Source organism: Melanostigma gelatinosum (genome assembly GCF_949748355.1).
Source record: "Melanostigma gelatinosum genome assembly, chromosome: 18".
Taxonomy (NCBI): Eukaryota; Metazoa; Chordata; class Actinopteri; order Perciformes; family Zoarcidae; genus Melanostigma; species Melanostigma gelatinosum.
Window position 1 is genome coordinate 17,249,048 of NC_136651.1, and position 144,179 is coordinate 17,393,226.

Consider the following 144,179-nt stretch of genomic DNA (forward strand, 5'->3'; position numbering starts at 1 on the left):
GTGTGTGTGTGTGTGTGTGTGTGGGTAGCTTATCCTTTGAATGAAACGTTTGTGATATGAGCTCCATTTTATAAAAAGTAAATGCTGCTGATTAACTCAGCATTTTCCTTTGTTGTTAATTTAAATTGGAATCAGACCCAGAAACCAATAATATCGTATATAGAAGTAGTAATTGTGATTACATTGCCAAGAAGAAACGTTTCAACTGGGTTACCATTTGACATACAAAAGCCCAGTATTTGAGTGCCCTAACGTTCCAGTGTTGCCTCTGCAGGTTCTGGAGAGACACCAACAGAAAAAGGCCGGCCAAATAATCACGGCTCTAAAACGAATGAAGACAACAGTTGAGGTACCAGTACAGAGATTGAATCTGCACCGTATGAAGAAAAGAGCCGTCAGGTAGTTGATTTTTCTCATGCACGTATGTACGCATGCCTGCACACACACGTACACACTGGTATATCTAATTCACTCCCTGTTTCTTCTGCTGGTTTTTGTTTCAGACTGCACACAGAGATTGGAAACCTTCGTACTAAGTCTTCCAGTGAGAACAAACAGTTTACAAAAAAGATCCAGCATTTGCCTGAGGAATACAAACACAAAATCCAGCAATATGAACAGATTCAGAAGAATATCAAGTAAGTCACAATCATCCTGTTTTAAGTAACGCTGACATGCCGTCGGACAGAATTTCTTCTCTTTCTTTTGCGCCTCCATCCACTTCATGCAGGCACTTTGCAGTTACTGATGCCAGACAATTTGAGGAGATGTGGCTTATGATTGATGTGGAGGTGAAGCAACTGGTGGAGAGGGTTTTGGTCATCAACTCGCTGATCTGCAAGGAGCACCTTGGTTTAGCCGGGGAGCGAACTCCCCTGGAATTCATGGAGCTCTCTGGTCCCATCCAGCCTCAGAAACAGGCCAGGATGCCTGCCCGCCAGGCTGTCTCCCAGCTGTTTCACACCGGGCAGAATTTACAGTGTAGTCAGAGGATGATGGACCTCTCAGTTGGGCCTAGGCCGGAGACTGACACTGAGAGCATGGATAAGGAAATGTACAAGGAAGGGAAAACGGTGCAGAGTGAGAGTGCTGCCGAGGTGGAGGAAGGGAAGCAGTCTTTGGAGACATTGAAAAAAGTGATGGAGCTGCTGTGTGATGAGGCGGTGAGAAACAAGTTCATTGTTAATGTTTATCACTGGAAGAGTTTATTAAGCAGATGTGTGTACAGAAGCGGACAAGAAGTTGACACAAGTCTTTTTTTTTTCAAATGACAAATATATTTTCATCAAAACGAGTAATAACATGTGTCTTTAAGCATACAATATATCATTTGAAACAGGTTTTGGTTGTTCTAATAACTCTATTCAACCATCTATGACCTTATGTGACACGCATCTTCAACCAAAAGTGTCCCTTCCTTCTGTCTCAGGGCTTCCTGATGGAGGATAAACTCCTAAACCTACTGGCTCCCCTGGAGAAGGAAGAACAGACTGTTGTGAAGCTGGGCTCTCTGCTTTGCGTGAGTTCCTGTCGTGTCATGCATCAGTGTACTGTTGGACTGTATGGATCAAATACTGAACAACCTGCCATCTTGCCTTCTCTTCCAGTCGTTTGGCATGGAAGAGGAGGATGTGCCCAAGTTGGCTGAATTCTTATTGAAGTAGAAAGATCAGCAGAGAGATGAGACTGAGATCAGGAGGGGCAGAGATGAGGTTTGCTGTGGATTAATGCTTGTGGAGAATATGGCCTTGAGTCTTTGACATACAAGAGGATTGTAATTAGTACTATTTTGTCTGCCTGCAGGATGTTTGTGTTGAGTCGGGTGAATCCAGTCACAAGGAAGAGGATGTGGAGACCAAGTCTATGACTCATTTGTCCTCTGAACTCATCAATCCGAACCATATTCTGCCTGCTCTAAAGAGTTTCCTCGAGCAGCACATGAGGTGCAGGTAAGACCACATTTACACTAAACTACTTATTCATGAGAAATAGATGACTCTCCATCATTACTGTATCTCCACACCAACAGAGGCTGTATTAGGGTTGTCAATTGTACTGTGTGTGAGATTTGAACATGAAATTATGACACCACAGTCTTTCTCCATAAATGTGTGATGTTTATGTTTTTCTGGTGCTTTCTAAGGGAGAGCTCAGCGAGCCAAAATCATAGTTTTCATGTCGAGGCCTGGGATACTTCAGAGAATGAAGCCTACTGGGAGAGTATGGGCAATATAATCTCTGAAGACAAAGTGAAACTCTGGGACGCCACAGAGAACACACTAAAGCAGTACCTGTCAGTAACACCCATGCACACACACACACGCACAAAGCAAAGCAAACACCCTCTGTACTCACATGTTTTGTGTTTTTTTGTTTCCAGGGCCGTCCTGACAGAGATCTCTGACCTCGTCCCTGAGACTGGAGCAGGAGAACACAGAGTCTTTGAACTGAGTATGTGTGTGTTCATGTGTCTGTTATAGTTTTCTTGTGTACGTCACATTGTTTTCCAGGTATTCAATTAGAGTGTGGATTGAAGAACTTAGCTATAGTATGGGGAAAAAAACAAAAAACAGTAAGGTACTATAAAGTCAGATGCATAATATCATAATATAATGTAGTGTTTCTTTTATAATTATACATCTTGTATTCGGCAAAATGATTAATTGCTCAGTCAATTGACTGACTAAATTATGTATAGTAAGTAAATAAGATTTGAAAATGCTTTCCTTTGCCATATTTGAGAAGCTAATTGAATAATTTTGGTCCAGCAAAACAAGCAAATGTGGAAACCTGTTATCTACCTTTCTCTGGCATGTTATAGTACAAAAAGATCAATGAATTAATCAAGACAATAATTGGCAGATAAAACAATAAGGAAAATAATAGTTAGTGTCAGCCCTAGTGTATTCAAATAATCCAATCTATAGATTATATCGGGCAGAAATGAATGTGCCTCTCCTCATCACTCCAAGATCATTCATCTGACATCTTTGATTCTCTGAGGTCAGCACAGAGCCGGATATGCTGTAATCCAAACTCTACTTGGAATCAGCAGAACTGGGACAGTGTGAGGAATCTTTAGAGTATGTGTAAAAGCATTTATATTCACTGTAAAATAAAGCCTTCAATAGATAATGGAGAGGTTGCAGTTTTTATTCTTACAGTCTTATAAAAAACAAATAATTGTAACAAGTAACTCCAGTATTGGTAAGAACAGTTCATATGGGATACAAAGTGGATACAAAATCGTACAATATGGTGGTTTTATCCAGCAGCGTTGAACAGCTTATGGCTGAGCTCTGAGGGGAGAGAGTAGAAGAGCCAGGAACAGCAGACCCAGCACAGTGAAGCCTACTGCCTCCAGGCCAGGATACACATCGTCCTCAGTGGCTCAGCAGCCACGACATGCTGGTACTGGGACGACTGCACAGAGAGATTCTGAGATTAAACAGCACTCACCTTCATACATTATTTCCATGCAAAGATCTGGAGAATATGTCACAGCGGTGGAAGCGTTATTAGGAATCCCAATGCTTTTCTTTGCTTTATATCTTAAATAAAAAAGTAATAAAATTCCAAATGAAAAAAAAAATTCTGTGGCCCCAAGAAGCTCATGAGACAAAGCGTGGACGTCCACTAGCAGATGCTGAACCATCAATACAGAATAGAGACACAACAGGGACTATGCATCACATTGATTCAATATGTGGATTATCACAAAGAATCAAAAAACACAGGACATGATGTTTGTCTGTCCTTTGTGCCAAGATGGTGAGCACTTCCAGGAAATGAACCTTGTTTTGCGTGGTTGACGATCGACAATGTACAGCAAGATATAACGTTAGAGACATGTTTCACATTATAGTAGTAGCAATGCCGATCGTGAACCACCGAGTCTGGCATACAGCATAAGTGGCGTGGTGCTGCCATCTAGTGGCAGCATCATATTTCCAAACATCTGTAATATAACTCAAGGCAAATTTTGAACATTCTGCGCCACACCAATATTGTGTTTTCTCCAAAAATGTATTTTATTCTGGAAAGCTTTGGATTCAGTTTTTGACACATGTTTTATTGGCAAGGCTCTAGTCTATGTTGACCATTTAGGAAATTAAAATGAAAAGGCTCATTAACTCATATCATTTTTACAGGAGAGGTATATGTTCAAAGACAACTTGAACTATACAACTGTTACTTTAGTATCAAATAGAACATAAACTTGACTTTATCACAATTATAAAACTACACTACTCATAGGCTGGATCCTAAAACCATTTGTCAGCTACAAATGAGGTCGGCCAGGCTACTTAAAGAACCATGCAGTTGTTTTAATCAATATTAGACAACGGCACAAGACCAAAATGTCAGTTGCTGTGAAAAACTATGTGAAACATTTAAAAGGGGAACTTAGTGTCTACAAAAATCATGATATGTTATCCTAAAACACAATCAAAAACAGGTGCATAATAGATGTACAATACATAGTATATAACTGACAAATTATTAATGGAGAAATGTATGACATATAGATATATATGCACAGAGCATCACCAGGAGGCATCATATCATTGTGTATATTTTGTGTAAAGGAGGTAATGGGCTCCATGTGTCTAATACATACAGATAAGCAATTAGTCAAATAACAGCAAACTTTTTGCTACACATACACCTGGGGCCTTGCGGCCCGGGAGAGGAGCAGTTTGAGGCAAAGCAACTCATCACAGTAAGAAAGAGAGAAAAATGGCCGCCGATCTACATACTACAGCTCCCAGAATGCCTCAACACCCACCCAGGTGTGGGTGTTTAAGCCACCTAATTGAGGCAGGACTAAAGAGCTGCACGAGGCAGAGGAGAGAAGGAGAGGGAGAGAACAAGGCTGGAAGGAGCTCCGAGAACAAAGTTGGACTGGAGAACTGCATAAAGTCCAGTACAGAAGCAGACTGAGAAGGATTGAAAGAAAGAAGACCCGCTAGCCTGTAAAACCGAGTTTTTTTCTCATATTGTTCAGTTTAATGAGCCATTATCCCCACTTGAACGCTTTTGTTTGTTTTGGACTTTTGATTTAGATAGAGAGATACCTGAGTTGCCTCGTAACAGAAGAATAAAACTTCACCTTTTTCTAGGAATCTTTGATTTTTGTCTGTTTTTGTTAATTACCTTGCACCCCACCCTAGCCTGCCCATGTGACTTCTCATGACATTACACGAGACAGATGGATAGAAAGAAAGAGGGATGGATATAAAGGATGGATGGACTCTCCAAAAACTGGTTTCAGCTCTCATTAATTTGCTCTTGTTCAGTATTTTTACACAGTTGAACACAGTTGACAGTTTTTCTCTTATTCAATTCAATTTATTTTTGTACAGCCAAAAATGACAAATTTGCCTCAGAGGTCTTTACAATCCGCACACATGCGACATCCTCTGGCCCGGAACCGTCACATCGGAACAGGAAAAACCCTTTAACGGGGAGAAAAGAGGGAGAGACTTGTGGGAGAGCAACAGAGGAGGGATCCCTCTCCCAGGATGGACAACAGTGCAATAGATGTCATGTGTACAGAATGAACAGCATAACAGAGTTACAACACATATGACAGAACCACGGCAGGAGGCAAGACCATAGTCCAGGTATAACCAGGATACACGTAAAACCTGCGAGGCGAGAAAGCACACAGACTCCAGGGAAGAAGCAAAGTTAGTAATGTGTGTGTTCAAGGTATCGTGTCAGACAAAGAGTCAGGCAGACAGAGTGAGACAGAAAGTCAGAGAGACAGACAGAAAAATCACAGACAGACAGAGACACAGACAGAAAGTCAGAAAGACAGAGGGACGGCCAGAAAGTCAGACAGACAGAGTCAGAGAGACAGAGTCAGTCAGACAGACAGACAGACAGTCAACCAGAGTCAAGCAGAAAGTCAAAGAGACAGACAGAGTCAGGCAGAAAGACAGAAAGTCAGAGAGATTGTAATCATTGGGCCGTTTATCAAACAGTTACAAACGTCCTCTTTAGGTCCTACAACCACCAGAGGCTCATAGAGGTTTATCCAGGGACTTATACAACAGTTACAAACGTCCTCTTTATCCGACCTACCCCCACCAGAGGCTCATAGAAGTTAATCTAGGGACTTAATCGGGAGTCATATGCAACCCTTTATCAACGATCAATCTCTCCTTTATGGTATGAATAAAGTCAGACAGACAGTCAGAGAGACAGAGTCAGTCAGACAGACAGACAGACAGAGTCAACCAGAGTCAAGCAGAAAGTCAAAGAGACAGACAGAGTCAGACAGAAAGTCAGAGAGACAGACAGAAAAATCGAACTGAGTAGTCTTTAACAATAACATACTGTGGCGCTAGCACAGAATGTCATCACGTCTCATATCAGAGTAATGATAAAATCCCTTCTCTTCTACCTCTAACTAACTAAATCAGTATATTTATTTGTTGCACAGTTGGTAGATGACGCGATTCTAAACACTGTACTGGTTGTAGGAGTCTCTCTGCACAATCAACTCATCACAGAATTCACTTCCTCCTCCGAACACTAGATGTTGGGCAAGACTGCCGTGTTCACACCGGTCGCGTTGATTTTTTGATGCGCGTCGAGATTACATACAAAGTCTATGCACAGACGCGATGAGACTGGCGCGCCGCGATTTTGCGATGCCGCGGCGCGTTGGACGCGTTATTGCAGTGAGGTGGACGCGGTGGACGCGTTGGACGCCGCAAAATCGCCAACGCGCGAGTTGAAATTTTTCAACTTCAGCGACATAATCGCGTGACGCTGTGGCGCGATAGCCTATCAGCGTTGAGTTGCTGCCCCGTCATCAGTGCCGTAGCTCCTGCCGGTGCTGAATCGCAAACAACAATGGAGGACAAATTAATAGTGGCGGCTTGTAGCTTCCCCGAGCTCTACGATACGTCGTCGTATCTCTACCGCGACCGAACTAAAAAGGATATGGCATGGAGGAAAGTAGGTGAGGACGTCGGACAACCTGGTAAGTTATTATTATGTCTTTGTTACTTGATTCTAGCTATCGGTTGTAATTTACTAACTAGCTATATGAGCCATGTTAGCATGAAAGCTAGCCCAACCACCGGCTTTCACACTAAATACGTTATGCGTTCCTTGTCAGATGAGATTTGCCGACGGAAGTGGAAGACTCTCAGGGACACCTATTTGAGAAAGAGGAGAGAGACAGAGAGAAAGAGTGGCTCAGGAGCAGGGCCATCAAAGAAGTGGAAGTACTCTGCGGTTATGTCTTTCCTCAACCCCTTCGTGACTCCCAGGGAGAGTAGCGGTAACATGGGGAGGGTCGAGGGAGACAGTACCGCAGAGTACTTCACAGATGCAGGACCAGACCAGGACGACATGTCAGAGGCAGCAACAGGGCCATCTGAGATTGACAGGAGAGGTTTGTTGAAGTGAAGACACAAAAGCACAGCATAGTTAAGTCATACAGAAAATATTACTACAGCTGAAGTAGTAACGACAGGGCAAAGCAGTGCAAGAGGTTTGTTTTTTTCATTTGGCAAAGCCTGGTTCTGTATAGTCTTCATACTTATTAAAAAAAATGTTTCATGAGCGAAAATAAGTTATAATAAAGGAGCTTTCAACCCTGGGCTCCGGATCTTAAACCACTATACTGTCATAGCTTTGAAGGCAAATTACTATTTAATTAAAGCAGCACTTTTGAGTCATAAAATTGTTTTATTGTTCATGTTCAAAGATAAAACAGATTGGTCATCACGGTGAGGAAGAACCTCAAGGTGCTGCTGCTCCTCCTCCTCCTGCTCCACCCATGGGTATGTACATCACAAAAGTTGGATTGCATTTTTTTGTATAATACAATTTATGCATTCATGGTATGTTTTTCACAATTACAAATATTTACTTTACAAGCTATTGTAGTGATGGGATGCAATAGTTTCACGAAATATGTTGTTTCCATGTCATACAGGAAAAAGAAGGGCCCCAAAAAGGCCAACAGGGATCGAGACGCAGCAGGAGATAGAGAAGCGCCTTCTGCAGGCATTGGAGAGAGACACCCCTGCTCCACCAGCTCCACCAGCTCCACCACAATCTGAGGATGAACTCTTCATGAGGAGCCTGGTTCCTTCCCTGGAAAGATTGCCACGCCAGCAAAAGGAATATATAAAATTGCAATTTCACAAATTAATTTATGATGCCAGCACTGTGGTGCTGAATTTGGAACATTTGGATTAGACATCTGGGGGACAATCTTTCCAGGGAACGAACCAGGAATTAAAAAAAAACAATTAGTTTGTATTTTGTAACAATTAGTTTGTTTTTTGTATATGTTTTTCTATACATTTTCAATAAATAAATGCACTTCATTTCATGTTACTTTGTCCATGTTCTTTATTGTAGTTTTACAAGAAAACTTAAGGATACAACTCTATATATATATATATATATATATATAGTGAAGGACACACTGCTACAACATATATTAAGTAACATTGCAGGAAGTTTGCTCAGTAGTAATGTGTGGGTGGCTCTTAAAAGAGCTGTTTTGGATGTGCTTGGGCATTACACGGTGTCTTGCCATGGGAAGATCTGGAATTAGCAGGGGCTTTGAGGACAACATGCTTTCCATCCAGTGCTCCACAGCAGAGAGGAAAATTCCACCGCTCCTCAAACTGCACAGCAATTGATCTCCACTCCTCTGTGGTGAGCACAGCCACGAACTCCTCCACAAGGCAGTCCCAAATAGCTGTGGCAACATCTGGGACAATACCGGAGACAGTGGAGACCCCGACACGGAAGCTGTTTGCGATGGTCCTAAAGGAGTCACCAGTAGCAAGATATCTGCAGCACAGAAGAACATTCAATTTAACAGAGTTATTGAACATACTGTAGCTGCTAATAGAAGTAGTTTTTATTGATATGACTGCACAGCTGCTGTCATGAATAATAAACATCTTAAATGCTGGTGATTTTCGTAAGATTACGTTATTTTGAGTATTGTCGGACTTCGGATCCATCATGGATCCAAACTCCATTCAGAAAAACTATGTTAAAGTGGCTTCCTTGCCCTGTTGTGGACCGACAAAGCCTGAACTTATTTCACTCTTTCATTAATTCATTTTATGGAACTGCCACTCACCGGAGACAGACGGACAGGCGCTCCGCAGCTGAGATGGAACGCCTAGGTGTCCAGTCGACAAATCCTGGGACCGACCCGAGCCATTAGGTCATCAAACTGGCTAATGGTTAGCCTCATGTAGCGCTGGAAGCAGCAGTCATCCAGACGTAGTTCCTGGAGAAGTCTGTGAAATTCACCGAGCTGTGTGCGCCTACGGATGCTGTTATGGACCCAGAGACGACGGCGTTTGGCATTCCGACGTTTGAGGGACTTCCACAACACGTACAGAGCAGAAATTGTCCTTATTCCTCCGGTTGACGGCGGAAAACAATGGCGGCCAGACCGAGGCTTCCAGGACGATAAACCACGCCCCCTCTCCGGCATCACGTCATGGAACATTCCAGAACTCAGTGACGTCACTGATCCCCATGGGAACATTCCGAATAGAATCTGCATCACCTCATGGAACCTTCCAGAACTCAATGACATCACTGATCCTCCTGCCAATACAACAACAATACAGGCTTATAAAATCACCAACACGAACAGTTGACTTCAGTTCTTCAAGCAAGAAACTGAACTTTCAAGTCACACAAGTCGCATACAGTAGAAGCAAGAAAGCAAAATGAATATACTTTCGGGGTGTATGACAAGACTAACAAGGAATCCTAGTTATTTCACTTGGGTCCTACATAATAAAGTTAAAGGGCAGCGAAAGGTGGTTGAACATGACAATGATGTCCCATCGGCCCGAAATAATGAGCCTGAAGAGAACCTCTTGCTGGCTCCAGCTGCTGAGAATCAGAAGCAAGAAAATCCCAGTTATTTCACGCCGGCCCTATATAATAACCTTCAACGGCGGCGAAAGATGGCGAAACAAATCAATGATTTCGCATTGGCCCGAAATAATGAGCCTGAAGAGAACCTCTTGCTGGCTCCAGCTGCTGAGAATCAGAAGCAAGAAAATCCCAGTTATTTCACGCCGGCCCTATATAATAACCTTCAACGGCGGCGAAAGGTGGCGAAACAAATCAATGACGTCACATTGGCCGGAAATAATGAGCCTGAAGAGAACCTCTTGCTGGCTCCAGCTGCTGAGAATCAGAAGCAAGAAAATCCCAGTTATTTCACGCCGGCCCTATATAGCATATTGCCAATCGATTATTATTACCTTCAACGGCGGCGAAAGATGGGGAAACAAATCAATGACGTCACATTGGCCCGAAATAATGAGCCTGAAGAGAACCTCTTGCTGGCTCCAGCTGCTGAGAATCAGAAGCAAGAAAATCCCAGTTATTTCACGCCGGCCCTATATAATAACCTTCAACGGCGGCGAAAGATGGCGAAACAAATCAATGATGTCGCATTGGCCCGAAATAATGAGCCTGAAGAGAACCTCTTGCTGGCTCCAGCTGCTGAGAATCAGAAGCAAGAAAATCCCAGTTATTTCACGCCGGCCCTATATAATAACCTTCAACGGCGGCGAAAGGTGGCTAAACATATCAATGTCGCATCGGCCCAAAATGATGAGCTTGGAAAGCGGCTAAAGATGGCTGAACATCTGAATGACCTTAAAGAGAGCTTCATGATGCCTCCAGCTGCTGAGACTCAGACCAGAAGTTGGTGGTCTCGCTGTGGCAAAGGTCTACTGACAGCAGGATTGTTTGTTGGTGTCGGTGTCGCTGGAGTGGAAATAGTGAGAACTTTGTGTGGGACTGGATAGTGCAACCCACAAGTGATGGAATTGTGATTAGCACAAAGACAACATTTTTGTGAGTGTGATGTCCACCAAGTTAGCGGGACGTGAAGAGCGAAGCAGGATGTGAAATCCTTCTTTTCAAGTGACTAAGCGTTCAGGAACTGCAAGGTTAAAATAATGTTTATTTCCGTTGTGTAGTGCTGTATGGAATTGGTGTCCGTCTGCGCTACATGTGCATTTGAACTAGCACAAAGATAACATGCGAGTGTGATGCCCACCAATGTGTTGTCACATGTGTGTTATGTATTTTTGTTTTTATGCACAGCCAATATGTTTTAAAGTGAGCACACTTGTTTATTCCAGCAGTAGTTTTACAAGTGACTGACCTAGTGGGAACAATGATGTTACCACTAAAGCCACTAGAAGGCACTGTACTCCAGAGAACGCTAGCACGACGTGAAGAGCGAAGCAGGATGTGAAATCCTTCTTTTCGAGTGACTAAGCGTTCAGGAGAGAACTGCAAGGCTAATGATGTTTCGCATTTTAAGACCATCCTAGTTATAGATTCTGTTATCCTTCATGTTCGAGAACAGTTAATGTGCGTGTACTGTACCAAAAGTAATGTTTATTTTCGTTGTGTAGTGCTGTATGGAATTGATGTCCGTCTGCGCTACATGTGCATTTGAGCTAGCACAAAGATAACATGTGAATGTGAGGCCCACCAATGTGTTGTCACATGTGTGTTGTGGTTTTATGCACAGCCAATATGTTTTAAAGTGAGCATACTTGTTTATTCCAGCAGTAGTTTTACAAGTGACTGACCTAGTGGGAACAATGATGTTACCACTAAAGCCACTAGAAGGCACTGTACTCCAGAGAACGCTAGCACGACGTGAAGAGCGAAGCAGGATGTGAAATCCTTCTTTTCGAGTGACTAAGCGTTCAGGAGAGAACTGCAAGGCTAATGATGTTTCGCATTTTAAGACCATCCTAGTTATAGATTCTGTTATCCTTCATGTTCGAGAACAGTTAATGTGCGTGTACTGTACCAAAAGTAATGTTTATTTTCGTTGTGTAGTGCTGTATGGAATTGATGTCCGTCTGCGCTACATGTGCATTTGAGCTAGCACAAAGATAACATGTGAATGTGAGGCCCACCAATGTGTTGTCACATGTGTGTTGTGGTTTTATGCACAGCCAATATGTTTTAAAGTGAGCATACTTGTTTATTCCAGCAGTAGTTTTACAAGTGACTGACCTAGTGGGAACAATGATGTTACCACTAAAGCCACTAGAAGGCACTGTACTCCAGAGAACGCTAGCACGACGTGAAGAGCGAAGCAGGATGTGAAATCATTCTTTTCGAGTGACTAAGCGTTCAGGAGAGAACTGCAAGGCTAATGATGTTTCGCATTTTAAGACCATCCTAGTTATAGATTCTGTTATCCTTCATGTTCGAGAACAGTTAATGTGCGTGTACTGTACCAAAAATAATGTTTATTTTCGTTGTGTAGTGCTGTATGGAATTGGTGTCCGTCTGCGCTACATGTGCATTTGAGCTAGCACAAAGATAACATGTGAGTGTGAGGCCCACCAATGTGTTGTCACATGTGTGTTGTGTTTTTATGCACAGCCAATATGTTTTAAAGTGAGCATACTTCTGACGGTCATTGAATGTGTTAGTAAACTCAGGGACAGAAAGGCAGACAGGCGAATACACTCCTGGAAGTTAGCCAATAGGAATCGGGATAAATGGAAGAGGAGGTGTTTCGAACAGATGTGGGTGGTTTAATTTCAAGTCTTTTTTTCTCTCTCGCGTGATGGCCCTCGGACGACGGACGTGTTTTTCACCTGAGGAGCTGAGTAGAGTTTTTTGCAAATGGGGTTTTATTGTTTTAATATTTCATAGGAGTATGTACTCCAATGTTTAACTGTAATCGTACTTGCATCAGTGGAAATAAATTCCTTATAATTGTAAACCAGTTTTGGTAGCGTTATTATTGCAGCGTGTGTCGACGGCACAAAGCAGACACACGTGCTCCGGCTTGACTACATACAAACTATATACAGTGAGTTGTATTAGATTAAACTACATATTTGTCCATAATCAAAATCAAACACTTGAAACAGGCCAGTGATGCGTCACAGGAATAAATGATATGCAGACAAAATAAGTCAACTGTCCATCAATAAATGTGTTTTTCTTCAGTGTGGTATCCATTGTCCTATAAACCTGAGGTGCCTGCAGTGATGCCAAATACTTACTGAAAGAAAAATAGCAATGAAAAATACTATCAGTGATAGCTGAATACTTGAAATGCGACACATAAAGTGAGCCTATATGTGATAATGATAAATGCTAAAACAGTGAACATATCTATTTAAAGGTTACATTTAAACATTCGCTGCCCATAAACTACTGGTCATACCAGACCAAGTAAGCCTGTTGCAGAAAACCCCTGAATGTATTGAATTAATGGTGTCTTTTATTGGTAAAGAATTTACTCATTTGTAAGGGATATAATGTTTTATTTCTTTATTCAAAAGCCTTGTAGTCTGGCATGAAAATAGTTTGGAATCTTGGCCACTCATGTTGGTCGGTTTCTGATGCTCCTGTATTGTTCTTATTTATTTAGCAGTCTCCTGTGGTTTTTAGACCTCACTAATCAAATTGTAAATACTCTTCAAAAAACATTGAGAAAAGAATCATCGGCATTTGTGACTCACGATTGTAAAACCAGCAATAAATTGCAATGCAGAGGAACTGTTCTTAATGTATAGCTAGTATTTCTAAGGTTTCTCTGGAAACGGCCACAGTGAGATGATTGATATGCATTTATCCAACATTCCAGATGTTGTACATAATTACCTGTTTCTGAAGTAACCTGTGGAAAATAAACAAATGCTCTTCCTCAAAAACCCTCCTGTCTTCATTTCATCCTCTGGGTTTCTCTTTTCAAACCAGTGCAGTTAATGAAGAACACAGTTCAGTACAAAATGGACAGCCCAAGGTACAGGGCAACAGTATGTGTATCAAGGCTGCATTGTTTCCAGTATTAGAGATGTATACACATGTATATTATCCACTATAATGACTTTAATGCCTACTTGCTGTTAAATCATGCTGCTGTATGTACAAATGTCTCTAAACCTGAAGGATTACGGTCTGATGTGTGAAGTACCGGTAACTACTCTGTCATGAAAATGTATTAAGACAACGTTTCCCTCGTTCCCTCGTGGAACTCGATAAATCAAAAAATACTTTCAACAGTCATGAAAAATAAGTTTTGATTGATAAAATGTTTTATGAATCAGGCTATGAATGATATATTATGACCTACGCCCTCAGTAAAAACCTTCAGAATACACAGGAATGGGAAGTTTGGTGTCTGGAAGTGCAACTGAAGTGGAGATTTCAGGCTCAGTCTGAAAAAAAAGCAACGTTATAGAAGCAAAACAGCCCAGAATTTAAAGAAACAAAAACCTTTCACTCTTCTTTTACTGAGAATCACTTCAACACACACACACACACACACACACACACACACACACACACACACACACACACACACACACACACACACACACACACACACACACACACACACACACACACACACACACACACACACACACACACACACACACACACACACACACACACACACCTAAAGGAGTTAAGCCCTGCGGTCCGACGGAGGAGGCACCAGCTGTTTGAACTGGTCAGCTTTGGGTGCGTGCCAGTTTTCTGCAGAGCAGTTGGCAGGCCAGCTGAAAGTGGAGTCAATGTTTCAATCAGGGGGGCTTTCTGTCACTGTGGTGCACGCTGTGGACCAAAGAGCACTTTACACCGACGCTGTCAAACAAAGACAAGGCCACCATTGTGCTTTTACTTTTATTAACAAAATAGAAACAGGAGAGCTTACGCAGACAGATGGAATATTATCTTATCACAAGTCAATTCATATCAACAGCAACCAAATCGTTTTAAAAAACATGGTTGGAAACAAGAACTTACATACGTGTTGTTTTTCTTTCATGCTGTGGTTCATTTACAACAAATGACATTCCTGCTGTGTGGGCTGTTTCTGAACATGGTTTTTCCAGGCCTCATTTAGTAGTTTGATTTTGTTCAAACGGAATACAAAATCGAAGTGTAGAGAATTGAAACACAGGTTTAAGAAGACAGCAGTGCATCGCCATGCAACATACTGGCAGGGGACATAAATAACGGTGGACACGATCTTCACTTTGATGGATGACTGGACTCAAGTCTCTGCAAGTTGACTTTCATAGCACGCCGCTAAGAAAGCCTGGAGGGGACGACACAGCTAAAGCACTGCATCATGGGGAAAATATTCGATGGAAGTCATTTGTAGTGAATAGACTACGCCGTGCTAAACACCGGTGAGGCCCTTCACAAAGGTCACGCAGTGGTTTGTTTTAAACTGCTCTGCTTGGAGCAATGATCACGCATGGCACCCAAAAAGGTGGAAGTCAAACGACATTTGCTCAGGAGGAGACTTGAAATAAATAAAACTAAATGTGTTAAAGGTAGAAAATAAAATTGTTCCGTGCATTTACTGCTGAACAGGTAAACAATTGACGTAGTGGGAAAATGTCTCAACATTCATTTTCCAGTTTCTTCCACAACTGAAACAGACAAGTACATAGCACACGTGTGGAGCTGTGAACCAAAATCCTTCTCCCCACCCTCTCCATACTTTCTAATGAACAAGACTAAATGTATACAGTATTGCCACCATAAAGATGAATATCCACGCCACAGTCTCAAACAGCAGCCCTCAGAACTGTGCAGCGTGCTGGAGATTGTGACGAAATATACTTGTTCATAATCATGTCCGACAATAGAAACGTGCTTCTCTCGACTTGTAGAGCAGCTATTGAGAGCCGCCTCGTGTGCAAGAATTGGAGGTGGAGAAGAATATTTCAACGAGGTGTTTGAGAAAGGCCTGTGCTGTAATTAAACAGCGTGGGGACAGGATATTAAACTCAGATGTTGTGAAATGTGCCCCAGTGAATTCTTAGCGTCTGATAAGAAACACCAGCGCCGGATATTACGATTCATGAAGGAGTGAGAAAGGCCACGCTGAATAAAAGGAAGTTTCCTTTTCCAAATATTTGAACATAAGACAAATAGGAATGGTGAACAGGTATTTTGGTCACAAACGAAGAAATAAATAAAAACATTACAGCCGTCACGAGTTGCCGTTTTCTGAACTGGAGTCACTGGAGGTGCTGGTGGCCGAATCTGAAGAAGTGCTGCAGCTGACGTGATGAGACGCAGCATGGCTGCCTTTCTCTGGATGGAGGGAAGTGAAGGAAGCACCGTCACCAAATCAATTCTACAGACGCTGAGGGCATTTACCGGTACATGTTGTTGTTATCGATGTTTTGTTAGCACATTCATTTCAAACAAAAGGTGCACTCAGTGGAGTGCACATCTCCGCCAGGTGTGTGTGCAACAACCACTGCTGTAATGTACGATTGAACACAAGATTGGACAGACACAGAGGTGCACACTAGGGCTGGGCGGTATACCGGTTCAACCGGTATACCGCTCAGCGACTCATACATAGTTACAGCCTTAAAAACGAATAGAAGCAGTGGCGCCATAATGTGGTTATAAGGTGGTATTTCAGCTGCAGGACCACTGCATTGAGGCGGAAAAAAATACCGTGATATACCGTGAAACTGGTAGTCTTAAAAAATACCGTGATATGGATTTATGGTCATACCGCCCAGCTCTAGCGCGCGCGCGCCCACACACACACACACACCGAGGGAAGGTGGGAGGACGGCTTCCTACTTACTTTGGCGTTTCTTGAACTTCTTATACAGACAAGACTTCACGTATTGCTCCAGCTCGCGCAGCGTGGCCGGCTTCAGTAACTCGAAGTCGATCTCGATCTCTTCGGGGCTGGTGTCGTGCATCGAGGGCTCTCGTGTCTGAATGATGTGCACCACGCGGCCCAGCTTCAGGCCGGGCAAACGGTTAATGTCGAGGCTCAGCTGTTGCTTCTCGTCATACGTCATCTGCAGAGTTTCATCGTCCGAATCACAGACGTTGCTTCCCAACCACGACCGCCTGTAATTCCGAGACAAAGCCGTCAAAAGGTCTCTACGTGGAAGCGACATACTTTGACAATAGAGTCCTTCAGTTCTGTAAAACAGCCGACCTGGAGTTGTAATGCTGCCTGCTGTCCTCTTTCTGCTCCTTTTCTTTCATCTTCTTTGGTCGAAGCGCAGGGACTTCACAGTATGCAGGGAGCTGTTCGTGAACAGTTTGAAGCCGTGTCAACAAAAAACTAAAGAAATTTACTTTTTGTGGTACAGATGGTAGTATCAAAACAGTAAGAGCCAAGAAAAATAGCAACAGTAGGAAATCATGCCAGAGAGTAGTTTCTGTGTACGAGCACGTTGGAGTGAGAATAAAGACAAGGAAGTCTCACTGAGCTCAGCATGTCATCATTCAACAGTCGGAGAAGGTCTTCCGATATACTTCACGCATCTATTTCTCCCGGTTGTATATTTGAGAGCCAGAAAATAAATCTCATTGCACACCTCACGTTGCTTCCTGTATTGTGCATAATTTGTTGATAATATGATCCCATTGGGTTTATATACAGTATGATGCCAGTTACATGACCTGACGCTGCAGGACACAAAACATAATGTCTGCTCGATAAAACTCTGTCATGTCATCTCATGCGGAAATAAAGAAAAAGCATTCTGCTGACTGGGTATGTGGTGAATTTTAACTTATATAAAAGCTATATTTTCATTGCATTTTACAGGTAGCGTAGATGCTATGCCAGCATTTGTAAGTAAAGGCAACACTTTAGATAATTAAGCTAGAGGTCAATGAATCTATCAGGAAACCAGAGGCGTCGCAGAGCAAAGAGGAACTCTGGAGTTAGAGACGTGTGCAGATACCCACCTGATCTTGAACCTCAGCAAGTCGGCTGGGTTTGTCCCGCTCGTCCGCTAAGTCCGATATGTCGGCATTGTAGGAGCCGTACCCACTGAAACCCACTCTCTTGGCTGGCGATGGCAACTCCACCGGCTCGTCCGGCATCTTTGCGAACATCATCTCGAACACACCCTGAAGCAAACGCACGCACATGTGACGAAAGGAGGATCGAGTGAAAAATAGAAGACGGAGTCCTAAAAACAACAACAGCAAAACCTTTTTTAATTTGTTTTTGTAAATTCAAAAAGCACCTGAAGTTTGATGGCCTTAGCGACAACATCATGATGCGGCGGGTTGTATTTGTAGCAATTGGAAAAAATCAGCCTGACGTCTGCAGCGAAGCCTTGTGCGTCCTGGTACTCTCCTCCATCCATCTTTTTCTGGAAACGGAAAGAAAGTCATCAAGACAACAACCGTCATGCCCGTGAGATGAACCACGCAGGGGGATGTACTTGCACGGCTCGTACCTTCACAGTGCTCAGATCCATGGGGTATTTGATGATGAGGTGGTAGTCGTGGAGCTGCAGAGCTGCAGCGTCGACGGGCTTGTAGAACGGCCAGGCGTACCCCAGGTATTTCTTGGACAGCATTTCCTTCAGGATATCGTTGCAGACCTGGAGCTGTTCGGTTTCTTGTTCCGGCAGCTCCTTCTCTCGGCCCGCGCTGTCCCGTCTCCTCTTGCTTCCTGAGGAATCACTCAAACTGGTTACGGCCGCTGTGGAGGGATCAGCGGCGGCGTCCACCTTCCGCTTTAGCCCTTTCTTCTCCAATGAAACACAAAAACAACACCACAATAAGAGGAAACTATCCTCATCATCTGCGAATTCAACCGAATAGGAAGAGACGTAAACGGCGACTCACTTTTGTGGCGGTCTGTGACGGGTGTTTGGGCACCGAGGACGAGCTCGAGGGCGTGTTGCTGAGGCTCGGCTGAGTTGTGGGCGTCGCAGCTGAAGGACATGTGGTCACGGCTCCGTTCTGCCCACCTGCAGACGTGGATCAAACACAAACACGGGGCATTTTCAGTGATGGTGGAGCTGGTATGAAAGACAGGGCATCGCAGCATTCAACACCAATAACACAAATAGCAGCCGACAATTTTGCCAAATGCGACTGAACCATGCTAACCGATCGTTCAACTGTCGGAAAGAAAGAAAAGTACGTATTGTCATCCAACCTGCACATGCTACCACGTGACGTGACGTGACTCCGGGGGTGTGTTCAGTTGTTCCACAACATCACCGAGAGCAGCTTATTCAAAATACGCTGGTCAAAAAAATACCAGTTGAACGGTAATGTACACAACAAACATAACTTAGTCCGTTATCCGTTTTGGGGAGCTCTGATGGATAGACTAGTGGTACATTATGAGCAAAAGGAAAATAAGAGAATGCTGAAATCATTTTCCAGGACATTTCACTTTTCCTCTCATTTTCCAATGTGCGTTTTCAATGACTGGAAAACTGGTCTTCCAATTTTGTTTTCCAGGACGCGTGTGAACCCTGACAAACTCAAATAAAAGAGAAAAAAAACAGTAAAATATTAATCTTAGTCAAAGTAGTACTATTTTATAATATCAGGTTTCAAGGTGCATTGTGTTGTTGTGACAGGATTTTCTTTTTCTGGGCAAAAGAAGCAGCAGCAAACATCCAGTGTGTGTTCAATCTAAGCTGAGATTGATCGAAGACGACACATCTTTCCGTGTCGCTGTGTGCAGCTTATTTCCACTCTGATTGCGCGCGCACACACACACACACACACACACACACACACACACACACACACGCCTGTTGTGCTCGGTGGCCGTCGGTCTGTACGCTCCAACATGTACACGTAAACGAATGAAGAAACGCCCACAACTACCGCGCTAATAGCCGTATGCATTTCCAGAGTGCAATATCATTTCGGTGGAATGAGAGAAACAATGCTTAAGAAGAAACCCAATTTCTGTGACTGCAAAGTTCAACCTCACTGAAGGACCCACAGGGTACAGAGTATATACCGGTAGTTAGAGAGCAGAGACACTTCAAAACAGACAAAAAGGAAGAAGAGGGGCAGAGGCTCACTGATGCTGCAGGCAGTGCTGGCTGGACCGTCGAGAGACTTTCGGGTGCCGCTGATTCATGCAGGCCCGAATATAAAGCTTTCACACACCCAACAAGACAAACTGCAGCAGTGCCAGTCACCATGTTTTGCATTAAAATAAAAGTGTGAAATACTGAGGGATGAATTAAGGACACGCATAAGTTTAAGGGAGATCTGGTTGTAACCTTTAGATTGCATTTAATAGAACACAACAGTAGAACTGAAAGCAGGACGCCTCGCTGCCCCGGCCTCGCACCTAATTGCTATGTCAATGTAATCATAACCATATACTTATGATGGTTACTATAACTATGGCCTATATAATTAGAATTATTACATAACAACATGTAATTATATTATGTTCATACCATACACTGTACAGCCGAAGGGTTCGTGCGCGTACCTTCATTACCGGGGGTGCTGCTTTTCTTGCCCTTCCCTTTGCCGGCGTGAGGAAGAAGCTCCACTTCCCTCGGCTGCATCTGGGCAACTTTTTGCAAGAACACCTTTTCCACGGCGAGCGCCATCAGCACGATGTCATCTGTGGGCTGGAGGACAGAGGGACATCGGTGAGGATTTAGCTTTCACGTGAGGCTAACCGCCGCGTTGCATTCCCCGTCACGGAGCTCCTCACCTTGTTGTAGATGTAGCAGTTGGTGAACATGGTGTTGAAGTCCTGCATACATTCACTCGCGCTCCCATAGTAGTCGTTCTCCAGTCGTTTCTTGATTGTTCCCAGGTCCATGGGAGACGTTATGATCGTATGATAATCCTGATTGAGGAAATAAAAAGAGTCAACGTGTCAGATGAACGTCGTCTAGCTGTTGGTTTCTCGCCCACGTCTTCTAAAAGGATCTGAAGAGGAACAGTTTATTCGTGCGGAATCCCTACAATTTGATATTTCTCATTTCCGGGATAATTCCAGTTCACATTCATGTTAATAATGCAGAGATCTAGGAACACAGCGGCATTGTTGAAATGTCAGACAGAGCTAGAAACTCACTTTGGATGAAAACCAAGGAGAGAAACAACAAAACAGGTGAACGAAACAACATCACGAGGGTCAACGAAAGAAAGAGAAGATTGAAGGATTTAGAAGCAGTTTTACTTCAGTGAAAGAAAAGAGGAAAGGAGACTCTCTCCAGCACGGCGAGACAATCGCGTGTGTGACGTTTCAGACGGAGGAAAGACGATTACACAGTGGGAGTCCATGTGTGCACAAACTGTACCAAGTTCAGGCATCAGTAGCCAAGAGGCTACTTTAATTTGCTTGTGAATAACATCGCTTTTTTTTGTCCATCAGAGTCTGAAAAAAGCATTTTGTAGCAAATATACCGCTGCCTTTATCAGGGATGATTATCACGATTGTAGTTGGTACAATACCGTATAATGAAGCATCTTTACAAGCTAGAAGAACATTGAAATCACTTTAAAACTACTCACTGGCAGCCCAAGAGCGACCGCATTAACCGGCTGGTGAAAAGGCCAGGAGAACTGGTGCCGCCACAGGGACTTCATCACTACACTCTGCATGAACTGCAGCTGGTTGGTCCTCCGGCCAGGCCCGTTGGGGTTGGTGACCTCGGGGGGCGGAGGGTTCACGAACTGCGGGGGGTCCGGGCGAGCGTCTGCTGACATGGCTGGGACCGGTCTCCCCGACAGGACACGACCTCTGCTGGTTTGCGTTATCTCCCGTGAATCCCGCAGCTTTCGTCCGTCAGCTCATCAAAGGCTCCGAGGGAACGCCGGCTTGCTTCATTCATAGTTTTCATACCAGACGACGTGATCTGTCGACATGAAAACAGAGAGGTCAGAGGTCATCACTGTGGTTCAGAAATATATACAAAACAAGCCACTACTATTGACGATGTTATGTAATGTAACTACGGTTGATCTAATTTCAAATGTGGACGCAACACCGGTGGTGGAGATGGCTTCTCAAATGGCTCAGTCGAATACACAAACATGCAAACACATGAAGTCTAGATTTGCACAACAGACTCCGAAGTTAAGTAGAGTTAAAGCAGTCAACTCCGAGTCCCACTTGGTACGTAGCATAAGACATCATTGCAGTTGCAAAGATGTTTATGAAGAGCTCACGTGAATGAGTCTGTCTGGTGATTCTCCACGTTATCAGCTGCATGTTCTTCAACTGCTGCCATAGATTCAGGAGTTTTGGTGTGCTATCGAAGTGTGTGTTCCACTTGTTTATTGTTATTTCATTGTTAAACTGTGGCTTTCCATTAGTATAAACTGTGATTCTGGGCTGTTTTATCGTCACTTTTGCAAGTGACACGAAGGTCAAAGGTCATCAAGGCAGTGATTTGCAAAGGAACGACGAGATGTTTAACACAGTTCAAGAGAGGCTGAAGAGTGATGCGCTACAGGTACGTTTCGGTAACATTATAGCAATAAATATGACTGGCTTTAACATGTTAATGCTGATTTGACACTCGACAAAGAGCAAACAGAAGAGCTTGACAATTGTTTTTTTTAAGTGTAATAAATACAGCGCTATACCAGCTCCAGGACCAGCCTGTGATGTACTGTTAGCTGCACTTCAGCTAGCTAGCAGGCGAAACTAAACGTGCTTCGTGTCATCACAAGTCACCGTTACAAAATAAAGAATAGTCGTTTGAATAAAGTCTCATATTGCCTCGTCGGGAATTTGGCACACAAGAAGTCAAGTCCGAGAGTCGTGCTTTACGACTACCTTAGCTACCTTACGAGCTAATGTTACCTGTTATCCTCACACAATGGCTACGTAAACTGTCTCGCGGGGGGGGGGGGGGGGGTCGCGGATAAAAACTAACATTTAGGATAACTACAGGAGTTTTTACGAACTCATTTTCCTAGCAAGGCACGTTGAAACGAGAGTTCATGGACACTAAGCACACAAGAAAACAAACATTAGAGAGCACCGTTTGACCAACTTTGAAACTTTGTGACCGAAACAACAAACCTGAAGCCAGGAACATGCGATCCTCTCCAGACCGCTTCACTGGCGGATTGTAAACCAAAGGTGCACACCGCCACCTACTGTGCTGGAGTGTGATGGGCCACGTTAGTATGGTATTATGTCACAAAGGACGTCTACGTTTCAGGCAAACGTTATATCCTTTGACAGGATTTTTGACACCATTATTGTACTGCCATCAGCTTTTAAGTAACATTATCTAACTCTATCTCTCCTGAGGTAAATTAGTCAAATGTTGATGTAATGACTAATTGAGCCCAATACATAATAGTCTCAAGAAAAAACAACGTATGCAGGACGATTTCTTTTAAAAGTGCACATCAAAATAAAATAAAACATTAAATATGACCAGGGTCACCTGGAACACCACTACTAAAACGCACATGACGAAATAGGTAAATTTGCCTTTGACACTTTTTGTCCCTCATTGGCCTCCGTTACTTCTGAGAGTGACACGCATGCGCAGAGACGCACCAGCGCACCACATTCCCCGCTTCTCGTCGCAGGCGAGCACCCAGCAGCCAGCCTATTTATTAACGCGTCCTCCATGGTCGTCTGAGTAAAAAAAATACTAATTTCTCCCTCCAATCTGCTCGAGGAGTAACAATCTGACCGCGAAGCTGCATCGAATCCCCGTGAGTATCCGCTCACGACTGAATCCTCACCCTTTGAATGGAGGGCCCCTCCGTGGCAGCTCAACCAATTTGTCAACAGCGTTAATGCTTCGCGAGCAGACGGCTAGCATGTTGGGACTCACATTAGCTCTCGTGTTCAACCAGTGGATTCAACATTGAGTTGTTGTCCGTCTCTGTCTGGCCTTCAAATCGTAACCGTGTAAATGCTCAATATTTAGCATGACGATAGCTACTGTCACGGCTGAACTAACCAACGAAGGGGTTCCGTGTCGCCCTTTGTTGAATAATTCTTATTTTGGCTTTCGTTGCATTTAAACACTAATAAACGTGAACGTTTTTGTAATTGATACAAACTAGCCACACGTATAGTCTTAACTAAACGTATTACATGTTTATATTCAGTCATTTTTAACAGTAACAAGCCAGATGACGGTAGCTAGCTAATTGCTAGCTGAAATAGCGAATATTTTTTTGTTACATAACGCTATGCTGAAATTGAAAGCAGCCACAGAGGTCATGTCTGTTTACGACTAAAGACTAGGAATAAAATCATCTTTTAACCGTAGATCTAATGGCTCAGTTTGTATTGAATTAACGTTAACGTTACAGTATTAAACCCCCGTTGTCTCTCCATATGAAATATCTGTCATAGTTCACATTAAAAGCATAAATATCAGTTGGATCTCGTCATTTATAAACTGGACAGTACAGTTGAACTCACTTGAAGTAAATTATCTGTGCATCCACTGGAGAAATCAGTCCTTTAATCATCATGAAGACCAACCAATGCACATTGTAATCACACATTGTTCGAATTTACATATTAGTACTCTAATATTAATACTCTAATGAATGTTAATACGCTAATGTTAATACTCTAATCATAACGTGTGTGCTGAGGACACTGAGGGCTGTCTCCTTATAACGCAGACGTCTGTTTCACGGCTACGTTCACTTCGGTTGTCTGTGAATGCGACAGCGCTCAGAGTCGTGCAGGATTTCATGATTAAACTCAACATCTGTCTCCAGGAGCGTGCTCAGTAGATGCTCATTTCCTCACCATGGCAACGGAAGATAAGAAACCAGAGACCGACACGAAGCCTCCCGTCGTCCCATCAGCGTCTGCCAGTCAAAGCAAGGTCTGGGTCCCTTAAATATCTGCAACTACAGCACTTCACTTATTGGTTAATTGTGGGGGGTTTTTCTTTGTCCTTTTTCGATGAATGAATGTCTGCCTGTTTGTCGCACGTTTCTAAACGTCATGTTCTCATTCACAGTCTGCGCCCGGCAAGCCCAACTACAGCCTGAAGTTCACACTAGCGGGCCACACCAAAGCCGTCTCCTCCGTCAAATTCAGTCCCAGCGGAGAATGGCTCGCCAGCTCGTGTGAGTTCCTTTAGTTTCCAAAACCTCATGTGGGGCCACAGAACATTAGGGCTGCAATTCAAAATGATTTTCCATTGTCATTTAATCTGCTAGATATTTTCTCGATGATATGTTTCGTCCATTAATAAAATGACATTTACAATTTCTCATGTCTTCATCACCGTGTGCTTAGTGGAAGAAGAGGGTGGGGATGATTGTTATTTCTGCTCAAAGAATGACTGAAGAAAATTGGCCAATTATCCAAAAAGTTGCAGATCAATCTACTAAACATTGCCGCTCTACTGTAAATCCAATTTGAAGATATTTTCTCACTTGCCTTTTTTCATAATTATGTTGTGAAAAGAGCAGTGAGCTTGTGTTCACGGAGGCTGCACTCACTGAATGCATCTTTTTTTTTTTTGTCTTTACAGCTGCCGATAAACTCATCAAAATCTGGGGAGCATACGACGGCAAGTTTGAGAAAACCATATCCGGACACAAACTGGTGAGTTAACAGATCCTCACCTTCACGCCGTGGTCGTATTATCTGCTTATCCTTGACTGTTGTGTTCCTAATCAACACCCCGTGGACCTGCAGGGTATATCTGACGTGGCCTGGTCCTCCGACTCCAACCTCCTGGTGTCCGCATCAGACGACAAAACCCTGAAGATTTGGGACGTCAGCTCGGTAAGAGAGCGCTCGATGAAACGCTGTGAGCAGAACAATCCCATCACGTTCCAGAGGTCGCCCCAACACCGGGTGTGACTTCAGCAAATGAGAATGTGTCATTTCTCTCTTTTTGCTTCTCTTTCTTCTAGGGGAAATGCTTAAAAACTCTGAAAGGTCACAGCAACTACGTCTTCTGCTGCAACTTCAACCCCCAGTCCAATCTCATCGTGTCAGGATCGGTGAGTACAGAGCTCCTGGCACAGAAGAAGCAGTCAATGGGAATGCTGTTAGACCTTCTGCTGAAGCACTGGACTTTATGAAGCATCGCCTCAACATGTCTGTTGTTTTGTTTTGCTTCCAGTTTGATGAGAGTGTACGGATATGGGACGTGAAGACCGGCAAGTGTTTGAAAACATTGCCGGCTCATTCTGACCCAGTCTCAGCTGTAAGTTCTTATTATAGTGGTGTTAATATTGGAGGATGTTGTTAAGATCAACACGGTGCCAGTAAACGTGATGGTCTGTCTCGGCCTACAGGTTCACTTCAACAGAGACGGCTCCCTGATCGTGTCCAGCAGCTACGACGGACTCTGGTGAGAACAAAGCTCGTCTGCAGCACACGTTCACTGCTCGCGCTGCCGGGCGGATCTTTAACAGTGACCGAGGAAAATGTAAAACTGTGGTCGTCATTAGAGGAAAGTTTAAGACAAAATAGATTTAATAATAATAAATCCTGCAAGTATGGACATCACCTGCTTTGACAGTTAGTTTTATTTAATAAAGGCAATTTATTTGGAGTGTAACACCTGCTTGAAAACACGTAGGATGGGTGCTGAGTTATGAAGACAGAAGATTTTAGCAAAACTAATTGAATAACTCATATTCTTTATTATATTAAATCTGTCTGAATATTTGCTCATAGCATTGTTAACATTGTTTTAAAATGGTGATGCTATGCTTCTGTTTTATTCATTGTATTACCATTTAAAGCCTAATTCATTGTTTTGGTTTATGTTCCCAGCCGAATCTGGGACACGGCATCGGGGCAGTGTTTAAAGACGCTCATAGGTAAGCTCAGCCCTCATGTACAGGGCGAGGACATTCATCACAGGGGGAAGTAAAAGTATTTATTTCGAGGTGATGAGTGACATAATACTGTTTGAATTGAGGCACCGTAACACGTGTGTGATGTTATTGCGTGGCGTATTTTGTGCTGACTCTGCTCCCGTGTTTGTGTCAGACGACGACAACCCCCCCGTGTCGTTTGTGAAGTTCTCCCCCAACGGGAAGTACATCCTGGCGGCCACGCTGGACAAGTGAGTGTCACGGCGCTCCTTTGTGTTAGAGGAGGCGTTCGTGTTGTTCAGGGTTGTCACCAGCAGAGGGCGGCGCAGCGCTACGATAGGCTTCCGTCAGCTACAGGTTGACAGACAGAATGTACATGGAAGTAATAAGATGAGAAGACTGACTGGCTTTACAGTCACATTGTTGCTGCTAATGCTAGCCGCTGTAACGCTAGCTCTGCTGTGTTTGTGTCTACTCAGCACGCTGAAGCTGTGGGACTACAGCAAAGGAAAGGTGAGCAGCTGTTCACTCGGGTTGATTTATGTTCTGTCACGTTTAAGCTTCCTTTATTTTTAACTTTTAAAAAAATGAAGTTGATGATAAATGTAGGTTTCTCCGCGTGAAGCAGAAAATTGAATTTTTACTGTTTTTTTTTTTTTTTTACATTTCAGTGCTTGAAAACGTACACCGGCCACAAAAACGAGAAGTACTGCATATTCGCGAACTTCTCCGTCACCGGCGGAAAGGTTAGAACTTTCTGATTCCTTCATGTTCCTGGTGAACACTGTTTCTGGTATTTAACGCCTCACCGGCACACTTTGTACTCATTTGTACCTCGTTCTCTTTCAGTGGATCGTGTCCGGCTCAGAGGACAACATGGTTTATATCTGGAACCTGCAGACAAAGGAGATCGTGCAGAAACTCCAGGGCCACACAGGTACAGGCGAGGCCCCGGGTCTTAACTTCTTAAAGGGGACAGTTCACCCCCAAATTAAAAATACATAGGTCCTACATGAAACTGCTCACAACAGGCTCTGTGGATTATCTTTGGGAACCTGGTCTTGATTTATTAAAGGGACATTGCTGCAGAGTTTTTATTTTAAGTTTTTTTTTGGCACTAGTAGCACATCTTTGGATTTTGGGGTGAACTGTCCCTTTACGTCTTAATAGGCTTTGTCCTCATGCATTGTCAGCTGGTTTTCAGTCCGATCTTTGTGGCGGAGTGTAATACGTTTATAAACCTCTCCCGTCTCTTACTCTTTCCAGACGTCGTCATTTCGACCGCCTGCCACCCGACAGAGAACATCATCGCGTCCGCGGCTTTAGAAAACGACAAAACCATCAAGCTATGGAGAAGCGACTGCTAAGCCCCCTTTTTCTTTTTGGATCTTTTGGGCCATTCATAATGAGTTTTTCTTCTGTTTTGTTGTAAGAAAAGAGGACTTTTTTGTTTCTGAACAGAGAGCTCCTGCGGGCCGGAGAGGGCTTTCAGGTGAGGAAATTCAGCGAGGAGAATCAAATGACATCATCGACCACAAAAACCCCACAAAGCCGCATCTGAGATGTTCCATGCGTCTAACGTGTGCCAGATTTAGTTTCTTCACCAGGAAGTTGGAGACTTTTTTATTTTTATTATACACCAATGTTGATGCTCTGTTCTGGTGCTTCCCCCCCCCCGGTCACGGCATGCATTTCTGGTCTCACGATAAATGTAAAGCTTATTTGGCCTTTCCGTTTCATTTTTTTTTGTGCCTTTTTTGTTTATCTGAGTAACTGCAGTGATTTCAAGGTGGAGAAGTGACTTTGACATCAAGCTTCAGGTATTAAAAAGAAAAGACATCTAAGGATCCTATGGCTGTTATTTATTATTCAAGGCATCGCGATCAGTGTTTTTTTCTTTTTTGTCTGGACATTTAATTGCCAGATCTCAAATGTGCACCGTGTGCTGTAACAAGATATATTCAGTGTTTGTAAGTCCTTTTAGGGCAACAAACCAGGATTTAAAGTCCCCCCCATGTCTAAATTGAACATTTTACAGTTTAGGAAAGTGACCAAATGCAGCTGTTTAGTCCTCTAGCATCTGTACATATGACGTTGACGTATTGTGACTTGATTATTACAGCTGTCTGTCTTTGTTCTCTTCTGCTTGATTAGCTCCCTCTGTAGTTCTGCACATGAAGTCAGCAGCATCTGTTCTCTGTAGTTAACCTGGATTTATTATGTATTTGGTGGAATACATGTTTTGACATTTTACAGCTATAACCGGCGACTTAATAAACCCAGTTTTTGTACGTTTCACGTGAACGAGTCGTGAGTTTAAACATTTACATCACACACAATCAACCGGCATCAGTCAAGCTCACTGTTGAGTTTTTTTTAATAACTTTTTTCCTGTCCATGAAAGATAAGAACATCAGAGAACAACCCACAAAGGACAGAAGACACAAATTCCACCTCCTTTAAAAAAACAAATGGACAAAAATAGAATTGAAGAGGACATTCCCCATCTCGCAGCGACAGGCTGAAAATGGCAAAGTAAAGGCAAAATAGTTTCCTCGCACCTTCAACTTTCAATCTGAAAATCGAAGCTTTTCCACAAGGGAGAGAACACAAGCAGAGATACAATTACCTTTGTACAAAAATAGATCATTCTCCAAGTGTTTTTTTGGTCCTTTTTTCTTAAACATTTTACCATCGATGCAACAAAGAAAGCAGTGATTGTGTCACAAGCCCAGCTTTTCCTGATTATTACACTTTTTGAACATACAATTGCCAAGCAACACACATTTGGGAGGGTTTAAAGTCTTTTTTTCTCTTTCACGGTTTTATTGAGGTCCCATAAACGGCTGAGAAGCTGGTTCTTTTTTTTCTTTTTTTTAGCTTTAGAGCTGCTGCGGTTCTGCTGGTGGACCAGGTTTTAATAAAGTCACGGTCTGAAAGCAACAAAAACAACTTGTAACTTGAGTCGTGGAACATTTTGGTCTGACAGACTCGTCTTCCTCTTTCGTTGTCGGACATACTCAAAAGAACAGATCTGTCGATATAGATTTATAAATATATACACATTTACATATTAACAAAATAGAGCTTTGTGTTATAAAGCGTTCATGTAGGTGATCCTTTCTGTGAGGGGGGGGGGGTGCTGAGCTCGCACGTCGTCCACATTATGGCTTAAGAGACCTGCGCTCGGCCAATCACAGTAAAGTAAACACAGGGGGCGGGGCATCGGACCTAAATCTGCTTTCCTTGATTCTAATCGTTCCTCTATAAAAACAAAACACAGCAAATCTAGCCCAGAATAATACTAAAATTGTAAAACGTGTGAGCAGATCCAGATTATTTCTGTTTGAACAGACATAATAGCTCCAGAATATAAATAGTGTAAACTGAGCTCAGACCTGGACGGCTCGTGGTAATCAACACTGAACTTATTGCTTCTCCTCTCAGTTCTGCTGAGCAAAGTGATGACAGCTGACGCAGCGGAGACAAAGTGCCGTCTTCTTGTCGGAGTAAATACTTCAAGTAACGCCGCTCCTCCTCCACCAGAGGGCGCTCGCGCCTCTTAAATGGCCGCCGCGTGCCCTCCAGTCCAGACTGAATGTGAATGTTGTCCTCCTGCTTCCAGCGAGTGAACGGCATCTGACCAGACTCTTTGCTTTATTCTAAGTGAGGACATTGATCACTGGGATCAGCTTTACAGAGGTGGATTAACATCTGTAAAGCTGACCCCCCCCCCCCCCCCCTTACTGGAGGCCCTGCTGTGAAACTGGACCCCGATCACGTGGTCACAGTATCATTGGAGTTTTTGTCAGAGTCAACGGTGCTATGGAGCCCTGACGGTGCCACCGGAGTATTTCCACCTTTTCAGACTTAATTATCATCAATTAATATGTGGATACAATTTTTTAAAAGAGCGACAATAAAATACACTCTGAGGGCGGATCAAAAGCCAGCCGGCCAATAGAAGCGCCTGTTGCTGCTCTGTGGGTCGGACTTCATTTCATCCTTAAATGACGCTTTTATGTGAAAGCGATCGCACGATGGAAACTTTAAATGTTCCAACAGGAGATACATTCTCTGTGATGTAGAATATTCTAAAAAATCATTTTATGATTCCATTTTAAAATGACATCAGCAATCAATGATTAACAGAATAAAAACACATTTTATATTTAGTTTTTGTAATGCATGATTGAAATTCATATCGAATTAACATTTCGTTAAATGTATTAAAAGATGTAAATTGGTTATAATTAAAGACTGAAAAAGTGATGATTGAAGTGGCATTGTCGAGGCTCCATACACCAGACCGTGAACCATTTCACTGCATCACAGGATGAAGACACAGCGCTCAGGTTCGTTCAGGTCCAGTTAGTGTCAAAGCGTGGCGAATGAGCAGAAAATACTTCATCTAATCATATTTTGGGCCTTTTTCAGATATCGTACTTGGCAATAGCTACTCTTTACCACGTCCTTAAACTCAACTTGGCTCCACTGTTCCATGAGACGGTACAGAATGACAAAACAAGCTGTTTACATCCGGCCGAGTAGAAATATCACACCTCACGAACACGAGACCTGTTTGAGCCACGCTAACACGCTAACACGCTAACACGCTCCCGCTCTGGACGTGGAGATATCGAACGTTTCAGTTCCACTTGAATGACACTGGATCGTCCAGAGAAGTGCAGGGAGAGCGACTGTGTGTGCCGCTGAAACTGGTGCGTCCCTGATCGGGGCCAGATTCCACCTCAGAGGTCCATCACAACATCAGCTCTCCGTTTAGGAACCCGACTCCCGTCATGAGGTTAAGTGCCAAGTAAACAAATAAACAAACAAAAAAATCTCTGCTGCGATGACGAGCGCCAGGAGCCCACGGTGGGACGGATTGGAGAACGGAGGTAATCGTGCATCGCTGCTGCTGAAGTCAAAATAACGTCAATACTGTATCCGGTTGTAACTCTCTGTGTAGGTAGATGTCGGTGTTTGGGGGAAAAAAAAAAGCTAATATCCCGCTGCGCGGGGGGGGGGGGGGGGGGGTTCTGAGTGTGGAGGTGTACAGATGGTGTACTGAAATGAGAAGGGGACAGGTGAAGGGTACGAAAAAAAGGGAGCTCGGAGGCCGCCGACGAATAGGAGGATGTTTCTCCCCCCCAACAGATGAGACTGACGCTCGCTTTCTGGCCGACGTCGCAACAAAAGGCCCAAAATGCTGTGACATGGGACGAGGCCAAGTGTCAGAGCGCAGCGTCGTAAAGCTAATGTGCGGCCGTCGGCCTGCATCTTCTCCCGCGTGCAGACAGACTCCCAACTCGGTCGATTGACTAGAAATGTCGTCCTCGCCGATGTCGCACAGTGCTGACGGAGTAAGACGTGGTCTGTATCCGTCGGAATCGGCCAGACACCTGAGGTTATTCTTTTTTTTCTTGCAGTCTCGTTAAACCCCCCCCCCCCCCCCGAGTTTCGACTCCAGCAAGTTCACAACGGCTAGTGCAAGACCTGACGCGTTCGGTCGAGTCCGACCCCCCCACTCGCATGCCGTCCCTCCCCCAAAGTGAGTTCAGTCCTGAAAAAGAGAGAGAGAGGGCTCAGGTCCAAGTCAGGCCTGAGGCTCTCCCAGTCCACGATTGTCCCCGATCACAACGCTGAGTGTCCAAATGTGACATCAACGCCGTGTTTTGTTTTTTTGTCTGTTTCTTTTAAATACCTGCAACTGTGGGTGTTAAAACCCGATCGTCTGCTTTTTGTCATCGCCGTGTAGGAACAGCAAGGATGGAGAGGATGGAGAGGATGGAGAGGATGGAGAGGATGGAGAGGATGGAGAGGATGGAAAGGATGGAGAGGATGGAGAGGATGGAGAGGATGGAGAGGATGGAAATGATGGAGAGGATGGAGAGGATGGAAAGGATGGAGAGGATGGAAAGGATGGAGAGGATGGAAAGGATGGAGAGGATGGAGAGGATGGAGAGGATGGAAAGGATGGAGAGGATGGAAAGGATGGAGAGGATGGAAAGGATGGAGAGGATGGAGAGGATGGAGAGGATGGAAAGGATGGAGAGGATGGAGAGGATGGAGAGGATGGAGAGGATGGAAAGGATGGAGAGGATGGAGAGGATGGAAAGGATGGAGAGGATGGAGAGGATGGAGAGGATGGAAAGGATGGAGAGGATGGAGAGGATGGAGAGGATGGAGAGGATGGAGAGGATGGAAAGGATGGAGAGGATGGAGAGGATGGAGAGGATGGAGAGGATGGAAAGGATGGAGAGGATGGAGAGGATGGAGAGGATGGAAAGGATGGAGAGGATGGAGAGGATGGAGAGGATGGAGAGGATGGAGAGGATGGAGAGGATGGAGAGGATGGAAAGGATGAGAGGATGGCTCAATGCGCTTCTTTTGTCTTCTGTCCGACCTTAGTTGAAGTCCACTGTTGTCACTCGTGTCGCCACGTGATTTTCATATCTATATATGTATATATATTTCTTATTTATATATTTTTACAAGGTATAAAACAGACCCATAGACATGATGAATTCATTGTCTTAAAACACATCCAAAGGGGAGAGGGTAGGGAGGAAGGGGGAGGTTCTACATCCGTCACGTGATCTGTCCCTCGCTGCCCCCGATCCAGGGCTAATGGTAGATGTTGGGGGGGGGGCTCAGCCCTCTCTGCTATAATGTCATTTGATGCGGGGCTTCTAGCATCTCCATGAGGAAGGTGTCGATGGGCGTGTCCCCGATGAGCTTGAAGAAGAACAAGTGCTCCAGACACTTGAGGCCGATGGAGCGCAGCGCTGGTAACCGCAGCAACAGTTTGGCAAACCTGTCACGACACGAGACCAAAGTTAGACCTGGAGTCCATCGTACGTCTGACAAGAGGAGCAAGACGGACTCAGAAAGAACTGATACCACACTTCACACACGGGGCCTTCGATATGACGTAGTGGGCCTTCGGATCAGATTAAAAATAGTCCTGCATGAGGCCCCTTTTCTTTAAACTCTAACTTCCCCTCAGACCTGTTCTGGCATCCAAACAGCTAATTGGCTGCTGGGGAAACAGTTTTTTTACTCTTTTAATCTTTTCTTTTTCTAATCATTTCAATGTGTTGAACCAAAGTAGTGCTGGACAATCAAATATCAAAATATCTCTGAACCAAATACCTCGATATTGTCGGGTTGACTGTTGCTGCTTTCACAAACTATGCAATGAGATCTTTGACAAACAATCATCAGTAATGTTGATCTATTGTCAATAATTATAATTGTAAGCGGTAGCTTGAACAGTCTGGTGAGCTCAGAAAATGACATCACTTTACTGTAATAGAGCCTTATGTAAGTATATGTAATAGAACACTTGTTACCATGTAACTACTCCCATGTTCTCAGGCTACATCTCTCCTCATATACTGCCCCGAGTGAGGAGCAGTGCTGTGTGAAGAGAGAGCCAATGAGGAAGAGCGTGGGGCTATGCACACGTTCATACCTGCCGGGCTGGTCGGGGTACTTCTGTTTGCAGTAGGCCTCTAAAGACGCGTAGACTTTCTCTCTCAGAGCTTCCACCTCCCCTGGATTGGACAGACCTTTAGAGTCTGTGGAGACACAGAGATAAAGTACAAATAATCAACAACGCTGCTGCTACACATGCCTCTTCTCCACATTCTTGCGGTCGCTTTTGTCTCTTGCAGCAGTTTCAAATGGAGGGCCTGACGAACTCACACGTTGAGTTTTAACCCCGCGGGGCTCATTGTGGACGTGTGTCGCCACATTCTGGGCTAGTCCAATTAGGGCGGCGCTAAGTTAAGCTCCGACACAAACGCGTCATTGAGCGACATTTCGGAGGAACAAAGCGCTGCACACTTGATCAACAGTGAATGAACGTTTGTTGTCAGCGGCTGGACTCCATCACACAGTGTGGGAAAGGCAGGACTGAGGGCCTTTTTTTAGCCCCCACCCACTGCTTTCTCCGTCAGACCAGTCCTGTGAACCCCTAATTAACAGGGAATCAGGCCGAGATGTGAACCGGGGCCGGTGGGCCTGGATGTGGCCTGAACGAAACGAGGAACACAGAGGATCAGTGTGCGCCTGGGCTCACAGTGGCCCCAGAGGGACGGAGGGAGGCTCCCACATCATTTAAAAAAAACCCTGGGTCACATTCATGGCTTGGTTTGGCTTACTTTGGTTGCCATGTGGAGGAGGTTTAAATACAGAGCAGCACACTGATAGCAGGCGGGACACGCGCCGTGGCAAGACATGGGCCTCAATGACATATAACGCGCTGTCATAAGCTTTCTTTCACAGTAGGATGTTGCATTATTGTTATACTGCCAGGAGAATCATGCGATCGGTCGCCTGAGTCCGTGTGTGTCTATGAGTGAGGACGAGTTCACCTCTGTGTCTGTCCACGGCTGATCTCGCCTTCCGCTGCAGCAAACTGCACGATGTTTTGGGTGGCCAGTAATGGCTGTGTGCTCAAAGACCTCTGGCGGCTGCTGTGACTCGCACTTTCTCTGAACACCTTTTATTGTCTGTTTTATGCTACTGACCGCCTGCTTTTCTCCTCACTCACCACTCTGGTAGGGGCCGCTAGTGATTTGACAGCTGAGTGCATCTCCAACAGTCCGGGGATAACATTGTGCGGTGTGTTCGGCTAAGAGATAACAGTTGACGGAAATTCCAGCACACTCACTGTTGCGTAACTCTACTCTGCGGCTCAAATTGTAATGTTTTGAACTGTGTGTTTGGCTAACCGCTAACCGCTAACGAAACTACTAGTCCACGCACTGCTGAGTACCTCTCGGACGCTTTTATTGGATTAAACGGTGTGACATCTAACCCCGAAATGATTTCTTTCTGCAGCATAATCCCCGTCTCCCTCTGTGTGCTCAGTTCATTCAAAACATATGGACGACACTACTGCTCTGCCCTGCTATTGAAGCTATGAAGCTCCACCTCAAGAGATGCATTCATCCACATCTGAGTGAAAATATGAATGTTTGTAGAATACTGATGGGCAGTGGAGAGATTGGATTGTACTGCAGCGGCTGGTTGAGATGGTTCTCTGGATGTTGTAATACATTTCTTTGCGCTGTGAAAAGTGGTCGCTGTTTGAATCGATTGTAACTGAATTCCGAATTCTTTTTACAGCCATCTGTCCAGTTAAAAATAGATTTTAGGTGGAGTATTACTTAGCTTCAAGTCCTGAATGACTCATTCTATTTTAGGAATATAAACATCAGTTGAATGTTGTTTTACTTGGTTGTAGCTCGAAGCAACACTGTGTCGCTCTGAGAGAACAGTCCCACATTGGAAATATGTCAACAGTGCTGTAGATTCTTAACATGTAGCTTGGTCATTCAGGTCATTTACTCTCAACTCAAAGAAGAGCCGGTCATCTTCACAACACCTGATCTACAGCTTCCTTCAGCTGCCACGGCACACAGGCGAGCTCACATACAGCGATAGTTACCTGGGTTGAAAAGGACGATAGCTCGAAGGCACCCCAGTTCCGTCTTATCCATCTGCATGTCCCTCATCTTTGACACCAGTTCTGTGAGCACTCTGCACAAAAGAGACAAAGAAAAGAAAAGAAAGTCAGCGATGTGGTTAATTGAAAATCAGATAACATCAGATAACAGAGTGCCGGAGAAGTTAAGATCACAGGAAACCATTTGAGTCTGATTGCTCTGAATTATCCAGATCCAGACTGGGGCGTTAAAAATAGGTTTTAATGACCATCTATCCAGCTGAAATCTATTTTAAAAAACAAAAACAAATACACTCAAGCATATACACGCTCAGCCCACGTTGGAACAGTTAGATGAGTGGAAAAGTTTCCAACCCTGCAAAGCCATTATAGTTAGTGCATGGTTTTCATCAAAGGAAAGCCACAGAGTAAACACACGCTGCAGTCCAACGCCAAACACTCCGGTCGTCTGCCCGTGACATCACCGGCGGGAGTGTCGGTGCGCCGAGTCGCTCGAACTCCTCACCCCTCTTTGACTCGGTCACACCCTCTCCTCGCCCTCTCTTTTTTTTTTCTCCTCCCTCACTCTATTTCTGCCCCCCCCCCCCCCCTGGATAGTAAAGTCAATTGTGGCTCTTAGCTCATTCTAATTCAATTTGTTCCAAGGAGGAACAACGGGGTTAGAGAAAATAGAAGGAAAAGGAAAAAAGAAAAGACTCAAGTGTTTAAGTTAATCAGTGTCTTCATTTGTATGGCGAAGAGAGAGAGAGAGAGAGAGAGAGAGAGAGAGAGAGAGAGAGAGAGAGAGTAGATAAAGAAACACTATCAGCGCCCTGCATCTTAATGCTCGCCACGGTTAATGCCGGAGATGGAACATGTCCTGTGGCTGTGAGCCGATGATTGGGCACGAGGCTCGGAGATCCGAGGGGCCGAGACACAAGAGGGGAGGAGCAGACAGACTGCTGTTAACATGGGTCTGATGGCAGCACCATTTACACTAAAACTGCAATTTTCATTTTCTAAATAAATCATCAAATTATAAAACAAAAAACATCATACTTTGCTTGTATCTTTTATAACTTTCCAAATGACACATTCTGGGTTCAGCTGAAGGTGCGATGCTGCTGAGCAGACCCCTGTGTGAGACGTCAGCGTGTCAGACAGCTGGAATGTCGGTAACAGTCACCGGGGTTGAAGTTTGTGCGCACGGCCGACTTCACCGCGAGAAGCTTGTGCATGGATTTTCTGAGCAGTTTGGTGTTTCTGTGAGATCCCTGATGCGTACAGGTGTACATATTTAATACACTGGAATCGATCAATAGTTCCTTCGTGACTTCCAGTCTAGGTGTTGATATTTCAAATGTCTTGTGCTGTAAACCACCTTCTAATAAAAGTTGTATCTAATCTTCATCAGCAGTTAATACATGATTTATTAAGACTTTATAGATCAGTAACAAGGTATTAATAATGGTCGGGGTACTTGGAAAGACAAAGCAAATCATGCTGCGGGAGTACATACAGAAGTGTTTCACAACCTGGCAAGCATTATGGCATTAATAATGGAGTATTACTGATTAAATCATTAATGCATGATTTATTAACATGAACAAAACATTACCCGTGTCTTAAGTATGGCTACAATGTTGCCACTTTCTAATAAGGCTTACTTACTGATTGCTAAAGCTGTTATAAGTAATCTATTTGCATGAGCAAAACCTTTAGTTACAATTTATGAACCATGCCTATGATCTTATCGCTTTCTGATGAGTCCTACCAAGGGGTGTATATCTTAACAGTTAATAGATCAGTAATAAGCCATTAATGTTATAACCCAAAGATATCTTCCCAAATCTGGTAACATTGTTGTCCTTATTAAGGGCTTATTACTGACCTGTAAAACATTTATAAATCAGTTATTAACCACGAATAAAGCCATTAGTTACAATTTATAAACCACTTATTAAAAATATGTGTTTTGATATGATTGAAATAACAACCTGTCAAAGATGGCTCCCACTCCGGCACTGTGGGCGCTGTTGCGGTGGACGTGCAGCCCGGTCGCCAGCAGGATGCCGTCCTTAATCGATATCGAGCGGTGCGAAAACGATGCAATGAGGAGTTCGTTCCAACCTGCGGCAGAGACGGGTAGAAGGATGGAGGGGGAAAAGTATGAGCAAAAGAAAAAGAAGAGTAAAACAAAACTGAACGGGCAAATCCTGGTACAAAAGTTCACACAGCATTCAGGCAAAATTAAACTGACAACAAAGGGGGGGGGGGGGGATTCCAATGAATCAATTAAGCTGCGCGGTAAGAGCTTTCTCAGGCATCAGGTTATTACGAAGACGTTTGAATCATGCTTTCTGGGGAGACAAGCGTGTCAAAGGGATGAACTGCGCCTGCAACCGCGATAAAGACGGCGGGCTTGACGTGCCAAAGCAGGGCCTTGACACACGGGGGGGTGCAGAGAAGACACAAGGACGCCGCCTTTTGAGCGACGGGGCTCCTTTAACTGTTCTGCCTGCCAACACTCGCCTCTCCTCCCCGGAGTTGAGTTGGGTATGAGAGAGACGAGCCCGCGATGCTTCTATCTGTGATACAGCAGAACTAAAGCGGTTATTTATAGAAAACCTGAGAGCCAAGCGCTCCGGAATAATCTCTCTCTCTCTCTCTCTCTCTCTCTCTCTCATTGTATGTGCTGAAAATGAGGAGTGATGGGAGGATTTTTTTCTCAGGGTGTGTAATAGCAATTTCCCCCCCCCCCCTCCCCTCAAGGTGGATTTAGAATATAATGGTGTAATGTGGAGCGACAAGCAGACAACAAGGGCAATGTGTTGAAAGAAAACCCAGAAGACCTTTTCGTGCACGTGATGTTAGAGAATGGAAGAGAAGTGCCGGATGATTCCCTCTGTGATCCTCAGCGGTGAGCTTTGCCTCAGATACACACAGCGAGCTGCTCTGACCTTGGTGGGTCTGACTCTCGTCTCAGTCACATGACCGAGAGGGCGATTCCCCGCTGTGGCCAAATGAAGTCTATTCAAGTTCTGTTTCACGTTTCTACCGGGTTACAGATAGAGAGCCAGGTCTAGCATCTAGTTATTCAGTGCCTGTTCTTCTGTCAGCGGCTACAACATGTTTTTCTCATCAGTCGTATATCTACCGTTTCATAGCATCATAAAAATGACTCATCATTTTTTATTTAGCTGGCACCCAACAGCAACATATCCGACGGTTCGCGTTGGCCATTTGCAGTTTACTACATTCCTGCTTACATCTCTGCGTGTATAGAGTCTCGATTTGCTTTTCCTTTTTGTATCTTTTGAATGAAATAGGCCTACATATTTAATGAGCATTGATGAAAGGAGCCCAAGATTTTCATTGCCAACGACTGTTTCGTTGCAACAGATGTTGCACATGATAACTTGAAAATAGTCCCAAAACCCACACATGTAGTTGTGACGGGGCTGTGACGGGGCTGTGACGGGCTGTGACGGGGCTGGGACGGGCTGTGACGGGGCTGTGACGAGGCTGTGACGAGGCTGTGACGGGGCTGTGACGGGGCTGCGACGGGGCTGTAAGGGGCTGTGACGGGGCTGGGACGGGCTGTGACGGGGATGTGACGAGGCTGTGACGAGGCTGTGACGGGGCTGTGACGGGGCTGCGACGGGGCTGTAAGGGGCTGTGACGGGGCTGTGACGGGGCTGTGACGGGGCTGCGACGAGGCTGCGACGGGGCTGCGACGGGGCTGCGACGGGGCTGCGACGGGGCTGCGACGAGGCTGTGACGGGCTGTGACGGGGCTGTGACGGGGCTGCGACGAGGCTGCGACGGGGCTGCGACGGGGCTGCGACGGGGCTGTGACGGGGCTGCGACGAGGCTGTGACGGGCTGCGACGAGGCTGTGACGGGCTGCGACGGGGCTGCGACGGGGCTGTAAGGGGCGCAAGCTCGTCCTACTTCTCTGAATTTTTGTAACCGGTTGACTGCCAAATAGTTCACTGCTAAAAGCCCCATAAACATGTCAAATGATTTTAAAAAGAAGGCAATTATTATGATTCTGATTATTTTTATGCTTTAGAGCCAGGAGGTCTTAAAAATCTACATTTGAGTATATTTTCTACCAGCCAAATCAAATTGTTCACAGGATATTCAACCTTCATTTCTTAATAATGCATTTAATACTCGACTCTCTTTTTTTACGGGGCTCGTATAAAGGCAATAAAACAGTCCATGAATATGAGATGCGAGTTCACAGTTAATCCCTCCTCGGCATTGAGGAGGTTGGATTTAGCCGTTTTGCCGTTTACTCTCGTTATCGTCCCGCTACTTCACAGTACATTTTGTCTGGACGCCCTCTGGCGTTTCGGGGTATAATGCGACAAACAGAGAAATGAGCACAATCACCTTTGTGCGATCTCCTGCATAGGCTCGCGTTACAGTGTCGCGTGCGAGTATAAACAAAGCTTGCTTGTTGAGTTGACTTTTGAAGAGACGATGTTCCTTTGATCTCACCGACATGGCGGTCGGCCACACAGTGCGCCGTTAACTCTCGAGACGGTTAACGACGCTCAAGTTACTTAGTGGCGAACGGATTCATCAGTTCATCGTTCACAAAAAAACACGAGCATGTTAAATAGATGCGCTGCTCCGATTGCATGAAAAAAAATCTTCTTGGTAATCAGATTTTATGCATATGTTCTTTATATTGTGACAGCTTTCAGGATTGCAATATATTGCATCATACATCCTGTATCGTGATACGTATCGTATCAGCAAGATTCTTGCCGATACGCAGCCCCGAGTTTAAACTGTTGTTTTATCTTTGTTTAAAGACAAGGTGATGAAATCTTACAGTTAAGAAAACAGTAATATATACTCCTGTATTCTTTTTTCACCACTGTGCTTGATGGATATTTCCTTTACGTTCAAATAATAAATGGCTCGATTCAAGTAGTCATGGAGCGTTTGCCAGAGTTTGCACACTCGACTGAAGGGGTCATTGTGGGATAAAGCGGCCGGCTTTTGTACGACCCGGTTTGAGCCCTTTTCCTTTTCTTTTCTTTTGACGGACCTGCTCGTAGAAGGATGACCTGGTCGTCCAGCGGCAGCTCAGAGAAGTGGGGGATCCTCTTGGCCCACTCCACCAGGGTGAAGAGCTGTTTGTCAGCCGCCTGACAGATATTTGTCACCGGGTCGTTGGGCTGCAGGGAAACAGACGAACGGACACAAATCTCAGTGTTAGAAATGAAAAGGTGTGACATATTTGTTTTCTTGTCTCTATGTGGCTGGTGTCGGCAATAGCCACCTATCAACACACACACACACACACACACACACACACTGGTGAGAGAGAGAAAATAACAACTTTCACCAAGCAGGATCTTTCTTTGGGGACCTTTTTAGTTGACGCACAAATCAGCGTTTTCAGGCGGGCGATGGGAGCTCAAGAGGCCCCTCCTGACACTCCACTGACACTTCACAACATAACAAGCGCTAAGGAGCTCCAGTGGGACTTTATTATCAGGCCTTTAGGAGAACTCAGCCAATAATAGTGTGTAATGAGTGTTCATATTTACTCACAGTAAAACACACATGAAACAGATGTCCACTATCATTATGCATCAGTAGCTAAGGTAATAACCTGGTATAGTGCAGTTATTAATACGTTTTCAAAAGATCCGTCTTTTAAGGTAAAAAATAAATGATCAAAACAAGCAGTTCTCGGTAGTGGACCAGTCCGGCTAATGGAGGTCACAGTACATTGTGCCTAAAATAGGACCGCTGACTATTTCCCCTGTGAAATAGAAAGGTGAGCCAAGGAGAGAGCTTCAATCCCTCTTTGATTTCGCTGCATTAGATATATTAAGCCAGGACGAGAGATGGGCATAAAAGCTGGAAGAAAGGCCAAAGACGATTATATTAATGTGTGTTATGTAAGACATGGTGCGTACGCTTTCAAAAAGAGAGAGAGAAAAAGCCTCTCTTCTCTTTAGGTGCTGAGTAAGCGTTATATCAAGGGTGACTGTGGCACATTTACTTCTGCTGTGAAAGCAAACTCAATTGCAGAACAATTGACCTCTTTACGCACACATCTACGTTTGACGAAAAGCTCCCAAAAGCTGGAGACAGGATTGCAGAACATACACTTCGGTCTAGAAGCGGAGTTAGCTCGTGTTTATTTGAGTTTTTGTTTGTCCTAAATAAAGTGTCAACTTTAAAGAGAGAGTCTACAAAATACTGGCGTCATCCTGAATGTGCAAACTGTAAGACAGAAGGCTCAGCATTCCCAGGACTAAATCAGTTCAGGATCTCTGTGTCCGTAATGTTGAGCTAAGCTGCTGCACATGAGGAGCGCTCCTGTTGACATCATCACTTCTGTGTTCTATTGAAACGCCAGACCAGAGAACAAGGACGGCTTCTCCTTAACCGTCACAACACATCAGGTTGGGAGACCAGCAGGGACTTTATGAGCAGTGGCTGAATACTAATGCAACACACATAGTAACTGAGATGTAAATTCATCTGGGTTGAGGTACAAAATCTGTCAATCTCTGACGAGTAATCTCCCATCATCCCAGCAGCTCAAACCCATGATGTGCATGTGTGTGAACAAAGACTTTGTGCACACGCGTTTGTGCATAATTTTTTTAAATCAAGTAAACATTCTTAAATTCAAAGTATCCCCGTGTGAACTCGACAAAGTCGGCAACTTCTCCCGTAAACTTCCTTCTGCCCAAATCCCACAGATCGATGGTAAAAAGCTGGGAGGATCTCCGGCATCAACGGCAGCTCTCCGGAGGAGATGAGTTCAAGATGAAGGAGAAGCCGTCCCTCCGCTCGCGCAGGCCAAAGACCATCCCTCCCTCTCCTCCACGCTGTGGAGCTCACGCTGACTGCAGAGCAGTCGCAGATATGAGAAAAAAAACCCAGACACAAAGCCGACACTGTTTTTGGAAAATGAAAGTCGTTTATTTTTTTTTGGTTTTGTTTCTTCAGGAGGGGGGGACAAAGAAAACAGGCATCTTATGAATATTTCAGCGTCTGATCTCCGTGGGAGACGTGGACGTAGATGTGGAAACGAGGCTTCGGCGTCCGGCCAACCCCTCCTAAGACCACAAGTCCCAGGGTTCTCGTTAAACAAGGCGGGCCTCATGAATGTTGAATGGCTATCTTAGCCGTGTTTACGCTGACCTGGTTTCTTTTGCTCCTGTCTTGAGTGAGATGACAGAGGGGGAGAGGAGCTTACACTTTCCTGCAACAATCCTTCCGGCATCGCATTACTGTACTGGTCAAGTCACAGAGCGGCATTTAAGGGTGTTATGGGGGGGCTGCCGCAAAGGAGGCGCACCGCCATGGCCTGGGAGGGAATAACATGGGCCTCTGTGTTTTCAGTACGAAAGTCCACATGGGGATATCTCACAGCACGACATCTTCTACCACTGTGAAGATCACAGCTGTAAAATAGGGCGCGTGGACAAAAGATGACACTAGAGGCAGAAAACAGGAGAAGACATATTTTGTATTTTAGTCCCTTCAGCAGATCTCTAAATGCCTGCCACCAAACAAACTAATAAAAAGGAAGTGTCTTCATTCCCAGCAAATCAAAAGGGGTTTATGGCCACTCATGCTTCCCCCGCCATGGCCGATCATCCCCACAACTTAGAGAAATGCCAGGCTTGCATACCGTCCGATGAAATTTTCATCACTCGAGGAGAGGCAGACGAGAAGATTTGCCTTTTCAATTTTTCATTGTTCAGCTTGAACCAGACTATGCTGGCATGACAACAGAGCCAAACTCGGGCGCTCGTGCGGATCAGTGGGAAAATGAATTACTCAAGTGGCCCACATTTTTAGAATTGAAATAAAAATTAAGAAAAAAAACCTCCACTGTCCTCATATGTTGGAGCGTGGACCAATCATCGGCTGATTACGATCCAGATAACAGCAGCGCTTCCTGCCGTGAGCTCAGGAACAGAAAGGAAACTAAACGTTTAATTAAAAGAAGGTGATGCACAGATGGCGGAGTGTAAACGACGGAGGTAAAGAAACAGCCCTGCGGGATCGGTGAGCGATCGCGTCTCTTTTCCTCCCACTCTTATGAGAACTCCTCTCCCCCGTCGCCTGTTTAACTCCTGTTCTAGGTCACCGTGAGATAAACTGCATTCGGGTTGGCCAGGCCGCGGCCATTAGACAGTGGCTGGTGGCCTATTCATGGTGTACACTCATGGCCCGGGCCCTGTGATTAATTACAGCACGGGGCAGTGCCTCTCAGCACTGTGTGGTCAGCACAGCCTGAACGCTGACACTCTGCCAACATGGGCTCCAGTGTGGTTCAGCTCAAAGTGGTGTTTTCTTGCAAACTCATCGTCTATCTTCCCAGTTTTTTTTTTTTTTTTTTTCATTTGGAATGCCGAATCCCCCTGTCCTTGTACCATATGACGCGTGACAACGCCAGCAACTTCTTTCCACCTAGCAGTGGTGTCAAAGACATATTCAGCAACTTTGGCAAATGATGCGTTAATACGTAATTACGTTTGGGAGGTGTTTATATGACCGACATCAATATTGCAATATAATATATCATATGACATTCAGTGCATGTTCATTTCATATTATGTGTAAAACACACAAATAATGTTACAAATTAGGTTTCCACTGTAATTATAACCTGCACAGAGTCAGGAATTTGGCCATTTTTCACAGGTTGATATCGTGATGTGATTCCGGTTTGCTTCCACGTATTAATATAAGATTCTCAGCCCTGTACATCCGTATATTAGCGCCGTTTTCATCTCTTCGGTAGTTCTTTGGAAAAGCTCCTCTTCCTGGTGTCAGGCAGGCAGCTGGCACCGAGGGGACCCCGCCGTGGCTGAAGCCAAAAAAAACACTCAGTGCATTGGAGTGTCTGAGCTGCCAGCTCCTTCTCCCCTTCCCTAATGTCAAGGCTCATCTCCTACATTTCTATCTCCCCCTCCCCAAAATAGCTCCCATTTACTCACATAACAGCCCTCACATTTCTACCTTCACTTCATAGGACATTTCCATCCCCTGAAGCGGATGAATCCCAGAAGAAGCCCTCCCTCTCTCTCTCTCTCCTCCTCCTCAAGTCTCTGTTCCCATCCCTCCCTCCCTCCCTCCCTCCCTCCCTCCTTTGTTAGACCGCTGCGCAGCTCCTCTGTTTCTCATGTTGCAGCAGAATTCCTGAGGAAGCTGAGGCTTTGTGGGATGCTTTCAGGAACAGTCTGCCTGTTGCATTATTCATCACTGTTAGTCTCCTCTGTTTAAAAGACAGCCCACAGTGCCCAGCCGGTACTGAGGGGGGGGGGGGACGACTCACACAGCTGAGCGAAGGAGATAATGCGAGGTGAACAGGCAAAGCAGTGCTCCAGACTACAAGCAGTCACCTCCAAAGGGACTAAAAGAGGGAGGACGAACAGTAATCACACCCATCTTTACCGGCAGGCAGCATCTTTACCGACTGACAGCCTGGAACTCGGCATGTCCCCAATTCCAATCTGCATGGCAACTCCAATCACATGAGGAGAACTATGTTGGCACTACAAAATAACAAAAGTAAATATGTGCTGGAGTGTCAGCACGCACACCAGGCGGCAACCTTTCGGTTCTGAAGAGTGAAGCCAATGCTCAAGTGTCTCAAACGTGCATTCTCTCTAATGGCCATCAGGGGGCGACTCCTCTGGTTGCAAAAAGAGAAAATGACTCTACTTCTCACTTGTTTTATTACCTCAGTAAACAGTGTAAACATGAGTTTCTGATCTCAATCACGAGTTTTCAGGTCTTGGTTGTCAGGATGGTTACATTTAGAGATAAATAGACAATAAAGAAGGGTATGCTTGAGGGCGGGGCTACCTTGTGATTGACAGGTCGCCACCACTGCATCGTCTGGGTCTGGGTCTGGGTGTTTTGTTTTTTAACCCTTTCACAGTGTTTTCAGTTCATGAAAGTTAATTGTGACATTGTGGTCGCTTGCTTCTGGTTGCAAAAAAAAACAAAACAAAAACAAGATGGCGACGGACAAAATGTCAAACTCAAGGCTTCCAAATCATAGTCCACAAAATAATGGGTGAGGTCACGGCTGACTACATCCACCTCTTACATACAGTCCATGATGCAGACACATTTTAAAGTGTGCTGTGCCTCGACTCCGCAATTCAATGCAAAAATTAGATATACTGTGGGAGCTACATGCAGCTGGAAAGATACAACTAAATGTGGACAATGGAGGCACAGCTCCAAGAAGATTTTGGAAAGCAGAAAATAAAGTATAAGCCATGAGCCATAAATCTGAAAAAATATTCAGCTTTCTCCTCTGTGAGTTTACTGACGGTAGAGTTGGAACCAGTTACAGTTTGAAGTCTTGTATCATTACGTATTAGTACTTAATCATGCATTCAGTTTTCTTCATACGAACTGCAACAAACACAGAATCTGTCCACATTAAGTCAATAACACATATGAGAGGCTTTAACACAGGAAAACTGTTCGATTTCCGACATCTACAAGAGAGAACAAGTAGGGTGTGTGCTGCATGTCCACTGGTTCCAATGCAACGTGATGACTTGTTGCAGAATGACACGGCGTGTGATTGTTTGAAATAAGAACGCGTGAAAACGCCAACTCACCGAATTGGATGGCACACCAAGGTTGGTCTCAATGTAGGTCTCGTTTTTGGGTTCCACCGCCTGCTCGGCCTCCAGAATCTTCTCCACGGGCATGTCCTCGTTGGCGCAGCTGCTGGACTCCACCTCGTTCTCGCTTCTCTCCTTGGCTCGCTGGCGCTCCTCCTGAACGGCTGCATGTAACAAAACTGGTTCCGGTCACTACTGCTGTTTTTGGTGTTGGTTTTTATTTACACTCCCTAGTCACTTGCTGACCGATAAATAAATAAATAAATATATATATATATATAAAAATATATATTTAAATAAATATATATATATCTAAATATATATTTATATAAATATATATATATATATTTATATAAATATATATATATATATTTATATAAATATATATATATATATTTATATAAATATATATATATATATTTATATAATGCCGATAAATTGCAGTTGTTTTTTTCGCATCGGAAAAAAAACAATTGAATGATAACAAATGATTGCTGACCTTAAATAAACATGTATTTAACAGTTATTGTCTGGAGTGCACTTATTTATAGTAAAAACAAATAGCATCAACCTCATTAATTCACAATAAAAACAGGTAGGCCAATCAAAAAAACAACAACTTATTAATGATAAAAGTTTTCATACACTTCACAACTGCATTCATAGAGCAGATCATTTGTTTTGGCTCAGGAAAATACGACATCAAACAAATAAATAGACATCTGCTCTTACGATAACATTAATTGTCCCTGTTAATCTTCCACGAATGTCAACATGTGTTCAAGAGCATGTGCATGTTGAGAGAAAGATTCAGGATTGCAAGCTTACAGGGTTGTGAAAATGACTCGATATTGTACAAGTCAACAAGTTTCAAAGTATTAAAACTGCATTAATCAATGTTTTTTTTATGTTTACAACAAATCGAATGACTATTAATGATGTGAAAGTGGTCACTTGTAATGACTCAGAGAATTAATACCCCACTCTGTTGTTTTACAGCACACTTACTGTTGTTTCATTGTCAGACCCGTTTCAACTGTGTGAAACACCAAATGGCAGACAAAGTTGGCGAACGAGCTGATTTTCAAATGAATACATTTGAAAATGTAGCTGCTAAAGAGCTACAAGTTTTTCCCAAGAGTTGGTGGAGACCAAAACGAGAGCTACAAGTAGAGTGAATATTGGATTGTCACACATCGGGTGTGTTTTGAAAGGTTTGTCTAGTGGCCAGACAGATTAATGCAGCTTTAATTCTTTCTCAAAACCTTTAATGCAAGTGAATTCAAACTGATTCAGTGTGGATTCTGAGCCACTGCGACGGATCGCAAAAACCAGATTGCAGCCAATCATTTCGTCTATCATTTGTTAAAATAAGTTTCCACAATGAAGTGTTCTAGTTGCTGGTGCAACAGTGAGCGCTGTTTGAGGTACTGAACATGACTCATTCTCACGAGGTGGACCACACGGGGAACCGCACTGGTAGATCAGTTTTCTTCTACCCTGAAGAAAAAATACACTTGCGATCAAGTGAGTTGATAAGGCAGCGCAGTTGTTTCAGCAGATGGAACAGATGAATCTTGCCTTTCGATCAGATACTTGAATTCCTGCCCGTTTTTGAGAAACCAAACTGCCCAGTGTCTGGAAAAGTGAACACTTGCACACTACAATGTGTGTGCGCATGCTTGAGTTGTGTTCCCTCGCCTGCATGCGTGAGAGCCCGCTACAGTCGTTGTGTACGCCAGTGAGTAGTGCATGACCCAGTATGTATTATGCCTGTGAACATATCCAAGAGTTCAATCATCAATAATTGCTTCGACAGTACGGATGCAACATATTTTTGAACTCAGACCGACATTATGCACGACGCGGTAGCGTGGAAGTGTTCAAGGACTTCCCACAGCTTCCTCACCAAAGAGACGTGTTTTTACGTAGCGCTCAATGACAAAGAAGACAGCTCCTTTTATACGCTAATCATTTATACACACATACATAATGCATCGCCTGTCACTCCTCTATGCAATGCGTGGACGCCAGAACGGCTTAAAAATAATTCTTAGAAAAAGCCTGAACAGAAATCAATGAGGACTTTGTCTAGTAGATTTTGTTTTTTCGTGTGTAAAAACAAAAACAAAAAATGGTCGAAGCAAAAGCGTGTCGGCTCTGTCGTCTGATTGGCTTGGCGAAGGAGACACAGGAAGTGGTTTGTGTGCTGAGCAGACACCGAGACTCACTGCGGCGGAGGCAAGAGAAACCGCACCTCCGGCCTCAAGGGGGGATTGAAAAGCTGCGTATGTGTGTGTGTGTGTGTGTGTGTGTGTGTGTTTTGTCTTTTCAAAAGGCTATAATTTACTGAATTCAAGACAACACAGAAAAAAAGTTTATCCTCCACACATAAGAAGAAAATAAAGTGTGGGTACACGATGCGCTGAATGATAAAGGGCTTTTGGAAATTCAATGTCGGCATGCGAGCTTACATACACACCTGGAGAACACACACACACACGTTGGGTTTGCAGAATGATCTGTCTTCTTACGTTTCCCTTACTCTGGTTTCTCTTTTGAGTCCTGAATCAGAGAGGCCGTGGTCTTGTTGGGGGGTGAAAGGGAAGCAGGGGTAGTTAGAGGAGGAGTGGGGAAAGGGGCCCCATTTTAGAGGAACTGCTGTCTGGCGGTGGAGGTCAGCCCAAGGGTAGAATACTTGTGTTGGAGTCAGCGAGAGGTGAGGAGCGCTGAAATCATGTTAGCTTTATTCCCCCCCCCCCCCCCACACACTCCCTCCTCCCGCCCTCTCCTCCTCCTCTCCTGACAGGGAGAGCATAAATTCATTTAATCCTGTTTTTCTGTGGATTCGCTTAGCCTTTTGGGCTACTGCTGTTCTCTAACCACAGCCCTCGGGGTGCAGTGTGTGTGTGTGGGTGTGTGTGTGTGTGTGTGTGTGGGGGGGGGGGGGGGGGGGCTTTGGCACAGAGAGTGAGGCGAGAGGCGGTAAATGATAATATCCTTAAAAAGGAGTAAAATGGCCTAACAATGATATAAATAAAAGCAAGGAGGGAGGGGAGGCCAAGGAAAGGTCAAGACAAAGTGGCCTTGGATCCAAAAAGCGCCCCCCCCCCCCAAAAAAAATTATTCTTGTTCACCCATATTATTCACTCGTGCACCTGCGCGTACACACCTGATACACACCTCTTCAGCCCCCCCCCCCCCCCCCCCCCGGCTCGCTCAGCACAATCTATACACTCTATATCTGTATCCGGTAACCGCGTGGCGACCGTAATGGCGAGAGGCGCTGACTGATTTGCTCAATGTGTGAAATGGTGCTTAACAGCACTGCTGAGAGCGTTCATATTTGTAACACCCTCGTGGAGTGTTAAAACTCACACTTCACTACCAGTGAACCCCCCTTCCCCCCCCCCAAACCACCCAATCTTTCCTCAAGGTGCTTCTTTTACTGTAAGCGTCCAATAATCACAGGAGGTATTCAACTCAGATTTTACAAGTCAGGATGACTCTCAATGGCCGGAGAGATTTTTTTTCGACAATGAAACGATCGGGCAAGAAGATGGGTTTTGTGAGTTTTTATTTCTAGTTGGATTGAAGTGAGTTTCATGATGCTTTGTATTGCTGGTAGTAATGTTACAATGACACTTCTTCAATGACTATTTCAAACGGTGTTCATTGATTGGCCGACGGTGATTCAGGAGAGTCAGTTCAGTTTAAAAGACTCTGTGTCTGTGACCGAACAACTCCAGTCAAGGAGGATTCAAACCGTGCGGTACCAGTCGATGTTAGCTTAAGATTAGTCGCAAAAAGGTTTATCTCTATCTAAAAATGTATACATCTGGGACATTTATTACAGCATGCTAACTAAACTGTGCAGAAATGTGAGGGGATCCCATCGAAAAGTATTCATCAGCTGGCCTCCACTGACTAACTAACGGAACAACTTCACAACACAAACTGCTATTTTAGTTAGTTTGTCTCTTTTTACACCAACTCACTCGACCTGAAAGTTACAAAAAAGTAGGTTTAAAAGCTCAATTCAGCAGGACTTGTAGCCGAGAGGGACTTCAGTATGACATTCATGGTAGTCCAACCTTAAATGTCACGGTTGAGGATTCCATGCTGTGAGAGGACAGGGTTTCTGCATTTGGAAGAGTGATTTAAGTTTGCAGGAAGGTTGCATCTTGAATAAATCCTGTCAATGGTGCGATAAAGCCCTTTCTGTCCAACTCGGGACGATACGTTATCAGACTCTAAAACTATCGATGATGCGCCGCAGTGGATCGCTAAACATGCAATGTTTGCAGTCAGGAAAAAACAATTCCGTTCTTTGTTGATCTCATGGCTGTAGTTGAGATCATGCACAGGCTTCACATGAAGTCTTGTTACGTTGATGTCAAACATGCCGGTTTCAGTTGGAACATCTTGAACCACATTTGCATGGATACTAAAGATGTGATTTTAAAGAGAAAGTTGAATGAAAGCTCCCGTCCTCCACCACCGCATGTTCTGTACATGTGGCCTCACCGTGCGACTGATTAAATCCCTGTGTGCTTCTGAACGAGGGCCGGAGCGGCAGGCACGTTCCATCGGTAGCCTCTAATTTGAGGAATGCGGTGCACGCTTTACCCCATGCCGTGCAATTACCAGACATTATCCAATTTGACCGATTTGTGCGTATTGAGTATCTTAAGCAAAGAGAAACCTTTGTGTTTGTGGGAGCGAGTTGGTTCACAACGACTCCCACGCAACCATCGAGTTTATGCAAATAATGAAGAGCGCGAGGGCACGAACTGTGACTTCCAGAGGATGCAGAGGGGAGCCGACGTTCACACAGCTCCACTGTTATGTTTTCATTTCTCCGGTCTACATCGCGCTCCCACAGGACCGCCTGTTCTCACAGAGCCTCGCTCAGCAACCAGCAGCACCGGGTTCCTGTGGCGGCAACGGCCAAATGCATTATCTCCCCGCAAAAGTAGTACTTGAAGCAGAACCGTTTCCCTTTTTTTTTCTTCATACAGCAGAGCCTACGGCTGCAATGCACTGTATGATGTAGCAAAGCAGAATTACAGCTGTGCGTGCATGTGCAGTAATTAGACAGAGGCAGGATGGGAAAACTAACTGCTTTACTTCTAGGAAGCAAGAGGAAAAAGGGGCATCCTCTAACCAGAGTGTCATATCTCAGGTGCTCTACATTTGCAACTTTGCAACAGTTTAACATCAAATTGGAATCAGTAAACTCATCCGGCTGACAAAAAAAAAAGTGTTCACAGTGCAAATGTCTATGTGTATTAGTAGAGATGTGAGGGGCAATGGGTAAGTGGGACTTTATCCTCTACGGTATGTGCTGTACCTTCTCTCTTCATGCCCATGGCTAAACACTTCTGGTAGCGGCAGTACTGGCAGCGGTTCCTCTGGCGCTTGTCGATGACACAGTGCTTGCTGTCCCGGCACGTGTAGGTGAGGTCTTTACGCACCGTCCGCTTGAAAAAACCTTTGCAGCCCTCGCAGCTGTACACACCGTAGTGTTTACCTGAGGAGGGAGAGAGAGAGAGAGAGAGGGAATGGGTCGTCGAAATGCAGAACAGTGAAAAAAATCCTAAAAGTTATGGTGGGAGGGGGGCTCGTCTCTTGTTTTTGTTACATGTGATGGACGAAACGGTTTCCTTTGTTCGCTCTTTGCCGGTCGGACCACCAGAGAAGATGAATGAAGCCTCCGAGCACAGTTAAATGAAGCCTGATTCGCTACTAAACGTTGTTTTGATTCCCCCCCCCCTTCACCCCCCTTGCTTCCATGCGCCACCGATGACGCAGGATGACACAGAATGTCCAATGAATCACAGAATGTCCAATGAATTACGGCTTCATCCCGGGGATGAAAACCCCTTTTCCCCATGAGTGACAGGTCGGGCCCGCTTTCCCCCTCTCCGACACAGCGCTTCTCTATGTCAGCCGAAGCTCATCCCATTGAGCTTCGGCTTTTTCATCGGAGCATGAACGATGTTTTTCTCTGCCTCACATCGTCAGTTTCTTTCATGTGCCTTTCATGCTGCTTGCTGCTGGCCTCGTATGCATTTTCTCATACTTCTTTCCGGCCTCCTCGCCATTTAGCCCAGAATTCCGCTGACTGTTGTCCTTCCAGGAAGATCTCCCGCAGCAAAGAAGCTGCGGTGCGTAGCTCTGCCAGAGCGGTCCGCGGGGCTGTTCTCTGACCGGAGTTCAGAGGTTGCTCGGTGTGGTCAGAGCACCGGCTTTAGGAAGACGCTGGCTAGTCCCGCTTTCTTTTCACTGGGGAGTCTTGTGTAATCCCAGCTGTTGAGAGATTATTTTTATACCTTCTCCCACAATTCTACGTAAAATCATTCATAAAATTCCTGGTAAGGTCGTGACTCGTGCACTTTTAAATAGTTACCTCAATGTATTCATTGTCATTCCGTCTTTAGAACTTTAATGTATTTATAGGAGTCGATTAAGCCAACTTGTAACACTGCAAACAAAAAAAAAGGAACTTCCTAAAAGTCAAGGTACACTTTTAACTTCCCATACGTAACCGTTTCAAATCATGAGAATAATTGTATTCTAAATATATTAATTCAATGATTCTCTTTTCATTGCACCCGGTTGGGCAGCGGGTGTCCGCCGTGGTTCCGCCGACGTCACTCACCTGAGGAGCGGTCGCCGCAGATGGCGCAGATGTGCTTGGTGAGCGACAGGATGGTGCCCGAGGGCTGGGCGGGCACCTTCATCACGCCGTTGAGGCCCAGCGGGGGCTTGATGTCCTCCGTGCTGCTGACCGAGTTCATCGGGGAGTTCAGCTGGAACATCAACACACACAAACACACACACACATGCCGACAGGTCACAACACAGCCCCTTCTGAACTCAGACAAAAAAACCTGCACACACCCTTTGCATAAGGCCGTCACGTAGCTTAGCATAGTTAGCCGATGACATTATCTATTAAGTGAGGGGCCAGAGGAGGGTTTGACTGCACACACACAAATAAATAAATGCAGAGAGTGAAAAGCATGTTTTGACTTCCGATACTCGATGCAGACGGTCGGCCGTCCCGGCAGCAGCAGTTTCTGCCCTCTTTCACTGCTCCCTCTCCTCCCTCTGTATCAGATCTAAATCTGGCCCAGCAGGATCCTGCACCGCTCCCCCCCACAGCCTCTCTTTTATTCATGCTCCCGAAAAGCCCCGCTCGCTCCCCAAATGTTCAGCGTTCGCATAACTCCACTGCAAAATCAACAGTACAGCGGAATTGAGAGGTGGCATTTGTTTTAGTGGCAGTGCAAGCTGCAGCCTTGCTTCCGTTGCTGCCTCCCTCTCCCTCCCAAAGTGACCTCTCTTTTTAACTCCCGCTAAAAGTGGAGAGCGAGGGGAGACTAATTGTTATAACTAGCACCATGCTGTTTCCAGAGTAGATGAACGTTGGGAGGAGGAGACGATATGAATTATCCTAAAACACTAAATGCAGTGAATGGAAGAGGAGCTTTTGTAGCTGACCATTAGCACCGTCCTGTTAAAGAAGTGGACATTGCACTGGGGGAAGAAAAGCATACATTCAAGTGGATTCCCCCGACAAACACATCCAGGACGGAAGTGGGGGTGAGAGACGGGGCAGAGTCTTTAGAGCAGCCACATGGACTCATGTAGCCAAACATTGCTTTTATTACCAAGCTCTGAATTTAGCAGAGGAGGTCTGTCTCCGTCGGCGGGGATCCGTCGAGACAGACGAAACGTTTTGTCTTTACGACCACGAGGCGACTGTGACAGTTAGTTCTGGATGTAAAAGCCGATAAACTGATTAATCAATTAGTCGATCGACACAACTTAAAACTTCCTCGAGCTCTAGGCCACTATGATGGGTATTTTTCCCTATTTTATGACTGTAATTATGAAATTATTAGTAAATAAACCCAATACATGCACATGATTAGGTATGTACAAGAGAATATGACAAATGACATATGATGAGGCCTACTTCATTAAAGTTGGGGGGACGGACACAGATCTGACCTGCAGTCCCTCTGCGTCGGTCATGCTCCCGACAGCTTGCTACGGTTTAACATGTCATGTACTATGATGCCATAAGGATGAGCAGCTGTTTATATTAGGTACATACACATGTACATGCATGCACAAGTTCACCGAAACAGCAGCTTGCACACATAGACTGCACAGAAGTGTACGCAGTCGTCATCAAACCCATTGGTTTGCGGACTATGGTTCTGATGCCTCGACGTCGGCATTTTGGTTTATGTTGCAACCTGAGAGAGGGTGGAGCTATTCACTTTGTAAGAATGCTACGATTAACTTTCATAAAACACAAACACACTGCGAAAGGGTTTCAGATTTAAGACAAAAACACAGACAAAGACGCGGTAGCGAACATTAAATCAAACGTTAGCCACGCCCTAAATCTTTCCCTGCTTTATGGTCTGTTTGACTCTAAATGGACCATCATTTACTGAATGAACATCATGCTGCATTGAAGAAGACTTGAAACTAGAGATTGAGACCATAAACTCATGTTTACAATGTTTACTGAGGTCATAAATCAAGAGAGATGTAAAGTAATTTTCTCATAGACTTCGATACAATCTGACTTCTATTTGAAAGCAGAGGAGTCGCCCCCTGCTGGCCATTAGAAAGAATGCAAGTTTAAGGCACTACTGCATTAGCTTGACTTTTCAGAACCAGAGGTAGCCGCCTGATGGAGACACACTCGCTGCTGTGGCTCCTGGCATTCCATTTCACCTCACACTCGGATATTTGATTCCCCTTAAATAGCTTCAAAGTTGAAAAATATATGTAAATGGCAGCAAAGCCACATACGTTCTTGCTTGAAGCTACAGCATGCATCGCTTACATGGAATGAAATATTCCAAGTTGTCTGCATCCTTTCACACCCTTTTCCACATAATTCAGCGGTGCATGTGTGGTGTCATGGGAACTTGGCGAGAATTTTTTTAATATAAAGCCGATGCCGGTTCGAGGGTTTGGCTGCATTTGGAGCGACGGATTCACTGATGGGTTCAGCCGGTTGAAAAGGTTAAAGAAAGCCCACCGCCACATGAAAACGTTCAATTCACACCCCAACACCCCCAACCCCCACCCCAACCCACCGGCCTGCTCTTCACACCCTGTTTACACAAATGCACACTGAACTGTACGCAAACGCACACACAAAGCCTACGCTTCAGAATAAAAAGAGATTATTCATCATGGTTTCTGTGTGCTATTTTATACATTATTTTATTATTATTATTACATATATTGCATATATCACACAAGTGGCCAAGGTTTGTATTGAAACTAAATGTGTCATTTAAATTGTCAATAATAATGTGCACTATTTCAATGAATGGGCCTTTGTCATATTTTGGCTAAATACTGCCTTTCGTGCAGGGAAGAAGACAATTTTCGGGAGCGCACAGAAGCACATAAAAGAAGGAAGAAAAAAAGCATTGTTTGTTTGGAACCAGCTGCGGCGGCATGTGCACACACACACACACGCACACACACACACACACACACACACACACACACACACACACACACACACGCAGACACACCTCTGCACATTCGCCCACACAAACACACACCATGAGGTCTTACCTCAGTTAAAAGCCTGAGTCTAGTCGTTTGTGTCCCGTGCAGCGATATCGTCTCTATCAAACCCTCCGTCTGCCAGCGTCTTTTCTGTCAGGGAATCTATTTTCGGGAAAACCTGCAACTCAATCTCGGTAACATTGCTCCCCTACGGTGGGGTGGGCATACTTGTTTATTGGGAGGTGGGCAGACTTGTGGTGGGCAGACTTGTGGTGGGCAGACTTGTGGTGGGCAGACTTGTGGTGGGCAGGGGGGGGGTGGATTAAAGTGGCTCAGGACTGGTTCTGGAAATAGAATACATGCGCCCTCCCCTTAGAACACATCCATGTGACCTGTCTCAGGGAGGTATGCCAGCTGTGTGCACGGCCTCGTCGTCTTGGGAAACCCCATCACACATTTCTTTCCTATTTCTCGAGGAGCAGAGGGCCCGGATTCAAACTTTCACAGACCGAGGGAGAGAAAAACAAACGAGGGGCGTTTAACATCAAGGGCTGGAAAATGTAGCACACAAGATTCCCTACAATGAACGACGCGAGCGCCTGGAAACGCTCCAGCTGAATCACAGCGCTCCGTGTGCTCCGGGTGTTACGTAACGTGTTGTGGAGGACATTCGATTGGTACATCCAGTGCGGTGGGGGTCTTCCGTCTGCACATGGGTGTCAGATTCTGCACAGAATCGATACATGTGATTGTATGTCCTGTGCCGCCTGCTGTAACAGCTAAGTACAGTCCTTTTTCAGACATGTAAAAAAGTGATGGATTAATACTCTGAAGCCAATGCAAAGATTTATGAAACATGGGGGTGTTCTGGATCGGTTTCACGAAGACACACGGAGCAATAAAACACATGTTTTCTGGAAGCAACTGCTGCAACTGATTATTGTCCTTACAGATGAATCTACCCATAATTCTAAAGTTCCCAGAGTTCACGGTGACGTCTTCAGACTGCTTGCTTTGTCTGAGGCACGGCCTAAAACCGAAAGATAATCAATTAACAACAACAAAAAAGAGAAAAAAGCAGAAAAATGTTTGACTACAACAATTAGTCAATTGTAAAGTATTTTTAATTTTCTGTCCATCAACTCATTGATCAGCAGAACACAATAGAAGCTAGCTTAGTAATAAAACAAAAGAAAAATAAGCTATAATCTCACCAAAAACGTATCAAATGATCGCCGTCAGTCGGCTCGGTTTAGGCGTCTTACTCAGCCCTCCTTCCTTTTAATATAAAGAAGCAGAGCGGGTCCTTTTAAACCATTAGTATGCTATCACAGCACACATGGTGGTGAAACAGAGAGAAAGCCGTCCCTCGAGTGAATAGAGGAGAAAAAGGCAGGAAGAGCGGAGGAGACAGTGGAGGCCTCTGCTTAAGACGGGCTTAGCTTGATTCAGGGAGTCAGAGCACAGACTTTGCTCATAAAGACACTTCAAACGGAGACTTCAAATCCTGGCTGGTGCGCCACTCCTCACCGCACAACCCTCATGTGGAGCTTCAGTTGCTTTTACAGTTCAAGGGCACCTTTTCAGGACGCGGGGAAAGTTATCTTCGCAGTATTCTTTCAGAGCGCCCTGACACAAGGCATTCTGTCAGGGCGCTCTGAACGCACTGCTCCACTCTTCCCAAAGCAAAACAAAAAATCTGTATCACCCCCCCTTGAACCGGGATACATTTTTAAAAACTTGAATTCGCTTCCAGGCAGGAGAGAATTGTCCAAAGATTGTGAGTGGACATGATACACGCTGCGTTGACACTTGACCAGGCGAGGACAGGGATCAGGTCACTAATGATAACCACTGTGTCCCCTTTTCACCTCTGGACACCGCGTGACACACGAAGAACAAAACTTCATCTCAACAAACTGCGGTAGGAACGAGCTGGAACTTTCTCCTCGTCCGCCGGAAGTGCGAGAGAGTCTTATCCGGACATATCGGCAGGGGGGGGGGGGGCTATAAGCGGGGTTGGTCTTCCGAGACCCACGAGGTACATATTGACAGTGAGACACCCTTCAGGATAAACTACGCCACTGTTACAAGCTTGAAAGGCACCTGCTTGAACATGCACAGAGGAAACAGCAAGGAACGCTTCATTTCAGTCACTAAAACATGTGTCAACATGTGACTTAAAGGGGCCCTGTGTTGTTGTTTTTGTAAATAAACAAAGGTTATGTTACATATATGCATCCTGGTGCACATGCACGAGACACGTAGTCCATAGACACATAGCTCCATAGTGCTACAAGGTGAAAAACTCCTCAGGGAACCTTTAACAATCCACATCTATACCTACGCCTCAAATCCACCGAGATGACCCTTCGCTTAGTCCCGCCCTCGAACGCAAACCGGCCATTCATGGCGTAGCACTGCCCAGCTTCGACCAGGGTTGGAGAACTAACCAGCTGAGCTCTATAGATGTTCTTCATTTTCAAACTGGTTCAGTGGATTTGGGGCAAGTCGTGGTTAAACATACTCCTTAATGGGAGAGGTTGGAAGTTTCTACCTAAAATTGTTTCATATACATATTGTTGACCCTTCTGCCTGCTTCTCTCTGATATTGCTTTGTCGTTTTTTTTTCAAAAAGTACATGATATTTATTCAGGGAGTGCAGTTAGTGACAGTGTGGGCTCCAAGGTAGCTCTGACAGCTTTTGCCATCAGTCATCACGAATGACTTTATGAGCTCGCATTGATCACTGCAGACTTGATAATAAACCTGTGATATATTTCTTCATGATGTCTGTCTGTTAAATGTTATATGACTGTCGGCCATCGATAAACTCATTTTGGTCCTGATGCTGCGCAGCCTTCAATTCAAGATCGTTGGCGGAGAATCATACAAAACAAAACAAAAGCTCTTCTTTTACACGAGGCAAGCCACAAATCCATGAATTTGAGCGACTTATTAATGGTCGGTAAGTGAATTCATCAATTACATCTTAACCATTAATAAAGCCTTTAGCGACGATGTGTAAATCCTTCCGGGGTCTGCCTCGCTGTGAAGCGCTGAGCTCGAATCGAACTCTTTCTCTTCCCTCCCCCGGTGGATAGAATTCAGAAGGAGCAGACATTCTTCGAGACAGCTCGGAGGTTTCCAACACTCGCCCCATGCAGTGACACAACAGATAAAATGAATCAGCACAAGCACTGCGTGTGTGTGTTTTGACAGAAACTTTTGTGACAGTGAAAAGAAAACAGGATATTAAGACTATCGGTGGCATGAAAGGCAGCCAGCCTTACAGCGGGGAAGTGGGAATACGCAGAGTGACGTTCAGCTGCTGTCTCACCTCAGCCTGTGTGGATGTGTGTGCGTGTGTGTGTGGATGTGCACGAGGGCTGTCTTTATAGGAAACAGTGCTGCTCCTGTGGACACTGCACTGCCTACCACTGACAAAGTCACTTCAAAGTCTGTTTGAATTGCTCTCTCGCTCTCTCTCTCCATTATGAACTACTTTTAAACCTGTGTCATTAAAGTCAGTGCATGAGTGATTTCTGATCAATCAGGAAGTGATTGCTGGGCATGCATCCAATTCTGTGTTTTTAAGATTCTTTTAATCACTTATAAGGCACTTCATGGCCAAGCCCCTGTCTACATCTCAGTGCTACCAATTGCTGACACCACCAAGAAATACACTTAAAACATAAAATACAAGTGTCTTATTACATAACACTATGGTGTCAGATGATCGTCAACATACTATTCTGGCTCTAATAATTGGTACAACTAACTGCACGTTAGCATTTTGGCAACATATCAGATCAATGGCGGCTAGACCTTAAGACACGAACCTCCATTCTAATCCAGGTACAATCCACAATGACTCACTCTTAGAAATAAATACAACATTAAACAAAAGTGCATATTTCTTGTTGATGATATCAAATATATAACTTAAATATAATGTAAATGTAATAACTCTCGCACAACTGGTGCAGTATAATCCAAGTCTCATGTATCAAGTCGTATGCTCACGGCTTCCCAAACACATGAATCTTCACTAAAACCGTACCGTTTAAAAAGAGATCTAAATTTTTAGAAATGCTCCTGAGATTTTGTCATGATTTATTTCAACCAAATACTCTTTTATTATATTTGGATCTTCCATTTGGCTCTCAGAAATGGAGGTGGAAGCGACCTCATCTTCCTCTGTGGACCGGCCTCTACCGATGTGATCATGCTCATGTATGATTGTACGTCATTCAGTGATGAATGGAAGTGTTTCCATTGGCCATTAGCAAGTCCTCCGGCAATTCACTGCACATCCATTTCCTTTGTCAAATAAGCGATTAGCATTTCCATTGTCCAGCTGTAAAGCTTAACGCGAGTTTTCCACTGGTGTGTCCTCCAGCGAGTCATTGAAAACTGTCCAACATGTCACATGGTGACGGATGGAAGTGTTTTCAGTGACAAAAAGGAGAGCCGTCCGCTGATTCATTCTGTTGCGTGTCCATTACCGTCGTGTCGTTCATCAAACGCGTGTCGCCTGCGTGGAAATTGGGTGTTGCTTTCGTCAAATAGCACAGGATCCTGCAGTAATCTAGATTCAGATTGATCACATCCTGCAAGTCATTCAGAAGTATTTCCATCGTCCATCATGGAGCAGATCTCTGAGAGATCCACCGGCACGTCTTCCTGCTTTTTTATAGACTTTTTTTACTCGATAAGCATGTCACACAGGCACTGGTACGCTGCTATCTCCCCCATTACTGACCATGTTTATTGATCAATGCTTCAGTAATAGTCAGTGAGTAACTGATTAGCTCGTCAAACAAGAGGTGGGGGCTGATTGACACCAATTCTGGCAGGATGTAGTTTGATGGTCAACTTTGACCTAAACTTACTGATCCGATTTTACGCTCCTCGTGTGGGAAAATGTTCGTAAAGTCTGGAGTTATCAGTGTATCTATGACTGTTCGGCAATGTTGTTGTGTTTCCTTCCAGTGAATGACAGACACTACGTTTACATTCACCAAATATTCTGGTTATTGCCCTTATTCGGAAGAAGCCAATATTCTTGATAAGCTGTTTACATCGCTAAAGAAACGTTTTTTCCACTGGTGGTGGACTTGTTGGACCGAGTGAGCACAGCCTCCCTCTTTCATCCCTTCATTCACCTTCTTAAGAAAGGTCGGTGTTGCGATATTCGTGCATATCCGAAAACCTGTTGGTATCCAAGTCCTTCATAATGCTTAAAAGTAGGTGTGTTTCTCTTTCCGACCAGACATGTGAGCTTTTCTTTTGGGCATGCATCTCTACTGCAGCTCTGCAAACTATCGGCTTGCTGGTTTGTGTTTAACGCAGTGAGCATGTTGAAAGCAGGAGAGAGGCTGTGTGTCGAAAAGTGCCGTAAAAAACCCTGTTGAGACACATATTCCGAATGCACTGTAAACATTTCCAAAGAATGCTCCTAAAACCCGAATAATACCGGTATATCCATGTCTTAAACGGAAAAAAGTCTCCATTCGGAAGAAGGCCTAATTCAGAATATCGTAACGGAATATAATGTTTTCATGAGCCATACCAATTATTAGTGGAATATGAGTTAAATGTTTCATAATGCTGTTTGGTCCATGTGTGCCTCTTTTATCCTGCCTTTCCGGTTGCTGTGTTGAGAGACGTCTACAACAGCGTTCTGTGCACAGCTACGAGTTTTGCCGGTGTGAAAATAAAAAGTGTGATTCGTCGTATAGTGGCAGACGTGCCACGGCGTACATGTCTGTCCACAGACCGTATCCAGTTGCAGTAAGATCACACCGCCACATGCAATTAAAAGCCCGTATAGAGATTATTCAGAGCTTTAGAATGAATGCCTGCATCTGAGGCACTTCGACCGCAGCGCCTGGAGCCGGCGTTAGGTGGCCGCTCTCTGAAACCTAAACCTGATCCGACTGTTTCTACTCCTTATAGCCGCCACCTCCTACATGGCTCGTCTCCTGTGTGGCCCCACACAAGTCAGGACACACAGACGGGCCCCCAGCACTATCACACGACATACAGCGTCTGTTCTCAAATCATGATCTGTTGGGGGAAAATAACGGCGGTCGCGAAGAAATACCTTTGGAAAGTACCTGTGCTAAAACAGCTGCATGACAAGCTATTCACAATTAGCATTCATTTAATTATGTTGTTATCAACTGGCTCCACTCTCTGTGCTTCAGAGAGTGGAGCTTTTAGCTTTCTAACAAAGCTAAACTGCCTGCCGATGTTTCAGAATAAAAGCTTTCCAGGGAAGGAAAGGGGACTGAACAGCTGGAAAAGTTTTAATACAGATGCAGGAAACTGGCTTCAACTACAGCGACAGCACAAAGTTCACCTATGTCACATTCACATTCCGAAATAAAGGTATGCTTTTAAAACTAGCAACTAAACCCAACTAAATGAATTCTACACATTAGTTACACTTCCTTGAGCTACCAGCACTGTCCGTGGGGGGGGGGGGGAGTGGTCTCTAAAACGGCTTCTAATTGCTACCTGGAGACAGCTTTGGCTAAAAACATTCCTCTCCCCCATCCATTTGAGGGTTGATTGACGTCGGAGAGCCTTAACTGTTCCCCTGGGACGCCACACACAGCCTCTTTGTGCGGCCATTAGAGCCGTGCCACCATGATGTCATGCCGCGCGACCGCAGCGGGGTCCATCAAAGACCACAGCGGCGGAATGGACCTTTATTGCTCCCACACAGGAAGGGGCTGAGGTCCACTCTGCCCCCCCCCCCCCTCCATCTCTTTTTCTTTCTCCCTGAGTGTGTTGTGCTCCGGTCTCCTAGCGACCCTCGGCCAAAATACGACGTACCCAGAGCCGGCGCATGACATCACCGCCGCCGCTAATTTAGAACTTATTAAAGCGCATTTCTCGTAAAACATTTGCACCTTTCTTCTGTGTTCCACTCCAGAAACACTGGAGCTTTATATGTATTTCTAAGGCGTACTGAGAGACGCTGGAGGCCTGTTGTTGGTTTGGGATTCAATGGGAGAACGCGGAGAGCCAGAGGGGTTGCAGACCAGACGGAGTCGGCACTGGTCCGATGATAAAGAAGCACTATTTTTCCTACAAAACATTGACAGCCAGACAACTCTCGCCATTGTCAGTGGAAGTGCAAAATGCATCCCAACCCCGCGTGTAATCCCTCCCAGCTGCTTGGGGAGTTGCGGTGTCTGTGATCGAGAGACGGTCCCTATCGTCAGTGAGTTCAACATGACAATGATGGGTCTCATCCTATTGGAAATGGGCTGTGGCCTGGCATTGCCTCCCCCCCCCTTCTTCAGACTGCGCCAGGACCCAAAAAAAAGAGAGATGACAAACCTAATAATGGCAAAAACCACCTAATGAAAGACAAAGTATGCCATTCCGTAAAGTATTCGTGTCAAAATGTGTGTGTGGCCTTCATCAGAACAATGCAGATGCCTCTCTGATCTTCAACAGCACACCCGGCAGATAGCCAAGATGCAAATAATAGACGCGACAAACTAATAAGTACGCAGGAGCCGCGGCGTGTCGTTGCGTCTGGATGCTCGGGACGGAGCTCATGGGGAAGCGCTGCTGTTTGAGATGCAAGAATTGGCTGACGATGAAGGAGTGATTCCTCTCTTTACATGTGGGTTTGGCCGTCGGAGGATGGGAGATTCCAGCAAGAATGGGAGTTTTGTTCATCCTTTCTTCTGCTTTCATCGTGTTGTCATCTACGTCTTTGATGTGGGGGATAGTTAAGGCCCATTGTTTAGGCTGTTCATTGGCTATCCAAGTTTTAATGAGAACCAGAGCGGGTGAATGGGATTTCCACCTGGATCTTTATGTTTTCGTGCATCTAAAAAGTCTAAAAGAAGACACTGATGACTGTAGTTGATGGTAAGTGAGTTTACAGAGAGTGTGTGTGTGTGTGTGTGTGTGTGTGTGTGGCGAGCAGAGGCGAGGGGTGTCGTCCTGGCCTCTGAGTGGTCCAGTGGGGAGGAGGCCAAGCTGTGACCTCGTTCCAGTCATCGCTCATGAAAGATAGCGAGTCATCAGAGTGTTAGGAGCACAAGTGCCCCCCCCCCCCCCGACACCCAGACACCCGTCTTTAACCTCCGAGCCGTGCTCCTCACGCTGAGCAACAGTCACATTTTAAGGCCGGATGCCATTTCAAAAGTTTCAACACTGGCACTCTTGTGACACTTCAAGGTTTTGTGGAATAACCCAAACAATACATTTTTCTATGTCTTACTCAGAGTAATAAAAACATGTTTTTCAATCATTTCTGACAGTATTTGAAATCCATCTATTCAGCAGATACAGTGACAAAAGCAGTGTTTGTTAATGTATTTGTCAACATCTTTATTGTGGAGGCTTGTGTATGAACATATAATTCATGAAAATATTGTAAAACATAGTTGTAATAATATAAATTGTGATCATTTATAATCGTTGACAAATACTGTACAATAAGAAACACTTTAATCTTTACAACTACATACTACTGTGTTTTAAACAACGTATTAAATGCTTGTACAGCTTACTGCTGTATACACATGCTAAACACAAGATTGTTTGTGTGTTTTAACACAAGCAGCCGAACAACAAAGTGAAATATATTTAAAAGGTTCCAGTCCAAAAAATACCGAAATCACGACAAAATCAGTAAATATTTGGTGAAAAAAGATTTAGCAGCAATATAAAAATTCTGACCAAGCAATGGCAACTTGCATTACTCGATGATACAGACACAATTCAGCTGTTACCCAAAACCTGTTGAGGTTCCTGTCAGTCTGATTCTGAAGAGAGAGAGATATACTGATTTACCACACACTGGCATATTGAAACGGGTGGGGAGCCTTAAAGAGGAAGGTGGTGCCCATTTCCTCACCCCCACCCTTACCAGTCCACACTAAACCGGAAAACCGCATTTGTATTTCTCAAAGGAGGATTATTGATAGTGAAATTTGACGCCTCGCTCTAATTTCCGGTTCACAGGCTTCCATTATGAGTCACATCAATGTGTTATTGTGTATTTGACAACTCAAAGAATTAAATGGTGAACAGAATGAATTGAAAATACAAAAAAATGAAAACAGTGGTGGCAGTGGTCAATGTTCTTTTACCCCGACACCAGCTGAAGAACAGTGCAGCACTGTCAAAGGCTGGAAAGCAGACATGACCCGCAGCACAAGGCTAAATGCATGCTGCAATTACTGTACGTACAGCATTAGAACCGTCACCGGACAGAAGCAGCTGTTACCTGCTCTTTATACAGCTGTTTCAAAAAATGGCAGGACGGGCCGAGAGGAAGCACGGATAAGTACACAGAAAACACAAGCGAAGGGGCTTTCTAGCAATGAAAAAGACTGTGTCCGCTTTCTGAAAGTGCCCCTAATCCACCCATAACTCCATTACATGTGGGACACTCCACCGATGAGCCCAACAATAGCGATGAGAGAGCCCATCCTAAATAGCATCACGTTGCCCAACACAACTCAATTTCAATTTTAGATGTGGCTCCAGACGGAAACTGGGCCACTGCAGGCTTTGATGTCTTAATTGTGCGTGTGTGTTTTTGTTTTATTCATACCAAAGACATTGAGGCTTGTTGATGGAACAAAACATAAAGAAAAAAGAAACTGAGAGGAAGAGACAGGAAATGGAGATGGTGTCAAAGAGACATGGAATGAGAAATGGAGGAAAAGAGGGAGCGCGAGAGAGAGAAGAAGAAAGACGGGATCGTGAAGACAGCTAGAATATGGCGGGAGTGACAAATGGGCCTCAGATACAGAAGAGAGTGACAGAGCAAAGTACTGTGGAATCCCTGCTGAATGAGTCTTGATTAACTGTGGCAAGGGGTCAAAGCAGGGCCTCCGTCTGCTGGTGCCTGGCTCAGGAAAACCACACGTGTGTGTGTGTGTATGCGTGTGTGCGCAACTGTAATTTGCACTTCTGAGACGGGTGAATAGTGTTTGTAAGACGTTCGTCTGGTTAGTCTATAGGGCGGCAGAGCCTCATGAAGCCACGGTAGAGGCTGCTGAACATGTAGCTGGTAACCTCATGACGTTTTACATATTTCTTTGTGTATTTAAAGGAATGATTCAATATTTTTGGGTTTATTCCCTTTCTGGCCGAGGGGTTATTGAGAGAATCGATACCTCTCTCATGCCTCGACACGCATAGACTGTGTGTAAGAAGTGGACGTAGTCGTCGTGACGTCACACATCAGTTCGTGGACTGTCGCTTTGAAGCCTCGAGTTCGGCATTTTGTACATTGTCATCTTGGATTTTGGCCGTCGCAATCTTGTTGTTCTGCAACAAGTGAATGGAAGTGACCATAATTGGACTGCGGAGGAGTGACATATAGACTCCATATATGGCCCTGGTAGGTGGTAGTCCTTCAGGGTAATTCCGCGACTAATTTACGTACCAGATAAAAAATTCAAACAAATCAACAAAGTGTCAAGAGACGTGGAGAAACCTGAAATAAAACCCCTTTGTTGCACGCACTAGATTTTCACCAAACTGCGCAGACAGCTAACTTCAATCTAACATGCACCATACAAACAAATGAACTAACCTTATCTTACTCAGACAAAGTAGCACATTCAGAGCTCTCATAGTCTATAACCATCTAACTTGTGATGGATGAGGTCAGGTTCGTTCACTCCCGTAGCCGTGGTTTCAGGTTTGCCCGTGTGTATTTGTGCACAAAAGTAGCCTTGGAGGACAAAATGCGTGAATATGCAGCTGGAGTAAATACACTTTTCACATCCGTGGGTCTGTCACGGGCCTCACCTGGGGGCTGACGCTGGGGCCGTATCCCATGCCGGGCGAGTTCATGGAGTGGGGACCCATGGGCGAGCTGATGACGGAGAAGGGCGAGCCGAGGCCGTTCATGGGCGAACTCAGCGTGCTGATGGGAGAGTGGAGGGAGCCCGAGGGCCCCATGGAGGTCGGGCTGAGCAGAGACGGGTGCATTCCCCGGTGGGACGTGGGCGAGGAGGTCAGCTGGCCCAACGAGTCTGGTCGGGGAAAAAAACAGTAGAGTGACATTTTGATTTGCTGTTGATGTAAGGTTTGATCATTTTCACTGCTGTCACCTCTTATAATGGATTAAGAGATCTTTCAAATGCACATTGAGACTGTAATTACAACAACCATGTGGTTTACATGCACCTTTAGATGTTTTTAAGAGGATATTTTCACACTTTTTCTTTCACAAAGTCGTTAACACAGAGAATCCAGCACATCTGGTTAAGTGTGAAAGCAGTTGTTAAATCTGAGCGCTGTCCAGGAAAAAATGAGACAATTCAGCCGAAAACACTTTTTTTGAACCCAGCGGCTCTCTTGCTCGCTCTCATGCACCGTTGGCGTCCCCTCGATGAAGACTTTGCCTCGTCGCGAGCGTTTCCCTCAGGGATCTATGAGGACAGGATGTATATCTACAATGGATGTGGTTGATGATGTAAATATAGAATAATATAATAGTAGCTGAGGGGAAGTCAGTGGTAGAGGTCCTCTGACTGAGCGGGCCGTCCTCACATCATCGCAGGAAATATGAGACAAGAGAGGAGAACGAGCACAGACGGGGGTTTGCACGTGCACCGATAACAACCCCCCCCCCTCCCGTCTCGCCTTTCAACACCGCCTCTCTTACTTTTCGCCTATGACTGTCTCCGTCTTTCCTTCGATTCTCGTGCTCTCTCCCTCGTTTCTTCTTCTTTTAGAGCTTTTCCTTATGAGAGTCTCATGTAGGGAGGATTGTATGTAAAGCATAGTTATTCATAAGCAGAGTCAGTGAGCAGCTCATGTTCACCTCTGATGAGTTCTCCGTCCTAACATACATCCTAACACGCTGTCCTCTTATAAGCCGTCCCATTCGGACACTACAGCTGTGTTCTCTGTGCAGCGGGGGACATGGAACAGTTATGTCATGTGTGGCTCGTCACACCAACATTCTCGTAAGCGACCAGATCTCTCTGCTTTCAGCGTGGCGGAATAAAACTGATGGACGGCTCGAATTGACAGCCGAGAGTAACGAGCTGTTTTGTCTCGGCCCCAGCTGACTTCGGCAGGTAAAAGAAAAGCATCGCTGTCCGCTGCATCATCAGCAATCCTCAGACACTTCCTGCACGTCCTGCTTGCCCCACAAGCACTTCCTGTAAGCACATACACACACACACACACAGGCCACCCTCCTTTTGAAAACAAACACGCCCCCTTCTTAATGAAGGGATTACAACGGCTCCGCATCTAGCTGTTTCAGTTCAGTGTTTAATCCTTCGACTGATACCCCTCCAGCATCTCTCCCTCTGATTACAGTTAGTTTTTTCTCTCTGAAAATGCGCCCACACACATAATTCCTGAAGAATGAAATAAATAAAGAACTCGCCCTGAGCCAGCAATTCCCATAACCCTGCTCTAATTGGGTTTTAATTCAGGCAGATAAAGAGAGTGGTATTAGGGTTGCCAATCTGCCATTGTAGGTCTCAGCGGGGGAGCTCAGCTGACAAGAGTCCCAGCAAGGCCCCACCTCGAGGGGGTGACAGAGACGGGCTAGGGGGGTAGATCAGACTGTTTACGTCTCTCTCCCCAATTCATTCCTTATGTCTCTCTCTCTCTCTCTCCCTCCCACCGCTTTTGTTTTTTGTGAAAAAGTGCAACAAATTACCAGAAAAAGGTCCCCAACATCCTGTCTGATGCTTTTTTTTCCAGTTGACCAAGAAGGAAACGATGTGGTCATATTGTATGTGAACGATGTTGTTTGGGAAGAGCCCCAAGAACATATAGATATCCCACAGCAAGTGTGTGTGTGTGTTTATTCTTGTTGGAGTTGGGTTGCCAGTGTCGGATTACAGCAGGATGAAAAGGACTCTGTCCTAATCCTCCCCAGAGAGGAGAGGAGAGGATGAGAGTAGGGGAAACAAGGAAAGGAAGGGAGGAACTGAAACGATGGACACAGAAACACAAGGAGAGGTGAGAAGGAACTGAAGATATACAAGGAGAGGAGGGGAGAGAAAAGGAAACAAGGAGCGAAAATGAAAGAAAAGGAAAGGACAAGATAGGAAAATAAATGGCAAAACTGGACTGGAAAGCAGGACAATGTAATATATAGAAAAAGGAAAGGAGAAGTTTTTTCCCACCGTACAGTACAACTGTCACATTCACGCTCCTGCATGCATTTCTTCGTGTACCCCATTTCATCCCAACCTGTTGAACCAGACGGTGAAACACGTTTTACCAGCAGTCTTGAGAGAACACGGCGAAAAGCATAAAATAAACACGCTCGCAAGATTAGATAAGAGTGTAAGGAAGAAAAGAAATGGGGAGCGAGGGGTGGGCGGGAGGGAGACAGAGAGAGAGAGAGACAGAGAGAGAAAGAGAGAGAGAGAAAGAGAGAGAAAAAGAGAGCGAGAGAAAAAGGACTGAGGCATGTGAGAGTCGAGTGGCAGCCGGCCACAGTAAAAGGCTGACTCATGTTTAGATAGGGGTTGAAGTGCTTGGCCTGTCGATTTGGCCCCGGATTCGCTGGGCTCACAAAAGGCCCAACTGACAGCTACAAATAAGCAAATTAGGGCTCGTCTTACCGACAGGGGCAGACAGAGTTCTCCACTTATCACTTCTGCACTCCATACAGGCATCTCCTATTTCTAAACAACGCTCCCGTCCCTCGTCTCCCGCTATCCCTCGTTCTTTTGTTTCCGCCGCTGGGTGTGATTACACGGAGGGAAAAATGTGCCAATTTGTGTCGCGGCTGTTGCCGACCTGGCGCGTTTAGAATACGATAAATGGATGATCGAGATGAGGGCGGATGATGAGATGAAAAGAGGACGGCGCTCGACAGCACGTGGCGTTCCTCCAAAACGCTTGAAAACAAGCTTTGTTTACGCTTCATTTCTTTTTTTCTTTCCTGACGGGCCACCGTGATTAATGGCCGTCCTCTCCAGAACAATGACGCCATCTGTCACGGGCTCAGCGGCGAAGGAGGAAATACCGATCATAAGTTGTTCAGGTTGGTTTCAGAAATGAAGGCGAAGGGAATGTTTGGAGGTGTCACGATTGTCACGGAGAGAGATGGTTTTGGATGTAAGTTTGATCGAGGCGTAGTGAGAGTCGTGATAAACAAGAAGCTGGAAATGTTTTAATGATGGAAGAGAGGCTAAAATCCCCTTCAAGCTTACCTTAAAAGAACGAACAACTGGTGTGAATGGTTGGACAAACAAAGCACCTGATTTGTTCACGTGCAGTCACCCTGAAACCGTCAACATCTTTCAACCGACCACTCAATTCAACAAAGAAGCTGTAGATGCCGAAACCGAACCACACCTTAACTACAGAGGTGGCGGAGCACAAACACACTCATTTCAATCATTTTTGGAACGGTCATACCAGTCGTTTTGGGAGGTACTGACAAACACTGCAGTTTGCCGTTGAGGCAGCTGGCATCATCAAGTGGCGTTTTGCCTCAGCCATCCAGACGAATTAGCGAGCTTTAAACGTGGAATCAAAACTCTTACCAGCATCAAAGCGTCTCGATGTTGCATGTTATTAAAGGGGATATCCCAGCAGCGGACTCTATTTCTACAGAACTCCACCAGGATCAGAGAGACGGGCGGTTGGCTTTATCGTGGGGGAACGAGTTTACCGATGACTTTCAGTCCAATGTGTCCGTGGTTGCTTGTAGCAGAAAAGCTTGTGTCTGTACATCCGTTCCAAAAATGAATAAATCAATAAATGACAAAACTCTGATCTCTGTCATGGCGTTTGACGTTCCGTACACGACTACAGATAACAGATAATACATAACACATAGTAGTTCGAAGCATCTGATGACTCGTACACACATGTATATATCTGGCCACTAATGTCTCCACTCACTCAATATTAGCACACGGATTACTTTTAGTACTTGTTTGTGCACACCTACGTACGTCATCCCTGTTTACAAACTGTAAGGCCTCGTTGAATGAAGAACTGGTTGAAGAGGAGGATGTTCTGTGGTCTCCATAGTTACACTGAGTCACTGATGGACTATTTGTTGGCCCTGGAGAGCGCGTCCTGAATGAACAGCAGCAGAGGGTGCTCCGTTTGTCAGCTGAACAGAGCCTGTGGTGACAGGTGACTGAGCCGGAGGCCGAGCAGGACCTCTGTAACAGACTTTACATCTCTCCTTAACTCTTCTTCAGTCTGTCGTTCACAACCTCCAGGATCCGCCCTCAAGAACAAGAGGAGCGAGTCGTGCAATGAAGAATGCGACAGAGAAGAAGAAGGATTCTTGACTCTGCACCACAAAATCATTTTGCCCTTCTCATAATGTCCTTACAAACATTGTTTTTGTATTGGTTTGCATAATAGCTATATCTGAAGGTAAAAACCCGATATATTGGGCACTGAGTACAAACTTGAGTTGTCCTTAAAGCACTACATGACTCAACTTAAATGTCCTCGATCACTTGGACTTCTCCAGGAAAACGACTCCGCTGGCTGCAGAGCCAGTCACACCAACAGTTGGTCGGACTCGCCCATTAGCTTGTGTTGGTAAGGGATTATGCATTATAGATGGAAAGTGCCCCCCCCCCCCCCCCCTCCCAACCTGCTGCTGCTGCCTGCCCGGCTGCCAGCGCTCTGATCTGCTGATATGGCCCTAATTGTTCTCTTCGGCCTCGGAGGTGATACGCCGTCGCTCAGCCGGGGAGCAGAGCCATCAAAACCTGACCGATGTGAAGGAATGTGGAGAGAGGGCAGCTTGGTTTAGCAACAAAGAGATGCATGTTGTCCATTTTCTTCATCGTGATATCATAACTGCAGCCTGTATGAAAGTTCTTTGTGATCGCCCTCCTCTCAAAGCTCTGACAGAAGTAGAGCATTTAACCAAGGACACAGAGAGTGCTTACATTTTAGGTGAAGTATTTACCTGCATTAAAACTACAGTATAGTTGGTCACTATGACAGTAGTACATGAGAGATAATCTGGAGAAAAATAAATCTGGCTCATCTGCCTTCTTTTTAGGGCTCCTAATATTTTTGAGATTGAGATGATGTATAAATCTTCTGAGGTTAGACTTCTAAACAACATGGCAATCTGAGTATCTCCAAGTCCGCTTTATTTCCACCACAAAAATGCACCTCTCCATCTCTACACCTGTCTGAAACCATCAGGAGAGCAACACGTGGAGAGACCGACACAAAGACAGGGAGAAGAGGAGGTGTAACACACACACACACACACACACACACACACACACACACACACACACACACACACACACACGAAGGACGGTCATGCATCACGCTGGCCGTCCTCGGGTTGATCAAAGACGTGATGCGGAGCGATAATTACCGCCGCAGCCTGTGGAGCTGGAAGATTACATCTGCAACCGATGCTCTTCTGTGTTGAGCACTCGTTAACTTTTCAGCAACGTGGCAGCTTAGCGAGAAGCAAAAACAAGGGGGGGGGGGGGGCGCTAAGTTAATAAAGTCGGAGATGTTAAAGAACATCTCCGTTTTTGAGGTCATGTGAGAGCTCTAACGTTGCTCTTCCTCTTATCCTCGCGGAACACCTTCCATTAAGAAAAACAGGGCGGCTCTTTTTTCTGTTATAGATTAAAGCTAAAAAAAACATCTGATATTTGTGCAGTCAAAGGCCTCGGAGGGAAACGCAAGTCAGCAGTGATTCATCGAGCTTCCTCTTATGTTTTTGCGCCCAGAGATGAAAATCACAACACGGGCCCTTATCTGGCTCGCCCGCTGCCAAACAACACTTGAAGGCACGTGGCCAAGCATAAACACACACACACACACACACACACACTGACTGCAGAACGCAACATTGTGTGTCATTTCACAACGGGAGCTATCTGATATCTGCTTTTGGTTAATTCAGTTGGGCAACATTAAACCAGGCACGGTGATGCATCGCCTCTCTCGAGGAAGTGACACGTTTCTGCAAGATTGCATTTCTGTACTGAGATGAATGAAAACAAATGAAAAGGGTAGGTCAAAATCACACTCAAAAGCGCTAAGCATGCTTTGGAAAATGCTTCACGTGTCATATGACTTAGCGGTGAGGTAAACATGTTGTAGCCAACCTAACATGTTTAGCTCATTCTGGGGGGTTAGCGCACCGCCTGCTCCTTTTTCCCACCATGCATGCTCCGGTGAAGTCATCATGGATCTCCAGTCAACTTGAATTTTTACACATCTTAAATTTCAATAAATTGTGTAAATCACATACAAAAAAACAACTGAGAAAATGTACAACAACCAATGGAATCCAACCAACCAATCAGCTTCCAGTCTAGACCAGAATCTTGTGTTGTCAACCCTTTTCCAATGAAAGTTGCTGGCAGCGCTAGCTCCAAAGGTCGCCATATCTAGAGAGAAAGTCGTCGGCCCCTTAAGGCCTCCCTCCAAAGCCACTCCCTCAAAATGATCATAATGAACGTAAACAACCAGCATGGCTATTGTTCGTACTCACAGCTGTCAAGCTAGCAGCTTGTGGAAAGCTCTGGTAACAGTATGTAAAGGTTTTTGAAAAAGATTACCAACCCCGGCTTTAACTGGTCCTACAGTTATCTTAGGTAAGGAAATAAAGGGGACATTGTCCCGGCCATAGTTTCACAACACTACACGGGAGCCTAGCAGGAGGTCAGCAGGGACTGCCTGATCATTTCCTTTTCCCTTATTTTTTATAAGAAAGTAAAAACGTGTGGACAAAAACGTTTGTCGGTGAGATCGACAGTTGAGCCCAAACTATTAAAGTTCCCGCTCTTAAAAGCAGAAAGGTCTCAGGTCGTTCTCCAAATGAAACGATGACATGTGAAAGAGGAGGAAAACCGATGTGGCGGAGCGGAAGAGAAATGAATGGACGAGGCGTCCTGCTATGGCTCAGTGGTCATGAAGCCATCAGTCAGTGGAGGAGAATAATTACTCCAATTACTGAGGGGGGGGGGGGCACAACAAGCTTTCCCTTCCCTCCGGTGACAGCAGAGTGAGGAATTTGCCACTTGATGACTTGTTCAGAGGCAGCGGGTGACGGACGCTTTCCATTTGGAACGATGAAGCAGCAACAGCAAACACATCAGGAGTTGGGTGCAGCAAGTGTGTTTGACCCCCCCCCCCCCATCCATCACGGCCCATAAAGATAGTTACTGTTCTTGTGATTTAAGATAACAGGTCCTTCTCAGTTAGTGTCGGCTGAGACAAAAGAAGCTCTCATACATGAAATCATTGATTCGATTTACTATACGCTTTAGAAACCTCTGTCTGTGTCCCCCCCCCCCCCCCCCCCCCCCCCCCCAGATTATCATGCTGCCGTGACGCCGGTCTGTTTGTAATGAAATCCAAATGAAGAAGGTTCTGGCTCCCGGCCCTGGAGCTGCCCCCCCCTCCCATTGGCGCCCCCTCCCCTCGTTCTCCCTCTGGGGAACAAGCCTCGGATGAAGGGGAAGGGGAGAGCATGTGATAGATGGATCAATAGACGGACACATAGAAAGAGAGAGGGAGCGATTCATAGATAAGAGAGACTCCACTGTGGGGAGGGAGAGAAAGCGCGAGAGACTCGGAGAAAGCCGGAGACCCTGGGGGCCGGTCGGAGGGGGGGGGGGGGGGGGGGGGGGGGTGAGATGGGAAACCATGCGTGTACGTGCTGCAGGGAGAGGCCTTGGGGGGGGGGGGGACACACACACTGCTGTACGTCCTGGGGAGTGTGTGTTCTGTGTGCGATTGTCACCGAAGGAGTGTACTTTGGATCGGTGCGTCAACTCACAGCAAACAAATCCTGCAGGATCAAGGGGGGGGGGGGGGGATATAGTTGCATTGACTGATGACGCATGACCTTAGCCCCCACCCGCCCCTTCTGTTGCTCCACTGCACAGCGACAGACAGTCTGTCCAGTACACACTAAATCAATTACCTTTTGGCCCGTTATCAACAGAATAAGTCCCATGGACAACTCAAACAGCTTGTGTCAACAGCGCAGCCTTATTCCACTGAATGCTCTGTTTGAAACACACATTTCCCTCGGCTGGAAAGTTTCTGATGCGCTCCTTAATAAAGCGAGGCGAGTTTTGGTCCGTTATTGAGTCCGAAAAGTCCAGTTTTCTTCAACCAAGTGGGAAAATCTAAGAATAGAAACTTGAGTTTTCAAGGAGAGTGAGGGAATAAAGCAAATCACTGCTCAAAAAAAGACACATAATTCATAATTCAAAATATTCTTGATTTTATGGCTGCAACTGACAAGTATTTTGAGATTTGGTTTACCTTGTTGTCGACAAGTGTGTGTCGGTGTATTCAAACAGATGGCTGCGCTGGATTAAAGGAAAAAAAAAAAAAAGCTTGATTCCAGAAAATGAAACGCACTGATTTAGTATTTGGTGACTTTCTTATAATAATAATCCCAGTTCGGAGCAGCGGAGTCTTTAATGTCCTGGGAAGGCACGCCAGCGAAAGTGCTGCCAGCTCTCTTCTCTCCTCTCCGCAGATACCTGCATGTCTCTCCCTCTCTTTGCTTGCCTTTTCACCCGCTCTCCTTCATTACAGCCCATCAGTGCGGCGGTACGTGACCGACACCACTAGCTCGTGTTTAGGCGGCAACACAAACACCTGGGAGTCCGTCCATCTCCAGGTGTTGGAGCTAAACGGCAGCTCGGGTCTTTTGTATGCTCCTAAGGCTCCTGAGGAGCTCCTTGGAGGAAGGCTGCTTCAGAGGAGTGTGTGTACGCTGTGACCGAACCGATTTGACTCAGGAGTGCATGTGAAGGACATTATTATCATTCAAAAGAGGTTCATGTAATGAAGCTCAGCAACCGGCCCCTTGCGCATCCAAGATCCAAGCCCTTCCCACGGCAGTTATTTTATCAGGGGATTTCATGCATTCTGGTGATCTTACGTATCAAAAGGATAAATGAAGTTATATCAAAGCAGACGCAGCATAAGCTCATCATTCCAGATATTATCTTCAAAGGAAAAGTCAAATAACTGCCAAATATCCACTCACACGAGTTATTTGGCAAAGTAGGTTATTTTAATATTCATAATAGGATTTGCACATTTAAGATTTCACTGCAACTCCTGAGACACCAACAGTTCCTATTATACTTCTAGAAAACACACACATCTATATACATACACATATATATTATATCGATATATATTATATCTATATTATATATAGATATAATATATATAGATATATATATAGACATATAAGCTTTGCATGTGTTTGTACGTGCTACACACACACACACACACACAATTCAGAGCTGCATGCACAAACACTTAAAACACATGAATATGAGTCATTTTCCCGGGTCTCACCACTGAACAATGATCCCTCAGTCCTATCAAAAGGTTGCTTTACTGCAGGATACTTTTTTTTTCCGATGACGCAATGACGCAACGAACATTTGCTGTGACATTTGTGCTGGGAAAGTCGTTTTTCTGGACGGTCCGTTCCCCGGCGATAAAATCCACATTTCTTTTTCTGCCCGTGCCTCTCACGGCCTGGATGCCCTGGAATTACGTGTTGGGATTGGCTTCAGGACAGAGGCCAAATAAAGCGGGTGTTATGGTTGGCATGGACAGCCACGCTGGAGAGAAACAGGTGTTGTTCATTGGCTCACACCGGTGTGGCCATAGCAGCGGAGGCTCGCCATTGGTGGAGGGTGGAGACCGCCGCACCGGGGAGGATGTTGCCGATGCCGGGCATGTTTGTGGGCACGGGATGGCTGAGGCCGAGTGAGTGGAGGGTGAACGGAGGGGGGTGGGGAGAACAGACCACCTGGATCAGGGGCCTCAAAGGCTGGCCTGACAGAGTCAATCTGAACAACAGTGAACAGAAGACAGCCAGTCTGCTGACTTCCCCTCTCTTACATTTACACTGGCAGCGCTCCAACACACACACGCTGTGTAGCGAAAGAACTTTCAAAAGGAGCTTCAGCTCGGGTTTTTCCACCAAGCTGAGGGGGATTTTATTTCTTTAACTCCGTCCAGCAAAAAGAGAAAGTAGATCATAAGATGCAAAAAGCACCAAAAATAGTTGAGAACCGATAACTCCATCGAAAAAGGATAGCGGTGCGATCAAAGGGTAAGTATACGGATGCAACAAACATTGCTCTTTAAGAAAACAGAGTTGCAATCTTTAAGTTAGGATACAAAGACATCAGTAGTTATACGCGGCTTATTGAATAAGGAGAAAATACATATGTTTAACCTTTTTTCATCCATACTAAAGCTGTGGTTGTGCCTTGATTGAACAATGGAACTCAGGTGGATGGTGACGAGCCAAATAAGTCCAGAAGACTTTCAAAAGAAGCTTCAGTTTGGATTTTCTCACCAAATTATGGGGGGATGTTTTTGGCTTTGTCCTCCAGCGCAGGGCTCAAACACCAACAACTGAAACATTTTTGTTATTTTTGGGGGACTCTTTCATGTTCAGTGACTGTACTGAACCAATATTAGAGCAACACATGTCACAAGCCTAAGGAACAGAAAGACAAATCTGAAGAATGTGGCACAAGTCCAGATATAAAAGAAGCCTGATTCCAGAACTTGGCGTAAAACAAGTTAATTTGACAGGTACGGGACTCGCTTACAAAACGACTCGAAGAACAGACTTTTTTTTGCAACGTAGACAAACAAAAACGTGTTGGACAAGGACTGATTTTGTGTTTCTAGAAGGGCATAAAGAAGTGTGAAAGAGTTCACAGTGTATTCATGCCGCTTGTGGTCCACGTGTGCTGTCACACATTAATCAACAACGAGCTTCCATCACCCCCCCCCCCCCCCCCCCCCTCAGCCTACATTAGCGAGCACAGCTGACCTGGGCTGACCCTGACCCAGACGCTCGGTCTCAGTCAAGTCTCGGCGAAAAAGGCTTGGGATGCGGCACAACAGGAGTTATTCCTTCCATGAACTCTTTTTTTCCTTCTCTTTTTTCGACATTTCGGTCTTTTGACAGAGCTTATTTTTCCTGCCCTCGTGACCCCCGCATCCTCCTCTATGAGCTCATTCTGCCGTGACTAACGGGGGTCCTCAGGGTAAAGAGAGGGGTGTGGGATTCCTCCTCCCTTTTCCTCAGTGCCTTCGAGGGTACTGTGTCGGAGGGGAACAAGAGAAAACATCCAAACATCAACAGAGGAGAAGAAGGGCTCAGCCAAGTCAGCGAACTGAAGGGAGGAGGAGGCCACTGACAGATAACACACTCACACACAAATACACAGCTTCCTCATTACCACACACATGCTGGAGTGTTTTATTTGGACTCGACCCCATGTGATAGGCCGGAGGCCGGGGCCCGGATCCCTGGCTGCCTCTCTCTCTCTCTCTCTCTCTCTCTCTCTCTCTCTCTCTCTCTCTCTCTACAGCTGAGGGAAACTCTCGACATGGGAGCTTCAGAGCAGGGTGCCGAGGAGGACGAGGACAGGACCCCCCCCCACATACACACACCCCCGCAGTCACACGTCGCCTCTGGAGATAAGTCACCAACACACATGCACACTGATATCCCTACCACAGAGACGTGATTAACATGCCAATTAGAGCAGGAAGCAGCCTCAAGGCCTCCTTTTTTATGTATTTTCTTCATTTTTTTGAGCCATAAATAGAACTCAAACACATGCAAACACACCGTATAGATGCAACGCCCATGCATGGAGGCACATTGCACACAGACCCATTCTCCATTCCAGAATGTCTTCCATTCACCCACACAGGATGTACAGACTTAGACTTAAATAATAAACATGAGGGTGACGGGCGATAGAGCTAATTGGAACAATTAGTCAGATGACAGAAAAGTCATCGACAACACTACAGGCACACTATCACGGCATGACCGTAGAGCGGGGGGGGGGGGGGATTGTGGTTTGGGTTGAAATGACTGCAGAAGTGGCGTTACTTCCCGTTTCATACGGGTCATGAAGGTCTTTGTTTGACACATCCACCTCCCCTCACGGCCGCCCTTTTGGACTTTTTGTGGTCTTTATACTTCCTGGTTAATGATTGCGTAGATTACATAGGAATTGATTTCGTCATATATCTACGAATGTTTCAAAGATATCGCTACAAACGCTGATTGAGAACTGCCTGACTACGTACCTGTAACGTTCTGTGACTTCTTGCGCGGTGGAGACTCTCACAGAGACCAAATATTGTTTTTTTTTGCAATAGAGAACTTCTCATTTTACATTCTTCTATTTCAGCAGCTGGACCCAGTGAATGTTTGGCACAATAAAACAACAAATCAAAACCAAGAACAGCTAAATAACTGTTACAACACTATTATAACTGACTCCTTTACCGTTATTCAGACACACAAATAAGACTAATGAACTGGAAGATGACACCTCATTCAAATCAGAGGGACAGACGCTGAGACGAGCCACTCTTGAGCTCTGCAGGCAGCAGGCCTGATGCTGACTGATGGCTGGCTGCGGATCCTGAGGGGCATCGGGAGTTTAATCACCCATAACCGCAATTACAGACGTACACGTCGGACTCATAAAGCGCCGAAACAAGATGAGCGCCTCCCTCCTCTCCTCCCCTCGGCACGCATCGGCCAAATTCCACTAAAGCTCGAGGAGGAGCGAGGGAGCTGAGGGCATGAGCTCACAGAGAGAGAGCTCTACCTAGTGCACCGCATTAGAGGGAGAATTGCCGCACATTCATTTGTGCTTTTAATACACTCGCGAGCCATAAAACAAGTCGTTATGCGCTCGCCGTGTCTTGTTGTCGGAGCAAAGAGGTGTGCCGTGTTTCCCACTGAAGATATTTGGAGATCTCCAAGAGCCTTGAAATGCCAGATTCAAAGGACGGAGCTTCTGTGCGGAGCGATTGCACGATGAAGCAAAACATTAGCATATCAAATACGCGGAAAGCCACGCAACACACACACACACACACGCACCGTGCACGCGAGCCCACACTCCTAATGATCACATAAAAGCTCATAGCACACCGTAAGACAGGCCTGAGGATGGATTAAGATGCACGCCTTTATCACTGGGTTCCCACAATCCCCTGTAGAATATCTCAGCTTTCTCTTTCGCTGTTATTTTTTTTCATTCGCTCCACTCCCTCTCTCCATTTCCCCCGTACCTCAGGGATAGTGTGGGAGAAAAAGAAAGAAGAAGAAAAACAACAGAAGAGAATGATGGAGGATGGTACGGAGGAAAACATAGTTGAACGAGCACTCTAATGGGAAGGCCACGAGCAAAAGCTCTGCCACTTGACAGCAAACGGGATTCAAATCCGTCCTTGTTGTCACAACGAGAGCGTATTATCGAGGGCGGGATTGGTTAGTGGGTAAGTGGCTGCCAGGGGTCACCGGGTCAAATGACTGTCATCCGCCGAATAGCGAGGGAGGCGCTGCGTGATGAAAGAGAGGTCAGTGTTTACCCATCAGTTTCAGGGTTGCATGGACACATTTTCAAGGACTATAAACTACAACTATAAACTATAAATATGCTTCTTCAACAGTTCAACAGAGCCAAGTTCCAGTCCAACAATCCAAAAGGAGGTCATCTTAAAATATCTTTGAGAAGCTGGAACGACAGAATGTCACATCACAACCCAATACGGCGAATCGCTTCAACATTTAAAACATTAAAAAGTGATTAACGGGAAGAAACAAACGTGCTGAAGCTTTTCAACATCACCGGGATCACAAACCACCACGCTGCTCAGAGCACGCGGGTCCAGTGCACCACCGATAGAGGGCCAATTGACTAGTGGTGTCACGGATCACGGATCGAGCCGTGATCCGTTCGGATCACCCCTCACGGTTCGGATCACCCCTCACGGTTCGGATCACCCCTCACGGTTCGGATCACTCGTGAACCACGGATCAATCGAGTATTTATTTTTATTTTTTTTACAGTGTAATCATAGTGTGTAATAAAGTTCTACTGCTGCTGTTCCTTTTCAAGTAACAAGTCCCCGAATATCAATGCAGAGTGTCAGTGAACAGATATAAAGCAGTAGTGTGTTCACGTGAACGGAGCAGCTTAGAAGCATTTAACGGTGAAGTCATGGCGAGCGGAGGAACGTCAGAAGCCGCGGCGTCAGTCGCAAGTTTGGGAACATTTTGTCTTCCCTGTAACGTATGATGACGGATGAGGGTGGTGGACAAAACCGTTACGGTATGTCGGCGTTATTTAAAGAGAGACGCACGACAACGGCAAAACATCGGGCATGTCAGCGACGGGGACACTCCGGTGTAGAAAACAAAGGATTTCTAAATCTGGTTAAAATGCTTGAGCCACGCTACGAAATCCACTCACGCACCCACTTCAGTGTGAAGCTGTTCCAGACCTGTATGAGAAGGAAAGGACTGCAGACTGCTTTCACCACGGCGGAGTGATTCTCCGGTGCTGTAGACACGCCCCCTCTGTGAGAGTCACACAGACACACACCTGGGGCAGGTGCTGACAGAAGTATCAGAGTGAAGCTCGACAGGCCCAATAATATTCTCATCTTTTTGTCTCTGAGATGAACTCCAGAGTTGACCAGAGGGAGGGGAGGGGGGGAGTCACGAGATCACCCAGAGCAGTGGATTCATGAGACGGCGGCCGCACTCTGTCCCCCACTCGCGGCCCCCTTCAATAAGTGAGCCCCTTTCTGCCAGGGGTTTTGAAACTATACGGAACGTGAACATCACAGGAAAACACCCCCTGGTTCCTTTAACCAACTTACACAGAACCGAGCCTCTTGTGCGTGATCGGGGCCGCGGTCGACTCTTCGGCCCCGATGAACGTCGCAAGATGAAGAGGGGCGAGCGGAGCTGCTGCCCCCCCCGCGAGTGTGAAAGGTCAACGTCTCGGCGAGCGCACACTGTGTAAACAAGACAGGCAGCGGGATCAATCACGCAGGACGCAGTTATTGGCTTAGTTGGCCGAGGAGGACATCCGCTGGAAAACATGATTCGGGGCTAATCGCATACAGAAAAAGAAAAAAAAAAAGAGGAAAGGGAGGCAGGGAGGAGGGAGAGGAAATCACAGAGACGGGGGAGAAAAGTCAAGAGAGTGAAAGGGAGAGAAAGAGGAAGGGAGGAATGTAGTTTACAATTTAAATGAATCCCAGAGTGGAAATGACAGAAATGTGATTTAAAAAAAGGCACAACATTGCAAAAGAAAAATGAAAAGACGTCAGGACGCGAGAACAAACACGACGGTGCGCTCAAGCGAAAGACGATCAACAGAACGCAAGCTTCTTGTCATGTCTGATTTCCACGTTCATGATGACTGCGTGTGCTTCTGACCCCCCCCCCCCCCCCCACTTCCCAGCAGCACACAAACAGGAAGGCAGGGCCCTTTGTCTTCCTGGTTTTGTCGCGCTAAGGGACTTGTAACATAGAACACGGACGTAAACATGCGGAGGAACTACAACCTTGTCACACCGTCTCATCCTGTACACAGGTACGGGGGTTCGATCCCACATTACGTAACACGCACGTGTCCATTACGTCTGAATGGTGGCAGCAGCAGCAAATGTGAAGCAAAATTGAAACAGCAGTCATCGAAAATAAGACAAATGTTGCGTTTGACTACTGGAAAGGAAAAATGTAATTCCCAAAAACTGAAGTGTACATTAGACTCCACGAAAGGAAAACAAAACTCGAAATTAAAAGAGAGTCAACAACATAATAGGGATGCTCCAAATGTGACGTAAGACACAATACAAATTGGCATCCCCGCTAATCAATGAGACCAGACGTCCACGCCTTCCTCCTCCTCTGACAGAGCTGAGGAAGGAGGCTGCTTGCATCACCCCGACAGAGTGCAGTCTGATGTACAGTATGGAGCGGCGGATAAAGCATCTTGAAGGATTCATAAGGAGTGTCAGCATATGCCTCCGGTGGAGAGAAAACAATGGAATCTATACATCCAACATTTGAACAAGTGCCCACAAGTGTTAACCAGTCTCTCCTGTGCTCTCCTCTCTGCTCTGTGTTGAGCAGCCTGCAGTTTAAGTGGAAGCTTGACGGAATTTCCGTCACTTGACTGTTAGTCTCAAATAAATCTTTGCTTAGATGCGCGGTGGAGCGCAGAGTTTAATGTCTTTTACAGGATCTGGTTAAAGCAAACGGTTTATTCGGGATGAGATTTTAAATGAGACATGAGAAAAGTTTTTGATTAAATATTTCACAAGTTGAAGACTCGTTTGGATGCTTTTTCTGACAGAAGCGTTCGTCGCACATGATGTGTTCAAGGACGGTTCGGAAAGAAGACAATCTGTCGATAACGGCGGTTTCTACAGCTTGTGGCTGGGATAAATAGTGTAGTTTTGGCGATCAAAGAAAACTCCGTTTTGAATTCTGCTGACACGCAAACACCGCTGGTTTGTGGTTACATATTATGTAATTCTATGTGATAAAGGATAATTTTCTTAGCCACTGAAGCCGGCCAAAGTCAACTTCTGGTCTCTCTTCTTCAGATAGTATCAGCGTCTTCAAGAGATAACCGGTGTGGGTGAGATAACGAGTAGCTGAAGAGCTGTGTTATGAACAGGTCTTTTGAAGCACACTGCTCAGAGAACGTGGCACTTCTCAGGTTAGGATCATTATGTAACCGACGGCACTGCTTTTCCCCTGGCATTCATTTTTGCACGCCCCCGTACTAAATGTGTTGTGGGGTCACACATAATGACTATTCGGACAAGTAGCGAGAGACAAAACAAATGTTTAATTATCACATAACGCAGAGGCGTCGTCAGAGCTAATGGACTTGTTTGTTTTTCCCATAAATGCTCTTTTAAGCCCTGTGAACTGTGGCTGACAGATGGAGGGCAGGAAAACACAGCGGCCTCTTGTTGCATGAGGCACAATTGCGTCAACAGTCACGGCCTCACAGCTTCGGCTCGCATGCTAATCGCGTCCGTTGAGCACATCGATAGAATATGTTTACCGTCTCCGTTTGTACATGTGCACTCGAAGTCGTCTGTCCGCTAGCCTTGTTTGCGTCTGAATAATGAAACGTGTCGGGCGAGACGCCGCAAAAGCGTCCGTTGCGTAATCAACAGGCTCTGGACGCATGCACGTGCCCCGCCTGTGTATCACAATACACGGAGCAGATGGCCGGGAGGGTGTTTAATAAACACGAATGCATGCTCACACTCTGCTTGGGTTACAGGCAGCTGCTTCTGTCTTGGACATGGACGTTCCATAAAATCACTCGGTGATGAACTGTTTACACGGGAAGGTGGGTTACAAATCAACAAGGTCATTTATTTTGCTCTTCCTAATCCCTCTCCTGGGTTTTGATATAAGACTCCATCAAGCCCAGAAGGTGGCATGTGAGCAGAAAGACACACCTTCATAACCATACACAGATTGCTCCACACATTGCTGATTTAAGCCCTCGCCCCGATGCCGTCATCTCCCCGGGAGATGAGATCCTCATTCGAAGAGCATTAACAGAGAGGGACTAAATGTTGCGGGGCCTCCACGGGGTTTCATGATATTTAGTGCCAAACTTTCATGTCACAGATAACTCACTCCTTCGGGGAGGCCGAGCAAGAGCAGGTGAGAGTGTGAGATACATCGGTGACATCCATAGAATGTTAGTGGAGCAAGCTGTGTTTCCATTGTCAAGCGTATTGTAAGCAATATTAGGAAATGTCGCAAAAAAAACAAAAACAAAAACTCTTTCGATAAAGCCAAAAACCACCCTGAACAGGTTTAAAAGAACCTTTTTTTTTGCAATTGAGGTTATTTAAAAACATGTTTACATCTTTTTTTGTTTGTTTGTTCATGCGATACTTCAAAATGTGCAATGAAATACGTAATTGGAAACACGGCTAGTGAATATGTCACAGAGCTCAAGGTAACGTCTTCAAATAGCTTGTTGAGAGGCGGCAAATACTTGCTCGATTGATCACTTCAGCTATGCTTAAAGGAAACACCTGTCAGCTCCGCTTGGCTCTTTGGTACTTGTTCACATCACGCTGCCCCTCTAGTCACCTCAAAGGTTTGTGAACCAGGAAATGTCATCAGTGTGATTCATAAAAGGTCTGGTCAACTGAACCACACAGTCAAGAAGCCCCCCACATACACACACTGAAATCCCTCACTGTTCACACCGCCCTCTGTGGATATACTACTCTCTCTTTCCACATCTTCATCATGAAGTCTAGCCACCATTAGTGCACAAACACGTTCGTCAATTAGCTCAATGTCGGTGACGGTAATGGACTTGTGGACACGATGCCCTTGTGGCGTCTGGTGTGCGCTCTCTCACACACAGGGTGTACTCACTCACACAGACCCATTGACTAAGCCGTCTGCATGGGCAGACAACTAAAAAGGTGAACTTTCCGCAACAAGAGGGGGAAGAGAAAATGAAGGCGAATGCCGATGCAATGCTAGTGAGCGCAGCAAGAACTGACGACCAAACTAACTGCGATATTTATAACCCATTTCGGATTTCGCCATGCACCTCAAGACACCGTCTCTCTGAGGGGCAAACGTAGGAGTTGCAAACACCCCCCACCCCCTCCCGCGCCTTTCTTTCACATCCCAGCATGCACCGGCCTGCATTAGCACACTCGGGTGGGCCCGTTGCCGTGCGGCGGAGACATGTGACATTAGAGGGTCAGGGGCTCTGCCACTCTGCCTCCCCACCACCACCTCACTCCTCTAACCCCACAGCCCTCAATGTCCCCGGCTCCACAGTGGGCGGCGCCTCTGCAAAGCCGGGGCGGCAGGTGCCACCTTTCTGACCTTCCACTTCACGAGATCGGCTTCGGTGACATTCGGATCAAGCGCTCGGTTGCGCTACCCCCCCCCCATCCCCCTACCACCACCTCATCGCCGAGCCAGCTATAATGCCAAGCGTGTCAAATCACTTCAGCATCAAAATACTGTCAGTCCCTCTGGTCCCCTCTGTTCTCTCCTCTGCTAACTCCTCACCCCTCTTTTTCTCTCTCTCTCTCACTCTCTCTCTCTCTACCCCAACATCCCTAACTGTGTGTGTGTCTCTCCCTCTCTCCCCTACCGGGGGGGAGAAGAGAGACGCACACACAGTCTGATGATCTGTGGCTGCCGTTGCCCTTCAAAATTCCCATCGACGAGGACGGAGGCAGCTGACCGTGGTGAGCAGAGGAACAGCCAGAGCCGCCGCTGACAGCATCCCACTCCCAGTCCACTCTAAAAGGACACCTGAGCTCCCCCACCGCCGACTTAACACGCGGGCCAGTGAACAAACAAGAAGTGGGCCGAAACTCTGCTGTAACATTATGGTGTAGAGGGGGATAGCATTAAGGGAAATAAGAAAGTATTTTTGCCACGAGAAAACAAACATCGTGACCCAAAGTCCGCACTGCGAAAGCGACAAGTTGCAGAAGGCCAAGAAAAATGTTCCCGCATTCTTGTGCTGTTGTTTTTCCCTTGCTGACAAAGCAGCGTCAGATGTCGCAAGCGAAGCATAACAACCAGGAAAAGCATAGTTCCGAGAGAAAATAAGACGATAAATAAATCACAGAAAATTGGCCCTCTTCCCTTTGGTCTGGCCTTATCCAAATATCTGGCCCTGCTGCTGTTAGCTGATCCAGATGTTCCACGCGAACTCATTCTTTTTTTTGCGTCCATCATTTTAAGTGAAAGGAGGAAAAATAAATGCTCCGCAACTGATGGCAATTTTCAAAATTGCGACTTGCTTTGCACTCGTGTTTGTTCTTCATCATTGTCATCTATCACAACCCATAAGGCAGTTTTTTTTCTTTTGAATGAGAGTAAATACTTTTACCTCCGTTTTGTTTCTCCTGATTTTACCCTGCCTGCGGTGTATTTTTCCGCACGAGAAGAAGACATTTCCCACTGTTTGCTTGCATGGAGCCATTGTGAGCCGGCCTCGCTTTTCTTATGCAAATGTGACACAAATTATGTTATTTTACATCCCAATCACGCAATGTTTATCTGCAGGGTTCGACAAGACCAGAGCCCGCCAACACCAAAGTCAGCGTGGCCGATATAACGTCGGACTGGAGAGCTGGAACGATCAGCGGGTCCGGAACTCAGAGGGAACCAGGACTGAGGAATCTGGGTTAAGACGCACGTATTAATTTATATTCATGCCGTTCGTTAATTTGCCCGTGTATTTCAGCGGCATACCCGACGCGCTTCACTGTGATTAACATAGTGTTCTGTGTGAGGCAACATGGGGCCCCGAAGAATGAGAACTTGCTTATTCATGTTTAATTGATGTTAATAAAAAATGCAGGGTTTCTTTTTCTTTCGTTTCTTTTTTCTCTCTTCTTTTCCAGATGCAGAGCCTCACATGCTGTACTGTAAAACCTCACTCAAGGGCTCAGGATCAACTCCGGGGAGAGCTGGAATCTGTGGCAAAGAGAGATGTCACCTCATCGGCGTACACTGCCTCTGAGAGAATACATTACCGACGCGCTAAATATAACCGAGGATGCGACGGGAAACTAATTTTAAAACAAAAGTGACTGTTTTTCTGCTTGAAACAAAACAAAGACCCCCTCTCACTGATTTTAAGAGGCAAAGGGAACAATGGATGCATTTGTTTTCCGCTCACAAATTCATTAAGCATTCAATTATGCTGTACTCCTGATGATTTACATTCAAATGTTGTTTCCTTTGCGCCACCATGATTCAAGTTCTACTCTCAATCCTGAACTCTACCGCCCTCAATGACCCTGCGGAGATGACGACCACTTCCTGTCTGTCCACCTGCGTCCCTGGCTGCCTGCTCACCTGGGGGGGATTATAGGCTCAGAGAGTTATCAAAGGGTTAGTCGCTCTGATTTCTGGTGACCCGCCGTGGACGGCTGCCATCGCTCTATGCCAGCGCGGAGACCTCCATCTCCCCTGGTGGCAGCTGGCCACCAGGGGGGGGGGGGGGGGGTATTGGCAGACATGATGGACAGGTATTATGGGTATTCAGTGAGGCCCCGTTAGATAAAAGGACTGATGTTCGTTAGATAGTAGTACAAAGAGACACAAAAAAGATGAAATTGTGAAGATATAGGGAAACTCTAATTATTGGACTAATAAATACTGTCTATCAAAAGTTCTTAAAACTACACTCATCATAACTTTCATTACAGCAATGGATCAGTTTAGCTAAGTAACGTTTAGCAACCAGGAGAGAGTCTTGAATTCCCTTCAGCTCTACGGGGCATTGTTTTGGTTTTGCAGCCCATGACTTTTGGAGAATCAGCAGCAAAGCCCTGCTAAGACCACTGTGTGCTCCAAAAGACACAGTCAAAGTTAGAAGAGACCAACTGGTGAACATAGCGGAGTTATGGAGTTAAACTCACAGAATAGGGAGCGATATTAATCAGGCCGGATGTTAGCACGCTATCATTGTGCTCATGTTTACGTATAAGGGACCAGGAGAGGCTCCTCCTGATGATATCATTTCACGAGATTACATTTGTCTTTTCCCATCCCGGTTTTACAACAAATGTATGAGGCGTTCTTTAAATGTCAGGGACCTTAAAGGGCAGCAGGAAGAGTTTGTATATCTTGGTAAACCACAGCCAATACATCCCACAGTATCGGATGAGCTAACAACCAATTAACTGAACTGTTTGGCAGCTCTTATCCCAGTGATGACGAACCCCAGTCCTGTGGCCTCCAGTAAACACCCCCCATCATCATTAAAATAAAATGCTGAGATTAGCTGGTTAACTTGGAGTTTATGTATGAAAAATGACCCGCAGTGTGTGTCCTGAATGAATGGGGGCCAGGGCTCATAATCGGCAGCTTGGCGTCCTCCGGCCCCGCATGGCTCCTGACCCTAACAGGAAGCAGCCGGCGAGAGCGCCGACTCCGGCCAGCCAATTAGAGCGCGGAGCGGGCCGAGGCTAACGAGCTCCCTCTCCGTGACCCTCCTCACCTCTGCAGGACCCCACGATGGGAAATACGAGGAGCCCCGAGCCACTTTAACCCCCCCACCCACCCCCTTCCAACCGCTCTCTTTAGCCTCCTTCGTCTCCCCATCCCAACCTCTGGTCCCAAACCCTGCTGTGTGACCACAAGGTCTACAAACACATGCAGGCTCTCTCTCCAGAGTTCCACCACATGGCTTTTTTACTGCCGCGCAAAAAGCGCCACACAGAGAAAAAACAATGAGCACGTATACACACACACACACATTCTGGGGCACTTGCATTTCCCTGTAGTTTACTCTGGCCCGGTTCTAGGGGCTACTTTCCAAGTACTCTGAATAGTAAATGGGCTCCAAATTAATTGGCGGGGTTTACGAGGCAATGAGATAATTCTGAGGCACTGTAATGAAGTGGAACCGCCGCAAACACTAAAGTGGCTTTGGGCACAATTGCTATTTATGTGCACAACACATCATCAATGAAGAGTGATGAATCCAAAGCTAACAGTGCACCTGGTTGGGTTAACCTCAGCAGGTGGTGGGCGTTTCCGGCACACCGCCATATCTAAACCAAATTAAATAAAAAAAAGAAAAAAGAGGGGGAGTCATCTACGTCCAACACCCCCACTCCCCCTTTTTCTCCCTGAGGCAGAATTGGTCCCGTCATTTGGACCCTCCAAACACAGACCATATGTGGGTTCAGCCCCGGCAATCAGACTGCATTGTGGAGCAGGCGGCTGAGTTCATCAGGAAAAAATTAGCCCGCCTCTCCGCAGGCCCTCGCTCCCATTGGCCAGTCACGCGGCCCCGCTCCGTTTGAGGGCACCCCAGACATTCCTGCGGCTAATCTTTTCCATTCCTCCGCTCAGCTCGTCGAGGACAGACCAAATCACAGCACAAGGGCCCGCATTGTGAGGAGCCTTTTTTCAAAAAGCCCTGTTTTCAATGCTCTCTCTCTCTCTCTCTCTCTCTCTCTCTCTCTCTCTCTCTCTCTCTCTCTCTCTCTCTCTCTCTCTCTCTCTCTCTCTCTCTCTCTCTCTCTCTCTCTCTCTCTCTCTCGCCGCAATTCAAACAAAATTGTTTTTTCCCATCATGACTCTTTATTCTCATAACAAAAAACACACAAAATTATTGCTTTTTTGGAATGATCTTGTGGGAAAATAGGTCCCCTGAACACTGCGTTTCTCACAGGCCCGTTTTTTTTAAAGCCCAAACAATGTAAAACCACCGAAACCGGAGCCGGGCCACATCAGTGCCCGGAGTTCAGCAGATTGCTGCTGAAAACGGTTCCCCCCCCCTGGGGGCGAGGCTCGCATGCCTTTTCCCGGAAATCTCCCGCTTAGTCACCGCTGCACGCCCTCCCCTTGTCATTGCGGCCTGCTGTCCGGCGGCCGGAACGCCGAGACTGGTGGACACTGGTGGATTCATAGTAACACGTTCCATAATTAGAAGCCAGGGTTATTACAGGGTCGGTAAACTTTAGACTTCTGCTGCCGTGACTTAACAGTTACTTCCCTTTCTCTAGAAGCACACTCTGCTCTTGGCTGTATTACCAAGAAAAGATAACAAAATCCTTTCTTTTTCGACACTTTAACTCCTCCTCCGTTTGCCCCTGGATCCGAGGTAGACAAAACAATCCAACGTGCCTTGTAACCCAGTGTGTTGCGGCTCTTAAAATAGCCACAACACAAAGGAGGACAACTTTTGACAAATTTACGGGCGAGACTACAGTTCTAATCCAGATGCTCCTAATTATCCAGGAAACGCGTCCGCCCTTACTGCAGGCTGTGACAGTAAAAAATGCTGCAATCAATCAAGATGGCTCAGTAAAATACACAAAAGACGGGAGGAGGGGGTCGGTGGAAAAAGCTGCGCGGCTCGCCGATCGTGCCGAAACACGTCCGCGAAACAGCGAAGCATGTCTGTGAGAGAGAGGGTGGTGGGTTCTCTAAGAAAGAGAAATCCTTTCGGTTCCAACGAGAAAAATAAGAGGACCTTTAGAATACAAAACGGGAGCCATTTCTTCATACATGTTGGACAAATATATGTTGTCGTTTCTCTAGAGACGTTTCCAGTTACAGAACGGTCCCTGCAACAACCAGGCAACCATATATAAAAGAGCAATATGCGGTCATTCACATTCCCATTTAAAGCTTATTAAGGACGGTCTTGTTTGTGATTGTTGCGGTTTATAAAAACAATGAAAAGACAAGGGAATGTTTGCATTTGTATCAATCATTTTCTTCTTTTTGACAGCCTATTTGACAGACCCAAAGGCAGTTTTGATAGAGACAAGAAAGAAAGAAATGGCCTCTTTGCTTTTCAGATTCTAATTAGACAGATTGTTTGAAATGCTCGCTGTTATTTTGAAATGATAAAAGAGAACCTTGGATGTTTTTGAGGTGGGTTGTCTTAGCAGTCCTTAACAGGAATAGCACATCTTTGCAAAATAAACAGAAAGAACATTGAACAATTTTCAGGCCCTTTCATGAAAATTTGAAGTGTTTTCTTTCATTTTGTCCTGGTTCTGAAAACATTACATGACCACCGGAGGACAAAAAAAATCAACAGAACATTGAATACTATTTGCTTGTACCCTTTTAACCAACAACAAGGAGCGAATCCTACGGAGGCAGAACTCTGAGCGAATTCAAAAGCACAAGGTTTGGAGGAAGGGGCCGATCTGGGAGCAAAACTGTTAACTTGTTCGTCACTGGGGCTCCGCATGCAAAGATACCATTAAGCAGGAAAACCAGACTGAACACTTCCTCCAGCCACACCTCTGACTGCAGGCGTTGGTGGTGTGTGTGTGTGTGTGTGTGTGTGTGTGTGTGTGTGTGTGTGTGTGTGTGTGTGTGTGTGTGCAGCAGAGCAACACTTTAAAAATATCATTTTGAACTGCCTTCGATGTCTTGAAACTGACTAAATCAAATTAGATGCTATTTTGGATGATTAGACAGTCTCGAGTACATACATTTTGTGTTCACAAGCATTCTCCTACATTTTACCAACAAGTAGCAGCTTGGCTGTTTTACACAGTGAGTGTTACCTGAGGACAGGCGACGCTGGTGGAGGTGACACATGCCGCTGAAGCAGGAACAAGCCTCGACCGAGCGACCTCGCTGCATGGGATGAGCCAACGAGCACTGGGGCTTCAGGAACCCTGCAATGAAAGACATGAAGGAAAAGATGAGAAGACAGAAAGAAAAGATGGAGATGGAATAAAACAGAAAGAACAAAAAACAAAAAGTCTTCTAGTAGACGTTAAACACGCCGGAATCACAAAATAAATGTGGACTCCAGCTTCGTTTGGGGTGAAGAGCAAAATCAAAACTATAACCCCCGGCCAGCATCGGGCCACCGTCAGACCCCGGACAACCTCTCACATTCAAAGTTCTGTAGCCAGCTGGCCCTGGCTCTGACCCCCCCAAGCTCGCTGCACCCCGGGGTGACGGCTCCAGAGAGCGGAGACGGAGCTCCACGCAGAACGGCAGATGCGGCCGGGCCTCGGAGGAAGGGGACCGAGGTTGCCGGCTCCGCGCAGAGCGAAATGCCAGATCAGGGTGCCTCGGGGGGGGCTGGACGAGGCCGTCTTACTGTCTGTCTCTGGGATCACGGGGGGTCATTTTCAATAGGGAAGTCATTATCCGGCACAATGAGGCGACTGAGTAGGCTGTACTCCCCCCCCCCCCTCTTTCAGACCAGCAGTCACCGTCACTGACATTCTCCAGCACAGAGAAAGAGCAATAAATAGACCAACCTACAGTAGAAATGTTTTGCTAGAATATCTCTTCACTAAAAGCATTACACATTGAAAAAATAAAAGTACATACAACACAAAGTTGAACCAAACAATAAATCGCAAACCCTCTAACGGCCTTTTCTTCCTGAATATCCTGTGGACTTAAAGGTGGCACATGGCTGGCATTTCACGTCACGTTGACACTGTGGCCTCAGAGCAGCAGCGTGTGCGTGAAGCCAGAGGAGGATTCGCTCCGTCCTCATCTAGGCGGCTCATGCGGATCTCATCGGCACCGGCACATCTCCGATGGAAAAATAAATTCTAACTTTATTCGTTCCTCATGAGGACCTTTTTTCGATTTCCAGCAAACGTCAAGAGAGGCAGACGGAGTATCTCCCCCCCCCCCCTGTCACCGCCTTCTGAGCCCAATAAAGCGCCTTTATTTCCACCATGAAAAACATGTCACTCCGGATGAGCTCAGAGAGTGACATTTAAAAACAGGCAGAGGGATATTGAATTAGTTCCCCATGATAAGCTGTCTGGGATGCTGATGCTGCTCATAAGGGTGTGCGAGTGTGAGTGTGCACACACGGTTGTGTGGATGCCGGAAGAAAAAAAAGCGTGTGTCTGTGTGTCTGTGTGAGCTTAGATTTGGCTTTGTGATGAAGCAGGGGGCCGACGATGCAAAGCAAGTCTGGACCGGCGAGAGCAAAGACAATGGCTTTAATAAGACTCATTAAAGAAGAAGCAAAGGCGCGTCATCTCGTACGCTTCGTCTCATCTCCGTGTTGCTGAGCACATGAACAATAATAACGCTATGGCTGTTATCAGACGTTGAAAGGAAAATTTGAATGAAAAAAGACAGCAGCAATGCTGAAACACAGTATCGTGTTGGAATGGGGCGTGGCTGATGACAATCTACGTCTCCGTGTTTGATTCTACACAACAGCTCAAGAGATGGCTGATTCCAGTCAAGACCGCGCGTGTGTTTGTGACTAACTTCGGAAAAAGATGTGCATTTGTTGTCAATCTTTAGAGATTCGTTCACTGAAAAAACACAATGAAACTCGTTTTTCACCATCAAGCAACATTTCAGTATTACTTGCCAGAATGTGGGTTTATCTGTGTATCAATAGAAGATGTACACGATGATGGTAGTGATGGGGAAGTAAAGTCTACTCACGCATACAAATAACATATAATCCAGAATGTTAGTGCACAGATTTCAAAATCATACCACAAAAAAAGTACCACAGTAAGAAAGAAACAATGCACACAATTGACCGTAACGTCTCCAACAAACTTTTTACAAAACACTAAAGCGGATTTAATTGTCATCCAAGAAATAAAGACTGTTTAAATAGTCCGTCCTGCTTTTTCTTCCAAGCGTTCTCGACCAACCCTTCCATCTTTCTATCATCTGGACATCAGAATATTTAAGGGTGCGTAGTTACTCTCCGAGCGCTGAGATTATACACACTAAAACGACCTCCAAAGTACTCATCCTACTTGAGTACCTCAATGCAGAAGGGGATTTTTCAGCTCTCATGATTGAGGTGCATTTTGCGCTTTCGGTTTCTTTTCGGAAGAATCTCGGAAGATTTTGATTGAAAAAAAGAAAAGAAAAAAGATCCCGCTCCATATATTACAATCAGCCCCCCCCACTTTACCGAATGAATCAATTCTCCAGGAACACGGCACATTCCTGGTTGCACAAAGGGGGTTGAAGGCCAAACAATGACACATGGCATGGAGCTCGGAGCAGTGTCGCTGAACATTAAGGCATTAACATGTGAGCCCAGGCTCCCAGTCAAACTGGACTTTTCCAAAAATCAGGAGTAAACCAAGCAGACAGCAGCCCCCCCCCCCCCCCCCCACACACACACACACACCACCAAAGAAGTCCAGCACTGCAAGCCATAGCCTACATTGGAGCAATGTTAAAAGTACGGTGTTCCCACACATCATCTTTCTGTTTCAATGTAAAATACATCAATGGCCATTTTCAGAGAAATCTAATTGCAAAACGAGTCATCAAACAGAACAAATATTTGGATTTCAGAGGCGTGTAACTGTGAATCATTCTCAGTGGAGGGCCATCGCTTTTCCGAGCCTCAAAGTGAACGATGAAAGCGCGGCAGCAGCGGCTCGGACGTGTCTGCGCAGGTTTTGTTTTTCCCCGGGATCTGCCGTCATGAGCTGTGAGACCGCCGCACGTCGCGTCATTAAGTCTTCCACATCAACACGCCTCGGCCTCATGTACTGTAAGAGGAACCTTGATTACAGGAACCTTTCATCTTGCCCTTCGCTTCTGAGAAACGAGGATCTCATTGGCTTTAATAACTGTATGATCCAATCTTCAGGGGGGGGGAACAAGCTCAAACGCCACCCCCACTCGGAGGCCAATCAGCATTATCATTGGCGGCGATCGGGGCATCAGAGAAATGTAAACACGCTGGCACTTTCCTCATTAAAGATAGGCCACTAATGAAATGGCATTCAGTGGTCACAAGCTCGTGCTAATGAAGGTAAGGCTTTGAGTTGTTCCTCTAATGAAAGACGGGCTTTTATAACTGATATGAGGCTAATAAAAGAATGGCTTAATGACAAGGTTCTAATGAAACAAAGGTGTGTACATTCCCCATTATAACAAACCTCACTGATAAGAGCAACAACCGAAGGGCTTTCAATAGCGGTGCGTTCTTGTTTCTCACAGACGCATCAGGGAAAGTGCTCGCAGGACTTTACAAGAGCTCACAAAATGCAACGCATTCAAGCATTTATACGAGCTGAAAGGGCTCGCAGCTCTCTTTAAGCGCAGCGATTGTCCGTGGCCCGCGTTGCCGGGGTGATCTAGCCCAAGGTCAAAGTTCATTATGCCCTCAATGCATCTCCCAGGTGCAATAAAAAGAAGGAAAAAAAGAGAGCCGTTAAGGCCAGAAAGAGAGCCGTTCACCTTCAGCGTACTGCAGCAGGCCTCAGAGCTCCACATGAGGTCAGTTAAAGACTGTTCTGCACCCCCCCCCCCGTCTAGCCGTCCGTCTTCTACAACGGCCTTGGGGACTCCAGTGTTTGCCCACATGTCCTTGAGAGATCCATTTCGTAGGATGTTCATGTTTCACGGGACAGAAGACTTGACAATGAGCTAATACTGATTAACCATTAATCAAGCAAAAATGCCTTCCATTTGCTGGTTCCAGTTCATTTTCCTACTTTTCTTTTCTTTCCTTTCTTTATTATATTTTTGCATTGACTTCATAAAAGAAGTGGACGTAATCAGAGGACATCTCTCATCGGTTTGAGTTCGGCATTTAGCCATCTTGGTTTTTGGCCGTCGCCATATTGCTTTTTTGCAACCATAAGTGACATGAGAGGGTGGGGCTAAGTACAACCGGACGCTGATTAAGGCATTTCTTATGTGACCAAAATGTTATAATCCACTTTCATGAACTGAAAACACACCGTGAAAGGTTTGAAGTTATGAAACAAAAACGCAGACCGGACAACTCCGTGGTAGCGCCATTTCAATCACAAGGTAGTCTCGCCCTAAAGCGTACTCTGCTTTATGGTCTGTTTCAGAATCCTAACACATGAATTCACTGTCCAACAAAGATGTTAACAGAGAGGAATAGAGTAGAGTCATTTTCTCATAGACTTCGATACAAAGTTTAATAAGACACTTCAGCATTGGCTTCACTTTTAGGACCCAGAGGATCGCCTTGGTTTGACTATTGATCAGACAAAACAAGCAATTTGATGACCTCACTGTGAGCATGGGAACATTTTCTAGGCTAAATGATAAATTGCAAAAATCACTGCGATACTAGTCAATAATGATAAGTAGTTGCAGCCCTAATCACCCATAAGTCAAAGCTTTCTGTAAGTGTGCCTAACGCATTCCGTGTTAGCGTGTCGAGCCGTCTTCCTATAAATGAAAAGACACCAAGCAGGAGACTTAATGATCGTCTGATGTTTGCTTTCCCCCTAAAGAGAGCTAATCCACTGCACCAGCGTCTCATTACAACAACAATTACCGCTCTGACAGAGCCCGTGTTGCTGAAGCAGCTCTCCCCATTTCTTCCCTTCAGCGGGCTCTCTGTACCCGTCGGCTCATAATCAAACCTCTCCTCATCCCTCTCTGATCCCGGGAAAGCGCCGGACCTGCTTTGCTGGAAAAATAGACTTCCTTTACACACACACACACACACACACACACACACACACACACACACACACACACACACACACACACACACACACACACACACACACACACACACACACACACACACACACACACACACACATACATCATTTTGTTGTTGTTTACATGTTTCTCTGCCTATCTGGGTTGATCGCCTTCTTTCAGTTTCCAAAACACGGCCTTCGGGGTTGAAATTCCAGCCTAACGTAGACGCCATTACTGAGACCTTAAGGGTCCTTGAGCAGCCAAACCATGGGGTGACGTAAGGTGACCCACCAGAAGACTTCAAGCCTCTGCAGCATGTTGCATTTTTTTGTATTTGGTATATCGCTTCAAACCAAACAGGATGACCCTGGTATCGAGGTGCAAGTGGCTTGTACGTAGAGGAACGGAATGCTAACCGGCTTTCTCACTGTGGCTTCTTTAGAGCGATCATTTTCTCGGCCTTGGATGAATTAGGGCAACATCTGCCACCTGAGGGCTTCCTTTTAGCCCTAATGGAAGATTAGAGGAAATCTGCAGACACAGAGATACCCATGGAGACCTTGGCTGGAAGACATCATTTTTTTCAGGTTGTCAGCCACAACAAACCACACCACTCGCGGCAAACATTTTAAAACCTCTGCGACTAAACGGCGAGGAGGTCGACGCTACGATTAGCCCTCGCTTTGCTGGAAAACACAAAAGAAAGGGACTAAAATCTGCAACTCGCATTCGTTCCTCCCCCCCGAGCTATGAGTCACAAAACCGACCTGCCGTTTGAGGTCTGCGCTGGCAATAAAAAAAGTTTAACTGGACAGCTTTATTGAATGACTTATTAAGCCACTGTGTTTTTTTGCGAGACTTTAACTGAGGCGCTTTTGAAATGAACAAGAGCACCTTTCTGGAACGGCTCTTTTAAAAGAAAAAAGAAAAACATGCCTTCCTACTTTGACTGAAACTGAGTCTGCACTTTCACAGTCTCGGGATGGTGAAAGTGGCAGTTGCCCTGGTGGGGCTTTCGGAGCTGCAAGGCATCTGCAGAGAAAGGTAGAGCTGACAAAGATGACCTTTGTAAAAAGCGTGACTTCGGACTGGTATTGTTGAGCAGCGCGTGTCTATCTGTAAACATGAGGCAGTTCTCAGGAACTCTTCTTTTTAGACCTTTTAGGTTGGAAATGTTTTACCGAATGGCAGCAAAAGAGACGAGAAATGAGGACAAAACTGCATTGAAATATTGTGCCAAACAACCATCACCTCAACTCTATTTTGCCTCTATTCATACTGAACCTTATATTTCTTTAAACTGAGAGGAACATGTCATAATGAAACCCTGCTTGACACCGGGGTTATGACTTTCCCAGAGCCAGATGTGGAACTCTGTCACTTTGTGCAGAGAACACACGTCTGCACACAACTCGTTGAAAGTGTGGTTGTGGTTGTGGCTAAAATAAACCCGCCGCTGACAAAGCTCCACCCACGGGCTCAATTTCCGCTGCGAACAACCAAACCCGGCCCCTCCGCCAGCCACTGGATTGGTCGGTGTAGAATTAGATTTTAAATCTTGGTTTGATATCTTTCTCACACGTACGTCTGTGCCAGACAATCGAACCCCGATTGCTTCCAGGCACACAGCGCACCTGCAGATGCAACAGTCATTAAGTTATGAACAAAAGAGTTTTTTCGAATGGTGAATGACATATGGATGTATTTTGGCCGTGGCTCATGTTCACCTTTTCCCACAGAGACGCAGAGCCCCGCCTCCTCTGCAAGCGTTGTGTAAAACATTACGTTGCGTCGGGGTTAAGGTTAACCTTAGACGACACCAAAGCGGCGACTCCTGATAATTTACAACAGCCATTTGTCTCACTCTCTGTGACGCGATGGAGCCGAAGGTGTGTGTGTGTGTTAAAGTGTGGTAAATGAGGTTAGAGGGGAAGAAAAGAAGCAGGCCTGCTCAAAGACGGCTTGTGTGCATCAGAGTCTGTCTCCGGGGGAAAACCGGAGGGTGGTGGGGGGTCAGGGCCCCTTACAGCCGGAGCAGCTCCGAGGGCAAACGGCTCTAATCAAATTTGTGTGATTGGACTCGGAGAGAGCGGCGGGAGTGAAAGAGGCTCCTTTCACCCGGGGAATGGACACAAGGAAGCATTTAAAAATCTATCCCTCCGCCGGTCTCTACAGTAGCTGTTCACATGACGGACGATCTGCCCGCGCCAACAGCCCTTTGGCACAGCGCACACTGGCCCTTTCTCAACCGTGAAATATCGCCCTCAGAGAGACTGGTGGGGGGGTACAACGTTGTTTTATGTGCGTCCTCTAATGGATCTCAGATGGACATTCATCCAATATTTTTTGAGGGATTCACCCTAGATTGCACTGCTTTAATCTGGTGTCGAACCCGCTATTTTTAGCCTTGATTGATGGGTGCAATCGGATACGGTTCTGGCCTTAGTCCGTGGACCTCGGCTTCCCTTCAGCGCGGCTGAAGCTTTGGGAGTGATCAAAGAGAAGCACCCCCAGCGACTGATGTTAAAAATTAAGCTTGGCTTCAGAGTACGGAGATGAATATTCCCGCGTGGCGGTGCAGAGTTGCTCCCGGGCAGAAAGTAAGGTGTGGTACAACGAGGCTACCTTTGCCCGCCCCCCACACTCATCGGCTGAGTCCTGGTGGAAGAAACTGGAGCCCACTAAAGCTGACTCCCCGTGGAGTCTCCCATTAACCTCCTCCGTGACGCGCGCGTCCACGCACCGAGGATGCAAATGTGTAGGAGACACCAAAGGACAAAGTGGGAGCTTTGTTGCCCACGTCTTCTGCTCTCCGCTGACCAACAGTTTGTCCCACAACTCTGACCCAGATTTTGCCGAGCAAGGTCGACGCATGCCATAGTTGATAGGCATTGCAAATGAAATGCAGGGCTTTTAGCTGCACTTTAAAAAATGTTTGGGCGGTTTAAGAAATGCACGGTACAAAGCATTTTCAATGTTGGGAAAAATAGGGAGCATGCCAATCAACATCAAAAACTCACAGATTTTCTATTTTTAGTGATATGAAACAAAGAAACGGCAAATCCTCACATTTGAGACGGGGGAACTGGCTAATGTTCATCCTTAATTATGAAAATAATTAATTTAGAAAAAAAAAGGAAATTCCTACATGTTTGTAGAAACCTTGAAATGGAGACGCAGCTGCATTCCTGAAAGCTTGATGAAAACACAAATAAACATGTTGCGTGAAACATTAACACAGAGTGGTATATAATTCAGAACCCTGAAGTGAAAACATCTGGAGCCACAGCTGCTGCGCATGGCTAATCACTAAAAAAACAATAGGACAAAAATAAAAACACTAAAATTCATAATACTGTCGGATAAGAACTCCACAAGACAGGGCGGTTTTAAAAGCAGGGATTAAGTGCACTCTTTGGCTAAAATGCCTCTTTAAACTGGAGGCATTAGATATGAATTGGGGCTTTTTAAATTCCAGCCTGATTCCTGATTCCAGCCTGTTGACTGTAAAGCTCCATTAGGGAGTAGAATCCAGAATGGGAAAATATATATATTGAAATAATCCTTTCCAGGATTTTGAATCCAGAGTAAATTGGTTGTAAAGTGCACACCTCCGATTCTGCGTTTGACTTTGAGCCGGGCCGGACCGAGGAGAACTTGGACAGGAAACCGGTGCGCACACAGCAAAGTGAAGTTTTGGAAAGAAGAGTTTGTGGGATCTCCCATCGAGTGAACCTTCACGTCTCAACGTTTCAGGTCCCGTTTTAAATGGCATGGCTTCAGACTGCTGTACCCTGGCTATTAAAAATAAACACATATCCACCTGACACCTAAGCTTCAAGCAAGAGCACATTTTGTATATTTTTAACCGTGCACTATATGTATTTAGCCAGTGGCTAAATGGCTAAAGGCTGACGCAAGATTCAAAAAATATAAAATACATGAGGACTAAGAAAATCTAAACTACACAACTTTCCATCCATACAAATGTTTTAAAAATAAAAAAAATTAAATATCGAGACTAGGCAGGAAGTAACAGGAAGTCAAATTCCAGCTCATACTGTATATAGTACACAAACCCCATTGTCGGCGATACCTGATCCGGCTATGTGAGTCAGTATCGGCACAACATCCATATTGGTTGTTCTTCAGTGGGCCAATCCTGCAAAAAGGTTCATGGCAAAAACAATAATAATAACTCGACAGGAGTGGTTATAATAAGAAATCTTGTATCATCAATGTTTTTCTTCCCTAGAATGTACTTAACAAGTAAAAGCTACATCCTGCTCCCTGACAATGTAGCTGTCCAGCCTTGAGCTGTGAAGATAATATAATGCCACTGTTCGTGTTCTGTGCTGTATGTAGAGATATTGGGGGGGGGGGGGGGGGGACTCTTTCATTGTAATTTGACTGACCAAAAGCAGAGTTCTTCTTTCACAAGCCTCGACATTGAAAGCTTTACCATCTACCCTACATCACCAATTGGTACTTTGCAGAGAGATAAGAGCATGTGACAGCCGATGACAGCGACACGGAGAACAGCTCGTGAGGATGCACGTATACCAACGTGCTAAAAGTCACCCAGAGGTGAGGCGTGCAGTGAGTGAGACGGCTGTGGCCGAGGCTTGTTGTGGGTTACAGTGTTACCACTCATCCCTTGTGCTCTTCAGGAATGGACGCATGCAACGCATACCGAGAGGCGACCCAATCGTTACAGTGGAGACCTGCCGAGCAGCCTGCAGCTGTTCTTACAGAGGATTCCATTGAGCTACAGCGTTCACCTATCTGTGAAACAATCTGCCCTGCTCTCAGATCCAGGACATGTTTCGCAAGTCGCCCCCGCTCCCTTTTTCTTTTCTCTTTATGTGGCCGCAGTGTTTCGTTGAAGATAATCGGCCTGGCTTTTTTCCTGATCTATTTGGGAGGCGAAGGTTGCCGTGGAAGCAAAGTGACATCATGAGTCCCAGGAAGCTTTTCACAAGCCAACCTTTCATTCAGATTAACACAAAATCTGGTCAGGTTTGTTTGTGCGTTTGGGCAGTTGTTGCACTCTGGTTCGGCCCAAAACAACAATGCGAGACTAACTTATCAAACCCAAACGCAGGCTGCCTGCGGCGGCCATTCGTTGAGATGCACCCAGGTAAAGAAACAGGTTGACAGTGGGAGTGGGAGAGGACCGACTTGGACATGAAAGTCATGCACATAGATCAGTGCCGAGTCAAAGAGAAAAAAAATATATTTCATCCGTGATTCCATGCATAGAAGTGGCAGCTATCGAGACGAAAAACATACATTTTCTCCTTCCAACACGGCCCTCAGCAAATACTCTATTGTTTGTGCACCGTGTTCCCCTCTGACTTGGACCAGCCAGACTGACCATGTGTGGTGAAAGCGTTCCCTAACGCAGAGATGAGGACGTACTTCTAATGGAGAGTGAAAGTGAAAGAGGGATGGAAGAAGAAGAGGAGGCTGAGCAGAGAGCCGCTCGGAGACTGTGGGAGAGAGAGAAGAGAATGAAAGGGAGGGAAAAAAATTTAAGAAAGAGAGAGAGAGAGGAGAGACAGGCAGAGGGAGGTAGACAAAACTAGGTCAAGTCACATGACTGGGACCGACTGCAGGCAGGATTAAATATCCTAGAGCGTGTGGTCATTTACACAACAAACGTACTTCTCATTTCATAAATTATTTCCCTTTCCACGGTGGCAGGATGGGGCTCGGCGCAGCAGAGCGGGATGCTGCGCCGGAAGACGGGCTTTTCAGCAAGCACAAAAAAAACCCGGCGCATTAAAGACTCGGGCGAGCTGTTTTTTTCCGTCTGAGACGGGGAAACAAAGCCAGAGCCTGAGATAGCATGAAGATGATCATAACAGGAGGGAACACGGTTCCAGTGTGAGATAGCCCCATTGTGACGGGCTAATGACTGTATCGTGCACTGTCCATTATCCTCCGTGAAAGCAAAGCACGGGGAAATGTTTAAAAAGAAGAAGAAAAAGAAAAGAAACAAAGATGTCGCGCGTTTTGACTTCTTACAGAAGTGACAGAGAAAGTGTGCCGGATTGTCTGGACTGGAGATCAGCTTTGATGTCATCCCGATATCCGCGTGCGTGAATAAATCATCCACCCAAACGCATGAATTGTTTTCCTTTAGATTTAGATTTAGAGACCAGCACCCGCATGGCCTACTCGTGATTTCAATAAGTGAAGCCTAACTGGAGATTCCCCACCGGACAAGAGCCAATCAATGTGGTGCAACGCCACTGAAGGCCCTGGACCAACATGTGGCCCTTCTGTCCCATCACTTTGAGCCCACCCTTACAGGGCTTACAGGGGCTCACAGGGCCCGGCCCAGTGCCTGATATCAGACAGAGCTCTCAAAAGTGGACTTTATCTCAGTGGGTTCAAAAGGTGTGGACCCAGGCAAGGACGTTGCTGCCATGAAGACCAGATCTACAAAGGTCGTATACTAAGGAAACTATGTACAGACGGCCTTATATGGCATGCCAACCCCTCGTGCTACATGAATGGTCTAACGGGAACTTTTTTTTATCATGAAATCTCTATATTTACGATCAATGCCTCCAATGTAAACATCATTTGGTATTTTTTAGAGGCAGTTATGAGGTTAAAGACTACATTCTTTGGTTGACTATTTGAAGTTTTACTGTGTAGCCCAGGAGAGCGCACGCCCCCAGGTGCATAGAAACCAAAGATTCTGGTTTGTTATGATACTGTGGCGAGGTCCGGGTCGAGGCACCTTCCAAGGGGCTCGAGGCGTCCTCCTCCCGCTGAAATGTCAGCCATGACGTCACCCTCGCGTCTACCTGCAGACGCCCGCGAGACGCCATGAGCCAGCGAGGCAGAAGACCGCTCCAAAAAGACTAAATCTGCCTCCCGGGGCCAGAGCTCTTTACTCAAATAACGAGAGGACGAGCCGGAGCAAGACGTCTGCGTACGTCATGACCTAAAGGCGGAGGGAGAACGCGCCACAGGGCAGCGCGGTGCAGAGGCCACGTGTACTACACGGCCCTCAGGCGCTCACGTTTCAAAGGAGGCATAATCGGATTTTAGTACAGAGCCTGGAAGTGAGATACTTCTTTCTAAATGCTAATAATAATAATAACCCTGCATACATCTATTTTTGTTTTGGTATTAGAGCAGCAACTAACGATTATCTTCATTATGGATTAATCTGCCGATGATTTTTTTGATGACTCGATTCATTGTTTTGGTCTATAAAAAGTATCCATCCCGGTTTCAGAGGTGATGTCGTGAAGTCTTTGAAAAAACCCCCAAAGATGTTTAATTTAACGGGATATAAAACAGAGAAGAGCAGGAAATCTCCATATTCAAGAGGCTGTAAACAGCACTTTGTGCCATTTTTGCATGAAAAATTACTCATCAAAATGCTTATTTGCGATTCGTTGTTTCAGCTAGAAGTGAATGCAGAAATAATCAGTTTTTTAAAATCATTTCAGCATGTACACATGTTCTAGCAAATAAAAAACAAATACAAGTATGAACCTAAAAATGTCAGAATTTCCGAAAGTTCTGTTCTATATCATATTAACGGAATATCTTTTGGGTTTTGGACTGTTGGTCTGACACAAGAAGAGATTCAAAAACATTATCAAGGGCTCTGGAAAACTGTAGCAGCCATTTATTAATTAATATTTTCTAACATTTTTTGAATAAACAATTAACTGATTAATCCAAAAATCCATCCACTGATTCATAGAAAATGAAAACAATCATGTTAGCACTTGTATCAATGTTTCTGCTGCCAACAGTTTTTCTACAATTGGCCTGTCGGCTGGATATTTTACCTGACTACATCGTTACATGACAGCGTGACGACTCAACTGATCTGCACAGATACTAGCACACATCCTCACACAGATAGACTGCATAACACTGCTCTGCATATGCACAGTCCAACATCACACACACACACACACACACACACACACACCCAGTAGACTGTATCAGCATTCCTAAGGAGTCCAACTTGTCGGCTCAGTCATGCGGAAAGATGTAGGCCAACAGCAGAGCAACATGGGAAATAACAAAAAATCAGCTCAGTGTCCACATAGAAAGAGAGCTGATGGACCAAGTGCATGTTGGCCTCCTCCATCCAGATAACCAGATAAAGAAGGCAACTTCACTGGACACTTGCCATTTATTCTTGATGTTCAATTGATTAAAAAGAAAGAACGTTATTGATTCAATAATAACTGCATCATATTCCTTGGAAGTCTCTCTTAATCTTTCTCTTGTTCACTGTCATCTATCCCCCTCTTTGCTTCTCCTCCTCCCCCAATCTCTCTCACCCCATCCTCCATCCCCTCTCTTTCTCCCTCTGATCACTGCCCTGCTCCTGCAGCTCTCATGGGGGGGGGGGGGGGGTGCATCAGTAAGCCCATCAGAGGGAGATGGCGATGCGCCCCTTTTGATCAGCGCCGCATTGGCATGTACCTCCGCGCTCTCCTGCCTGTCAGCGCGTGCCGGCCCACAAGGAGGCCTCGCCCAGGTGAGATGGGAGGCGCCGGGAGGGGGCAAGAGTACAAATTGACTGTCGGTGTTGAAACAATACGGAGACTTTGTCATCCCTCTGGGGACCTCACGCCTCAGAGGGAGGCTCGTGAGGCTCTTTGTGCATGCTTCTTTTTTTTCCGGCGACAACAAACCAATACTTGAAAAGAGATTTTTGAAATCACACAAAGGCAGCCTGTTTGTGATCATGATACACAGTGGCCCTTTCATGGCGTACGAGGAAAGTGCACGTCGGTGCCGGTCGAGCACAAAACAAAGATGTTGTTTACCGTCTGCGGATTTCTTTCTGCCTTTATTTTTTATGAGGAGTTGTGCTTGGCCAAGGAATGGTGTAGGTCTGGGTCCACAGCCGGGCGCCCTCTCACTTCTGTGCCACTTAATTAGCCCGGGCCCTGCGCAAAGGGGAGTCGTCACATGGGCCCAATTTGGCCCCCGCTATAAAAGTCTGCAAGGGCTCGACGTGCGTTACCGCGGGACTCTTTTTATGCGCCTGCCGCGCGACTTTGAAGATGCTGAAAACAGGACGGAGGAGAGGATGAAGTAAAAAAAAAAAAAATAGGAGGGGGGAAATATAACCGAAATGAAAGGAGGGACCCCTTAAATTCCAGCCGATTTTTCCAGATGTTGCACAAATATTCTGCTGAGGCAATCCAGATGTGCTCACCCTGGTCAGTCCCCTCCTTCTGCTCGCTGTTCCAGGGACTTCTTTTTCTTCCCTTTCACTCTTTCTAAAACTACCCCCCCCCCCCCCCCCCCCATACCTCCCCCCCTCAAGCAGCCCTCATCAGTGTGCCTCTGATAGTGCCTTTTAACTGAGGCCTTTAATAGCCCCCGGGGCACCTTAGCATCCACTAGAATCCTGTAATAAACATCCACTCTCATTCTCCACAGCACATGCGTGTGTGTGTGTCAGAGAGAGAGGGACTGTGAGTGTTAGGTGCCTTGTTTTTATCGCTCTTTGGATCAACTAACAATTACCTCTGTTACTAACAATAGCTGCTCTGATGCACAAAATGAAGCAGGACCTGAAATGAAAACACGCTTCCCACTTCCTTTTCCGTAGGCCTCTCCTCTCCTCTCCTCTCCTCTCCTCTCCTCTCCTCTCCCACAGAGCGTGACCCAGCCACAACCCCTGACCCTCCCTCTCCCAGACAGACAGCTCACTGACTCTCAGCTGCTCCACTCTACAGCGCTTCACGAGTCAGTTCGTCTGTGACTATCCCCACCACCACGTATACATGTACATGTTGTAGCCATGGTGTATAAAGTACCCAAAAGCCATACTACCATACTATACCAAAAGTAAAGATACCTTACTGGAAAATGACTCCAGTAAAAGTAAAAGTCACCTATTAGAATACTACTTGAGTAAAAGTCTTAAAGTATCTGATATTTATTGTACTTAAGTATCAAAAGTAATTTTCTGATATTAAATGTACTTAAGTATTGAAAGTATAAGTACAAGTAAATGCTGTTAATAAAAAAGCAAAGGGTCAGAATTTTGAGAATGATGAAGTTTATTCTTTTAAGTGCTGTGGCACCATGACCAAGGACATGGAGCTGTGTTGAACATAATTGGGTTGGCTGTGATCCATCCAGGAGCAACAATGTTCAACATAATATATTGTACATAAGTATACTTTTGCATCTACTATGAACTTATCATCATAATTCTCCGAAAAGCAATATGACACTATGAAGGAGTTGTAACAGTGCGTTTATAAGTCTGCTCATTAGACTAGAGGATGTAGAGGCAAATGCATAATATTATGTTCAGCAAAACATATCCACTTGATGCATCAGGTCAGTGTTTAGAGAAAGGACACCTGCCTTGTAAACTCCTATGGGCCTGATTTGAACACAATAGGCAAAGGTTTTGCTCAAGATGAATCTGCAATTGGGCGACTGCTACCATCATAACTCCATCTGATCATCCACAACATGACTCAAATATCAAAACATGATCACTGCTAAAGCAGCACCGAAAGGAACAACCCAGTCATTACTTGAAACTGAAAAATGTCCTGTTCATCTTCAAAAGACAATTCTATTAGAATGTAAAGAAGTTACATTGTAATATAACGTAAAGAAGTTACATTATATTAGAATGTAAAGAAGCTACAGTGTATTGAATGATTCTATTGAAGTTATTCCTTTTTTAAATGTTTTAGACGAGTCACTAATCACTTTAAAAGAGTGATTGTAGCTGATTTAACTTACAGACATGAGATTGATCTTCTCATGTCACTCTCTTTATACAATGATATAAATTCATCATCGTTTTGTTGATATCTTACGAAAAGTTACTCCTCATTTTTCGTGCGTTTTTCCTGCAATAGTCCAGCAACATGAGTCTGTTTTGGCTTGTTGCATGCATACTGTCTTTTCTAAATAAACTTCCATCTTCACAGGAAACAACTAAGGTTTAGGCGATGAAACTACTTCGTTAGGTTTTGGAAAAGATCGTGGTTTGCGTTAAAATATCTACGGAAGTGGCGTTGCTTAAGTACGGAAGTCACGTCACAAATAAATCAACATTGGCTTCTCGTTTCACACACGGCACAAACTGCGGCCTCCTGGAGGAAACACAGTGTTAGTTTGACCCGTCCACCTCTCCTCATCCCACCCGTCCTGTGTGGAATTCTACTCATGTAGTCGCTCGCTAGCTTATAGCATGTAGCATCCTGGCATCACTGGGAATCAAAACACCGCGGCTTTGACAGCACTTGTTTGCAATTGTGCATTAACGTGATGAACCAATGATTTAACTTGCTGCTAGGACCACTGATTCACCAAACCTGCTTGCTTGCAGTCTGTGTTCCAACACAGTCCCCGACGCTGCTCTCATGATTAATTTTGTTTCTAAAGATAGATTTGATTTTGTAGCGAGTAACGAAGGTTTCAGGGGAAATGTATCGGAGTCAAAGTATCACTTTTCTTTGCAAAATGTAGTGAAGTAAAAGTAAAAGTCAACAGAAATATCAATAGTAAAGTACAGATATCCAAAAAAATTACTTAAGTACAGTAACGAAGTATTTCTACTTCGTCACTATACACCACTTGTGTAGCATACACATGGCACATTGAAAGCATGCGTGTGCGGGCTTGTACACGCTGACACATGTGCATACTCAAGCAAACGCACATACCATACCCCCTTTGTGACGCTCCAGGTTATGCAAATGTGCATGCTTCAAACACCGTGCATCACACACAGTGTGGTTAACGAGAAGCAACAAATCGGAAGTTGTTATGGATCTTTTTTCATGAATGATAAACTGGTTAGAAGAAAAACAAACACAGAAAAAACATATTAATCAATAATACAATTAAAGGGTGAGCTGCAGCCCTAGTGTATGAATGGCTGCGGTCCTGCCAATAAATGGGCCCTCTACGCTCTATCTGTCCGGTTTAATCTGCAGCCTTCTCCCGTTTCCCCCCTGGTCCGCACTGAAACAGAAGAAAGCTTCCCAAGTGTGACACTTGAACTTGTCAGGGAAGGTTTTTTTGGTATGCACGGCAGAGTTATATACATGGTGGGGGTTGCGTCTGCACTGAATTCTGACAGCATGGTGTGAGAGAGAGAGAGAGAGAGCAAAAAGGAGTGTCACTGTCATGGAACGGTGACGCGAAGCCATGTGAGTAAATCCAAACAGGACTCGGAGAACATTTTCCTCCACTTATTGAGCTTTCTGCATTCATTCAGTCTTCCTACTTTCAGTGAGACTGAAGTAGTGGCACTCAGTTGAAAAAACCAAAAAGATCTGCATTCTGGTTTTACCGTGGTCGAGATGGGCCATTTATTATGTGTTTGACTCTTGTCTAATATCACGTGGCCTCATTGTTTTTGTGTTACATGGCTCTACTCTGTGATTTTACTGCAAAAAAACCCCCCCGTCTGCAAGACAAGTTTCCCTCACGGGGCAATAAAACAAACTCAAATAGACCGAACGTTGTGGGCAGAGGAAGGGAGGGAACGGACACCTATGCGAGAAATGAGACTGTTCCTTTCAGTCGTTTGCAGCGCTGCTCGTTACGTGCATGTTCAGCATACCATATCTAGTAGCTGGCTTTATTGTTGTTGTTGTTGTTGTTTTTTCCATATAATAAGCTCCGCCCCCCTCCGTTTTTAAAAGAACACCCTTCCTGCCGTCGAGAACATTCCTGAAACCAGGCGGCCAGCAATGAGGTGTCTCATCATAGGTGACAGAGCCCTACAGACTTCTGTGCAGCCTTTCAGCATGTCGTGCACATGTCTGCCTGTGCACTGCTTGTGTCTACCCTAACCCTAACCCAACACGCACACACACACACACATACAGGTGTGTGTGTGTGTGTGCGTGTTGATGCCACAGTCTGGGCGGATGTACAAGCATGCTAGGCCTGCAGGCGTCAAGAAAAAGTGAATCACTCTCTCTCTACTGCAGGCGGACAGAGAAAACCCACAGAGGAACCCTGTTATCTCACATGTTATCTTTGTTCTCTCTCATGCACAGCAGCCTGTGAAAATAAGGTGAAAGTTACAACCCGCGCGTATCTATGCCTCGCACTCATTTCTGTGGTGACCTGCGCCAGTGTTTGTGTCTGTCCGACGTCCCTCGGTATCTGTAATCAAGAGTCGTTTGGTACCTCCTGTAATGGATCTTCCGTGCATCATAATTGCGGCCGCGGCCTTTAATCTCACGGACCGGTTCGAGGAGCCGCTTCCCCGAAGTTTGAACCCGAATCCCGAGTTGTTTTTTTAATGCGAGAATGACGCGAAAGTCAGGAAAAAAACAACTTTCCACCGCGTCTTGACAGCTCGCTCTTATAGGATCTGGAAATCCTCGAGCAGACATCTTTTTGAAGCGCTTCGAAGGTGCTCGATCACTGCAGGGATGACTCCGAGGGAGGGGAGAATGAAAGGCGGAAAGGAAGAAAATCTCACAAATAAATAGAGAAATGTAAATTGACTGAATTGCTACTTATCATTCAACGCTAGCAAGTAACCAATATTCAATATCGGATAGGTGCATCACTAGAAAACGCCTCAGAGAAGTCATGTTCGTTTTGGGAGCATTACGGGCCCATGATCATGCCAGGTTCATAGAGCCAATATTGGCTTTTTATTGGCTAATAGGTAAGCTTTTCTTAAATATTATCACATCTGCAGGTTGTCTGAAAATGTGTGTAGTTTAAAAGCATTGGCTATTATAAGCTACTTGTGTTTCGTGCCCACAGGGCACTGTGCCTTATTCCGCCAAATTCTAAATTAAATTATGGCTGTTCCCAAAGAAGTCATTATTCTGGGTATAAAAGCCTTTTCTGTGCATTGGAATCGAGCGGATCTCTCTCTCCCTCTCTGAAGAAGAAGTAACTACATTTGGCAGTCTGAGGCAGGCTCATTGGGGTCCGATCTCATCCTCATTGCCAGGGTAAACCTCCACCTGGCCGGGGAAAGAAATATGGCGGCTATCATTAGCCAGCTCTAAATGTGATTCTTGGCAGAAAAGATAATACTCTTTGTTCAAAAACAAATACAAAAACATTCAAGATTGACTTTAACATTCGCCATGACGATAATGGCAAACCTTCCACTTAACTGTGTAAGCCAGAGCATTAGTGGAAACGCTCTTTATCGAGCTCTTTACCTCAATCTTAAAAACACACAAAAAAAAGTCCAGATATGCATTTGTTGGCGTGCAGGTGTAAATGCACATGACCTCCACCCTGTCCTCTCAAAACGGCTGCCTCCTGCTTACACTGACACACAGTCACCCACACACACACACACACAGAACATGACCGAGGTGTGTTTTGCATGCTGTGGGATTTCCGTGGCCCTGTGCCTAGCAGTGCGTGGAATCCCCACCCCCGCAGTCATCTGGCAAGGTGACAGACAAACATAACGGCGGCGGCAGGGCACACTGGGACACCTCCTCTGGTTCCACGTGACCTCAAAAAGAAAACCGCAATGGAGCGGCAACAGATACTGTCTTAATTACCTCGACAGTGTTTACATGTACATACACGCGTGTGTGTGTGTGTTGGCTATTGTCAGTACGTGTGTGAAAAAGACAGTGGGGGGTGCTGTGTGTATACACCTGAATACAGTTTTAATAAAAAAAACTTCACAGTTGGAGTCCGTTTCTTTCTGTGACGCAACATCAAACGCCTCCTTCCAGCTTTTGATCACGCAGCACACCGATACATATTATTACAACATGTAAAGCAATGATCCGCTGTGGTTTAATCTCACTTCCGCGACCCCGTCACCTGCATGCGAGAAAGAAAATGATTCTATTCACTCCTGCTGCATTGTTCTACACAACTACTTTAAGGCAAATAAAGCAACACTTTTTTATTTATTTATTTTTGAATACATCTGTGGTTCTCATCGGGGCCAATTATAATTAGCGTGGATAAAAACAAAACAAAAAAAGTGGGCATAACGGAAATATAATGACACGGAGGAGCATAACATAGCTGGGATTCACTCCATTCGTCATCCCTCTCCAGTGAATACCCATCAAAGCCTATGTGCTCATAGCTTAATTACAAAACACATCACAGCAGCCGAGATATTTTCATGCATTGCGGCGATCACAGAAGAGGCGGCGGTTGTTTTTGTTATTGAAAACATGCCAGCTTGAGGAGTCAGCCACGGTTTCCTTTTTTAGTTGCATTTTGTTGTAACGTCACAACACGTCTGCGATACGCTGCGTTCTTCCTCGATTATAGAGATCCTTTCCATCTCAGGGTCGCCGTGATGCACGCGGAGCAGAGAGAGGAGAGTTGTGCCGCGGTGAACCGACCTTTGCTCTCGATGCGAATTACGAGCGCGATCCGGCCGAATCCACATAAGAGACTACACTTCCACTTCAAAAGAGCGGCGTACAGCAGCCTGAACCCGCCCGCAGAAGAAAAAATAAGCCATTCAGACCCTCGGAGGACCCACAATAAACGCTGACACCAAAGGTGCTCGGATGACTCCAACGCTGAGTAGTGACGAATCCAAACTGTGAGTGTAGACGGCAAAAAACATTTATTATAATTTTAAATTGAGTCCTGGTTCTAGCTTTTAAAATGTGTTCATTGGCTGCTTTTCTGTGTACACTAAATATGTAAGAGGATGTGAGGATGTCACCTTGGACTCTGAGAAATGAAGGCTATTTTTCCACATTTTTTAATAGTATAATTTAAATAATCACTTGCAGCACCAATTTTTATCGCCACAAATCACAAATCTTGGACCCTAACACAGGATGGGAAAAAAAGTAAAAAGGAACACAGACAGTAAGACAAACAGAAAGAACGATCGACATGCTACTGTCGTTATACACTTCCAACAACAGATTGAACGCCGAAGGGGAATTCCTGGAACGATCGAGCACGCGAGGAGCAGAGGTCAAGGTTCGGGGTGCAAAGTTCAGCGCGGGCCGGTATCAATAAAGACCTCCTGCGAGCGGAGCAGCTCATTGCACAAATAATCAACGAGCAATCTGAGTCATCTCGCCATTCTGTGGCCTCTCAGAAGTTTCTGATTCGTGCTATGTTTAGAACGTAAACAAGAGGGGAACAGCATGACGAGCCAAAATGTGCTCCGGTTTTATCTGAAGCCAACGACTCATGCCTTGTAATGATCAGCAGAAAATAACAAAACTGGTCTACAGTTTAGTGTAATTATAAAACAAATACACACTCGCTGTGGTCGTAATTGGAGCGTAACGCTCGTACAGTTGGGTTTGGATGTTGGCAGGGGTGAGGGGTGGGAAAGTGGTGGAAGTTGTTCTTTGATTTGCTTCAGTAAAAGGCCTCGTGGGTGAGATTGAGAGAGAGAGAAAAAGAGAAAGGGGAGGGAGAGAGAGAGAGCTGTCACTTTAAGCCATTAAGTCTCGCTATAAAGCTCCTCCAATAAAAATGACAGCTGCAGCCCCTTTTCTCAAAAGGGGCGCAAAAGCGTCACATCAGGAACACAAAACTGGATGGCAGTAAAAAGACAAACTTGGCCAAATGCTTTTGGCAGTGTAATTCCACCGGCCCACTCCCACCGCACACACACACACACCCTCTCTCTCTCTGTGTTACCTTTGTTCCTGAGTTACTGCCAGAAAAGGAATGTCGGTCTCTCCCACACACACACCATCATGATTCTCACTTTCTCATCAAAGACCATGAACTTCATTGGTTTCTGTGTGTGTGTGTGTGTGTGTGTGTGTGTGTGTGTGTGTGTGTGTGTGTGTGTGCTGGTGGTACCTTATGCTCCCCTAAACAGAAAGCACCAAAGAATTTATTTCCACCGGATTCAGGAAAGACAACACACACCTCTGAAGCAGATGATAAATACAAGCTTTTGGAGTGAGCGTGCACTTTTCAACATTGTGGCCAATCATCTGTCAAAAGAGGAAATGTTGTAGCTTTCAGCTCTGGGAATCTTATTAAAAATTCAATATGTAAATGTTTGATTAAAAACAGCTGATTTAATGTGTTAAAAGAAAAACTAGGTTTGATTTTTTTGGAGTTTGACGTAACCTGTCTTCTTTAATATTTTCTCGAAATATGAACGTTGGCTGTACATCTCACACGGTCGTCTAATAGTCTTCAAGTTCATTGGATCTAAATCGCCTCAATTAGTCCCTTGAGGGCTTTACAATCCGAACAAGACACTTTGCAACATCCTCAGACCCGCTGATTCAGACGAGGGGAAAACTAAGAATAAAGCCCGGAATGTGCAAACATTGAGCCGCTGAAACCTGCTTCAGGAGAACTACCTGGGGGCCCACATATTAGCCTTTAAAATAATCAATCTAATTATTAAAAGACTACAGATCGGACTGGCCTTAAAGTTGAAGACGTCTTGCTCAATCGCTCTCCGATTATTTCCCCGATAGACCGTCATGACCAGCCTCACATTTCTCAGACGAAAAGGACACAGTCTCCTCTCAATGTCGTCCCTTCAGTGTTCACAGCTCGGTCAGATATTGGAGCACCACGCACAAGGTGCCAAAGGGAGAGAGAGGGGGGGGGGGGGTTGTGTGGTCATCACAGCCGACAACCGATCCATAACTGTAGAATTGTATGCACGCCAGGTCGTCTAATGCGGCACGACAGATAATTACACCGGGCGAGCGGCTAATCGATACGGTCCAAGGACTTTCGCAGATAGCGGCTGGCGTCCTTGAAGTGGCCAATTACAAATCGGCACTCAAGTGGACCTTTTGATGGGAGCAGGTTTTAAATATAAACGCCGAGGCCCACAGATTAGGACCACGGAAGAGCTGCTGATGCAGCACACGCGGAGGAGGAAGAGGAGCGTTCCTAATCATCTGAGCAGTTAAAGCGTCGAGCCTTCCAGATCAGGAAGTGTCTGGCATGAGCTACTCTGGCGTACATTCAGGCACTCTGAAACGTGAAGCACTTTCAGCGTGGACACGCAATACGGTGCACCTGTAATAACAGCACCCGTCGTCGGTGTGTGTGCAAATACTGGCGGGTTGAGAGTGTTTCTGGGAAGCCACATAAAAAGAGCCGCTGCGGGCAACAGTGTCGGCGCGTAAGGGCCCCCCCCCCCTCCTCTCCTTCGGTGCATCCAGGCGAAGCCAAGGATATACCGTGTTGAGGTTGTAACGTGACGCCCTCATGTAAAGAGCGGCAGACACAATAACAGGTCTGGCCCACAGCTCAGTGCTGTGTGTGTGTGTGTGTGTGTGTGTGTGTAGGGGGGGGCAAGGGTCTGCTCTGTTCACTTTGACAAACTCACAGTAGCAGCTCAGCATTAATTATTTACTGTGCGGTGTGTGTGTGTGTGTGTGTGTGTGTGTGTGTGTGTGCTTGAAAAGGTATTTCTCGAAAAAATAAGGAGCCCTTGATGACTTGGATTAATAGTTTTCAATTCACATATGCATTCAAACATTTTTCTGGAAACTCAAATGTCACTAATTGAAATGATCACAGGTGTGTAAAAGGCCCTCGTTATGCCTTGAAGTACTTTCTGGTGAAAAAAATGTATGTGACAGTTGCACTCCCTCAACAAATAGTGCCAAATTCAGTGCCTTTAACCAAACTGTTGAGGTCCTGGTGCAGTTATCCCACTCCTGCACGTGTCACCTGAGCTAATATTTAGTGTTAAGAGACAAACTCAGGCTGTCCCTAACAAGTCGAGCAACTTTGTTTGAGCACAAGGGCCAAGTTTAAAAATCCCAATTCTTATGCTAGTTGGGTTCATTTTCAAAACCACATGCCAGTCTGCACCTTCAAAGTCAAACGGAAGCACGTTGACCCGAGTCACGTGAAAGACAACGTAAAGCTTGAAAAAACCCGCACAGAACGTAAACGCAACATTTAAGCGATCTAAAAGCAGACAACGCCTGCGAAACGGGTAACAACAAGAAAGAGAAACTGCTCGTGCAAGTTCAAACCCCTCTGTTCATGCAGTCGTGTTAGAATGCAGTCCTTCTCTTTAACGCGCACAGCACACGCTAAAGTACGTTGACTCATCTCGGTTTGCAAGTCTCTCGACATTCATTTGAACAAAAGTTAGGAGCAAAGTTAAAAAAAAAAAACAGCCTGCATTTAATTGCAGCGCGCGCGAGGTATGCGCGCAGCTTCCTCCCGAGCGAGATGTCACTCCGTATCACAGCGAAATGTCATCGGCTCGCACGGCAACGTTTAGATATGCAACACGGAGAGGGCCCGTCTGCTTTTACTTGAAGTTACGAGCGAAAAGAAGACAACGTCCGCTTAACGCTCGGCAAGAGCTCCGAACATGTTGATGCGTCTGGCACGCGCTGTCAAGAAAAGGGGGCACAGCGCGAGGACACCTTTCACACTAATCCGCCGATACAAAAAAGAGTCCCATCATAACCCACACATTTAAAACAGAGCAAGGCTCAGTCATTGAACATACACACTTACCCAATGACAGGAACGGTTTGGTTTCCATGACTGTCTGGTAGATTAGCTCATGCCCGCTGAGACGACCGCGTTTCGGGGAGTTTTCTTTTTTTTTTCGCAGGCGGACTGCCCGGGCAGACCAGACCACCAGACCAGGGCGCTGCTGCTGCTGCTGCTGGTGCTGCTGCGGTCCTCTTTCAAGTTAAGACTCGGCACGAAGCAGTAAAAGTGACAGGTCGATGCGTGATAAGTCTCGGAAAGATAACCGAAATGTTTCTGCCCTCTTGTTTGCTCACTCAGCTGCTGCGCTCTCCTCTCCCTCTCCTCCTCGCGCTCGCCGTGGCAACAACTCCAACTACTGGATGTGCGCTGCAACAAAAAAAAAGGGACCCGTGCAGGGGGTACTCCCACCGACGCAGTGCCGAGCTGCAGCGACACCGCAGATAGTCTTATCGTGAACTTTGAAATCAGCAACACATGAAGAAAGTAAACACCCAGCGCTTTTTGTTTTGTTTTGTTGCGTTTACAGTCTGCAGATTGCTTTCGAGGACGGCGGAGGTTTTCCAAAAGCACGCGGAGCCCCTTTTTCAGCTAAACAGCAGCTCCTTTTCCGCTGCGTATCTGCTGTTATTCTAACCTGGTCACATCTGTTGAATCAGGGCCATTGGCTCCGGTAGATAGATGTTAGAACTGCGTGTGCGCTACACTCGCCTACACAGTTTAATCTATTGATTTTTTGTTGTTGTTGTAAATAAAGACCTCAACATCCAGGGCTGACATTCAAAATTGTGCAATGCATATTTGCAATTTAGTGATATGCCTGTTAATAAAAGAATGTTTTTGTACATTGAGATTAAGATGTACTGTTTTCATCACAAAGCGTGCCTGTTTTTTTGTGTCTTCGAGTAAAAAGCGTTGCCCTTGTAACAGCCAAGATTGAAAAAAACGGTTGTTACCAAATTACAAATTTAAACAAGCTATTATAACCCATTCTTAATGATACGGTATTGTGATTCTTTTGCACAAAAACAAAAGAAATCCAGACCAATAAAGTTGTGCAAGCTAAAAATCTTTTCACAGTTACAAGATTGACATTTGTCTCAAAAGTCCCCCACGCTCTGCTAATGCTCACTTGATTCATAGTGTGATCTACAAACATGGCACAACTCCAAAAAAGAGAAGAGAAAAACCCTGTATCTGTTCTGGACATGACAGTTTATGCCCTAATTCAAGCCACATCCGTCTTGTGTGCGCCTCCTCCCCTTCGACACTCCGGCCCTCTACACAGAGGCAGGCGCGTGTTCCAGGAGAGTGAAAAATGTCTCTCCTTTGGCCCGGATCGAAGGACAGCACCACAGATGCAGGCTTTACATACACACACACACACACACACTGTAAAATCCCTTATCCAGTGCACTATATATGGGAGTGTGATGTAGGGTATGCATACTCCTCCTGCAGCCATCCTCCAGGCCCCCGCGATGAGCCCGCTCCTGTTAAGCATTCGAAGGTGTGCACCACGTTTGCAACGAGGGCGAGATGCATAATTAATGCATGCACGGAATATCAAAGCTCAAAGGCAGTTGCGTGAAAAAAAGGAAAAAGATTAAAGCTAAGTCTGATTGGGCACTCTTCAAGGGTGTGTTTGTGTGTGCATGCTTTTTATGTGTAGGTGTGCAGATGTGTGAGGAGCGATAATTCCACTCAAGGCCTTGCTTTTGTGTGAACGTGTCCATCTATCTTTCCGAGTAAAGAACTGTCAGTCGTCAGAGGGTGTCACGTTGGCGCGGCGATGTTAAGCGACATAATCGGCGAGCTGAACGCTCATTAGCGAGGGAGGGAGGGAAGGAGGGAAGAGGAGCGATTGGACATCCCATTAGTCATCGGTTCCCGAGGCTGTTTTGCTCCCCGGGGCCTCCGCTCTAATAGAACACAGACACAACACGGCCTTTTCAAACACCTCCACGGGGCCACGTTCCCTCATCTGCCCGAGCTACAACGAGCTTTAATCCTCGACTTTTGGGCCGTGATTAATAGCGTTCCGACCCCTCCACCTCCACCCGCATAAATCCTCTGGAGGCCGTCGTTGGCTCTCCTCAGCGACTCACACCTCTGCAAGAGGAGGCGTCGAGACTAACCTCTTTAATCGCGATAGCTCTTGGCTCGGTTCTTTCTTTCTTCCTCTTTCGCGCTGTGTTTCTCTCCACTTTAAGCAACGTGTTTTGGGCCTCAGGGGGTGGGAGACAATCATTAGGATACACTCCGCTCTGGTTGCTTTGACAGCCAACCTCCTCCTCCTCTTTCGCCCGCTCTTAAAGTGGGTGATAAATGAGACAAGAGGCCTTTTGGTCGCCTTTGTACTTGGACCATTCACGACAAGCTCATCCGTAAAAGTGAATATGGCCTCTTTCAGCGGCAATGACAATGGCCAATCCTGAGGAATGTTCGGATAAATATACACTGCATTTCATTCCAGTCAATTATTCATCCAATGCAATGTCAGAATACAGTGATATTCATAGGTGATGTCTTCAAACAGCTTGTTATGTCCAACCATCGGTCCAAAACCCAATGGATTCAAATCAACAAACTGCAAGGAGTCTCAGTCTGTGTGCACGCATGCATGCCTGTCCTTCGCTTATCTCGAGGACCGTTCATTCGATCTACTCCACACTTGGAGGGTGTATTGCTTGGGACCAAAGAGCGGGAAGTCGCAAGCAGTTGACTGCTGCCGGATAAACACACAGCCGAACTCTTCTTCACTTCCCTGGAGCCGACGAGCGGTTCTCCAGAAGCACTTTTTTGCTTGCTTTTTGGGCAAAGCAAGCAATCGGCCCTCTCCGAACGGGCAATGTGATTGATTTGATTGATTATAAAAACTATTTTGGATAAGTCGACATACAGTTGTAGCACTACTGGAATCTAATTTCTTTTTTAAATCTCAAATTAAGATAATCCTCTATAAACCAAATAGAGGAAACGACTCAAGGCAATTGTCAGACGAATAGTTGATTTGGTTGTTATTAGGAGGAAATACTTGACATTTGTTTTGTTTGTTTTTCTGAGAAAAAGAAGAAGAAAAAAGTGTTCTACGAGGAACACAAAAGCATGTGAGATCATTAGGGCGTTTGCTGAGGTGTTCAGCATTGTCCGCCCCCCGAGGGAGAGTCTTGATCGTCACGGCCCCGGGTTCACATTCCTTAACCCCTGGGTCAGGGCTTTGTCTGAGGATAGCACTGAGGCAACTTCCCCTGCGGAAATCAACAAGAGCTGACACACTGAACGCTTGAGACGCACACGGAGGCAGGAAGAGGGACCACCACACACAGACACGGCCGTAAAAATGGCACTTTTTCTTCTAAAAATAGAGAAAACTGTTACGTTTTTGCTGATTGTTTTGGTTGTGTTTTTTCCATCCGCTCTAGACTTGGTTTCCATTCATTTCTGTACAGTGTTACCATCCAATAACTAGGTAATCGTAGAATAAAATACATTCAATTTTGAAATAATTCAAAAGTGAAATGGGCTAAAACATGCAGAACCATCGGTCTGGTCCACTAAAGCACAACTCTGTGACAGCAGCCATGTTTTAGACTATCGATCTTTCATTTTCATTTAAAAAATGAAAACCTATTATACAAAGATCTCAGACACAATACCCGGTTTCAAATAAAGCGCCCCTGAAGCACATTTCACATCATTGCTCTGCTCTGTTTTCACAGACAGAGTTCATTTCAGCAGCGGTGATAAGAGCTTTGTGGATATCTGCCCATCAAACCCAACTGATGGATGACACGAATCCAGGCCCGGGGCCAGGAAATGGTCGTTCAAAAAAAAAAAACGCAGGATATTTTCCCTAAATGATCAGAGCCCATTCCACTCAGGGCTGTTATCAATATTTAACATTACATCAGCTGTATCTGCCGGGTTTTTGAATGCCGCCACGGTGCAGGCGTGACTCCCTCAGCGGGAACATCCGACGCTCAGGCATGCATCATTCTTTAATGTCATATTAAAGCGAAATTGGCTACATTTAAACAGACGCGGCGATAAATCTCGCCGGCACTTGGCAGAGGCTGGTCTCGTGTCGCGGGGATGGGGGGGGAATCAGCGTCCCCTGCAGAGCATCATCTCCTCGCCCACGACGAGTCCGGCATTATTGCGCGATGATGGAGCTGCCGCGCCGCTGCAGCTGACAGATTGAGAGGCTGAATTATGGCTGTGCAAAGGGTTGAAGGTGTAGTCAAACATTTACCTTGTTTTGTTTTGTTTTGGTCTGGTGGTTGAAAGAGGATAGGCGATGGAAGTTCACGTTGGAAGGTGAAGGGATTTTATTTTCAGGTTAGCTATGATGGGTTTGGATTATTTGACACGTGAAGTCTGCAGAAAGAAAAATCTGAATTTCCATTGAGAGAACGTAATAGAAACGCTCCCCTCTGTTACCATCTGAGCAGCACAAGTCAAAGATGCATGAAGCGTCACCTTCAGAATGACCCTTTTATCTTTTTACTTCTGTAGCCAACCTGTCTCCAGCGAGACTGCCGTGTACAGAAACTCAGAATACAGGTTTTATTATCATATTCGTGCAATACCATTGCAGTTAAGGTAGGCAGGTCTGCAGCACATTACTAACATCTGTCTTATCCCAAGCAGCTCTCCTTTGACAGTTGAACAACCAATTCTATTGTTTCTCTCCATTGTGTGCAGAACGTTTTGCATGTCTGTACCTCCAAACCTCGCCAACATGTGCTTGAAACCACCACTCAAAGTGGTTAACCGTCACTGTAACCCGCTTTGCCTTGCAGCGTTGGGACTTGCAATCTGAGCGCATCTTTGCAAGAATACGGTTGACTCCTATAGGCTGAACGATTTGGAGGCGGGGTAAAATGTCTATTTCTGTATTTGTGTGTGCGTTTTTTAATCCTCCCCTTATGTGCTTAAATTAGCTTCAGCTGCAAATGCAGTATGTGCAGTATGGGTTGGAAACAGTGCAGCACATCAAGGTAGAAAAATGCCAAAATAAGCAAGTCTAAAACTAGACACATTAAGATGTTTAATGAAGCTATAGAACCCCAGAGAAGCCTGCACGTATCTGATATTGGTCAATAGATGTGTCCTAAGTGACTTCCACTGCAGTCAGTATAGTACAGCTGGGAGAGAGTGCAACTCTGTTGGACTTCAGCTGGGTAAACATTCCCCCCTGCCGAGGCCAGAGATCTTGTGTACACACGGGGCACAGCGCACGTTCAGCGAGGAGGAGGGGGGCTCACAGCCGATGCAAGGATGGATGGTCTAACCGGGCCAGAGTCCATGTGGTCGGAATATGACAAGAGACCACCCCCAGTCTGCTGAAGCCATTGAGCTCCGATGAGCGGATTGCGGGCCTCGCTTTAGGGCTGTGGGCGCCTCTCGCCTTCCGTACAAGCCTTTCGTGAAGATGCGCGCGCAAAGCGCTGTATGTCGAGTGACCCTCAGTGAAGGAGATGGACCCAATGGTGCTTAAAAGAGACCGAGGGCCGTTTTTACTGTTAGGAACATTAGAGTGAAGTGAAGTAAACGGGACACCTTCAGATTAGTGACAATCACACACACACATGCACATGCGAGACCATGAGCGCATAGTAAACGTCTGCGAGTCAGACATGGCGGATGTGAGTTAGATAATACATTTTCCTTTGCCGAAATCAAAGTCATTTTTCCTGAATTTGAAAGGAGGCCTGTGGATATATCGGGGTTAGAGATTAGTGTGTGTGTGTGTGTGTGCACAAGGCCCAGTTAGCCCACGGGCTGCAGAGAGTAACAGTGACGCTATTTGTCTGCATTAACCCCTCCTCACAGGACCTCATGTTGCTGCCAGTGAGACATCCCACACATACCGTCTTTTATAGGACTCAGCCCCTTGTTTGTTGCTCTCAGCCAGGGTATCAACACATACTTGGGAGATGCCAGTGAAATTCGGTGGAACGTTGCCCCGAAGAAAAAGATTATTTTTTTTGGTATCTTGGCCCCAGACTCCTTCACCTCTTTAAACGAAAAGGCATGGATGCAACATTTCTTTGGTTTAAGACGTTACACGCTTGTTTCGTTGTCATGGTTACAATAATGAGCGTGGTTAGCGGACGATTGTAGTCATCACGTTGACTGTTGGTTGTTTAAGTCCAATGTTTGTTGCTGTGTTTTATCGCCAAATTTCTAATCGTGTAAAAGCGAATATTGATGACACGTGCACATATAAACGTTCCAGAACGTCACCTAGAATTTTGCACAAATCATCCAAATTTTCCCAAACAGGATTTTGTCATTCTCCAAAAAAACCATATCCGTCATTATGTGTATTTTGATGCAGCTCTGGATCCAGGTAGTTCCAGATCGTAAAACAAGTCATTTTCTAATAATCCCATACAAAAATTGTGCGGCCTAAGCAGAATAGATGCTCTCAGGACACCCCTTATTTGTATTCTGTATATTAATGACTGACCATGGATCTATAGATAAAAATCTAAGAATGTGCCTCAAAAGAATGTTATAGTCCTTCGTGTCATGCAACTCATCACATCCCAAAATCTCTGGAATTTTAAAGTTTCAAAAGTCAAGCAAGAAAGAAAGAAACGTCCGTGCCAGAACAATAATAATAATAATAATAACTTTAATTTATATAGCGCCTTTCAGGGGACCCAAGGCCGCTTTACAAGAGTAACAGTTAGACAAAAACAGTTTAGACAAACAGTCAGAAAAACAGAACAAGTAAACTAGGGGCCGAAAGCCTTGGCGAACAGATGGGACTTGAGGGCCCTTTTGAAGGCGTCCAGAGTGGAAATGTTGCGGATCACCGCAGGGAGAGAGTTCCAGAGGGTGGGGGCTGCCACACTGAAAGCTCTGTCCCCGAAGGTTCGCAGTTTGGTGCGGGTGGTGGCAAGCAGGCCAGAGTCTGAAGACCGCAGGTTCCGGGGAGGGGCATGTGGGCGGAGGAGGTCCGATAGGTACTGGGGGGCATGGGCATGGAGGGACTTGTAGGTGAGGAGGAGGATCTTGTATGAGATGCGGGACTTGACCGGGAGCCAGTGGAGGTTGATGAGGGTGGGGGTGATGTGCTGCCAGGGCTTTGTGTGCGTGAGAACCCTGGCGGCAGAGTTTTGTACATACTGGAGCCTGTCCAGGGTTTTGTTGGGTACCCCGAACAGGACACCATTGCAGTAGTCCAAGCGGGAGGTGACAAATGCATGGACCAGGGTTTCAGCAACAGACTCCGAGAGTGACGGTCGGAGTCTGGCAATGTTCCGGAGATGGAAAAAGGCAGTTTTGGTGACGGACTTGATGTGGGACTCGAAGGAAAGGGTGGAGTCCAGGATGACACCCAGGTTGCGGACTTCAGGAGATGGGGAGATGGAGCAGCCGTCAACCTCGAGGATGAAGTCACCAACCTTCCGGAGCAGCGCCTTGGGTGCCACAACCATGAGCTCTGTCTTCTTGGTGTTGAGTTTGAGGAGATTTGATGACATCCAGGTTTTTATTTCATGCAGGCAGTTGACAAGGGACTGAGGGGGGAACTGGGAGGATGGAGTAGTACTGAGATAGATTCGAGTGTCATCAGCATAGCAGTGGAAGTTCAGTCCGTGATGGCGGATGATCTTGCCGAGGGGGAGCATGTAGATGGTGAAGAGGAGGGGGCCAAGCACAGAGCCTTGGGGCACGCCATGATTGACTGGGGCTAGGGGAGAAATAGAGCCGTTGATGGAAACAAACTGTTCCCTGTTATGGAGGTAGGATGAAAACCAGGAGAGGGCGGTGCCAGTGACCCCTAGAAGGTCAGATAGGCGGTTGAGGAGGATGGTATGGGAGACAGTGTCAAATGCTGCAGAGAGGTCCAGGAGGATGAGGATGCTGAGGCGGCCAGAGTCAGCAGCAATGAGGAGATCGTTGATGATCTAAATGAGGGCGGTCTCCGTGCTGTGTTGGAGTCTGAAGCCGGATTGGAGGGGCTCATAGAGCTCATGGTTGGACACGTGGAGATGGAGAACAGCTCAATCTAGTCAGCGGGCTGCCGGAGAGCCGTCCCTTTTCCTTCGCACATTATCCGCCTGTGAACTGTGAACATAGGGCTGGATGTGTTTGTGTGTGTGTGTGTGTGTGTGTGTCTCTCTGAGCCACATTCTCACTGTGATGTACAGCTCCTCTCTCTCTCACTCTCTCTCTCTCTCCCCTTCTGTTGCTGCTCGCCGGTCAACTGCCACGGTGAAGGCGGCTACAATGAGCCGGCTACAGAGAGCCATAAATCTGGACACTTCCTACCACTGTCTCCCACTTCAAGGGGGAAGCCTGTCCTGTTGCAAACATGATTGACCCTCTTCCTCTCTGTCCACAAACCCTCTGCACACAACCTCCATCCTCCATCCCCCAACAAGAGGCCACGCTGCAGGGGAAAAAAACAAAAAAACAGGGCCTCCACACCTCAGAGGCAATGGAACCCTCCAGATTTGCCATTCCTCCCCAACACAGGAAATAACTAATAAACTATACCCTCGACTTTGTATTGGAGCTATTCAGACTGCACATAAATAAAAAAGTTACAAACAGTGTAAACAAAGCCGTTCATCGAGTTTAAAAAATATGCAAGTATAGAAGGCAACGCTTTTTTTTTTCGTGAAGTTTAAAAATTTTTTTTTTATGAAAGTACTTCACGTCTCCCAATGACACACAGACAGAAGAAAAAAAAAGTTTTCAAAAGGCTTTCAAACCACAAAAGACTCGTTCGAGATGAGTGAAGCGATAGTCCCAGAATGCCAATTTGCAGCTTAGTAAGGAAGTTTGCTCGGTGCTGGGAGCTTTAGAGCAGGAATAGAGACGTGTTGTCATTGAGCTGCCCGAATGCATCTATGAAATTTCAGATGAAAGTGTGTGTGTGTGTGTGCGTTGTCAGTGGATAGCGGGTCCTTCAGTGAACTGTGACAGCAGACTATAACATGAGCCTTCAGCCTTCAGCCTGCAGCCCCATGCCTGTGTAGTCTGCTCCTGCCCAGTGCAAAAAAAAACCCCACACACACACACACACACACATATACACATAAACACACACTCATATTCACCCACCTGCACGCAAAAGGACATACTACCTCGCGACGGACACAAGCGCACACACATAAACACCAGCATGCTCCCACAAAAGAGCCTGCACACACACACACACACACACACACACACACACACACACACACACACACACACACACACACACCCTCATTACTCAAGGAGAAACACACACAGATGCTTGATCTCCTTGCTGTCAGTCAGGCCCTTTTTCTGAGTTCCAGCCGGGGTCGGTGATGTAACATTTTCTGAAAAGCTTCACATGGCCAATCAAGTCATGCCAGTCCAAAGAAAATTTGGAGCGTTGATGTAAAAAAGTAAAATAAAGACATTGACTTGTCATGCCGAGTGCTAAACTATTCCAAGTGGCACGACCGGTTGGCTGTTGAATGTGTTAGTTGTTAGCGTAACAGGACAAAAGCAAACTGAACATCGTGTTCACGTTTACTTAAAATGATGTGATGAGGTTTCTGAAAGTACATTGAAGGCTCAAGAAAAAGTCATGACCGGTGAAGTCAGATGAGGACCATGCCATGTGGTCCTTTGATTTCAAAGCTATAATTTGTCATCTGACTTTGAAAATGACTCAATTTTGACCTTTCGACCTGATTGATTCATTTCACAACAGTGCCTAAATAAAGCATTGTTGGAGCCATTTCCTGTATATGTTGACAGTCTGACATCACCCAATGTCTTGCCTCCAAGTCAGTTGTGTGTTGAATACACTTGTGAGATGACTGGAATGCATGGTGTGGAAGAATACGAGGGATTGCATTCTAAATGTGAAGAAGCTGTGAAGCGGCAGCTTTAATGACAGTTGTGTGTACGGGACTGCTAAACGACAATGCATTAGCAACACAGGAAATCCTGTATGTGGCATAGGGATGTATACAACTGGCACAGCACTCGTAAATGTTACTCTTTCAAATAGTATTTATGCTATAACCTGATTCATGCAAACAAGACATGGACAGAAACAGTTAATGTAACCCAGTCCAATAAAACAAAAACCATGACCTTGCAGGGAGACACATCAGAGGTTCTATTGAGAACCCTTCTATGGTGTTATGGTTCCAACCAGAACCATCTCTGGTGGTTTTATCCAGAACCTTTCCACCTTCTAAGGGTGCTGACAAGAGCCAACTCAGGGCGTTCTGCCTAGAACTTTTTTTTATTCCAAGGATTTCATCTAGAACCCAACCAGTGGTTTCTACTGAGATCCTTTTTATATTCCAAAGGTTTCATCTACAACCCCAAAGGGCCTGGGCTGATGTGGTGCAGTGCAACCCACAACAATCATGGTTCACAATCATAGTTTCTTGGCGGTGCGGGCTGGATTAAGGGCGATCACTTTTAACATCCATGCTTTCAACAATCCTCCAGTGTGTTCTTTGGATGAAAAAAGGTTCTTAATGGAACTCTTAGTCCTACAAAGAACCCCTTCTTCAAAAAAGGGTCGTTCAGAAGCAAATGGTCATTGGTAGAACATCAGCCCTTCAGAAAATAACCTGTTTTGTGTCCCAGTCCCACTGAGAACCTTCACTTTTACTTTAAATTGTAAAATAACAAGGCTTATGGAACACGATGACGGCATTCAATCAGAACAAACAAACAAACGTGGTTGACACAAGTGGCAAAATATATTATTCTACCTGGGTACTGGTTCAAAAGGAGTTAATGCACTGACTAGAATGAACTCCATTATAAAGTGCGACATGTACCGTTGTCAAAACAACAGAGTGCGTTTCCATTGGCTCTCCAGCACTTCAACAGCACATTGAAAAACAGCTGCAGAGCCCTAATGACTGTACTCCAGCAAATCCAATATTCCAGGTTTAAAGATGTTAACAGCATGCCAAAATAGAAAGCAAAATAAACACGAGGATGGTAACAGTAAATAACAACTAATCATAATAATAATAATAATACATTTTATTTATATAGCGCTTTTCATGACACTCAAAGACACTTTACATTAAAATCATCATATATAAAAACAATACACTAAAAACAAAGTCCACAATAATAGTCACACATTAAAAGCAGTTTTGAACAGGTGAGTTTTGATTTGTGATTTGAATGTGGAAAGGTCAGTGCAATCTCGGATGTTTTTGGGGAGAGAGTTCCAGAGGGAGGGGGCAGATATGGAGAAGGCTCTGTCGCCCCATGTCCGGTGCTTGGTCCTGAGCGGAAGGGACGGGAGGTTGGCATCAGAGGAGCGGAGCCGGCGGGATGGAGTGTGGCGGTGAAGCAGGTCGGTGAGGTAGGAGGGGGCCTGATTGTGGAGGGCTTTGTGAGTGAGGAGAAGGATTTTGTATTGGATCCGTTGTGGAACGGGGAGCCAGTGGAGGTTCTGGAGAACAGGGGTGATGTGGTCACGGGAGCGGGTGTGGGTGAGCAGGCGAGCAGCAGAGTTCTGGATGTACTGGAGTTTATTTAGGATTTTGGATGATGTGCCGTAAAGAATGCTGTTGCAGTCGTCAATTCTGGAGGTGATGAAGGCGTGGATCAGAGTTTCAGCAGCAGATGAGGAGAGTGATGGGCGGAGACGGGCAATGTTTTTTTAAGTGGAAAAAGGCAGTTCTGGTGATTTGTTTGACGTGGTGTTCAAAGGAGAGGTTGCTGTCAAACATAACTCTAATTTGGTCACAAATAATAACTGTTATGTGTCACAGACCAATCCTCATGTCCTGTTTTCTTTGTAAATAAGTGTTTTTCGTGTGTGGCAGAGACATGCTCCTCTGTTGGCTCCGAGTGATCAGACATTATTCAACTGAGACTCACTTCCTCCAATCTTCACCACCTTTCCTTCGCTAATAGAAAAAAACACTGATGTCATGAGCCCATTAGCCATATAATGATTTACACTGGAAGGACCCGTGAAGGAGGCGCCACCTGCTCAAATATGCTCTTTTTGCCCCCGATTCCCCTGCCTCCACACCTACGTCTGAAAGCATGATGAGGTCATTATGTCATCATCACAACATCTCATTAATGAAGCCCCGACCGCGGTACCAACACCTGTTTGATGCGCCCACAGGGATGCATTCAGCAAGCAGTCAGCATCTTTCTTTTTTTTAAGCTGGGGGGGGGAGTAAATAAATAAGTGATGGAGCAACACTGTTTATGCAAATCTCATTTCACATGCGTCTTATGTCCTGCCAAGCTTTCTTGGCAGCGCACAGCTGAGATTTCATGGGGCAATTGACAGCGCCGAGGCTGAATGTGACTGATTTGCTCTGTAACGATAATGCGATTGAGCGCACTGTTCGTGGCGAGCACAAGGGGGGAAATGAATGAGAGAAGGTTTGGTGTTGAAGTGCAAACGATCAGGGCCGAACCGGCCTTCTTCACCCAAGGCTCGTACATTAAAGCGCGTTGCGCCTCACGAGCAGAGTGCAGTCTGCTTGTGTGTGTGAATGGATCACACACACCATATGGAAGTCTTCAGTGAGTGAAGTCAGCTGTTGTGCTGCAGTGATGCATGAGTGTATCTGATGGATTGCTGTCAACATGTGGTGTTCATTGTAAATGTTGTGTCACTCTGGCTCTCACTCACCATTGTTTGCCTCCCCCTCCTTTTGGCTTCTTGACATCTGGTGAGTGTGGACATACTACAAACATTTTGAATGTCACATTAAAGCACATGGTTCACACATCTTCCTTTTGAATCACAAACCGTCACAGCTTCCCATGCATCTCAGAATTCCTGTGGGATTTCATCAATTTGTCCTTAATTAAAGTTCATCTTACTCTGTCTACTACTTTAGTATTTACTATTTGGACTTGACATCATTTAGTTCCTGATAGGACTTTTTGTGAAGGTTGCACCTGGAACCGTTTGAGACGGTTCTACAGAGAAGCCAACTCAAAGGGTAATGCCTTGAACCATCTGACCTATGAGAGGTTCTATTGAGAACCCCTCTATGGTGTAATGGTTTTTCAAGGGTTCTTCAGATGCATATGGTCCTTGGTAGAACCTCTGCCCTTCAGGAAGTACCTGTTTGGAACCCTTATTTCCTGAATTTTGTAATAAAAAATTAATAGGACATGAAATATCTGCCAGGATCACGCTACATTAACAGCCCCATTTAATTAGTCATATTCGCCAATAATAATAATCGTGCTTTTTGGGGGCTACATTTGCCTCTGGTTTGACAACGTTCTCTGTGTCACTGATTCCAGATCTAAGAAGTGTGTCTCTCATCCCCTTCTGTCCAATCACCTTTGTGCATCATGAAGGTGTATGTCTCTCAGCTTGTCGAAGAGTGAAATGATTGGTCAGGCCTATTACAGTCCTGCAACAGCCACAGATTTGTTTGTTTTTTGTCAAATCATTTGATTTATTGGTTATAAAGAGAATTTCAACAAACAAAACAACAAAGGTTTCAAAGATGCATTCCCCACTCTAGTTTGAGACAATCACCCAACCATCTGGAAAGGCAATACCGTCTGATCCTGGCATCTGAATCTGGCGAAGCATTCTTTGCTTCTGTCAAAGTTTTGTTCCAAGGAAACATTTTGATCAGCACTCAGAAAGCATTGAGGTTTAATACCCAGCCCTTTCTAATAATACTCTTTCTTCTGGCAATTAAATATTATTTAAGCCAGATTTGATACTGTTTCTCATACACAACAAAACATTTAACCCATGCAACAAAACAAATTCTACAGCCTCAGACGAAGGTCTAAATACAATGTGTAAATAAAGTAGCCATGTTATGAATGGCTATTGGATTTATAATTCATAAGTGAGCATCCGCCAACCCATTTAGTTTCAAAAGCTGTTGATTCTATCTAATCATCAAATTCTTTCTAATTCGGTGTCAGTGAATGTGTGGCGACAGAGGTGCATTAATCAGTGATTCTCAACTGGTGGGTCGCGACCCAAAAGTGGGTCGTGGACCCGTTTTCAGTGGGTCGCGGGCCTTTGCCTGACAAAAAAAATAAAAATAAAAAAGTTGCGATTTTATTTTGAAGGGCATTTTTTTATGCAGCAAATATTCCAGCATTTACGGCACTTGTTCCATGGTGCAGGAAAAACACCGACCAATGCGTTGTGAATCACATCACAACGCATGTGATGAAGCTCAGCCAATAAAATATGAGTATTCTGACGAGTTTCCTGACTTGAGTGAGATGTTCACACACCGTGACACACGGGGAGAGACGAGGATACAGAGAGCAGAGCAGGACTGTTGAGCTGTGAGATGTGAAAGTCAAATCATAGGACGATGTCCAAAAGAGAGAAATGTCCAGAGAGACCAGAGTCATTAGACTCTGACTGGACAGACTCATATTGGTGAATTCTTCAAACACTAATTTCTCTTTTTGGAAGATGAGAAAAATATAATATTGTGGATTTTTCACTTCACCCTGAATGAACTGAATTTAAAGCTGCAGGGCAATTCAGTGAAAATAATTTTTTCTAAATTGAATTTCATTACGTAATTTATTTTTTAATCCAGCTGTTATTTTACTTGAAATGAGAAGAACATGTATTCATGTATTTCTATGTATTACTAAATAATCATCCAGTTAAATTTGAAAAATGAGAATAATATTTGTTAAAATATAATTGATGTGTACTTTCTTTATTTGATTTGACAGTTGTTTACTACACAGAGACGTTACTACTACTAGACTTCTTGACTATAGATATACCCAAATTATATATATATATCTTATATATATATATATAATTTGGGTCGTGGTTCCCGGCTTGTCATTAAGGGGTGATGGTGGGTCCCGTAGCCAGACCAGTTGAGAACCACTGCATTAAATGAATATCAAAAAAAGCGGCCTTGTGTATACTGCGTCTCGCTGACGATCGGGGCAGAACCACAACATCAAAGCACGATCACCCATCACACGTCCGCGTGTTGGACGGGAAACCTCGACTCTGAGAGGGCTGCTGTCATTTATATAGAGCGGCGGAGAGACGGAATCAAAAGGCAGAGGCATCAAAAAGCTGCCAAGATTTCTTTTTTTTTTTGCATTTCATATCTGCCTTTCAAACCTCTCCCCCCCCCCCCCCTAATCATTAACCAAGCGAATTATCATGTCACTGCTGGGTATCCCATTCTCCTTCAGAGGGGCTCCGGACTATTTTTTTCCTCTCTCTCTCTCTCTCTCTCTCTCTCTCTCTCTCTCTCTCTCTCTCCTTCTGGGGAATCTGCCATTTTATCAGAGCGAGCAGGAGTCACCAGTCGGCTAACTTCATCGAGCGGATGGGGGTCAGGGGCAGGTCAACTCTCAGGACTCTCCAGAAAGGAGAGGCCCTGGACTGGCTATGCCCTGCGGTCCGCGAGCCCCTCATCCCACTCTGCCCCCTCAAGACCAGAGACGCTCTGGAGGTCAGCAGCCTATTGGCGAGGACACTTGGCTCTCCAGGGGGGGGGGGGGTGAGATATCCTTTCCAAGAGCCCCTCCCTGTCATCTGGACGGTGACTAATGAAGCCAGCCCGGTGACAAGTACTGATGAGGAGCCCCAGGCCGGTTCGGGCTCCGTTGCTTCTTTGCTAATGACACCAACTGTGGCAACGACTCCTGCCTCGGTGTGTTTCGAAGGCGGGTGTCATCACTCGCAGGCTCTCAGGCCACAAGCACGTCAGCTTTTGTTTATTAATAAAGCTCATGTTCACGCAGTCACAAGCAGCAGCAAGTAGCTGCCGGCTCTATAGAAACACTGGGTTCCCATGGCCTGATGCCTCATTGGCATACACACAAAGGAAGGGGATGAATGAGCCCGAAAGGCCCGATAAAACATTAACATGGACAGTTGGTCCGATGGGAAGAGCAGCCCAGATTAAAAGATGACTCTGTTTTTTTATCGAGGCTAATTTTATCCACATGATTTCTTGGCGCAAAGAAAAAAAAAAAAAAGGTCTTCACAGGGAAAAGCGACAAGCCATCGCGCCAATGTCTCATTATTTAGCATTGACTATCTGCGCCATTGGTGTTTGGCTTGCTGAGATGCAAACGCGGACACAGAGCGGTGCTCTCTTCCACCTCTGGCACCACGTCAACTGGGGCAGAAACATCCATTATTCACAAGCTCCATGCATGAATTATGTAATGCGATAGGTCATCCCGAACTCTTTAGATGCAGGAGTTTTAATAGAAAGCAAACAAGGGCTGCCAGAGGACAAAGTCGTCCACAGTTGGGGCCCGTCCGCCAGCCATCCCCCCCTTTAAAAAAGAACATACGGTAGGCCTATGCAGCGTGAACTTCATGCTCCTCTTTGGTTAAACAGCATGTTTTATTTTTCTCTAACATATTTCCCTGTGGCAGCGCATTTCATTAGAAAAAAGCTAATGCATTGAAGTGATCATGTCATGAATGACTTTAAAAACAAGATTTTGAGTAAATCCAATCCTCTTTTGTCAAAATGCTAAACTTTATTTAAAAAAAACATCCTCAGTGAATATGAATGATGAACTTCTTTGAAACCCATCATTACAACTAAGGATGTGTATTGGCAAGAATCTGCTGATGCTTTAAACAAGGCCTTATATTGCTATCAGAGCAGTGGGATCTTCATTTGCACAATTGCGCAGTCGCTGGAACATCCAAAATCACAGCACTACTTTTGTGCAATCTGAGCCGCTATCTGCCACTTTGCATGTAAGCTGTAAATTAAAGGTGCTATTCACGGGATCGGGAGCGTTTCTATTGCCTCTCAACGACTATTCACACTATCGGCCGCCGTTACAGTGCAAACCAGTGGGGCACGCTCACATGCCCCAACACTCACTAAAAAGGCCCGCGCTGCAGGCCCGGTGATATAAACAAAGCACAGAGAAGCTCGTATTACAACACAGATATGCTCAGGTAGACATTACTCTACATCGTTACGAAGCAAATAGTGGTTTGCTGATATATTCAGTCTGGTCTCATCCAGCATTTGTAGATATACCTAGGAACAATAACGCGCCGTAATTCGTAGATATCCCACACATTTATGACACACAACCGAGTGATTTTGTTGCCTAAACCTAGCTAATTATTTCACGCTCTATTCCTAAAGCTAACTAAGTGGTTTTGTTGCCTGTCAAGACAGAAGTTTATTTTGAAAATACTGTATGCGTAAATCGACGCGTGTTGCAGGCTTCTGTAGGAAAAACGCAAGCAAGATGAGGAGCAACATTTCATAGGACATCATGTGAACCGTTTTACGAGGATATGTTGCTATATCAATGCTCTGAATACCAAAAATAGCTTTAAAAATGTATACAGTCAGTGAAATATGTTGAAGCAAAAGTAAAAATGCAGACACCGCTCTTTTACAGACTTACACAACCTTATGTAACACAAATGAGGAAGACATATTTCTGTTTGTACTCACTGTTGGCATATTACCATCATATGACTGTAAAATACGATTCTCTGATTATAAATGCACCGAAATGGTTTAAATGTAATCTTACGTCTTTGGAAACCGGTTGCACCCTTTGCAGGTAGATCGGGGTGGTGTTTTGAATTCATTGAGTCCTTCACTACACCAGTCAATTGAATGTGCGAGAGGCGTATGAATATCTTCAGCAGTCATAATGGGACAAAAGAAGAAGAAAAAATGATACAGGGAGGTATCCATTACACACAACTGCATCTCAGCATGATTTCAACTCAAGCGCGGAACGGTTATCTGCAGATTCACCTCACAGCAAGGTGATATAAATGACAAATGGTCTGTCAGAGGCTCTCAGAGTACAAGGCATAATTGAAGCATCTGCACGGACATCGCTGTAAATATTTCAACAGTTATGGACTAACCGGACCATCTGTGGAGAAGTATCCCTCCTTGCTTTTTCTTTCCCCTTACCGTTTTCTCCTAATGTGATTTATCAGGGGCGGGATTTCCATCTTTAGTGCCTTTTTTTCCCTCTTTGTATCTTGGGGGTTTTATTCTTTAATGTGCCTATTTCTAAATATATCTAGTTTTCTAAAGAGAGGAAGGAATAAAGCACACGCTTTCTCTCTCCCTCCCCCTCACCACACTCTCCCAACCTGAAGCGCTTAGCTCAACACCAAGGATGAGAGAGAATATTTAATTTTAAAAGATGAAAAAAAAAAAAACGTGTCGGGGAGGCCACGGCTCGCTGCTGTTTCTCTCTTGCTCGCCCGCTGTGTGCACATGGGAGGGAGCCAGACTTATTCTTTTATTTTGGTTTGGTTTTGCCTGGAAACAATGAAATTAGCCAGAGACTGCAGAGATATTCGAGGCGCCATGGAGTTCTTTGTATCTCTTATTTTGCTTTACCAACAGCTGTATTTGCTTGCATAATTCATTCCCACTTTTCTCGTCAGGCGCGTTGCACACTGCTAGTTAGAGGCTCATGTAGCCTGTATGTGTTACAAAATGCATGTATAGTATTGGATTAGTGGATTATTTACAGCACTCTTTAAATGCACTTACCACTTTATTGTGGTACTGGTATTTGGCATCAGATTTCAAACCTGGCGTCTTCTTTTACTTATTTTGTGACCTTTCAACCCTTAACTATCTTTCAATCCCGATTCAAAAGACGAACCGTAATGCGCAGAAACAAAGAAGCTGCATTTGTTTTTTAAATTTGCAACGCACCCCTTTTTGTTCTTATATCTCAGAAGAAGTGGAAAAAGAAGTTAAGCCGCAATACAGCGGAACAATAGCCGATGCACATGGACTCCTGGACGAAAGCTAATCATGTTTTCCACAGCGGGATAGAGAACAGGACCACATGACAGAATTTTTTTCTTTCTCCTCTCCACTCTCATATTTTCAAACACTGCGCTTCAGAGAACGGACCCTATGGGATTGCTCCATTTAAATTCCTATAGAGTTTGACTCAGGCCTTTGTCTGCTCATTGTTCACATGCAACAACCTACAGACCGAGTTTGTGCGGAAAAAAAGCAGCCGCACAGAGACATCCCGCTCATCCCCCCACCCCCCCCAAAAAAATGACACCACCGAAATCACACATCGAACATATGGAAAATTCCTCCGAAGTGTGACAGAAGACATATAAATGGGCGGTAAACCCGAGCCAGTGAATGGGGCACTGTGTGTGCCGAGGCGGAGGCCCTCGTGAGGCGGCTCAGTATCTCAGTCTCGTAAAAAAAAAAGCCTTTAAAGCTTCTCGTCACATATACGGTACAGTATACATAAGGGAAGGGGGCCCGGGGAAGGGAGCTTTTTTTTGTTTGTGTGTGCACAACCCCCCATGGATCTCATGCAAAAAAAGGTAATCTTTCAAGGACAGAGAAAGGAAAATGTCACAGGAGAGGAGCAAGGATCCATTCTGGGAGTTGTTTTCGAGAACAGGCGAAGCAAAGACGTCTCACACAGTAAACAAAAAATAAGTCAGTTCATTGATAGTCAATCGCCAGCATATAAGTTGTGAACAGTTTAAGTCATTCATCAAGCAAAGAATGTCAAACATGTGCTTGGTGCAGCTCCTTAGTTTTGGACTGTTGGTTGGGCAAAAGCCATTTTAATACACCAACTGCAACGACAATCAATCAATTGACTCGATTATGGATAATTGTTTGTAGCAGTCCTGCACGAGGCATGAAATTCACCCCGTAACAGATACCAGAGGGGCAGGTAATTAGAGCCGAGGCGCCGTCCATCATATCCATTCTCCACCTCTATTATCTAATTAATGGGCGATCGGTTGATGCAGAGGGGGAGGAGTTCATGTTGCGTTTGAAAGAAACAGGTGACCCATAGCATAGACTCAGTCCACATCAGAAGTCCCGCTCCCTGGGGAGGCGCGACAACCAGACACGTCGGCGAGCTTCGTGCATGAATTACGTCCTGAGATGGATGGCTCAGCCCGTCAGCGGCCCCAAAAGTGCTCCCAGTCCAGTTTTCTTTCTGATGAGCGATGAGAGAGACAACAGCCTGTCGTCGGCCGCGTCGCCCGGCAACAGTAAATCTCCCGCTCAAAGTCAAGGGGAGGGGCGTGGGCTTAAACGTGTCGGAGTGAAATGGCGAACATTCACAGGGGAAAACACAGCATGTTTACGTCTTCTCTGTTGTTTTTTTTGAGTGAATAACTGAGTTGGTGGTGCAATTCTAATTGTTTGAAGCAGAGGCACCGGCAGTTTCATTTGGCCTCAAAATACCCCACAAGACATTTGAGCTCTTTGAGAAGGAACCAGACACTCAGGGCTGTAAAATAAGATTCATGGTCATGTTTTGTTTTTTCTCAGTGACTGTATTTCTTTGTTCCCCAAATTAAGAAGTTTTAAGAATATGGTATTTTCAAAATAAACTTCCGTCTTCACAGGAAACAGGTTAGGTTTAGGAAAAGATCTTGAATTACTAAATTAGGTTTACGCTACACAACAACCTAGTTACAGAGAAATAGATTGCAGTTACGTGACAAATAAATCAATGCCATACTTCCGAGTTCAACTTTACGTGGATTGTATACCAATCGATTTGTTGGGATATCTACATATTACAGCGCGTTAATGTTTGTAGGTATAGCTGCAAAAAAACAGCCTGCGTCTGTACGGTCTGCACGGTGTGCACGGTGGCTGTTTGTGGGAAAACAGAAGTAACCACTAATCACTTATTATCACCTCTTTCAATATCCAGAGCCTCTGTGAAGTGAGTGATTGAGAAGCAGGAGGAAAGCCCAAGCCTCCCTCTCTCTCTCTCTCTCTCTCTCTCTCTCTCTCTCTCCTGTTCAATCACCGAGTTGTGCCTTTGCCTCCCAACTCCCCCTTTGATAGCGGTTTATTCTGTGCGGCTTTGACGAGAGCAAAGAGCCATGTGTATGAAGGAGGCAGGACATTAAAGGCCTCGAAATGTTTTATGTGCTGCATTTCCTTTCACCGAGGCTCGCTCTTGTGTACATCTGACTGTGACCAAGAGGTGCCTTGGATGTTTTTGTTGTGGAAATCGCAGTGTGAGAAGTTGGGAAGGGCGGATTTACCGCGAGGGGGCTGTATTTGTGTTTTCGTTGTTGCTTTGTGTTTTATTTTAACGCTTTGGGTTTGTTTCCGTTCGCTTCCCCATCCTGGATCCTGCAGAACGTCCCCTCCTCACCCGGCACTTTCACCCCTCTTCTTCTTCTTCTTCTTCTTCTTCTTCTTCTTCTTCTTCTTCTTCTTCTTCTTCTTCTTCTTCTTTCTCTTTCTCCCCCACTCACTTCCTCTTTGCTTCGCTTCTCAGGAAATAACCTTCTATTGCCTTTTCCAGTCCCAGAGGGCTGAGAGATAAAAATCCCTCCACAGTCTAGGGGGTTCTGTGAAGACAGCGGAACAGTCTTCTCTCTCTCACAGTTACAGCTCCAGGCTTTGCGAGGAAGCCTCTGCCCATCCTCCCCTTCCCTCACCCCCCACCCCCCTTATCCCTCCCTCCCTTCCTCTTTTAAACCTTGTCTTTGCCAAATCGGAGCAGTTCTCAACAAGTTGTGCAAGTTTGTAAGGGGGGCTGCGGCGCTGAAGGAGGTGGGAAGAGGTGCCAAAATCCCCCCCCCCCCCCTGCCCCGCCACGTTTTTATGCTGGCAATCCTGGCTACTAATAGCCACTACTGTGTGCTGGCTACTGTTTCCACCAATTTGACTGTTTTCCAACAGTTACCAGAAAGTCTGGATTGTAAACAAAAGAAATTCTGACCAAAAAGAATAATTTTCATTTTCAACCATGCTGATGGCTCTAGGGATGTCAATATCAGTCTGTTAGATTTCAGTTGAGTCCAGACTGAAACATCTCAGCAACTATTGGATGGATTGCTATGATCATTCATGCAGACATTTATGTTCACTAGTGGATAAAACCAGAGACAGAAAAGTGACGGCCCACTGAGAGCCAGTTAACTGGATCTGTGTGTGACCCCCGCTCCTTTAGGAGACTATTGGCGGGTCCAGAGAATAAAATTGGATTTGTTTTTCATAAGCCACGTATCTTTTGAACATTCCGACACTTAAAATGGCATTTTGTTTCCGAACACATACATCAGGAGAAAATCTACTTTGTTCAACACGTCTCTCGAGTCTCAACGACACGCTTGTCACGAGATCTGGCAACTAACGTCCTAGCTGACTCATTTTCGCAATGCTAAATATAGCTGATGTGGTCTGGCCTCTGCTAGTTGCCGTCCCGGTATCCAAGAGGAGGAGGGACGATGTCCTGCTTTGATCCAGGTTTTCACGAAGGACACTGAATCAGATTTGTCCAATGGGGGTCCATTTAGGTCCGCAAACAGACGTCAAGACGGGCTTGCGTCACGCAACCTGCTGCGGTTCTGGCCGGCCGTGTCAGTCACGACGGAAAATCGTCTCTCTCGCACGCACCACTCACATTTGTGAATAAGTGTTTCACAGTTTGAATGAGGAAACTTGCTGGGCATCAGTAAGCTTTTAAAAATACATTTTAGCGACAATTGCAAGTGGCAAAATAATTATCTTATAATTTTAGAGACCATTGAGGCTTTCAAGCTTTATTCTACACACAAGGCACCCGTGGATGTAAAACAGTGACGGCTATCGGCACTGAAGCAGCTTTTTCTTTGCAAGTAGCAGTGAATACAACCAGTCACAGATGGCGGCACATGATGGTGGCTCAGCACAGGGCTGGACTTGGTGTGTGTGTGTGTGTGCTCACTGTATGTGAGTTCCAGTAGCTCTGTGGGTTGAAGCGGATAGGCCGCGGTGTTTGTTTAACCTTATCAGGGGTTGTCATCCACTCAGGTCGGCATAGAGTGGATTTCAAGGAAACTCCATTTATTACCTTCATGCAAAGCTCACTTCCCCCAGAAATGAGCGTGGCGCTATGAAAACAGCCATTCCCGTGCTGTGTTATTAGAGCAGGTTTTGAAGCCTGCTCCTATTATGTAATTGTGACTTGTCTTAAAACTCCGTGTACGGAGGTTTTGTGTGCTGCAACGTTGCAAATGTGTGCCGAGCACGGACTGAAGGCAGAATGAAAAACAGCTGTATTATTGTTATTTTTTCTTTTTTACAAACGTGTACCCATATGAATGAATGAAGACCCTTGTTTTAATCATCATTCATCTTTAAAATGACTTTGTTTTTGGGCCTGGAGAACTCGTTCTGCAGCTAAAACAAAAATCCCCCCAAAGAAATCACACGGACGTTTGAGAAAAGCTCTCTATTCTTTTCTTTTTTTTCTGTTCCTGAAAAAGATTTATGGTCTGAGAGAATGATTAAGAGGCAGTGACCTGTGTGTTTGACCTCCATTCATCTTCTTTGCTATTGTAATGAGTCAAACTCACTCTGACACGTGGCACTGCCGCCTCAAACAATAATCACTGAGCCTTGCCAAGAAGTTAAATGCCCTCTTAGGGTGGCGATTAAGGATGTGCTGGGGGGGGGGGGGGGGGGAGGGGAGGGCCCACTGGAGAGTGGCGTCAGACAATTTAGGAAAAGGTTGATACGGAGATATGTCAGTTTATTCAGAGAGCAAAATTCAACTACAGTCAGCCTCTCTCTCCTGATGAAGTCATATTGCTTGAATTACTTTTTCCTCTGCCCGCTTTACTTTTCTCTCACTGCTCACGTGTAGCTCACTCTGACCTAATTCTCCGTGTGCAATGGAAAGTACCTCAAGCAACGCTGGAACTGCAACTGCAACAAATGACATTCATATGAAACTAATTTGCCCCGGCATTAACATTTTTTTGGGGGGGGGGGGAAACGCTCAATGCCACATTCACAGCCAGCGTCTTCCCTCCAGTGTTCCTCCGAAGAACACGTCATGTTTAGGAAGCTGCTCGGATAAACGCTGAGTCATTGTAGTGAAGTTTATGGACTTTACAGTCTGCACAGCGCAGATTTTGGCTCAGGACTGTTGCAACACGGCACGACACCATAATGGAGGAGGGGCCTGCAAGAGTGCCATAATAACGCATAACATCACTGGTAGTTGCTATTATTATTATAGTTGCTATTAAATTATTATTATATTCGCAATTTAAAGAAACTGGTACCTGAGACATATCCCTACTGTTGAAGAGTTTTTAAATGTGTTACTTAGTTGCACATGTGCATCTATTGTGCAACGAATTATTATTTTCATTGAATATTTATGATTTTCTTGTTTAATCAATGAATCCTTGAATGAAGTTGTGTGAGATATGTTTTAACAAATGAGAAGCAAGAACCAGCAAATGTTTGCTTGAAAAATGACGAATGATTAATCAATTATCAGAATAGATTTAGTTAGTTATAAGTCTGTTGATCTACTGGTTGATTAATTGACTAATTGTTCTTCATTCTTCATTCCCAGGATAGTTTCTTTAACACGTTATGCACCCAACAAACCAAACCATTTTAAATTTGTAAAACTATTTTACTGCCAATTTACAGCTTGTTTAAATGCCTTCGAGGTAGAGAAGCGTGTTTCTCTTTTCAGGCATATTCTCATTGATGTCAAAACCCACATGCTCATTACACAAGTGCCTCTCTACTTTTTACACTCGTGCCTCGGCTGCAGCAGCAGCTCTGCAGTGGAGACCCCCTCATGAACTGGAATTGCAGCAGCAACAACAACAACAACAACAACATCCCCCAGACTTTTGGACAGTAGTTATACTGATTCACGTCTCCCACACACATAAGCAACATGTGTAATTTTTTTCTTTACACAACAGGCGCTAAACTAGAGCTGGAGTGGGATTCTTAGACAACAATGCTCCCTGTTCAGTGGTCTGGTTGGTTGATTTATGATGATGTTGTCGCGCGATGGCCCGAAACCGGCGGCACGGTCAGCGCCGGTGTCGTCCCACTCGCTTCATCTGACAAATGCGGAGGACAAGCATGCCATGGCGAGCCGCCGAAAGCACGCCGTCTATATTTTCATTGTTTTGCTGTATAATTACACACCTCAGGGGTCGGGGTCTCAGAGTTTGTTTTCTAATTTTCTTGTTGTTTTTGTTTATGGAGTATAAATATTTTATGATTATCCAAAATTAATAAGGGGTCATATTTGGGCTTGAAGCATACAACTCAACACAACGCAAATGCAGGAGCATTTGTGCACAAAATCGTTGGATAAAGAGAAATGTTTTCTTCCAGCCTCAACCTTAACCCCGAGTACAGATTGCATGAACCTGCAGTGCTTACAGACTCTACTTTCTATGACATTGTAGATATGTACTGATTGTGTGTTCCTCCTCCACAAGGCCAAAGTAGTGGGCTTTGTCAGGCCCACGCAGGCTAGACGATACAACGCAGCCATGCAGGAAAGGTTACGTTTCCAGATGTGCTCTCGTGTCTATTGTGCCCTGTAATTGAAATTTTTTAGAATGCAGTGACGTCTGCGGCTCTGCTGTCATTTTAGTAAAAGGATATGTTTTTCTTAGTCCGTCGTAAAACAACAGGTGCTCATATGGACATTCATATTGGCCATTATAAGAGCCGGCCCTGACAGACATGTACGCAAAGGACAAAGTCCACAGTCCTCCATCTGTGCAAAAGTGTGTTCAAAGGTTTATCTCAAGATAATTTATTGAGCTACTTTCAATATGTTGCAAACTTTGACCTGCTGGTGTTGCTGGAGGAGAAGTCAGGGGACGCTTGATCAGTGCTCCTGAGCTTTAGGCTACGGCGCTCTGCATACTCCTCTACACTAGCGGCTCACAGGACCGGCAAATCACATGAGTCACGTGAATAACAACACTCATGACTGTATATAAGAAGTGGAGGAAGTCAACCGTTGCTTTGTGGACGGTCGTTTTTGAATCCTTGAGTTTAGCGTTTTTGTTTCCGTGACCATCTTGGATTACAGCCGTCGTCATCTTGGCTTTTTGCAACCAGTGAACAGTTTATAATTTAATAAACGAACATCATGCTGTATTGAAGAAGACTTGCAACTAGCGATTAAGACCATAAACTCATGTATACAATGTTTACTGAGGGAACAAATCAAGTGAGATTTCAGACTTCTTTTTGAAACCATAGGAGTCGCCCCCTGATGCTCAGTAGAGAGGATGCAGGTTTAAGGCACTTCCTCATTGGCTTCACTTTTCAGAACGGGAGGTTAGCGCCTGGATTCAAGTGCATCAAGACACAAATGACTCATGTGACGAACGACACTACCGACTCACGTGGCTAGCGAGTTAGCTCTGTTGTCGTATCCCTGAAACAAATAAACTTGAGTCGTGACAAATAAACGACACGAAATATGCGAAACACTCGCCTGCAGATATTTACGAAGGTTGCCGCAATGGTTCGGGCTACTGAGCCTCTGTGTTGTTGTGCACTATAGTGTACATTGTGAATATGTCTGCTCCGCACAACTTGATCGGTTGATGCCTTTATTCGTGGAGGAAAAGCATTCTTGATAACTGAAAAAATGACGTCGCTATTTCGCCCGCGAAATAATCGTGTTCTGTTTGAAAGTAGTCGTGAAAAATTGTGGCTTCTTGGACTATTGATGCGGATGTGCAATGTCATTTCTGACAAAGAGTGAAGCAAAGCACTGGTTCACTTTGTTTCCCTCCGCCTTACAGTGTACATCCTCAAAGCGACAGGGGGGGGGGGGGGGTTGACTGCATTTTGTGCAGTTCAGTTTGACCTCCTAACCCTGTGACCCCCCCCCCCCCCCACCTCTCCTTCCATACCCAGAAGCCCGCTAAGTCGAGCAGAACAAAATAAACAGCAAACACACACAGTGACCACAGCTTCAACCTTTCACTGCTCCATTCACAGAAAACCCACCAGCGCTGCCTCATTCACACCGCTCCTCTGAAGTCGCAGGATCTTTGCTACGTGTGCTATTTTAAGATTGCGACAATCGCCTCGCTGTGACCGCACGGCCCGTAAACGTTTCAGAAAGCCGCCCAGGAAGCGCTGTAACGCTTTACAGCCCCAGCGTAAATAGCTGTATACAATTTTGGGAATTTTTCCCGGACGGACGTGGTATCAACGCGTCCATCTAAGAGGATGCAGGATGACGCCCTGTGAAAGAAGCTTTAAAGAGTTTGTGGATGAATAAAACCTCAAAAAACAAGAGAAAGTGCCCAGAAGAATGAGTCCATAATGGGGCTCTGCATTACAGATAATAGCAGAGAATAGATGATTGGATGCTTTGTTTGCATAAGGAAACATAAACACAACTTAAAGATGTCACCCGAGGTAACATCCGTGACTGCTCCGGCTATAGGGCACAATGGTTTGTTTATGGTTCAATAGTCGTTTGTTTACTGAGGATTCTGACCTTTCTCTGGACCCTCACTCTCCATTATGCTCCCATCCCCATTATTAGTGTGTGTCTGTGTGTGTGGTGGATTTGCATTATGTTGCTCCATAATCACCAAAATTGCCATCTCAAGCGTTCCCAAGGTCAATAATTGCATATGGCAGCAAAAATCGCAACATGTTCCTATTAATAAAACTGATTGTAAAGCATGTTTTACTTCCTCCCTAAAGCTTTTTTTGGGTCACAAGCAGTAGATCCGCACTGTAAATGAAGCAGGAGTTAAACAGCAGCGTCAGCCTCACCCCTCCCGTGTGTGCAGGATGTTGAAAGTGTAAAACAACAAGCTGGCAGCAGGAAACACGAGTAAATAGTGTGGGACTGTTGCACAACGGGCACGCAGTCATGCAGAGAGCTCGAGAGCGGAGGTTTTGCTTCAGCTCCATTTCCGTTTTGGGTGGA

The 144,179-nt window shown here is 45.4% G+C and overlaps 3 protein-coding genes and 2 long non-coding RNA genes across 7 annotated transcripts; 3 read left to right on the forward strand and 2 right to left on the reverse strand.

Annotated features, from left to right (window-relative positions):
- Positions 1-1,048: 1,048 nt before the first annotated feature.
- LOC306792250 lies at positions 1,049-1,915 on the forward strand. Its single transcript, XR_013772804.1, has 4 exons — positions 1,049-1,163; positions 1,430-1,519; positions 1,608-1,712; positions 1,804-1,915. It is a non-coding gene; the product is annotated as an uncharacterized lncRNA (long non-coding RNA).
- A 4,908-nt stretch (positions 1,916-6,823) lies between these two features.
- On the forward strand, positions 6,824-8,265 carry LOC306792801. Its single transcript, XR_013772844.1, has 3 exons — positions 6,824-6,997; positions 7,730-7,805; positions 7,961-8,265. It is a non-coding gene; the product is annotated as an uncharacterized lncRNA (long non-coding RNA).
- Positions 8,266-14,689: 6,424 nt separating this feature from the next.
- On the reverse strand, positions 14,690-22,889 carry LOC306791903 (bromodomain-containing protein 3-like). Of its 2 annotated transcripts, none has more exons than XM_079288816.1 (11): positions 22,850-22,889; positions 21,331-21,674; positions 20,522-20,659; positions 20,291-20,435; positions 18,664-18,788; positions 18,270-18,563; positions 18,054-18,182; positions 17,770-17,934; positions 17,009-17,100; positions 16,643-16,917; positions 14,690-16,131 (listed from the first exon to the last, which is right to left on the reverse strand). In XM_079288816.1, the coding sequence occupies exons 2-11, from the start codon at positions 21,523-21,525 to the stop codon at positions 16,028-16,030; spliced, it is 1,662 nt and encodes a 553-aa protein (XP_079144942.1). In that variant the 5' UTR covers positions 21,526-21,674; positions 22,850-22,889; the 3' UTR covers positions 14,690-16,027. The 2 variants fall into 2 exon arrangements, with proteins under 2 accessions (XP_079144942.1, XP_079144941.1); XM_079288815.1 differs by having other exon boundaries at positions 18,270-18,566.
- A 452-nt stretch (positions 22,890-23,341) lies between these two features.
- Positions 23,342-28,896, forward strand: wdr5 (WD repeat domain 5). Its single transcript, XM_079288902.1, has 14 exons — positions 23,342-23,499; positions 24,529-24,638; positions 24,777-24,885; positions 25,296-25,369; positions 25,463-25,552; positions 25,684-25,773; positions 25,896-25,979; positions 26,071-26,126; positions 26,555-26,601; positions 26,774-26,849; positions 27,078-27,111; positions 27,270-27,344; positions 27,448-27,535; positions 27,865-28,896. Exons 2-14 carry the CDS (start codon positions 24,561-24,563, stop codon positions 27,963-27,965), a joined length of 1,002 nt encoding a protein of 333 aa, XP_079145028.1. The 5' UTR covers positions 23,342-23,499; positions 24,529-24,560; the 3' UTR covers positions 27,966-28,896.
- Positions 28,897-33,016: 4,120 nt separating this feature from the next.
- On the reverse strand, positions 33,017-116,784 carry rxraa (retinoid X receptor, alpha a). Of its 2 annotated transcripts, XM_079290009.1 has the most exons (11): positions 116,496-116,784; positions 92,171-92,284; positions 67,064-67,290; positions 53,367-53,517; positions 52,056-52,235; positions 46,697-46,866; positions 41,125-41,254; positions 38,056-38,188; positions 36,062-36,153; positions 34,079-34,184; positions 33,017-33,418 (listed from the first exon to the last, which is right to left on the reverse strand). In XM_079290009.1, the coding sequence occupies exons 1-11, from the start codon at positions 116,521-116,523 to the stop codon at positions 33,268-33,270; spliced, it is 1,482 nt and encodes a 493-aa protein (XP_079146135.1). In that variant the 5' UTR covers positions 116,524-116,784; the 3' UTR covers positions 33,017-33,267. The 2 variants fall into 2 exon arrangements, with proteins under 2 accessions (XP_079146135.1, XP_079146134.1); XM_079290008.1 differs by lacking the exons at positions 67,064-67,290; positions 92,171-92,284; positions 116,496-116,784 and adding an exon at positions 56,327-56,380.
- Between the last annotated feature and the right edge of the window lie 27,395 nt (positions 116,785-144,179).

Bases quoted from the DNA above. Each gene is read 5' to 3' on its own strand.
- LOC306791903 (XM_079288815.1), bottom strand. From the start codon at position 21,525: ATGTCAGCAGACGCTCGCCCGGACCCCCCGCAGTTCGTGAACCCTCCG. The intron at 18,789-20,290 runs GTACGCGCACGA...CCACGTCTGCAG, and splicing joins CAGCACCCCCGGTAATGAAG to GTGGGCAGAACGGAGCCGTG. The intron at 17,935-18,053 runs GTGCTTTTTGAA...CGTTTGCTTCAG, and splicing joins CTAAGGCCATCAAACTTCAG to GGTGTGTTCGAGATGATGTT.
- wdr5 (XM_079288902.1), top strand. From the start codon at position 24,561: ATGGCAACGGAAGATAAGAAACCAGAGACCGACACGAAGCCTCCCGTC. The intron at 24,886-25,295 runs GTGAGTTCCTTT...TTGTCTTTACAG, and splicing joins AGAATGGCTCGCCAGCTCGT to CTGCCGATAAACTCATCAAA. The intron at 25,553-25,683 runs GTAAGAGAGCGC...TCTTTCTTCTAG, and splicing joins AGATTTGGGACGTCAGCTCG to GGGAAATGCTTAAAAACTCT.
- rxraa (XM_079290009.1), bottom strand. From the start codon at position 116,523: ATGGAAACCAAACCGTTCCTGTCATTGG. The intron at 92,285-116,495 runs GTAAGTGTGTAT...CTTTCATTGCAG, and splicing joins CAAACCGTTCCTGTCATTGG to GGTTCCTGAAGCCCCAGTGC. The intron at 34,185-36,061 runs GTAACTATCGCT...GTGTCTCCACAG, and splicing joins TATCGTCCTTTTCAACCCAG to ACTCTAAAGGTCTGTCCAAT.